Source organism: Leguminivora glycinivorella, chromosome 4, assembly GCF_023078275.1.
Source record: "Leguminivora glycinivorella isolate SPB_JAAS2020 chromosome 4, LegGlyc_1.1, whole genome shotgun sequence".
NCBI lineage: Eukaryota > Metazoa > Arthropoda > Insecta > Lepidoptera > Tortricidae > Leguminivora > Leguminivora glycinivorella.
The window spans coordinates 10,054,120-10,198,298 of NC_062974.1; the positions used below are offsets into that span (position 1 = coordinate 10,054,120).

General features: G+C 36.5%; 1 protein-coding gene across 4 annotated transcripts; it reads right to left on the reverse strand.

Moving 5' to 3' along the window:
- Positions 1-6,270: 6,270 nt before the first annotated feature.
- On the reverse strand, positions 6,271-117,774 carry LOC125225225 (neuronal acetylcholine receptor subunit alpha-10-like). 4 transcript variants are annotated; one of them, XM_048128832.1, is made up of 11 exons: positions 117,462-117,774; positions 92,743-92,882; positions 83,216-83,370; positions 78,944-79,127; positions 69,454-69,670; positions 59,024-59,158; positions 58,092-58,170; positions 39,930-40,026; positions 23,342-23,480; positions 17,044-17,195; positions 6,271-7,312 (listed from the first exon to the last, which is right to left on the reverse strand). In XM_048128832.1, exons 1-11 carry the CDS (start codon positions 117,550-117,552, stop codon positions 7,181-7,183), a joined length of 1,521 nt encoding a protein of 506 aa, XP_047984789.1. In that variant the 5' UTR covers positions 117,553-117,774; the 3' UTR covers positions 6,271-7,180. The 4 variants fall into 4 exon arrangements, with proteins under 4 accessions (XP_047984789.1, XP_047984788.1, XP_047984791.1 ...); XM_048128831.1 differs by having other exon boundaries at positions 17,044-17,198; XM_048128833.1 differs by lacking the exon at positions 6,271-7,312 and adding an exon at positions 19,970-19,991 and having other exon boundaries at positions 17,054-17,198.
- Between the last annotated feature and the right edge of the window lie 26,405 nt (positions 117,775-144,179).

Sequence of the window (144,179 nt, forward strand, 5' to 3'; positions counted from 1 at the left end):
CCCATAATAGTTTATTTTGGACACGTGGCATTTGTTTTATCACATACAGATTCTCCTTATAAAAAATAACTCGTCACCTGCGTGCCGAGCAAGTATTTTGTTGGCACTTTACCTCTTTGTTTTTCTTAGACACTTCGGAAATTTCATGTACTTTGTGCTTGTATTTTATTAAGAGGAATATACTCTTTAGTTTAAATAAGAATTTGATGGCCTGTGATCCCTATATCTTTAGAACTGAGGTAAAATGTGAGTATTCGGACTTATTGGACACGGTGTAGAGTCTGTTCGGAAAGATTCTCACAATGTATATTATAGCCGCATACATTTCACTATCCTTTTCTTTGCGGATAGACTTTCCCTTGCTCACAACCAATTTTATTATGCTATTTTAATACGAACCTGGATACCTACCTTAAAATAATAATTAATTCCGAATTAGGATTTTAATTTTGTTAATTTTGATACCTTATTATGCTGCTCAAAAGTTTCACAATTGCACATTGCACAACATATTTACCTATATGCAATTAGGAAAAAGAACGGGTCGCGTTTTCGTGAATGGCACACACTATACTATTCTATGTCGTTGATTATATGTCTTTCATGGCTGTATTCTAGTAGAGCAGTGATTATGTTACTCGTAGGTAGGCTTACACGTTGTCTTGTGCCCTTGTTGTCACAGCGAATGACGCGCGCTCTCTTGACACTAAGGTCGATCGCACAATGGATACGAATTTGAATCGCAGCACAGAACAACTAAGAGTACAGAGCATCTACCACGAGTTTCAAAATACGTTAATAACATAACCACAAAATTCAATTTTGAAAAAAACCCCGATATAGTGGACCTATTTTCATGAAGCATGGTTAAGAACAATAGGTACCTATATACCTCTAAAGTATTTTTAGACTTCTTTTTTGTATCTGTTTGTCCTTTTTTATATTATGTGTAGTTTTTAGTTATAATTTATAATTCGATATTTTAGAGACCTTATACATCTCTAATGCGTTCTACTATAGTTAGAATTAGTATTATCAATTGTAATTTTAATTCTTTGTATATGTCGCTTATTTGCTAAATAAACAATTTGATATATGACATTATACGGAGCAGAACTAAGTTAACGCGTAAAAAAACTAATAAAACACGAAAATAGTCAAAGACACGGTCAATTTTATTATAATGCGTCTAAACAACTAAAACAGTTTGGCTATAAAGTCGGTAGTGAAATAAATCTGCCACGCGGTATTTCCCGTGGGCCACGCAGGTTTCCGGAGGATCCACCGTGATAAATAACTACTTAAATTAATTGGTACGAGGCTATAATAAGGCCAAACATATACGGAACAAACAATTTAATATGCGGGTAGTTATTTTGGAGCGGCTGTTCGCGCACCAACGCGGCGCCGTAGCATACGGGTTTCGCTACGATACAGTGACATGGAATACAAAATAAATAAGGTAGGTACTACCGGTGCTTACAAGACCCAAGGTAATTTTTAGGGTTCCGTAGTCAACTAGGAACCCTTATAGTTTCGCCATGTCTGTCTGTCCGTCCGTCCGTCCGCGGATAATCTCAGTAACTGTTAGCACTAGAAAGCTGAAATTTGGTACCAATATGTATATCAATCACGCAAACAAAGTGCAAAAATAAAAAATTGAAACAAATGTTTTATTAGGGTACCCCCCCCCCCCCTACATGTAAAGTGGAGGCTGATATTTTTTTTCATTTCAACCCCAACATGTGATACATTGTTGGATAGGTATTTAAAAATGAATAAGGGTTTACTAAGATCGTTTTTTGATAATATTAATATTTTCGGAAATAATCGCTCCTAAAGGAAAAAAAAGTGCGTCCCCCCCCCCTCTAACTTTTGAACCATATGTTTAAAATATATGAAAAAAATTACAAAAGTAGAACTTTATAAAAACTTTATAGGAAAATTGTTTTGAACTTTATAGGTTCAGTAGTTTTTGAGAAAAAAGCGGACAACTACGGAACCCTACACTGAGCGTGGCCCGACACGCTCTTGGCCGGTTTTATTTTTATGTACTTTACTGTTTGTGTTCCGGGCATATAAGACAGCAGGTTCAATAAAGTAATCCTAGTAGGTAAGTAATGATGACCGAAAAATTTTCAGGTCTAATCCGCAATAGGTTTAATTTTGTAATACCTTAGACTAACAGCTACTCTACTCTTTTGTCTTAAAGAGTGATGAATAGTACAAAAGATGGATTTTATTATAAAGAGAGTTGGCAGAATTTTAAGCTCGCTCTGAGATTAAAGTATAATTTGCCTCCCGGACCACCAGGTTGAATTCCTAAAATGTTGAAATCCCGAAATGTTGACTTTCCCAGAATGTTGATTTTTTTCAGTTTCGCAAAATGTTGAATTCTTATAACGTTGAAATATTAAAAAGTTGAATTCTCAAAATGTATACAGTCAACATTTCGGGATTTCAACATTTTAGGAACTCAAGTTTATATTCCTGGAATCTTTTTTTAACATGGGTATATTTTAATATGATTTTTTTGGTCCTATATGAGAAAAAAATTGTCCCAAGATTTCCAGACATTTTTGGGATTGTCCATCCCATTACCGATATAGCTATGAAAAAATGGTAAACAGAATGGAAAACAAATCTTGGGACAGTTCCTTTCTCCTATCAGGCTATCAGGATTAAAAGAGTCCGTGATTCTTTGAAGAAATCACATAAAAAATACCATATAAACCAAATACCGTTTAACACTAAAGACCTACTTAATCTTTCTGGTATAGCCCATTGGTTGACTGGTAGAGAATGTCTCAAAGCATTAAGTTTGCCATTTATACTTCTGTATGCCCTGAAACTATATATAATGTAACAAAAGTCAATAGGGTGCATTGAGATAATTTCGACATGCAGATATGCTCGGGTAAATTCGAAAGGGGAATCTTGATATGATGGAAATAATGGTGATTTTTATGTGACTTTCGAAATTAGACGACGTTCGAAATTACCCCAATGCACCCTACTTCAACAGCCGACAAGGTCAATACCCTGATTTCTATTTAAGCGGAAAAAATCGAAACTCATTTTTTTCGAACTACGAAATTTTTTCACTTGTACTCGTATCGCACTTAGGGTCATTAGTAACCCTATCAGCTGTTAAGGTATCACTTTTGATGCACCCTGTAGGTACCTACCGCAAATTCAATCTTATGGAAATTCAACATTTTAGGATTCAATATACCGCAAAATCAACTTTCTGCAAATTCAACATTTTAGGATTCAACAAGCTGCAAATTCAACTTTATGCAATTTGGACATAAAAAGAACTCAACAGAATGCAAATTCAACATTTTAACATTCAACATCCTGCAAATTCAACTTTTTGCAAATCCAACATTTTAGGAATTCAACTTGGTGGTCCTGGAGGATAATTTGATGTAGCTTACTACAAGCAGACAATCCCAGAAAGTAAACCTATTGACACGGCTTCCTTCGATAGGGGTGCCCCTGAGCATGTTTTAAGACTTACGACTACTAATTAGCAAAGACCGGAATTCTTCATAGCGAAAATCAAACTGTCAGAGGGATTGACCAAGCTATTTTATCGACGTTCACGATTATTTGAAGTGCAGCACTTCAACAAAATTGTTGTAAAAACCGCTCAACAATCCTCAACAATAGGCCAACGAAAAAAATAACTTATATCCACCAACTTACTATTGAAATGTACATGTAAAGCGAATCTGCTAAAGTAAATCCTAGCGTTCAAGAGCAGCCCGGACAAGTTGTCACAGTCCTCGCGAATAATTGAATAAGTTTCGATACATGACTCACGGCAGTTGCTCCGGCACGACTAGCTGACGACAGTGACGTCACTTGGACAATTCATATCATATCATATTTTAAATAAAACTATGTATCCGAATTCATAATATTTTTAATAATATGTATCGTACCTATTATTAATAAAATAATAAACGAGGATATTAAATTATATATCTAGTCTAGGAGTTGCTATGTGAATTCTTAAATTGTCTATTACACCGTGTCCAATAAGTCCGAATACTCACATTTTACCTCAGTTCTAAAGATATAGGGATCACAGGCCATCAAATTCTTTTTTAAACTAAAGAGTATATTCCTCTTAATAAAATACAAGCACAAAGTACATGAAATTTCCGTTGTGTCTAAGAAAAACAAAGAGGTAAAGTGCCAACAAAATACTTGCTCGGCACGCAGGTGACGAGTTATTTTTTATAAGGAGAATCTGTACGTGTTAAAACAGACGCCACGTGTCCAAAATAAACTATTATGGGTACCGAGGATAGATAACGTTCCGGGCAACTAGAAAAATGTGCCTAGGTTCCAGAGCTCACCATCGGCCCAGGTGTGGGATGCAGTATGTAAGCGAGGTAAACTACCTTCAGTGCTTACAGATAAAAGCGTTAAAATCAACGTTTTTTTCTTTAAAACCAAGGTTTTGGAGAAAAAAATGCCTTAAAGTTAAAAAGGATGCTTGGGAATGAGTATCATGTGTCCCAACAAGACGCACCTCCAGCACATTCGGCAAATGGTATTCTAGCGTAGTTTCAGACTAATTTGGCAGTTTTTTATCCGAAACATGAGTGGCCACCCAGGCCTCCAGGTTTAGGCGTATTAGACTATTTTGTATGGTCATACATGCTTTAAAGACTAAATTTTTATAAAATCATAAACCTAGATCATTTCAAAAAGGTTATCGAGAGTATTTGGGATGAAATGTGAAGAAAACGGTGCGTGCCGCGTGTGATCCGTTTGAGAAGCGTTTGAGGCTGGTAAACAAGTTAATGCTGGAGTTATTCCAAAACATTTGTTGTGAATGTAGTAAATAAGAGTGCCATTCATAAAATATAATAATAATGTAGTAACTATTTGTTCATTTTGTTTTATTGGCTATTTGTGCTGTATTCAAACTTATTGGACACGGTGTATTGTTAACCCTTCGTCTGTGTTTGATAAGGATCCTAACATAAGGCGTTGGACTTTAAAAATGTATATCAAAGTTAATTATTTTATGAAAATTTTTTGACAGACACAGACGACGGGTTAAGTATGTTACGCAATTTACCCGAATAAATCAAATCGTTGCATCAAATACCTATGTCGATCTCGATACAAATATCGATGCCAACAGGCATCTTACTTTCAGTTCAAATATTATTATACCTATTTTGTTTCTAATTCTCGAAAACTACCTATTTGAAAAAAACCCCGCCCCCCGTGCCCATGTGATGACGGGTTAAGAATTTCATTTCCCGTGGGTATCGCAGAAGTCGACTGTGGGATATGGGTTAAATTGTGGCGTAGGCGAGAAGCTGGCAACCTATCACTGCAATGTCACAATTTGGATTTCTTTCAACCCCTTTTTGCCAAAAGTGGCACTGAAACTTAGTAATTTATGTGCTCTGCCTACCCCTTTATGGGATACAGGCGTGATTATATGTATGTATGTATGTAAACAACACTTATCATAACATTAACCGTGTAATTCAGTTGCCGCAATAATCTGCAGTTTTAAAGTAGCAATAATATACATCCATGATGTAATTTATCTCCAGCTCTTAATCTCAACCACGTCAAGTACGGCACGCATTTGGCAAGAATCTCCACTATACTACTCACCAGCCAAAGCACGTAACACCACACATCATCTGCACAAAGTTTCAAAAATAACTTTACCTCTTGCATTTTTATATTGCATTTATTCAAGATGCTTCACGTCAGTTTAATAAAAATTAATTCGGTCGATATAAATTTACGTTCTGGAAGATTGTTTGAATTCGCGAAGTTTTATTGCAACAAAGAGTTTTCTCCTCTACAAAGTCGTGATTAGATCAGTAATGGTTTGAAGTAGTAATAAGTAGCTAGAAAGATTTTACTCGGATTTTATATTTTTCAGGCCCCTTAGCCGAATGGCATTTCTGCGATGCGAAACGCCACCGAAATGCCGCAGAAATGTAGTCTGGCTCTGTTGCGCTAACAAGCAATAGCGATAGAGATAGTTAGCTACGATAGAGATATTATCGTGAGCGTTTCGTGAGCGTTTGTGCATTCGGCTACGCACAGAGGACTCTTCTTTTTTCGGTAATCAGGTTATATTTAAATAAAGAAGGCCATTCACCTGGATAAAAAAATACTAATCGAATCTTAGGTATATTTAAAACTGATTTGGAACGTGACAAGTAGTTTGAAATCAAAATTAATAACAGTTAATATCAATCAATTTTATTTTCGCTTTTTACACTTACAGTACAATAACATTTATTATTGTAACGTTTTAATAATATTTACACCTTCGTTATTAATTATATTATTTGGCAACAACCTTGAGCATACACTATTTTTTTTTATATATTTTGTTTCAACAACTAACATCAATTTCTAACCGTTTTCATGGATGATTAATATAATATTTGAATGAAAAATAATTGGAACAATTATGAATAATACCAGTGATTGTATTGTTTGTTTAAATACTATTTTTTGTTTAAGTATGTGATATGACATCTATTGAGTGTATTTACAAGTTGATAAACCGGCGAAGATTCAATATAAGATCAATCAAACGAACATAAACGTATAAAAAGTAGCTAGCCATAATGACATCGCCTATATAATTACTAAAAACTTTAGGTACACTATTCAACACAATGAATAGTATTTCGGAACATTAAGTTAAATAATTGACATTTTATAATAATTATTGACCCAACTTATTTCAAGAAAATCCTAAAAATAAATATTTAAGATTGTTACATATAATTTTATATCAATTCGTGTGTAATTTGTACATCAATTATTTTATAATTATTAAAATGTTAGTATACTCGTATGGTAGCTCAAATAAATAGTTTAATTTCATCTTATTCTGTAATAATAAATTAAAATATTATCAATAGCGTCAGAGAAAGCTAAAATTGATCTATGAGTTAATTAAAACGTCAAATTTTACCATTTACTTAGCAACATCGCTGCAAAATTAACTTGGTCTGACTGTATCATCATTTTCGAAACTAAAAGTTCTAAACTTTAAATTGAATGAGTATTCATATACTCCAATAACGTGATACTGAATTGGCACAATTTCGACCACAGTATACTATTCGTTGGCACACAAGTTCATATCCAAGACATTGGCACATGAGTTCTAAGTGGGTGGTTTGAGGGGCGTGTTCCCGACGTGCAGATTGGTGAGTTGCGGCAGGAGGATGGCCGCCGTGGAGATGGCGGTGACCAGCACGAACACCGCCAGCAGTGCCCGGTCCGCCACTACCGCCACCTGTCGACAATTTTACGAATTATATTTTCTATAAAAGTAACCTTGACAATGCTGTGATGCTGTGAAACCAAATCATAACAAGCTAGTTTGCAGCTATTTTTACGGCCGCGCCGATGCTACAAATGTTATTTTAATCGTTCATCTTGTATGAAATGATGACGTTTACTTAACCCTTTCGCCGGTAAGGCTATCGAAATCGTTGCCGGCTTAAGACGTCGGTCTGTTTCTATAACCTTAAAAACTGTTCTATAACCTTAATGACATTCAGAGACTGTATTAAAACAATTTAACAAAATGGTTCTGTGAGCTATCAATATAAATGTATTTTGGTTTAATTTCATTGGCATTGGGAGTATAAAGCAAAAGTACCTACATTCATATAACACTGTCAAAATATTGTCGATCGAACCGTTTAAAATTAGCTTCGACTTGTTGTCCGATTCTATCAAATGGTAAAGGGAATACCTAATCAAGGGCGCTGTAGATAATATACTTATAATGAGGTGTTTAATGCGTTAAACCCCGCGTCAAACGCAATGCATTTGCCGAGTACCCCTAAATTAATGATCTATGTATTGTTTTTACGAAATACGCAGCTTTTCAAAATAAGAGTGTGGCCAACGAATTGTGTTTGAAAATGCGTTTTTCGTACCTGCTGCCCTTCTACATAATATATGATGTAACATGTAACATATTTTTATTTTAAAATAAGTCTGTTCATGATGCGATCTTAAAAAACATGTAAAAATGAGATGGTGGTAACTAGACGCAAGGGATATTTTCTGAGCGGGGCCATAAAATGTCGTTCAAAGCTCTATTAAAGATTTTTTATGAACAGGGCCGTAAAAAATGCTGTAGCACGTAGTTTTTCCCTAGACTAAAGAATGATGCGCGTTCTGAACTAACAACCCTGGTATATTCAGCGATGTATATTGAAATTATACGTACCTACTAACGCCTATTAAACATTTAAAAGGTAAGTACCTAATTAGCGCTATAAAGTAGTTCTTAACAAACACAAATTTATTAAAGAGGCTTTTGAAATCACGATAATTTGTGCAGCTTTGGTCGTAACGCGAATAAATTGACAATTATAGAATCGGGATTTCCTTCCTAATGCCAAATAGCTCCTTAAAGACAACAAGGACAGTGGGTGTTATTTGCTAGGCCCATCAATTATTGAAGCGTCCCCGGATTCAAATACTGTCTTAATTTTCATTTAACTTCGTGTTCCAATCCAATTTAGCAGATTTACTTCACGGCCTGAAATAAAATACGTGTAAAATGCTTGTACCGTTACCATGGGCTGCCCAAGTGAGAGCCGTATTACTTTACTCAGAAAGTAAGTGAGTTTACGTTTGTTTACAATATGTTGTGCCTAACTTCACGCCAAAGAAGCTGCTTCTATCCCTTTCTAAGTTTATCAATAAACGGAGAAAGAACTATAGGCGAATGCTACGCCTCTGGTGTTTACGCGATGGAACTAAAATCATTAGTAAATGTACGAGTAATTTACCTATCGAAATCTGTCAATATAGGGTCTACTGCAAATTTCGAAACATATGCATAATACGCATTGAGGGATTCTTCCTCTTTCACTTTATACTGATAAGAGTAAAAGAGACGCATGTCCACATTTCGATAACTTCGGTATTCGGTAGTAGGCCTCAAACCATAGGCCAAGTCATTCTGACGTGACATTTCTGTCAAGTTATACAAAAATCACACGGAATTTTCACGATTATATTTGCAGTTTTAAATAAAATTATGACTAACATATTGCATTAATTTATAATATTACGTGAAATTCAAGATTAGCTAAAATTGAATAAAAAGATAAACCAGTGAACAAATCAAATAAGGTACCTAATGAGTTATTTTTGGCCATCATTTTGTACTATTTACAATTGAGATGATTATATTGCTCAAAGCAGTTTTTGGTTTCAGAAAGATGACGGAAGCTATGATTGAAATCAATATTTCCGAACAAACCCGTATGCAGTCAACATGGAAGATGGTTCAATTGATATTAATACTGTGGCACTCTGGCAGTTACGCTACTCAAAACCTTAGGGCAGCAGAGGGGAGCAGTACCAATTTATAGGTGTTTTTGTTCCGAAATGCACTTAATGGTATTATTGGCCATGATCATCACAGGTATATGTATAGAAGTGCTCCAATAAAGGAAAAAACCTCAACTCCAAAAAATCCTGTTACTCAAATAAAGTATTTCATTAATTGACTTTATTTGTGATGTTCTCGAGTAGTAAAGAAATAGAAATATTTTTTTACAGAAAAAGGGTACATAGCATCTTATATAGAATTAGCTTTTGCCCGCGGTTTCGCTCGCGTACGAAAAGAATTCTTATTCAAACATATACAAATAATAAAATTTTCATTTGGATCCGTAGGTTTCTATGCAGACGTTTGTCTGCGTTTTTTTCGATTACTTATATTACTATTGTTTTTAAAAAAGAAATGCTTGCAGTGGTTGTACAAATGTTACACAGCGACCACAGCGTAGGTAGTAGTACGAGTAGGTATGTATTCTATATACACTGAGGAAACTACATATTGTACAACAGAACTCACATAGCTCCGTATCTCGGCACTATTGTCGGTGGGTAAAAAGTACTTTCTCGCATTATCGCTTACAATTACCGATTGCCGACCGATTACCCCTATCCCTATCCCTAACCCTATCCCTATCCCTATTAGAGTTTGCTCCCGGGAAATACCAGTACCGAAAATACCGCGAATTCCTGGGATTTTCAGCCAAGCAAAGAACCGGGAAATCAACTTGAAGGCTCTTTTAAAATATCCAAAATTATACCCTGTAATTTATGAATTTATTATGCACACTATTGGCGCTTTGTAAATAATTTAGTAATTGTTCAAAAATACTTCCTTTCATTCATAAAACATTGTATTGTGTAGTTACTAAATAGACATAAGTTTAGCATTTGAATATGTGCAATGATTACTTTTATGTTTAACATGGTAATTTGTTATTCCTTGTATGTTGTATTAAATATTGTATGTTTGAGCTGATGGCCAAGTGGCAACTTGGCCAGCAGCCATTGGCAAATGCTCCCAATAAATTAAAAAAAAATTGTTTTGACAATTTTGACACAAGGACTTAGCTGAAATGTTAATCGTTGACGCTAGACGCCGATCGAAATTCAGTCTAGCTCTGTCACGTCAATACGGAAAAGTGATAGAGATAGCTAAGCTACGATAACGATGTTATCATAATCGTTTGTGCATTTGGCTACGTGCCCTGCCAAAAAATGGGATATAATTTTTACTTGTTTTAAAATGCTTTTCACTATGCTTTCACTTTTGTATCAAATTATAATCTTCATATACACCACGTAATGGCCTAATCGCCTTCAAAAGTTCCATACCTTACCTTAAACTTTGTCGTTATGTCGATGTCGTTGTAATTGATGTTTGATATGTACGTAAACGCTGAATTGTAGGTTTTAAGTTATTAAACAGTTAATTTATTAAATACTTAGCCTGTTACTCAAGAATATCACAAAATAAACAATGTCACAGAATGAGATACTTTATTTCAGTAATAGGATAATTTTTTTGAAGTTTTTTCCTTTGGTACACTTCTAATATATACCCACGAGATATGGTGTTATGGTGACTATGGGTACACGTATTGTGCATTGAGGAACAAAAATGCCTAAGATGAATTGGTACTGCCTGCTGCTGTAGGTAATCAGTTGATTCGTAACTCGTAACTGCCTCATTCCTTATCAATTTGAACAATCTTCTACGTTGGGTTTGCTGAATACCATACGGCTTGCATGGAAATATTGTTTTCAATAATAACTTCTTTTTCTGAAAGCAAGCAATATAATCATCTCAACTGTAGCCAAACAGTACAAAATGATGAATAAATATAACTCATTACCTTTGTAAAAGTATCAAACACTGGTTTCATCACTGGTTTATCTTTTTATCGAACTACTGACTAACTGCTACATTTAAGCTGTTCTTGAATTTCACGTAATATTATAAATTAATACATATTAGTCATAATTGTATTTAAAATTGCAAATATAATCGAGAAAATGTTGTGGGATTGTTATATAATTTGACAGTAATGACACATCAGGGTGAATTGGTGGTTTACTTTTACGCAAGTGACTGTCATGATTACTCACGTAAAGTATTGAGTTTTTACTAGAGACTGTCAAATAGTTCTGGTTCTATTGACTTCATACAGTTAGAAAGAGAGCGCCTTAGCTGTAAAGTTAGGAACGTATTGAAAACTCGGAGTAAACACGTTAATAACTTATGGTACCGATGAAAATTTTAGTACCTGAGCGTTTCCGCTTGGAGCGCTGTTCAGTTTTTCCATACATTTTCCGTAACTCTCACTGAAAACGTAACGTATTTTTTCCCTTAAAAAAGTCATGGTAAGGCTACTGGTTTCGATTTAGTAAACTTTTTTCGCGAAGTTGTTCGAGTTTCAAACATTTTGCAGTACGCGAACTGCGTGGGTGTTCCGATTAATCAAAATGTCAAGGATAGATTTTCAGGCGAGGGAGTCAAACGTCAATTACTACTGAGTCACGGAGGGGTACGCGCCTAGTACTTGTACTTATAAAATCCTGAATCACACGTATTGCTTACACTATCCTGTTGAACGCGTTGATTCGACGGTACGACATAGTTTTGATATGGAATTTCAACACATTTTAAATTTTCTTTAATTCATTACTGTACGGCCTACGCTAAGCAAGCAGCAGATTGTAAAAGTGCCTGGCCTCTTAATTTACTCGTGTATGATATAAACTTTGTACATTGTACGTTTAAAAGATTACTTTAATATTTCTTCTAATAAGTAACGTGATTTTCCCTAATCTTTAAGATCACTAAATATAATGGCAATGAGATTTAGAAATTCATGTTTACATTTTCGACTTACTGCTACATTTTTGTTTGCCAAGTCAACGCTTTTAGCTAAAGAACATGGCTTGCTTTGAACATATCGTAGTGTTAGATGCGATTCCGAGGGGATAATGAGTAAATGTGCAGCTGTCGTAGTGGCGTGGCGGCGCCGGCAATATCCGATGCTGTACATTAATTACGTGCGACATGCATAACCGTCAATTCCTACTGAAATGTCGTAATTGATGAAGATCCAGGGCTGCAAAATACTGACTGATTGACTTGAATCCTAAGTTTTTGAACCTCTAGGTACTATCAGCTGCAAAAGTGCATGGCGAATTTATCAATGAATTCATTCATAATTTCTTCATGCGCTTTTGCAGCTGATAGTACATGGGACCCTAGCACGCATACGTTATTTTACGGAAATCGCGATCGCGATAACTGTAAGACAGACAAAAAGTAGACCGACAATCGTTGACGATTGACGTTTGATTGACTCCGTTTTGTACTGTAGCCATCTCTCTCTATCGATCTTCCGCATTTGTGCAACAAAGCCAGTTGCGTATCGTCTACCACGGAGTATCAACGATTGTACTTTTGGCTACAGGCCCAGCAGAAATGATGAAGCAGATTCAGGGCTTCCAAATACTGACTGATTGACTTAATAATATTTATGTTATTGAATAAAATAAGGGTGGAATCGTAGATGTATTCAAATGTCATTTAGTCTGCTTTATTACTACATAGCGACATTTGAATAATTGTGTTATGTAACAGTAAATTACAGAGACATTACCCATTCAATTCATACCAGTTTCTATGCAGAATTGCGTAAAAAATACTTACGCGAATGTAGAAAATTATATTAAATAAAAGTACAAATGATTCAAAGCCAGAAACCAAGTTTTTTATTTATTCTCTCAATTAAAAATTCTAGTTATTTCTGGCCAGGACTTAAATTACTCCACGAATACAATTTATGCTGAAAAAATTGTTTGACATTCTTAGCACAAATCTTTATTTCTTTTGTAACCACTTTGTTATTATTTCCTTCGCCACGCTAGAAGTAGTGGATTATAAAAACACTCTTTGTTTCGTAAAAGCGTATGCACATAGGTTTAAAGTATTGTGTAAGGAAGCATAATAAAATTATTCTAAATATTGCAGCTTTTTTATTTACATTCATATAATAAACCAACAAAACTCACTTAATTACTTATGAAATAAAGGACCCCTTTGTACAAAGTCTTTTCTAAAAACTACCGTGACTCTGCATAGATTCTATCTCAATCAAGTTTGCTTTCACGCTCACAAAAGTTTGTTTATATTATACATAAAATTAATTGTTTGATCGAGATTGCGATTTTATTAAACTTTATTACATTGACAAAGCGTAGTAACTTTAGTGCGTTTTCACATTATCCGATCCGATATCGGATGTAGGACCGATATCCCCATACATTCAAGCCGCCATCTTTGATTTTTGCCTTTGAAATCCTTCCTACATCCGATATCGGATCGGATAATTCTAGCTTCTCACTACAACATTAGTTTACTGCATAATAGGCTATCGATATTACACTTTAAACAATATTAATGAATAAAAGAAAAATCTAGACACGCGGTAGCGTGTCAAGCCAAGTTCAAGTAACAGAACTGGCGAGCAGCACCGTGTGTTATATTACACGAACCATTTGGAGCCACTTTTGACCCCCTCATAACTCAAAAACTATTTTACATAAACGTGTCAAATTTGGCTCATATATTGAGACATGCGAGATAGACATGTGCGCCAAATTTCATACACACATCTCAAACGGTTATTTAGATAATAACGTCAAAAAACCGTCATTTTTATCATATATATACCTATAGACTTAAATTCTAACCCAGTTTCAGATGACCTAGAAAGTTCAAATTTGGCATGCAGACAGGTAATTAGGTAAAAACACAGGAAAAAATCAGAAAATGGTAAATTTCGGATATTTTTTTAATCCTAATATTCCCGCGTTAGTGCTTACAACTTTCGTATTTATTACGTTATTAACTGGGATATAGAATTAATTATTGTATCAATATTTAGCGCATATAATTTATCTACAAAAAGTAATGATATCCCATCAAAAACATAAATGTGAAATGACAGCCAAATTAAATAATATGCAACCTATATGCCTTGGTTGTTGACTTCAACGAAAAAACCGGCCAAGACCGTGTCGGGCCACGCTCAGTGTAGGGTTCCGTAGTTTTCCGTATTTTTCTCAAAAACTACTGAACCGATCAAGTTCAAATCAATTTTCCTAGAAAGTATTTATAAAGTTCTACTTTTGTGATTTTTTTCATATTTTTTAAACATATGGTTCAAAAGTTAGAGGGGGGGGGACAGACTTTTTTTTCCTTTAGGAGCGATTATTTCCGAAAATATTAATATTATCAAAAAACAGTTTTAGTAAACCCTTATTCATTTTTAAATACCTATCCAACGATATATCACACGTTGGGGTTGGAATGAAAAAAAAATCAGTCCCCACTTTACATGTAGGGGCGGGGGGGGCCCTAACAAAACATTTTTTTCCACTTTTTATTTTACCACTTTGTCGGCGTGATTGATATACATATTGGTACCAAATTTCAGCTTTCTATTGCTAACGGTTACTGAGATTATCCGCGGACGGACGGACAGACGGACGGACAGACAGACATGGCGAAACTATAAGGGTTCCTAGTTGACTACGGAACCCTAAAAAGAAGTGAAATCTAAATGGGTGCCAAGTTCAAACTATATCATAGCCCTCGCAAGTTCTAAACTTGTTACTTCTTATTTTATTATTCCGAAATTTGGCTTGCTGGTAGAAACTAGCCATCGAACATAATTCGTATATGAGAACTCGCCAAGTCAGACCTCAGGCTACAATATATTATCCTACTGAGTAAATAAGAAGAAATGATATTTTATATTGTTATAAATAAATTTATGGACGGACCATTGAACTTGGCACCCATTTAGATATCACTTCTTTTTTCGTTGAAGTCAACAACCAAGGCATATAGGTTGCATATTATTGAACTTGGCTGTCATTTAACCTTTATGTTTTTGATGGGATAAATTATTCACGACACGAAACCGCTAAGATGGCGTTCGAACCGGAAGTCAACGCACTTATAGTTTGTAAATACTAATCTACGTAGCAAAACTTTTCGTATTATTTTTCTATCTACCCACGTTGTCGGAAGGTATGCAAGAATATATGACGATAAGCTGTGTATAAGTAAAGAAAATGCTAAACATGGGTTTCGCAGACGTTTGGCGGGAACTTAAACAAGGTGCTTTTATTCTTTCTGACCTACCTTTCCAAAGTTTCTACACCCACGTTTATTCTTTACCGAATATGCGAATATGTAGTTTCATACGTATGTATATTATAGACAAGTGATACCTAGACAACGATCAAATGAAGCCTGCAGAAGTTTAACTTGAACGCCACCGACGAGTAAACTTTTCCATGTTAGTGGTATCATTTACGGTTTATCAGTATTAGCGTGTAATTACCTATAAAATAAGTTCCTAATCTGTTTCTCTCTAGTCGAGATTGGCGCGGTTATGGCGCTCATTGGAATCGACTTGATGCTGATGGCGCCACAGAAATCACAGAATATATAATTATAGTACCTACAAGTACAGTCTGACCAAAAGAGTAGAAATTAAAAAGTGGCAACATTGTAGTATCATCCCTTTCAAATCAATATGTGTGAGAAAACGGGACGACACTACGATGTTGCCACTTTTTAATTTCTACTCTTTTTGGTCAGACTGTACAAAAGGCTCACTGTCAACGACCTGTCAACGGCATGCTACATTAAGTTCTATTGTGCAGCGAGAAGGTCGTCAATCTCTATGGGCCGCGAACTTGCGGCTGCCGGAATGTATAAAAAAACGAGGAGTGTGCCGCACCGCATCTGATAGCGCGCAAGACTCAAGCAGCGTGCGGCCTCAGCATGAATAGAGAATACACCCTGTCAAACACTATGCAGCTAGTCTTAGCTAGTCCTGTGCAAGTTGCTGACCTAATTCCACTCAAGATTAGCACGCTCGAGGTGATGTTGGTGTAGCAACAACAAGCGTACCAGGCGGTCTAGCTCAACTGGCACTCTCGCCCGAGTCCATACTTGAAATCGCGCTTGATTTACTCGCGCGCGACAACGCAAGTTGTGCTAAACCGCCAGATACACGCTGTCGAACACAACTCAGCGCTCATAACTCTGTGCAGCCATGGCCCCTGCTGTTAAAGTAGCTAACCTGTTACCATTCAAGATTGCTGGCGCTCATTGGCGGCGCAGCACACTATGTGCAGGCATGGCCCATACTTCTAAAGTAAGTATACGAGTAAGACGCTGTCGAACAGGCATCGATGCTTGTCACTCTGTGCAGCCATTGCTCCCGCTGTTAATGTATCATATACCTGTTTCCACTCAAGATTGGCACGTTCTAGACGTTCGTTAGCGGCGACCCGCTGTTCGTGGCGCGCAGCGGCCTCGCACAGCGTGCAGCTACAGCACGCGTATCGCACGCACGCTGTTGGACAGACATCGATGCTTGTCACTCTGTGCAGACATTGCTCCCGCTGTTAATGTATCATACCTGTTTCCACTCAAGATTGGCACGTTCTAGACGTTCGTTAGCGGCGACCCGCTGTTCGTGGCGCGCAGCGGCCTCGCACAGCGTGCAGCTACAGCACGCGTATCGCACGCACGCTGTTGGACAGACATCGATGCTTGTCACTCTGTGCAGACATTGCTCCGCTGTTAATGTATCATACCTGTTTCCACTCAAGATTGGCACGTTCTAGGCGTTCGTTGGCGGCGACCCGCTGTTCGTGGCGCGCAGCGGCCTCGCGCAGCGTGCAGCCACAGCATGAGCATCGCACGCACGCTGTTGGGCATACTTCGGTGTTTGTGTCATTCTGTGCTCCTGCTGGTAAATACATTGTTAGTAAACGTGGGCAAATAATGTATTTAAAGGAACATATTAAAAAATATACATAGAATGACCGTAAACACTAACTTTGCCGGTAACGGGCTGAACGTTTGGTCTCCCAATTTTACTCCTATGAAGAAAACCTATTGTATCTGTTAGCAATCTCTTGTTAAAAACGATTACCAAGATTTCGTTAAACTTTAAAATCGTTTATGGACAACGGCAACGCCATAGGTATAACATTATTTTTACTATTAAAAACACAATTCATAATTTCAGTGACAATAATAATTAGCCAAATATTATTGCCTATTTTTTATTAAATAGGGTTTTATTTTATAGGTAGAATTAGTTTAGTAATAGTTTTATTTGTATTAGTTTTATATGTTTGGATTTTTACCCATATATAGACGAACATCATCCTCTGTGCGTTATCCCGGCATCGGCATTTGGCACGGCTCATGGAAGCCTGGGGTCCGCTTTGACAACTAATTATATGGACGTTATTATGCAAAAATGACTTAGAAGTTTATTTTCAAGGGACTTACTATAGACCTGGGATCTATACCTACAGTTCCCATGATCATGGGCCTTGACAGACAGATGGAAGGACGGGCGGACAGCCAAGTGAGCCTATAAAGGTTCCGTTTTCCCCTCTAATTATAAGATATAGAACCCTAAAAAGAAAAGTCTTTCCACGAGCAAGGTTGTAATCAATCAAGATACACGTATCAGATATCAAAGAGTGCTCACCCATTAGTCCTATCACTATCACCTACGAATATAAAAGAAAGGGAAATTAATACTGTACATACGAATAATAGTTTTTTGGCTTATGATTGAAAAATATTTGTAATATCACTATTGAGCTACGAGACTTAATTTAAAAACTAAAGAACAGATATAAAACCAAAAACAAAATACGAAACTTAACTTTAATGCCAACAATGATAATTCAAACTTAATTTAAAACTCAGTAAGAAAGGCTATTTTAAATTTTAAATATCACTATATTCTTCTTTATTCTTAATTTTTCTTTAGATCCACAACGACCGGCTAATATATATTGGCGGTAACGGCTGATAATCTGGTAAGTTAATGATGTAAAATTGTTAAACTCGTTAAGTTCCAAAATAGCGGAACTCTCCATACAAATTTCCACCCTCCATTTTAGGGAAGTGGGGGGTTAGAATGAGAGAAAAAGTAGCCTATGTCACTCTCCATCCCTTCAACTATCTCCACTTAAAAAATCACGTCAATTTGTCGCTCCATTTTGCCGTGAAAGACGGACAAACAAACAGACACACACACTTTCCCATTTATAATATTAGTATGGATTATAATTATAAAAATTTTGGGAGACCGAGCTTTGCTGGGACGAAATGTGGAAATTCTTTGTTTTTTTTTTTAAATCAGATATTAATCGTAGACTTATTCATGAAAACATAGACATATAAATTAGAGCCGGCGTAGCTTTATTTGACGTTTATATGCGCATTGTAATATGCCTACTTGAAAAATAAATATTTCATTTTCATAATAAAAACACTTAAATTAAAATCTTACAAAAAAAACTTATAACAAATTAAAATTTATTTAACATATTAAAATTCAAATTGCGGATTACCCTAGAGTACCTACTCCTCCTAAATCGATTTTTTTTGCTCCAAAAAGCCCTCATATTCCCTAGAGTTACACCACGTGTTTTTTCTCAAGTTAAATTGGGTCACATTTTGTTTATAGGATATGAGACGATCGGAGCGTGTCGTTTTTTTGGCCACTTTTTTTTAATGTAATATTTTTTATGATACTAGCCAACATCACTAGCTTTTTAAATAGGTAACAAAATGACCCATACAATTTTTTCATATTTTGTTACAATTTTCCATGTATTTTGTATGAGGTAAGTAACAAAAGAGGAAAGTAACAAAAATTTATGGAAATTCTGGGACACTTTTCTCTCCTTTTTATAGAAAGATCTCATAATTCTGAGTTCCGAGTAGAATTAATTCACAAAAAACTAAATTTAAAAAAAAATGGATAAAAAAATGCTCATCGATTGAAAACTCGCTATTTTAGGCATATACACGTGTCGTCTAAATCGCCTGATCCTTTAAATTTCTCCTCCGTGCGTCTGGCTTCCGGTCAGAATCGAAACTGAACAAATAGTTAAACCGAGACGAATTCTTTGGCAATAGTAAACAATAAAACTACTAACAAAGTTTAGGGTTAGTTGAGCCCGGATCAAACCCAATGAATGTTAACTAAGTTAATGCATACATTCTTCATTAATGTGACGTTTTCCATTAAAAGGTACTACATTGCCGCCTACCATGACTACCATGAGCCTAAACTTTTATTGTTCTATTCTATATGCACGCGACTGTAGTTAACGTAGAATAACTTACATGCAATGATGTTCACCAAATGTGACGAGAGATGGCGCTGTATCAAGAGTGAGAATTTCTACATCACGCTAAGGGGGGTTTATTGGGAAGTTATGTAAGACTTGCGGATTTCTTTATGGTATATAAGCCTTATTTGTAACTGGTTGTTTTATTTCGTAGATCCTTCACTCTATTTTAAGGAATTACGGGTACAATGCGAGCATACCCTTTTTCTATAGCGCAATAGAACATTGGCTAGTATCTTTATACAAATTAGTCAAATTACCTGTTCGAAAGTTTGAGTTGCAGACGTTCATAGGTTACGGTGGATACATAGGACCGTATGGTATAAAAATATATGCTTAAGCGATAATTTGATACCTTTTGCTTGCGAACGGCACAGCTGTGGATGGAGCAAACTTTCACTGGTAAATTAAAATTATCTAAGAGCCTCTGTGAGGTGGGTACGATATTAATTGGATAAAGGAATAATTCTGCTAACTATTACAAATAAGAGAAACTTTCTGGTTTCAAAGAATCCAATGTTATTAGAATTGTGATTCATGACCAGAATAATAAATTATATTAGTTAAATAACCTAACAACGAAATTAAAATTAAACGAGAAAAAATAAAAAAAAACCCTGACATATTTTTAGAATTATTATGAAATTATTTACCTATATTATTGTATTTGACGATCGTAATATGAATTCTTGTAGATTGACATGCAATTTATACTGTAATTTGTATTATGAAATAAATGAATCTAATCTAATCTAATCATAGTGGACCGATTTACATGAAACATGGCTAAGAACACCCCCGAATAATTCAGCTTTCAAACAAAAAGAACTAAATCAAAATCGGATAACCCGTTCGGGAGCTACGATGCCACAGACAGACACACACACATATAGAGACAGGCAGTTAAACAAACAGAAAAACAGAAACGTCAAACTTATAACACCCCGTCGTCTTTGCGTCGGGGTTAAAAAGTAGGTATTTTTACTATTTAGTTTATAGTTAGGATTTTCAGAAAATTATTAGCGAGTGCAAAAATCGTGTTTCTATTTCACAAGTTCGGAGATATCTTTTAAGAGCCGTAGACGAATGAAGGACAAGCGACAAGTAAAATTATTGGTATGATAACTATAACATCAGCAAACGAAAATGAGAGATGCTATGAAAAGTCATGTCATGTGACTTACTTTCATCGTTTAATTTTGAATTGGCGTTTTTTGTTATCGATACTCATCTTGGCTAGGCACGCTTGGCCTAGTAGCCATTAGCCAAGCATGCAATCGTTGGCGCACTGTATCATTCCGTAATTTTCCTTCTCTCGCTCTTCCGTATTGGCGCGACAGAGCGGCGGAGCATCAACACACGTCTGGCTAAATGCCTTGATCAGGCCCCGTAGCCGAATGGCACTTCTACGACGCGAAAGGAAAACGAAACGCCGCGATAGGTCTGGCTCTGTCACGCCAATACGCATGAGCGATAGAGATAGATATCTACGAGCGTTTCGTTTCGTGAGCGTTTGTGCCATTCGGCTACGCACGCAGGGATCATACTATTCACTTGAACTGACAAACAACTGATATTAACTTGAAAGATAGCGGGTTGTCTTCTAGTTCAAGCTTATCTACATGTGACTTTCCGCTAAATAAGAGTCTTTATGATTACAATGTAAAAAGAACAATTCATACACAGTGTTTTTTTTAGTTTTCCTTTAAATTCAACACGTCGCTAGGCTCATTAACAGGAACCACCCGGTATATCGCTTTTCGTTAAATTTGTTTTCATACATGATAAAAAAAAAGTACTTACTAAGTGTAAGAGAAGAATAACGTAATAGTTTGTGTCAAATGTCTGACGAGACATGTCTAAAAAAATATAGGTATATTATTAGGAATAAGTGATAAAGTTTGGGTACACTCGTTGAACTTTATTTTGTGAATAACTCTATAATAGTAAGAGTTAAGACACTAGTTTCTTAGGAACATTAATTGTAGTTGACATAGAAAACGTTCTCCTCAAATTGATTGTATAAATTCCAGCAAATAATTATTGCACTGATAGCAAAAAAAAGGGCCCTTCTGAGTGGAAAACCACGTATTCGTTGTAGTAACTTTCATTTATCTGGATGCATAAAACTTTGAAACTTTTAGCCTTTCAGAGTTATATGATAATCTTCGCCCGGTATCCGTTCAAACGATAGATTTATTTTGACTCTTTTATAAAAGTATTAAAAGTATAAATAGGATGGATATTCCTATGTTGCAATATTTTAACAGCTTATAGTACCAGTAGGGTTTAGGGCCCATTTAGATGGTCCACGAACTCCCATTAAATGTAGACTTAAAGACTGAAAGAAGATGCCATAATAATTAATGCCATTTAAAATAATATTTATTTAATCATGAGAACCATACATAGAACATCAAGTCAAGTATTCAAAAACGCCAAAAACTAAAACTCGTTTTGGCTCATGCCTACATAACGGACGTGTTCTCCTCAACCGTAAGTGATTAAACGTTTTATATTTGATGTATCGGCCGTCATGGGGCCTGTTTTGTGTTTACAGGGTAAATCACGTGGGAACTTCCATTATTTGTGTCAAGGCAAGGCATAAAACACGTGGAAGCTTAAAAAATCACAAGCAGGTGTTTAGATTTGGTGCTTACAAAAGTTGCGGAACAAACCTAGTGGTTTAACTTTAGGTTTTAGAAGGGACCAGGGACCTAATAATAGCATTCCGGAACATGCTACTCGTATATTAAGTCCTAATCGTAACAAATACACATAAGTATACATTATTACTTATTATCTTAAATGCTGTAAAAATCACCATTTTTAGAAAGCTCAAGAATTCCAAATATGGTTTTTAATGGTACATAGAGGTACAATTCAATCGTACAATCGGACTTTCTACCACAGAAAATCCACTAAGGGCCACTTGCACCAACGAAAATGGAGGGTTAACCCGAGGTTTAATTTAACCCACCATTTTATATGGAATTTGACAGATGACAGCCCCACCATTTTATATGGAATTTGACAGATGACAGCCCACTAACCCTGAGTTAAGTGATTGGCGCAAGGTGGGCCTAATAAGTTTAGTTGAAACCAGGTTGAAACCGTTTCCACCAATGCTATTTGGACTAATATAGAATATATAAGTAATTGCAAAACTTAAACACATCCACGTACCACGTATGGGGTTGCAAGGCGCTCTAAAATGCCGCACGATAATCAGCACAGCACAACACTTTTGTTACCATTTTAACAACTGTCACCCAATCTGCTTCATTCGGTGGGTCCACAGAGACAGAGGCACGTCGCGAGAGAATGTCCTAGTGCGGCAAACGTGTAATGCAGACGTGCCTAGTCCGAGAAAGCGCGCGTTTTCCTCAATTCCGGCGACATGCCTCGGCCGAAGCACGTCTACACGCCTTATGGACCCGTAAATTTGTTTTTGTATTGACCTGACAAGTCGGTGGTATGGCCATATACGCTGCAGACCGGTACACTGTCGAAAACAGATGCCTCAATCTCACTGTCCAAGACCCTAGGTCACGCGGCCACGCTAGGCCTAAGAAGCGCTGGCTGGATGTCGTGACAGCGGACATGAAAGAGAACAATCTCACACCTGAGGATGCCTAATACCGGGCGAAGTTGAGAAGACTGATCAGGAAAGTCGGTAGGCCAGAAACACGCTAGGTTGGAGAAGATGATTGTCCTCGTAACTTACCCAAGTGATTGTGGTTGTGGCGGGCGAAGCGTGGCGAGGGCGGTGGCAAGGGTGCGCCGTCGCAGCTCAGCTCCGACTTCAGCCGTGACCCGGTGCGAGGGTTCACTTGCACTCCCACCGCTACCGGCGTGCTGTCACCCTGGTACAATCAACCAATTGAATAAGGTTTATTACAAAAACCAGTTGCAAGCACCACATAGGTACTTACATAAGTATGAAAAGATAGAAAGAAGATTACATACTGGTATACAATTGAGTACAAAAAACCACTTTAATTCTGTCGAAATGCCCTAATCTACAATATTTATAATTTATTATAAAAAAAACCGAAATATCTGTCTATATGTTCGCGCTAAAGTCAAAAACTAAACCTGACCTGTCAATAAAAGTTCTTGAAGACAGATAATTTGATTAGGTTATGATGTTATGTGTGACCCGTCCGAAAGTATTTAAATACATATCATTGAGGGATCTATATCGTGAGATTTAATATTTAAATAGGTATACATCCATACATAATCACACCTGTATCCTATAAAGGGGTAGGCAGAGCACATGAATACTAAGTTTTAGTGCCACTCTTGGCAAAAAGGGGTTGAAATTTCAATTCATCACCCTTATCTGCCGTCACATTATTAGAGGAAAACGTTCCTGAGTGTTGTAGAGACCTTTATTTTGAACATGTTTGTACCTCAGATATAGTAAAGGCATTTAAATCAATTAATGTCAAAAAAACTAGTGACCTCTGGGGGGTCTCCGTCCATGCCGTAAAATCCTTAGTTGAGGTTGTAGCGCCTGACTTAGCAGTTATATTCAACAACAGTGTTGACTGCGGCGAGTTTCCTGATCTAATGAAACATAGCAAAATAACTCCTTTATTTAAATCCGGCAGCCACTCTGACCCCACTAACTTTAGACCAATATCTGTGCTGCCAACTTTCAGTAAAATATTTGAAAAATTAGTTCTTTCTCAATTAGTACGACATTTTAACGTTAATAATTTAATGCATAATAAGCAATTTGGCTTCACACGGGGTCGCTCGACAACCGATGCTGGTGTTGAGCTAATTAAGCATATTTTCGATGCCTGGGAGGAGTCACAAGATGCTTTAGGTATCTTTTGTGATTTATCTAAGGCCTTCGACTGTGTTTGTCATGAAACATTGATCAGGAAACTACATTATTATGGAGTCAGAGGATCAGCACTAGATTTACTCAAGTCCTACTTAAATAGTAGAATACAAAGGGTAGATGTCAATGGACAGAGATCAACTGGGTCATTGGTCTCTATGGGTGTACCACAGGGATCAATATTGGGGCCTTTCCTGTTCCTTATCTACATAAATGACTTGCCATTCCTTGTAAAGACCCACCATGATATAGTATTGTTTGCAGACGACACCTCACTTATTTTCAAACTCAAACGACAGCAACAAGCTCACAGTGATGTAAACAATGCTATCTCTAAAGTAGTGAACTGGTTCAATGCTAATAATTTATTATTAAATGAAAAAAAGACTAAATGTATTAAGTTTGTCACTAATAGTAACGTAAGGAATGAGCAAACAAGTGTCGTTGTGAAGGATGAGGAATTAGAACTGGTAGATAGTACAGTTTTTCTTGGTATAACTTTAGATTCTAAACTTCAGTGGGGTCCCCATATTGTTAACCTCTCGAATAGACTTAGTTCTGCAGCTTTTGCAGTGAGCAAGATCCGTCAGTTAACAGACGTGAAAACAGCTCGATTAGTTTATTTTAGTTACTTTCACAGCATTATGTCATATGGTATTTTACTTTGGGGCAGTGCTTCAGAGATAAATACCATATTTATTCTGCAGAAGAGGGCTATTCGAGCAATATATAAAATGAACCATAGAGACTCACTTAGAGATAAATTTAAGGACATTAATATAATGACAGTGCATTGTCAATATATTTATGAGAATATTATGTATGTACATAAAAACATTTGTAATTTTAAGAAAAACTGTGATGTACATAATATAAATACTAGAAATAAACATAAACTCGCGGTGCCCTTCACACGGCTCTGTAAAATTAAAAAATCATTCATGGGTAATTGTGTTCGATTTTATAATAAACTTCCGAATCATATTACTGACTTGTCAATTAATAAATTTAAAAATCATGTAAAGCGTGTACTCATTTCCAAAGCTTATTATACAACACAAGACTACATGAGTGATAAAACAACGTGGGATTAATTGTTATTCGAAATGGTTTCTTATTTTTACGTTTATTATTATTATTATTGTTGATGAAATTAATATTATATTTTTTTGGACATTGGATTTTTCCTAGAAATATTCTAGACATGTATTTTTATATATACATATACCTAATTATATATTTTTTGTTTAACGATTATTTTTATATGAAATTGTATATTATAGACTCAATATTATTATGAACAATAATTTACAACAATAAATTGCTCTGATAATTAGGTTAGATTAAGATCATAATATATATGTAATGAACTATTCATAAGAGCTTGTAACTAGGCCTACATGAATAAAGATATTTTGAATTGAATTGAATTGAAAGAAATCCAAATTGTGACATTGCAGGGACAGGTTGCCAGCCTCTCGCCTATGCCATAATTTAACCCAATAATAAATATATATTTATATATATATTTTTTAATTGTTAAGGGTAGATAATGCGATATAAAATCCATATATATGAATTTATTATTGAAAATCCATACTAATATTATAAATGGGAAAGTGTGTGTGTCTGTTTGTTTGTCCGTCTTTCACGGCAAAACGGAGCGACGTATTGACGTGATTTTTTAAGTGGAGATATTAGAAGGGATGGAGAATGACATAGGCTACTTTTTGTCTCTTTCTGACGCGAGCAAAGCCGCGGGCAAAGGCTAGTAATCTATTGGATAAGATATCAACACCAGTAAATTTCTTGTAAGTCTAGAGCAAATTCAAATGGAGGTCCAGTGTAATTACCCGTCCTACGGCCTCCATTTTTATTCAATTACGAATTTCTGGAAAGTTGGGCGGAATATTTCCATTTCCAATAAGACTTTGAATTTCTTTTTCCATTCAGAAACGAAAACATACCTACCTATTGTATATTAAAATTTCAACAAGAAATATTAGGTGACAATACAAAAAGTTTTTAAATCGAGTTAAAGACTTTTATACCCTATCTAAATTTATCCCGATCCCGAAGGATTGAACAAACTAAAAACTTAAGGGAAAGGGTATATCTACTGAGAAAAGGTTTGGTAAAAAAGGAAAGCACTTTACTTACTGCTTGGCCCAACCTCAACGCATTAGGCAAACCGTCTTCGAATTAAGTGTCCCCATTTTAATGTCCTAAATGTTTTTATATTTTTGCACAATTAAGGCACAAATTGCACACACATATATATATAGTTAAGTATATATATATATATATATACCTATATATATATTAACACTTTCGAAACCGGGCTCTACGCGGCGCTACGACATTTTCGCTACATACGGGGAAACCCATGTAATCGGCTACGCTTCTACGAGCGGTGTGCCCGACAGTCGGGTTCTTGGTAGCGAAAGTGTTAACTTGAAGAAAAATGGATTTAATTTCATCACTTTCATCGTTTTAATCTTTTTGTGTTATGAAACGATGAACAATATTTCCACCACGTGGCCTCAGGCATTATCCCAGTAAATGGGTTATAATAACTCACAAAAGAAATTTACTCTAGTGGTTGATATTGCGTACTTACGGACTACCACCTCGAGATAGAATATGTATGAAAGATAAGCAAACGTAATTGTATTCGCCCAGGACCACATCAAGTAAGTAGGTACAGTTGGACGTAATTTAGCGAAATGGACCTAAAAAAAAACGCTATTGAAATGAATCACTTTTCAGATGGTTCTTCACAAGTGTGTTAATGATTTTGTGCTAGAATAATCAATCTATCTTTTCATTTTTATGGATTGGCTCCATTTCCTTAAACTATTTCCGGTTTAAATGAGAGTAGAGCGGATGACGTAAGTATCTGTTAACTATATCAATTATTTTACTTTATATTAGAATATTACACATGTATGATACTTAGGTACCTATATATTATATTGTGTAAAAGGTGTGATCGATAAATTTCTAAACCACCAAATGTGAACGCAAGCTACACTTCTAGGCCGCACTTACCCGTAAACGTAAAAAAATGCAAGAAACACTTTTCGGACTGTACTAACATACCCAAAGTGACTATTTTCATAAGGCACCAATTTCATATAAAATGTAGGGCGAACTGTAAGGGTCTGGGCCGCAAGGGAGCTGTCTGAAAATTGTCATAAAGCATGTCTCCACTAAATAGGAGTGTTCTCTTTTGTACCTTTTGTGGGAAGTATGTCGCGTCATATCTCTCTGTAATAACAGAGTGTATCCGGATGGGATATTCATATAAAGTGTTTTCATAATTTTCAATTCACGAACTGAATTTATAGTTTATATTTTTCATACTAGCATCTTTTACTATAGAAGTGAGACCAATCCCAAGCAGCAGGTTAAGCAGCATAAAATAAATGTCTGAAGCGGCCGAATTTTTTTCTGCGATTTTAAGGCTGCGATTAAAGTCTCATAAATATTGCTTAGAACGACTTATTCTCACATATGTATAATGTCCCAGTAAAGGTGAGTAAATAAACAACCTACCTGTATATGTAGAAGCCTACCACTAACAATATTATAGTGTTGTATGTATTTAGGAAGGCACAATCCGAAATTTAATTAGTCACTCCTCACGCGTGTGATACTCAGACAAAATCAATCCCCCTAAAGGCTTAATTGAGCGTATTTAGTAAACCCTTTAAATAAATTTAGCAAAGTCGATTAAGAATACCCAATAGATGACACCGTTTTATCTTTATTGATCAAATCGTATATGTAGATATATAGATAGATAGAATACTCTTTATTGGCACACCTCGGCAAAACATACAGTGGAGACAAAACAAATGATTGATTGATGATTGATTGATTTGTTCCTGAGTCATGGATGTTTTCTATGTATATAAGTATTTGTATATTATATATATCGTTGTCTGAGTACCCACAACACAAGCCTTCTTGAGCTTACCGTGGGACGCAGTCAATCTGTGTAATAAAATGTCCTATAATATTTATTTATTTATTTATTTATTATTTATTTAAATGATTATAAATAGAGGCAGACAACAGGCGGTCTTATCGCTAAAGAGCTTATGTATTGTCTATCGTGGCATCTACTGAGTCCTAGGTCACTATCGACCACTGGTGATTTTATTTTACTGGTGGTTATTAATTATTACATTCTTGTTTATACATAGATCGTGACATTCATGAAGACGCGCGTCTTAGATTTGATAAATCTACATGTCATCGTCAGATCATATCCGATTTCTGTTGAAATATTATCGCTTAACAAATAATTATTAATTGTTATTAAATAGCTACTTGGATTACGGCGGGGTGAGATTTTAAGATATAAAACAGTTGAAAAATATATCAAAGATGAGTAAATAGGTAGGTATAATATTCGAATCGTTCCGCTACGTTAGTCACAGGCACTATAAGGGGGTGTCACGCCTGTCACGAGAATGTCCATCGCTCAACTCAACTTTTCAGCTATGTGATACAACGTGTTTCCGGTATCACTCAAAACCTCAGACACCCCAACTGATTTTTATTTTTTTAAACTCATCTAGAGTATTCATCTTTTAGTTTGATGGTTACTTTTTTTAATTGAATTTTTAATTTTCTGTAAAGATCTACTTGACTTTTAGCTCTACACTAAATAAAATAATTGCTAACTACCATCATAAACTATAAAACTATTTATTTGTGTACGTTACTGCAACGACATAAGGTTTACCAATAGACAGCTAAGATGTCACTGTAAAACACTTTAAAGCTTTGTCACAGTAAACTTCAAATTGGACAGGTAATCGCAGTATTTAAGCAAATTTAAACCCAATATTCAAAATGACAAGGTTGTAATTAGGTACGACTTCAATTTGTTATGATTTATGATAAACAGTAAGATTAAACTGACAAACAACGTCAAACTCGTAGAGGAAAAAATATTCGTCCGAGTAACCAGCCAGTATTTAACCCCCAAATTCTGAAAAAGGTAAACAACCTCTATCAATGCGATATACACAATGTTGTATTACGAATACAATAGAATAGGCACATAAAAAATAACTAATAATACTAATCTAAACAAAAATATTACCCCCATCAAGATATAGCTCAATCGATTATACTCTCGATTCTGAACAAACGGTTTTCAGGTTTTTAGTGTTAAGTGAAACACGGTGTATAGTATCGCATGCTCCGTTTGGTGGCAAATTGCAGAAACGTCAGACATAGCAGACACATGTTAGAAATGCCGCCTAGTTTAATACAAAACATGGATTAATCATATACCTTTTGTCTCGTTATATTGATAATTCCTCATATCATGTAAGCGGCACGATGATGATGATGATGTATTTAAGCTAGATTCTGAACGTAACCCTAACTGACAGCGCTGTTCTCTGTGGTCGAGCTGTCAATTAAAAGAAGTTATCCCGCGCGCGTTTTATGGGAGTCAGGACAGTCGAGCGTTGTGCATTTATTTAACTTAATAAATGTATTAATCAAGACCTAGTGCGTTTTATTCTTTCAATTCAGAAGTGCGAATTCAAACTTTCATGCTCACGCAGTATTTCGGTCAAATAAGTTGATTATCATACGAAGTTATCATTAGCGTCATGACGACGCGACGTTCCAAATAAACGCATTTACGCACTGTAAAATGCACTAAGTTTTGGTTAAATGCACTAAAGTCACGAAGTACTTAAATAGATTGATCAATATTCAATGAAGGTGTGATATCTATTGTCCAACCAGTAAGTACAATACTGTGTCTGAAGTAAGTTACATGCCTGAGTGCAGGTGTGTTGAAATGTGAAACTAATAATGAAATGTTTTACGCACTGACAAGTTCACAAATAAGATGATAATACAATCTGATCATTTATCTATGTATTGTACATTAAGTCCAGTAAAGAAATGCCTAATAAAAATGCTCATTTTGAAGCTGGTTTATATCAGTTTGTGGTGTGTTGATTGCCATGGGGTGTGATTTCTGTCAAACTTGCACTTTTATTACATCAAGTGCATGCACAACATGCATTATCAGTATTATAATACCACACTGGACTTATGGTTTGGCCGTGGTTTCTTGTGTTTATTTTCCAGATCAGAAATGATTGCTTTGACTCCTAGGAATGGAGATCATGTATCAGAGAAATGTTCATGTATTGTGGAACAAAATTTTGGATGAAACAAACAACATAAATATGGACATTATAGCCATCCCTTTCTAATGTGATATGGGTCTGCAAAGTAACATAGCGGTATGTATATAATATATTGATGCCAAAACAGGTAATACTGTGAGATAATTATTATGTTTTTAATTGAGAAATAATAATTATTTATATATTTTAAATTATAAATGTGTACTGAATAATTTGAAGAGGGTGCATTTAGTTGTGCCGTAGAGCTGGAATGATAGAAGTGTTCATAGTTGTGGTAAAGTCTCCGAGACTTATTCTTAATTTAAGTGTGAAATAAATGTGCTTGGCACCTTGAGGAGATGCTGAATTCCATAATAAATCATAATTAAGATGTATTTACAGAATTTTTAGAAAGTATTGAGGTAAGGAATATTAGTGTAGTTGTATGTTGCTGAAGTGAACCGGGTTATAATAAGTTTAAACTGCCACTTGCCTATCAACGGGGAAGTAATTGTATAACGGTTAAATATGAAAAATATTTATTTATATGAGCAAATTTACATAATAACTATGCTAGCTTGTATCAAAAAAATAGGTCCGTGAGGCATTGTACAAAGGATGCTGGCGACCTTTCCTCGTTGTATTGCTGATATGTTGATTGAGTTGATTTCAAAAGATATCTGGTCAATTCTATTAATAATAAGAAATTCGTGACTGCACTGTTGTGTTGTGCCGCAGTGATATGACTTATATACCTAATAGTGATGTTAGACTACATTGAAGTTATTTATTTTTTAAAATAGAACTAAATTGAAGTTATGATCATTTTGTCAGGTTCCCATTTGAGTTTAATTGATCCATCACTCAGTACTTGTATTTACTAGTGTGATGTGAAGGGAAGATTGTATCTCGCTGGAAGTACAGTAGGTGTGTGATTTTGAATATTTTGAGATGATAGTTTAGATTGATTTGAAATCTAATGACTATTGGTTAGTTCCACAAGAGGAAACATGGCAAAATTTACAACTATGTTCAGCTGTTGAAAAGCTCATCGCAAATAAATTTATTAATACATAATGGAAATTAAATACTTCCATAACGTAGGAGATTTATGTTATCCAAGTATTATTATTGTTTTGTATGTGTTTGCCTATCTTATGTGTAGGTATTATAGACATTCATTATGATGGAATATTAACCTGTGCAACAAGTACAGCGCTAAGGAACTGCTCACTTTGATTGCATAAGAAGAATAATGAAAGAATTTACTACTGCCAGTACTAGATGTGATTACTGATTACGATTAGAGATAGGTACTATTTCATTTATTCAGTAAAACTGTTCTTAACGTTGGTAAGACATCAGGAAACGGGAGGCATTACTGGTCGTTCTTATTGATATGATAAAACATTTTATGCCTCGTTTTGCTGCAAGTGTTTCTCGCAAAAAAAAAAAAGTACCTAGTTATGAAATATAGTGCCTATAAAGTGGGTCAAATGTAAGTTATATGGTGTCTTGTAGTTGCGGAACTGCGTCGATTTAAATTCTATAGAGTATTCACATTCTATAAAGGACTTCTCAATTGCAATCTCACTGTGCGGACCCAGTGGTATGTTCTAATTTCATTTTTATAATGTTTTTACTTTGTCAACTAAAATTTGGAAACGATCCCAAGGTTAGTGTCTCATGACATAAGTACTAATTGAATATTTAGTCTCTTGTACTTTATTTAATGAGGGGTAACAGGATCAAATCATCAATATATAATGTAACTACTATTATATGAGTTTATATACCTACTAGATAGTATCGTAATAAGAAAAACCATTACAAATGCATACAGTTATACCTACTTGAGCTGGTTGGTAATCTATCTGTCTTTGATAATTTTCAATGTTTGTTCGAAATTAAAATTTTAAGTAATTTACACCATTTCTTTTACGAAAATTTGCCAAAAATGGACGCTATATAGTGCTGGCGTCTAGACAAAATGCACAGGCATTTGTTTTAGATAGAATCAGGGGTCGGACACTGTTCTGGTAGGGCGAGTTCGGCTGGCATTGCTGCATAGCAATTGTTAGGGTTGACACAACTTGAAGTTCCCTCGTGTGCTTGCAATGCCACACATAAGACAATTAGGTGAATAAAATCTGAATGGTCTAATAGTCTTAGGTATATGGTACGGATAGTACCATGCACTACAAAAGGAAAATACAATGCGACGCGGAACTTCGGTTCTATGGGAATTTCTGTATGTAAATACTATTATTTATTCTGTGGTTGAAGAGTCAAGTTCTACATTAAAATTTACTTTTATTGTATAATATTACCAAATACCAAAAATTTGGAAAATACACTCAATTTAGTGATAATATTACAGCATGTTGACTTTTTAACATTGGAACTTGAAGTACCTATGTAAGAAGTTTTTGTCTAAAACGACAGCAATGAATATTACTATCACTGCACCTGACAAACCAAGGTCCCTTGCAGCATCTGTATTTGTGTCTGTCTATTTGTACGTTCCCGATAAACTCAGAAACTGTTACACGAATGTTTAAAATGCGGTGTTTACCTCTGATAGATTGATTTTTGAGATGTTTCGATGTATGACTTGTCAAGCTTTTATGTAAATTGGGAGTTTTAATTGGAAGCACTACTGAAGCCGTTTGAGACAACAAAACAATGTGCATGAGATTACCTCTCTTTCATTAGAAAATAAAGTTCACGATGTCAATGTCTGTTCTTAGGGTAAAATTAAACTGGTCATAACCTGCTAACCCTGGCCATGTAGTAACTGTCTGCCAGACGCTAATGTATTCAATTGTGAAATGCTCTTTAATTATTTTATATTTCTATAGCTTTTAACTGTTACTTATAGATATTTTTGGGTCAATATACAAAGTTTAGTGGAAAGTAAATATATTGGAGTACTAATGATCCTGACTTTGGAATTTAGTACTTGTGTCCGGAAGACTAATTATAAAATAATTTTCACTTTCTAAACTACAGTACATGTCACATACTGTTCGTGACGCAACGCAAATGCTTAATTTTAATTCCAGCAAATGGTGATGCATTTCCCACCAATTTTAAAAGATAGATAAATGTATATTTTTGTACTTATATGTGTTCACAATCATAATTATGTTTGATAAATAACGTGTAAAATATTTATTGGTTTACATGTTGGATGCTGAATGTATATTATGTCCGAGAGCTGCGGTGACATGGTTGGAGAGCTTTGGTGGCATGGTTGGAGAGTTGCGGTGACATGGTTGGAGGCCGCTGCGTCCTGTGTGTACGTACGCGGTAGATGGAAGACAACTTGCCACCACTCCACGGCGGTTGGAGTGAGGCCGCTGCGTCCAGTGTGCGCACGCGGTGTTGAAGATGATTCGCTGGAGGCCGCTGCGTCCAGTGTGCGCACGCGGTGTTGAATCTTATTTTCGCTTGAGGCCGATACCCCCTGCGCGGGTACGCGGGTACAAGTAAGGGTCTCTGAGGCCGATAGCTCCCTGTGTGAGAACGCGGTAACAGAGATCACCAAATAGTCTGCTTGAGGCCGATAGCTCCCTGTGTGAGAACGCGGTAACAAGAGGCACCCCTACGCTTGCGTGAGACGGATGCTCCCTGTGCGAGTACGCCGTAACAAGCTCACCACACAGCCTGTGTCTGTGTACTTCATCGACAGCGCCAGTGGACAGCGTGGCGGCGGAGCTGCGACAGTTTTAAAACGGTGACTGTCAGGAGGCTGCGCAGGATCGGGACAGGTGGTGATCTCTCATTTCGTAGGCTGACTCATTTGGGATCACTGAGCGAAAATAGGTACGTGGTGGCATTATAAATATAATAGTACATATATTTTTACACCCTGTGCGTGTATCAGGATATAATATAGGACAACTAATGCTTGCATGAGACGGATACTCTCTGTGCGGGTACGCCGTAACAAGCTCACCATACAGCCTGTGTCTGTACATCTCAATTTACTAAAGTGAATTTCACATCTAGTGTGTGTATTGATATTATAAAAATAACAGTAGATATTTATATTGTTACTCCCTATGCATGTCTCAGGATATAATATAAGTTTAGCGGTCCAAATGTTTTGACGCCTTGTATTGTGTGCGTCGTGATATAATGATAACTGTGCATATACACCGTGTTTCACTTAACACTAAAAACCTGAAAACCGTTTGTTCAGAATCGAGAGTAGAATCGATTGAGCTATATCTTGATGGGGGTAATATTTTTATTTAAATTAGTATTATTAGTTATTTTTTATGTGCCTATTCTATTGTATTCATAATACAACATTGTGTACCTATATCGCATTGCTAGAGGTTGTTTACCTTTTTCAGTATTTGGAGGTATGTTTATCATAAGTTATAACAAAATAAACTCGTACCTAATTACAACCTTGTCATTTTGAACATTGGGTTTAAATTTGCTTACTGAGATTACCTGTCCAATTTGAAGCTGTGACAAAGCTTTAAAGTCTTTTACAGTGACATCGTAGCTGTCTATTGGTAAACCTTATGTCGTTGCAGTAACGTACACAAATAAATAGTTTAATGGTTTATGATGGTAGTTAGCAATTATTTTATTGAGTGTAGAGCTAAAAGTCAAGTAGAGTAGAAAATTAAAAATTCAATTTAAGAAAAAAATAACCATCAGATTAAAAAAAATGAATACTCTAGATGAGTTTAAAAAAATAAAAAAATCTGTTGGGGTGTCTGAGGTTTTGAGTGGTACCGGAAACACGTTGTATATTATTTTGCACCGTTTGTGTGTATTTAATTATCCAACACTGTTGTAAACTTTCTGCCTTAAATTCACGCTAGTCGTTGAGTTGCAGGAAATCATCCACGCTACGGTACCATACTATACATACACCCCGTGCGTGTGTGGGTGTGGACGTGGGACACGTTATGTGATGACACAAGTTACCAGACACTTACTTTCTGTTTCCAAGTCCAACTCATTACATTTACTGACGGTAGTTTTGGGTGACCACGAGAGCATATATATTGTAGTGTGGCATACCCACGGTTCAGCGGCGGCATTGCGAGCAGCGACTAAGGCCCTCTTGCACCAACCACTTAACTCGGGGTTAGTGGGCTGTCATCTGTCAAATTCCATATAAAATGGTGCGTTAACCCTCGGGTTAACCCTTCATTTTGTTGGTGCAAGTGGCCCTAAGTGTAGTAGGTGTTATTGGTTATAATTATAACCTTAAGCTTCACATTAGCTTGTGATGCAACAGTCTTACTCTTGTTATAGGTAGTAGGTACCTATATTGAAGTGTATGTTTACCTGACTATGCACTCGCTGTCCAAAGATGTAGATTTAGCAATTACAAAACTTATTTTTAAAATCAATATATAAATATGTGTTACGTAGATATAAACAATATTCATTCAGTACTTTCAGTAGTGATACTAGAAAACAATGTGAATTATGATATTCATTTTCCTCAAATTGCAACAATTTTTGTGTGTACCTATTGTAAGGCCGTAATGTTTATATGTACTACAACAAAATTCGTTCAACAGTGATTGTAATTTACCTAGAATAAGTAAGTATAACCAAAGACATATGTAACTCCGTATAGACAGCTACAGTCTAAGAAAATACGGAACCCTAAAAACGTACCTCAGAACCATTTAGAAATAGGTACGGTAGCCTAGATGGCGCTAATACTAATATTTGACATTTTAACACATATCAAGCTAAGAATATGGGCTAAATTGTCTAAACTGAGGTTTAGAAGTTTCAAGCTTGTGTAGAGAGATGGCAGTCTATGCACTGTGCTTACATAATATATTATGTTGACAGAACTCTATAATATTCGATCTTCTTCATTCATATTCATTCATATTATTTATGGCATTCATATCATTCTTTGGTATAACATTAGATCTACAAGGAAGTTGGCACAGCCTTCGGAAAACTAATACGTTGTTAGAGGTGTAATTGATTTCCAAAATAAACCAGCGAATGCTTCCACATAACACAAAACATTTAAATAAAATATGAATAACTAACTCAACGTAGTTTTCTGCTTCTTTACTTATTTTCGATATTACAAATTTAATAAATTTCATCTAAACTGTTAAACGTTTACATATTATTGTGTAAGGGTGTTACTGCTTTAACTGAAACAGATATTATTAATAAAATGTGATTTGAAAATTTAATAACGTGCAATAGGCTAGGCTATAAAATATTTTATGCAGTGCACCAAATAATTAGAAGAAATATATGGACAGTAATTATGTTTAAACATTATTTCTATTTAATAAGTCAAAGAAAAGATATAAAAAGTAAATGAATTGACCGTGACGTCACTCCTCAGTATTTCATAGTAATTCCACATTAGCAAATCGTTTTGACAGTTTTTAAAAAAGAAGCTGATTTGACTAGTAGGAAACTAGCCTATTCGAACAATATGGGTTGACCTTGGGATGTAGACCGTGACAGACTGATGCTGTTATACACCTTTTTGGATACGTCTTTCTAGGGTTGCATGTTGCTTAACTTGTTACTGTACTTTTGTTAAAATAAAAATAAAAAAATATTTTATTTTCTAAATTTGTTAACAAGTGTTAGCTATATGATTATGTACTTATACATCGGTAGTTGGATGAGGACATCCAGTCTATTACGGATGGCCGGAGACATTATGTATAAGTAAAATTGTTCTGTCTTTGTTTTATTAGAATCTTTGTCAAAATGTAAAAATATTTTTTTTATGCAGTGGAACTTTACTTAGGTACTCGAACCTTGACTTTTGATTTCGTGACACCTAGTTTTTGATTTGATTATGATTTATTTTCGCTACCCGAAGGTTGTCTGGTAGAGGTCGCTCTTGAGCGATAATACCACCTGTTGTCTGCCTCTGTTTAAAATAATTTGTTTTGTCGCCACTATTTTTTTTCTGTAAGTATCTTTTGCGGAGGTGTGCCAATAAAGGCTAATACTATCTATATACCTTCATAAGACGAAGTCATCGTTAACACAAAATTACCCACTGGAAAATTATATTTTCTTGTGTCCAAAATTTCCACTGCATAATGCCAAAATTGTGTATGTTATACCTACAGATTGCTAAGTCAACCTTTTTTTTTTTTTTTTTTTTTGTCAGTGTTTTGCTAAAGGTGCACAAATATTAATAACTAATACTTGGCAATTCTTATAATAGCTGTAACCTATAAATGTATTAGGACTCTCTTATCATCATCATCCTCTTTGCGTTATCTTTTTTTTTTATATAAATTGTAAACGAATGACCTTAACTAGCAAAATGCAATTGATGATTATGATAATCTGTTAGTTTCTTAAGAAATATGTTTTTGTTTCTTATTTGCCTAGAGTCAGGCAAACAGCAGGATGGCCGATTGTTAGAAATGCCGCCTAGTTTAATACAAAACATGGATTAATCATATACCTTTTGTCTCGTTATATTGATAATTCCTCATATCATGTAAGCGGCACGATGATGATGATGATGTATTTAAGCTAGATTCTGAACGTAACCCTAACTGACAGCGCTGTTCTCTGTGGTCGAGCTGTCAATTAAAAGAAGTTATCCCGCGCGCGTTTTATGGGAGTCAGGACAGTCGAGCGTTGTGCATTTATTTAACTTAATAAATGTATTAATCAAGACCTAGTGCGTTTTATTCTTTCACACATCAGGCATCAGAGATGAGCCAAACCTACCATTTCCTAAGTTTGTCTTTAGGCGCAAAACGAAATATTTTTGATCGAGACAATATTTTGATCAGGCCCTACATTTGATGTTCTCCCCGCTTGTTTTATTTTATTTTTATTTATTTGGGGCATCAACAGCAATACAAGGAAAAACAAATACTTATGTTAAAATACAACACAGAAAGCCAATAAAAGATGTCCACAAAAATACAATTAAGGAGGTGGAAGGAAAAGTAAATAAAATAATATACTTAACCATAATCATCAAGGAAATAAAATGTATAATTATTTAATGATGTATATATGTCGCAGTAAGATAGATAAAGCCGTTACATAGTTATAACCCTAGGAATATAATTATACGTCGTAACATAGTTAAACGAAAGCGATTAATTGCTATCTTACTAGGAATATAACTATAATACGTTACTAGTTTAGTCATATAGTTATATGACTGGATTGAGTTTAGTGAAATGATTGTAGGCAGGAGTGCGGCGGTGCGGCGGAGGTATAGTTATAACCCTAGGGATATAATATGCCGTAACATAGCTAAACAAGAGAGATTCATAACCATCTTACTAGGAATATAATTATAATACAGTATTTAAAATTGCAAACGGGACTTAATCGCGTGGGACTTAATTTACTATGTCTTAAGTCCCGTTTGCAATTTTAAATATGTGTAAAAATCGTGAAAGTTTAAATCAGTGTTTTATAATACGTATAGCGGGACGATTTGGAATAACAACACCGTCACTGACGTTAGAATAAAGTTTATTTTGTATCGAACATAGTACACAAGGTTTGGTTACCTAACAAACGAATCCCGCACTACACTGCTACAATTATACTACTGAACTTAATCCAGTAATATAATTATATTACTTAACTAGAGACGTATTATAATTATATCCCTAGACTAAGTTTAATCCAGTGATATAATTATACAACTAAACTAGTAACGTATTATAATTATATTCCTAGTAAGATGGTTATGAATCGCTTTTGTTTAGCTATGTTACGGCATATAATTATATCCCTAGGGTTATAACTATACCTCCGCCGCACCGCCGCACTCCTGCCTACAATCATTTCACTAAACTGAATCCAGTCATATAACTATATGACTAAACTAGTAAAGTATTATAGTTATATTCCTAGTAAGATAGCAGTTAATCGCTTTCGTTTAACTATGTGACGACGTATAATTATATTCCTAGGGTTATAACTATATAACGGCTTTATCTATCTTACTGCGACATATACATAGTGGCGGGGCGTGAAAATTTACGTTGGTAAAGCCGGAGGGGTTTTTGGAATCTGTTTTGTATGGACTTCTACAGATACTAGAGAATTTTAGGGAACCCGTTGGGAATCGAGTTGTATCGACGCTCCGCCACTGATACATTATATTAGTTAATTAGCTGTCGGTCTGTATTGCATTAATAAAAGTCGCATACGGTTCTTTAGTGTATACTTTGTGCAGTCGAACAGATCTAATACTATTACAATAGATAGGTAATCAGTCCTCTCGTCTTAAAATGTCTCGTCTTGCAAGGTAGGTAACATACCTTGGCGTCCACCTCGAAGTTGATGCAGAGCAGCCGCGCGAGCCGCTGCAGCACGAGCTCGCGCAGCGCGGCCGGCACCGGCTGCCCTCTCACTCCTCTACGAGAAACACAACTATTTAAGTACACACCAAGGACACAGTATAATAAAGAGTACTATCGTACAGTATGGCCACTCCCGCTCCCCGCTGAAAGTGCCGCTCACCCCCTCTCGGTTACCTCACAGTTACCGCCTGTCAAAAACGCGAACAGTCGACCTGTCATATCTAAATATCGTTATCAGCGTGCTGTATTGGTGGCAGAGTATGGTTGGCAAAAAAACAGATACACAAGTATTTAAAACATTATATACTTAACTTGAATAAATAACTAAAATTTGTTTAACAGATTTGGCTGTCAGTCGTTCACGTCGATTAGAAAAAATCCATTTTAAATAACATTATTCGTGCACTACTTTTGACTTGAACTACTTGAATAACAATTCTAGATAGTCGTATCTAGAATTGTTATTCAAGTAGTTCAAGTCAAATTTGATTTTGATTAAAATATACACTTCGCGTAATGTATTTTTATGACATAACTAGCTTTTTCCCGCAGCTTAGCACGCGTTAAATTCGAAAATTGCGGAATGCTCCATGCAAACTTCTACCACTCCCCCCTCCCATTTTAGGGAAGTGGGGGGTTAGAAAGAAACAAAAAGTAGCCTATGTCACTCTCCATCCCAGTATTTGTTTTTTTTTGCCAACCGTACCATTTGCCACGAAAAGTGCACCTTGATAACGATCTTTAGTCATATCTCACTCATACAAGCATGGTACGCGTTCACCTACACGAGCTTAGACTGTGTGCTAGGAACGCGCTTCTTTCATATATTTGATTGCCACGCCAGTGTGCCAAGGATAACCCAACTATACGTACCTATAGCAGTATCGAGCTGAGTTGGTAGCGATTTTGTCAGCCTTGCCGGTGCTAATTATGAAATTTACATATTTAGCCCTTGCACATGCGTTGCTATATCATATCAATATCGCTGCCAACTTATCTTGGTCTTACTCTAACTGTAGCTAGTACTTATATGTAGTGTGACAGGTCTGGCAGGGTCGCCATGTGACCTGTCACACTACATATATTTTAATTTTATTTATCAGGTAAACTTACAGCTAAAGTTACAATAAGGCTTAAAACGTAGAAATAAAACGAGCCAATAACAAGTTTCCACAGATAGAAACTGGGAAAAGTACATGCGTGCAAAATTACAGAAACTGTTGTAATATATTAGAGGAATTTATACTACTATTTATAAATACCTACTTCATGTGATTATAACATATGGGCTAAAATAGCCACTAGCTGGCACTCCAGGTGTAGTTCTGGTCATGGTTGAGGCAGATTGAGAACGAGATGACGGGATGACTTGGATGTGTTTCAAAGGTATTGGCGTGATTTTTATTAGCAGAGGGAGAATTTAAATAGGAAAGAGGAGGAGGAGGATGTTCCAGTAGTTGGACACACAACTGGATTGAATAAGAGGTTAGATGGAACTATCTACGAAGCAGTATGTTTGGTTTCGAATCCTTGTTATTTGTGTATCACCAACTTGAAATGTTTTTATGTAATTATCATCGTCTATAAAATTTAACCCGCCTTAATTGAGCTTAAAATGAGATTCTAAACGAGATCCTAAACGTATAAACGATCCTATAACTTCCCTTTATTTTTTTAATATAAATTACCCTACTCTCCTTATGTAAGGATGAGTGGCATAAGCCTGTCACACATATGTTAGCAAGAAGGATGTATTATGCTAACTTAATATTAGGCAATGTATGTCATATAAGAGCTCAACATTTTTGTCAGCTGTCTGTGTACATAAGTGAGTTATCATAGCAGGAGAGGCCTTACAATAGGCACGTCGAAAATTTTAGTAATAATAATATGGCGGCTCTACGGATTTTAGAACCACGGTATGCGATAAAAGTCCTAAGCCTAGTTATGAGATATAATTGTACTTATTTTTTTCTTTCACTATGCCGTAGTTATTACCGCGGTAGAAAAGGATAACTACGAAACATCACAATGAACAATTGGCCTCTTGACTACGCACCCAGCAGAATTCATTCGACAAAGATCAAGGACCATATAATACCAGGGTGGCTAGCCGAATGGCACAATCGCTCACGAAACGCTCACGAAACGAAGCGCTACTAGATATCTATCTCTATCGCGCTTGCGTATTGGCGCGACAGAGCCAGCGGCGTATCGCTTTCGTTTGGCGTCGGAGAAATGCCATTCGGCTACGGGGCCAGGACAGACAAGGCCCTTACAAAAAAGCGTACCCCTGAAATGTAGGGGGCCTTTTAGGCTTAAAACTAGATGGCGCTGTTTCGCAGCTTGGAAGTGGCCAAAATTATATTTTCCCCATATATGTTTGCGTGTTTTTATTTTTTATAAGAACAAATGACATGCTTCTTTATTTTTATATCATGATATCACGTCAACACACATTTTGAAGAAAAAAAAATACTTTGTAGGCATCATCAGTGCAGTATTTAATCTTCTTCTTCTAACTTAAGAGTTGTGCTCTTGTCGGTCCAACTCGTCCGGTCCTCTGCCAACTCCTTCACCTTCTGGTACGACACGACCTGAACCTTTTCTTTTATTGTATTATAATATAAGTATTTAATAGATGGCGCTAAAAATGGAGGTACGAGGTACGATTCGTAGTGTGAAGATTGTAAATCCTATATAAATCATCCTTGACAAAGATTACGTAAGTACATGTTTAACAGGTGTGTAAACGCGTGACCCTTAGATTATCTACGGCACATCTTCATTCCACCTAGTGTTAAAATTAACAGCCCAAGTTACTCCAGGATTATCTCCGCTGTTGTTCACACTACATTTATGCTTCAAAGGGCAGTGAGCGCTTAAACGGCACTCTCACTAAAGGCAGAGGCCCGGAACTAATAATGATATACATACGCATCAACGCTCTGAAGGATAATATAATTTACTTAATGCCGACGTTTGGGGACCGACATTATGTGGGCTAAGATAAATATTTAGGCTTGTTTTTATTAGTTATTTTTGCCTTTGGACTGTGTAAATGACTACATTTATTTGAAATATTTATGCTTACAAGACACGTGTGTGTCAACAATACTAATAGCCTAAGACCGGTACGATATTTTTGAAAATAATTCTATAACAGTAGTTTTATTTCATATACAGCGCTTAATCGCAATTTAAAAAACCTATATTTTCGAATCCACCAATAGTTTGGAATGGAAGATATTAAAAAAAACTACGCCTAGAAAATAAGCGTTTTCTTTCAGCAAAATACCTCACAGTAATTTAATGGTGGAAACATGTAGAAAAAAATCAGTTTTAAGGTTTACAACCCGAAGCCACCTAAATATATGACGGGAAATAAGACTATTTTTATTGATATAGAATTTTTGAATTTTGTCTAACGTGCTCTAGAGCTGAAATAATAACAGATATTTTTAAGCAGAAATCAATAGCACATAATTTTTCAGATATTTAACATATAAAAACCACCAATATATTTATATGGAAATAAAAAAATCTAAATATTTGACCGGGCAAATTCGAAACAGATAATAGTACGAGGTTGACTTTTATTGTCCCTATTTAACAATATTAACAGCATGATAATCCACCCAATAAGTTTGACCTTTATTTAATACTTTAATTTATTTAATATATTTACATTTTTTGCGTGGTTTGGTTTGGACCTTAGTGTCTTACATTTAGGAATCCATATGGCAAACCACCACGCCGGTGGAGCTGGGCCGAGGGTAGGTGATGAGCCGTGTCGCATGCTTTTTATTTTGTTCTTCTATTACACATTAACGTAAATGAGGAGGCACACTGACATTTTACCCCGCCAGGCGGCGCCTATGCATGTCACTGTCATTCATATGTGAGAGAGAAAAAACATAATTATCAGCTTCTCGCTCTCACGTCTCACGGACTAATAGGGTGGGCCATCTGTCATATCCTTTGAGTGTTCCTCCTCATTACATGCCTGTTTCTACATAAGTAATATTTTAAGTAGATTAAAAACAGACGTTTCCCACCGATAATAAAGTCCAAAGTAATTAAAAAAATTACACATTTATTTTAGGCATGCGATTTGACAGTCGTCGAAAAGAGTATATACTTGTCAGTACATACATCTATCTCACGTTTTTCTCTTCTACCATTTGACAGATCTCCGTCATCTTGTGAAATGTATTCTTCCATTCTTCAGAATCGTTGAAGCAACGCTTGTTACAAACACGCGAAAGCTATGCAAAGTCTAATTTCGACCCATATGTCACGGCCAGGTATAGCCCCGGCGATTATCGTTAGACTTACAAGCCACAGGTCACAAGTTCAAATCTCAGTTGTCGCATACGTTTTTACAGCTTTTTTAATTCATTTTTTAAGGTTTTATTTATATTATAAGTTGATGAGTACAAGCTACTGCAATGACATTAAATACAAGGACGCACAATTCATAACAAAAATGTTTTAAAAATCTGGGTCTAAATTGCATTCTTGTTGATGCTAATAACGTTAACTTCTTATCTGCTTAGGAAAAAAATCGTTCATGCCATAACCAACATAGTGTATAAAGACCTAAGTATCAAAATTGCAAATGGAACTGCCACACACTAAAAACTCTTTATCAAAATACCTTTTGTCATAATATGCTCAAATGACTTATATGTCAAAATGAATTGCGAACGAATATTGAACGAATGGAGCCGCTACCAATATATAATAAGTATGTAGGTATTAGATATTTCCAATTTATTCCATAAATATAAATACCTAAAAAAGGCCGCAATTTTACTTCTTCATTACATAAACTTTAAAAATACCCTACTGTATCATCTTTATCTTGGTCACTTGTACTCCGTTTATTACAATAAATGTATGTAATGTATGTATGTGTAAATTTCCTGAAATAAATGTCATATCTTGTTGTCACAAAGAAAAATTTACAAGGCTTCCAAGAATCTCGAGCTGGAAGGATACAAATTAAAATATTTTCTATGAAAATAATTAAATTCGACAGCAGACAACCCAAAGGTTTATCGGATTTATTTATTATAGCCATTTGTTTTAAATTAAATACCAGTGGTTCTGATCTGATAGTGCGGGATATTCTTTAAAATTTATTTTCAAAAGGAGATTTAATGTTGGTAATGCCATTCAAATAATATTAGAAGTGTCTAATACGCGAGTGTTCGAATTTAATTATAGGATAGCACATATTGAAAGTACTGTAATATGGGTACAAAAGCCTGCCTATTGAAATATAAAATACATAGCAAAAAGTATAGAAAGGACCTACTTTTCGACTTTTTATTTACACTACGTACCGACCATACAACTGACTCTAATTAATCTTGGTATTAAAAAGAGTAAAATGTAGTACGTTTTCACATTATCCGATCCGATATCGGATGTCGGACCGATATTCCATACATTACAGGCGGAATCTTGGATTCTTCTATTGATATTCTTCCGACATCCGTTATCGGATCGGATAATGTGAAAACGGTCTAATAGCGACTCAATAGTTTTTGTACCTTGAAAGTCATTAATTTGAACAAATAAAATTATTCATTGAAATATATACAATTACAACGAGTATTATAATGTATAATACATTCATTTTGTAATGTAATCCAAAGAAATAACTTATAAGAAATATATTCTACCCTTTTTGCTTGTTTTCTGATTACTATTTAGCCAATTTTTCATTGACTCATACCATGGACTTTCAATAGGGACTGAGCTCACACTTTTTTTGCCATACTAAATTGAACTTTATCACCGGTGCAGAAAGGCGTTCTTATCAGACTAGTAAAAGTGTGTCCACATGAGAGGGTCAAAGTTGGGGCTGGTGTCCCTCTCGCACCTGTGACCAGTGTTAAAGAGATTACTACAGTAGTAGTATTTTTACCTGTATGATAACTAAGTTTATAAACTTCTTAAATTATTTTTGTATTATATCGAGGCAAGGATATTAATACCTTGTAATGAATTGGTAAGTCATTATTATGAAGCCATAAAACCAAAGATTTGCGCAATAAAAAAAACCTTTAATTCGGCATTAGTAGATTTGGTAGTAACTTTGAATATTGACTGATATCCCCAAATAATGACAGTGATGACGTCATTCAAATAATTTTGACAGTGGCAATAAGTGCGAGAGGGACACCAGCCCCAACTTTACCCTCTCATGTGGACACACTTTTTGGCCTAACAACTCAATCTAGCTTAATGATATATAAATCTATGAGTCATACCGGACAACTGTCACTGTACACTTGTAATCCTTATTACAAGGGCATAACGTCTAGCGATGGTTAGCTAAGACAGAGTATTGCGGTTAGTAGGAACGACGCACGATGTTGAACCTTAGGTTACCTTCAATCAATACTAATACTGAAAGACAATTTTTAGGGTTCCGTAGTCAACTAGGAACCCTTATAGTTTCGCCATGTCTGTCTGTCCGTCCGTCCGTCCGTCCGTCCGTCCGTCCGTCCGTCCGTCCGTCCGTCCGTCCGCGGATAATCTCTGTAACCGTTAGCACTAGAAAGCTGAAATTTGGTACCAATATGTATATCAATCACGCCAACAAAGTGCAAAACTAAAAAATGGAAAAAAATGTTTTATTAAGGTACCCCCCCTACATGTAAAGTGGGGGCTGATATTTTTTTTTATCCAACCCCAACGTGTGATATATTGTTGGATAGGTATTTAAAAATGAATAAGAGTTTACTAAGATCGTTTTTTGATAATATTAATATTTTCGGAAATAATCGTTCCTAAAGGAAAAAAAAGTGCGTCCCCCCCCCTCTAACTTTTGAACCATATGTTTAAAAAATATGAAAAAAATTAAAAAAGTAGAACTTTCTAAAGACTTTCTAGGAAAATTGTTTTGAACTTGATAGGTTCAGTAGTTTTTGAGAAAAATACGGAAAACTACGGAACCCTACACTGAGCGTGGCCCGACACGCTCTTGGCCGCTTTTAAACTTATTGCATTACATGTGTCTAACAAAATTTCAATGAAATGGGTTGTAAATCTAATACTAAAAAATCAATATTTAAAAAGAGAGGGTTGAAAAGGGTGTAAAAGATAAAAAAATAATAACAAGAAAAAAAGATTTCCACTGCCGAGGATCGAACCCACGACGTCAGGTCAGGAGCGCGCCCATCGTCTTACGCTACTATAACTGAGCTATTTAAGCGATAGTGAAGGTGGCGAAATATATTATTATACCGCGATGTAATGAAAATACGAATGAATAACTAACTTTTGAAATAATGCAGAAAATGACATCGTCAATAGTAGAGTTTGTAGGTAAATGAAAAATATGAAAATACTTCTTTCAGTACAGATTTTAGCGCTTCTTGGCGTGCATTTAAAGGTGGATTATTTTTTATACTTCTTTATTTTGATCTTAACGAAAAGTCTGTTCCAATTTTTTGCTGATATAATTTTTGCCCTGAATGTTATTCTGAGCTAGTAAAATACTGAACTTCCGTTTTGTTTTTGGGGTGGTTTCAGTAGAAATAGTGTTTCAACACATAATGTAGATACAAAACAACCATAACTTCACTTGTCATTTTATTGCTTGCGTCATAACTAATTTAATTACTCCGCTTTTTGCTACTACGAAGTATCATTCACAAAAATAGGTGGTTTCTTAATGTGTTATAAAGATCATAAATTAAAGTAGTCGAATTTAAAACAAAAGTCCTGATACCATTTTCGCCTGATTTTTAGTGAATTAAAATAATCTTTTTTTTATTATATTATACGTTTCTTGTCACAAATTTTGGTGGCTTAACTAAAAAAACTGTACCAAATTACCAAACTTAATTTTTGGTGAGATAAAAAGTACTGTTATAGAATTAAGTTATTTTCCCAGTAGTAGCAAGACCGGATAGCTCTTGGGGTATAAGAATAAAAGGTTTTGAGCAAAGTAGGTATACATACGAGTAAGCCCCACATTTTCGTGGTTTTCTCATATTGTGTATTTAATTAATGTTAAAAAACATACTGAAAGCATGGATAAAAATATATCAAATATTGCTGTAGGTTAGATTTAGGTATACTACTCATATCAAAGTAATTGTTGCTATGGAAAAACTATTCTGATCCAACTCATCCAACCACTAAGTGTTCCTGTATTAGTTTTTCATTAGCCTGACAAGTTTTTATTTGACCCCCGCCACGTTGCGGATTTTCAGCTGAACTAATTTATTTTACTGGCAAGGATTACTATTTGACACCCGTCGTCGAATGTTAGTGATGTAAACAAGAAGTAAATATTTTAAATTTTCTAACGGTTGCATCGCAATTTTGCCCAAAACAATATTAATAATAGTGAAAATAATTATACTAAACGTGATAAATTACTTACAACAAAAAAGGATGAAGGATTTCACAGCATTTCGATAACAATGTTCTGAAATCGGTTGTTGACATGTCCAGTACTGACACTTTATAGTGCGGTTCTCTTGTACTGATTAGTTAATCGAAAGGTTATGCCTAATATATTTTTTTATTCTTATTGAAGGTATCTGTAGCTCTGCCGTGAAAAATATTTATAGAAATAACGAGGCCGATCCATAATTGCCACCAGTACTAAACAAGGTCCCATTAAATATGACGTCGGCACATTATTGCCATATGAAAGCGGTTTGTAGCGACACTCTATCAGGGTCAAATAAAATCTTGTCAGGATTTACCTATATAAAACTCCGCAAACTCGATTTCGTTCTCCGATGTTCAACCATTATAGGTTTCAAATCTCGGTACATTGTTCAGCCAGCATATAATGCTTCCAAGTTTATCACTTATCCACGTGGATAAGACATCTGTCACTCTCACACTGACATACTTGCCAAGGAGTGACAGATAGATGTCTTATTCACGTGGATACGTAATAAAATTGGAAGCATAATACGCCGGCAGGTGCGTCAAATGGCTAGTCATTTTTTAACATTTCCATGTAAATAAATCATTTATGACAAAAAATCCCTCAAGTGACATGACGTGACAGCAAAAGAGATAAATGATCCTTAGGCCGCGTCCTATCTACTCGTATGCTGAGCTTAGTGCTATGCAAATCCTTTTTAGTGATAGACCTTTTAGGGACCTTGTATTTAAGGACAACGAAAGAGGTCATCTTTCAGTGGTATCTGCTTACATGGCTTTAACTTGATGTTCGTACCTACTACCTAAGGACTGTATCGTTAAGTATAAGGACAAAACAAACCTCGTCTAAATGTTGACATGTGCATAATTTTGTATTATTATGTTCCGAGAGTATGATCTTAAGGTATTGGTAAGTACTATTTGATATAAGAAGGTCTGATATTTTTTTTATTTTAGGGATTTTATGGTACTTTCATTAAGGTCTAGCAAATAAATTTCGGACAACCCCTATCTGGCTTAATTTGAGAATATTTCAATGACTCTTTGTACGATTTCAACAAACAAAGGTTAATATGCTGCCAAAATATATTCTTTAAGAGTCCTCTTCATGGTTTTTCCAATTGGGTACTTGTAGAATAAATGCGGCGAATTTATATAATTTAAAAAAACGCAATTTTGAGCAACGTTCCGGATTGCCGTAAATTTTTGATGCTAGCAGGATGAGAGAAACAGATAAAAAAATTAGCCATAGGCCAAAGTCTAATTGACATTCATGGTGTTTGAACAGTGCTTAAACCAGATCGATATAAACAATGTATGATAGTCAAATTCGACATCAAAGTCGGAGTTAGAGTAAGCACCATGCCACATTCTCTAAATGGCCGCCATACACAGATCCTGAACTATATTTTTTAAAATAACAGTGGCTAGACTATGTCCAGATATTCTGCTTTGTGGATCATGTGTCGTTGAGGTTCGCACCATACAATTTTTTTCGCAATCGTATCGTCTTTTACGCACTTTGTGAATTTTCTAGTAGCATTTGTCCGGAATCGTAATTGGTACTCGGGAGGATTAAGTCAATACTGTCTAAACCATATGCTTTACGTCGAGTTTCTAGGACAAAATGTGTACCTTATTATGTGCCTTATTAAGCCCATGGCTTGTTATAAGAAAAAAATATAATAGCAAATAAATACGGCTACTCAAAGTTGTCTTCATACTTAACGATACAGTCTTTAATCTAAATATTTCCTGAATTAGTGTACACTTGCTAATGACATTTATTTCCGCCATTAAGGTGGCTCGCTTTCCATACAAAAAACATCTACCATTTATTTAGTCACCGCACACTACAACTAAATCAAAATATGCGCATACATCTACTATACATTATCCATCGTCGCAGTATTGAACGAAATACATTGTTTCATACAGAAATCATGGACAAATCCATGTGAATTTTTTATTAATTTTACGAAAATGTGTGTGCCAAATTTTGTGTACAGACACAGAGCCGTCATATTTCGCGCATTTTTAGTTGACATTGTCATCAGTGACACTTGGCTCTTGACAAGTAATTATTTAAAGATATTGGTTTACTTAACTCAAGCAGACTCAGAAATAATGACGCATTTTGTCAATAAAGATACATATCGTGTATTTCGACACTGCTAGTGTAAATCGAAATGGCGTCTCGGTCAAATGCATTGACTATGAAACAGGAGATCTCGAGTTCGATTCCGGGCTCTTTTTTAATAATTTGAACTTTTTTTGGATTTATTAAGTTTTATTTTTATTTTTTAATAGAATAAATATTCTATTAAAAAAGACTCTTACTATATTTCTTTCCTATTTTTTATTTTCATACAAAAATACATTACAATCTTTATTATGCCTTTGTTGATAAAATAAAATATTACACGTCAGGTCAGGTACATAGGTCATAGTGTGGCATAGTATTAGTATTAGTAATGTGCTGACTTCCTTACATTTACTGAGCTAGTTGACCTATGTTATTGTTATGTGAATGTTTTTCTTCAACAACTAAATAGTTATATATATGAATATGTATGTAGGTATGTGGGTAGCTTTTGCACATTGTAATTTTTCCTCAGTCACCCGCTGAGCTCAGAGACCACGAACGCTGTAGTGTTCGAAACGTCGGGATAAATTGAAAATTCATTATACACGATTTAATCCGTTTTCATAGTTTTTATTTCATGAGTAACTATCGCGGTAACTGAAGACAATATTAACTAAATGGTTACAAATAATAATTATCATCAATATAATCTGGTCCAGGCAGGCAATTATGGTCGCGCGATAAATGATAAAACATCTGGCCGTCCCTATAATCGCACTTACTAATAGTGCGACAGGGACGGCCTGATATTTTATCGTCTATCGCGCGACCATGCTTCCCGTGCTGTACTAGCTTTAGCCCGCGGCTTCGCTTGCGTTAGAAAGAGACAAAAGTAGCATATGTCACTCTCCATCCCTTCAACTATCTCCACTTAAAAAACATGTCAATCCGTCGCTCCGTTTGGCCGTGAAAGACGGACAAACAAACAAACACAAATTATCTTTGGTGAAACAACGAATTCTTCCACTTCAGATTATAGAGTAACCAGCTTTTCCCATTTATAATAAACTAGCTTTTGACCGCGGCTTCGCTCGCGTAAGAAAGAGACAAAAAGTAGCCTATGTCACTCTCCATCCCTTCAACTAAATCCCCTTAAATAATCACGTCAATTCGTCGCTCCGGTTTTGCCGTGAAAGACGGACAAACAAACAGACACACACCCTTTCCCATTTGTAATATTAGTATGGATTTGACATTATTATTTATATTTAAATAATTATATATGTATAGCCCAATTTCGTCGGTAACAGCGTGTTATGTAATGGCGTCGTTGGGGAACAATCGTCTGTCACGCCGTGAAGGTGCGTTCGATTCCCAGGATTATATAAACTTTTTGTATTTTTTTGGATATAAATTTCGTTTTTTTTATTGACTGAGCAAGAATGGAGAGCCGAAGGTATGAATTTTGTCTTAGAGAACATATTGATTTTTTTATTGTCATTTTGATTTTCTATTTATTAAGTTGAGATATAAAACACAACTTTTAATACCCTCGCATTATTGCATTTTCATTTACTAATTTAAGATTTCAAAAGCGATTTGAATACCCTTGCTCCATCAAAAATAAACAATTAGAAAAAAAAATCACTCGGATCGTAGTTTAGAAACTAAAATTTATCTATACTTTTTGGATTTTTTTTTAAATATCAGATTAGGATAATTATGTTAGAAATTCTGAGTTCGACGAACAAAAAATAGTGTCACATAGTGTTGTGTTCCTGCCGGTGAGTAAGGCTGCCAGAGCTCAACGAGGGTGCGGGGTGCTGACGACGGGAGGACTTACGGAACTAATTTGTTCCGTCTATTGTCCTTTGAGTCGTCGGCAACCCAAACCCTCCTTTGAACTTGTACACTCCTTTTTGCTGTGCATACGCAGCAAAGGGGAGTGTACGTACAAGTTTCTAATGGGGCGGCAACGCGCAAGCGACACTTCGAGTTGCAGGCGTCCATAGGTTACGGTGACCGCTTTCCATCAGGCGGACCGTATGCTTGTTTGCCACCGACGTAGTATTAAAAAAAAAAAAGAAGAGAAAAAGTCCTGGATTCGAGCCCACTACTTCCATGCAAATCATGCGATGGCACGTATTTACCGCAAGGCTATTTAAACAAGCTGTCGCCGCGTGAAATTATCGACTAGAAGGAATACAAAAACACTGTTTGTATGTGTGAGTGGTACTTAAAAATAGTGTAAAATAGTAAATTTATTTACATTAAGGGGATTAACGTTACAATGAGAAGTTGAATGTTTGTTGTAATACGTCAATTTTAATATTAAATGTTCGCGAAGCATAATTGAAAGTATATAAATGCCTGTACGACTCCACAAAAAAAATAAGACTGGTAATTTGGAGATTAACGCCATCTAACGCAGCCTGAGCTTCGGGTAACCTAGGCGAGCCACCTTAACACAGATTCCTGACTCATGAGATTTTTTTATTTATTATTGTATATAATATTGTCCGAGTACCCACAACACAAGCCTTCATGAGCTTTCAGTCAATTTGTGAAACTCATTTGATTAATTTGTGAAAAAATGTCCCAACAGATCCTATTTTATAATATTTTACAAAAATGCTTACTACACCTACGGAGGTACCAATGCCATTATACGGAAAGTCTAAATGATATCATTTAGTGAGATTAAGTAATTAATTCCAATGAAACAAACTCCAAAACTATAGATACGCTTCGTAACAACCAAGGACGATTATAAAGGACCAGCAGAGTCCATACTAAATACCGTACCCCGTTGGCAGCCGTAAATCTATGTCACTAGATGTCACTAAGAGTGTCATTTGAATAAAAATGTCGTTTTTTTTTTAAATACGCACGCGGTAGTTCAACGGCATTACAAGTGATACAGTGAAAAGTATATAGATGACGCTAGGGGCCCGTGTCATGTTTCAGTCCCTGTTTACAACGCAAACCATCGTTCTTATTTTGAATTATGACAATCATGCAAAAGAGTACCATACTGTCAAATTTTTTATCTCTTTCATTTTGAGCGTGACGTCAATGATTAGTAATATTACTTTCAATATATTTAAAATTTAGATTTTAATGAGGCCATTTCGAACGGTGTTTATGATAGATATCATGTTGACAATCAATCTCCTGACCGTCTCGCTCATACCAATCCTATCCTATATTTGAACGAGTGCGACCGAAACAGTTGAGTATTATTGAAGATTTTTGAATGTCTAAAATCTTATTGGTACTTAGTTGTCGAAAACCCGCTTTTTCCATAAAGTGTTGGCGCGACGTCAAGTGGGTGATAGGCGTACGAGCAAGTACGCGTTGGATGGTCGACTACTATGCGCAGCGGTTTTTACGCGTACTTACGGTGACACACAATCGAAAAAGGTGGTCGAGCCATAAGTACGCATACCTGCTCGTATCGTACGTTTATCACCCACTTCAGACTGCGTTTCGATCGGCGTTTAGCGTCAATGATTATCAGCTCGGCTTCATGGCTTTACGAACCTTAGCTCGGACCATCGAATATGAAACTTATAAACTTCTTTATACACAAGGGTATAAAGAAGTTTATAACCAGGTGCTCCATGACACCATTGCACCAATCTGTCGCCAGCACCGCTACACTTCAACGGCCAAGTCACACAACATCCATACTAATATTATAAATGGGAAAGTGTGTGTGTCTGTTTGTTTGTCCATCTTTCAAGGCAAAACGGAGCGACGTATTGACGTGATTTTTTAAGTGGAGATAGTTGAAGGGATGGAAAGTGACATAGGCTACTTTTTGTCTCTTTTTATATCCCCCACTTCCTTAGAATGGAGGATGGAAGTTTGTGGAGAGATTTTCGAATTTAACGCGAGCGAAGCCGCGGGCAAAGGCTAGTTAACTATAATAATAAAGAAATCGCAGTAAGGAACTTTATGTAGATTTCATTACTTTTTAGAGATAAACAAGCAGCTCCATCGAGACGGCTATTTTTTACAGAATGTTTTTGGTGGGATATACATAGGCATAGGTATATAACACTAACAAGGTATCTATTGTCTTAGTCCGTTTTCACATTATCCGATCCGATATCGGATGTCGGAAGGATTTAAATGGAAAAAATCCAAGATAGCGCCTGTAATGTATGGGGTATCAGTCCTACATCCGATATCGGATCGGATAATGTGAAAACGCATTTAGTCTCATTAATTATTACTTATATCAGAGTTTCACTAATTATTTCCTTTTATTCATTTATTATCTCAGTTTAGGTTTATACGAGTACCAAACGAGTATAGTATACGAGTAGAAAATATATTACCAAAACAATACAAACTATCATTAATTTATTATAAAAACGTAATCCAAAGTGCCACACCTGGCGGCCTAACTATCGGCGTTGTGTCCAAGACGAAGCCTGACCGACGAAGCTAGCAAGTCTCTCTACATCTTTGCTCTACATGTTAGCTGAAATACTGTCAAACCATTCACTGTGATTACTCAGATTATTATAAGCAAAATGATCTTCGAATGAACTTTCTGGACAATTGAGATGCATGGGCGCAGTCGAAACCAGTTCGCCCCTTCAGCCGTGTCCCGTTGAAAATCGGAAAGATTCTTTTCATTAGCACATTAAATTTAATGTTTACAAATTGGATTCGCCTTCTGTCACCTAAACTGGTAATTTTATGTATGAGGTCATTGGTCATACAATTATTAATTTATACAGTTATTAATTCTGTATCTCTACTCGCATTGCTGCTGCGATTCTAAAATATTTAATACCCATATATTATGAATATTCAATAAATCATACAATGACATTTGTGATGTGACATGGATGTCAGATGTCACTGGATGTCACATCTGTTGGCACAATGATTGCGTTTTGTTGAACGTATTTGAGCTCAACATATAGGTTTATTATCACTAAGTATATTATATTAATGAACAACGAAACGGATGTGACATTTTCCTAGTCCACCAACGTCATCTAGTCATTTTATTTGGCAATAGTTAGACAACATGCGAACAAACTTAGCCAGCGAAGCGATCACAACTACGTCGAGGCCGACCAAAAAATATAATTTGTAAAAATTATGTTTTGAGCCAATATTTTGATATTAAAATAAAGTTTTTTGATAGTTATTCATAGTATAATATAAAAACAAGTAAACATATGTGTGAAAATATGTTTTTTTCCACTCCCGGGTTACGAAACAACGCCATCTAGTTTTAAAGCAAAAACTAAGCTTTTTTCAGGGGTACGCTTTTTTGTATGGGCTATATCAGTCTAGTATTAAATGGTCCTTGGTAACAACTAATTACTGAACGCGTTTAACCCTCTCGAGTTTAATCGAGTTGAATTAGTTCATGGCGCCTAAACGTTTGCGATTACGCCAAGTCAAACACCGTATATAATTCATAGTATTCATATTGAAAGTTTAAAGAATTAATTTTAATTAGTTGGCTATTATTAGCGCAGTACGGGGCAGAACAAAATTAGGAGGTATGTACTAAAATGTATGTGTTTTCAGGACAAATATAGTATATTATATGTACTGAAGGCTAAAAGTTGAGTACCGCGGTTTTCGAGGCTTGGACAAATTTATAGCCTTCATAATGTTACGATTGTATACTATACTTTTTCTACGACAGCCAAATACATACCTATTCGAGAATAATTAAATGGGTTACTATTGTTACTAACCAACTTCATATAATGAAATTTGTGTGGATCTTAGCATTGAGTATTCTGTCCACAATGTTGGTGGCGAGAACTTGTTGCAAAATTCTTCAAAATGTGCCAACAACGCGGTTTCAGAGAAAGTTGAAACATTGTTTTGCAATTTTCGTGTCAAAATAATCATAACATTTTTGGAACGCTTTATCTGACTTTTCAGGTAACAAATTGTCAGTCACTTTGAGCGCCATAGCCTTGATTTGTTCGGAAGTACATTGTTCACCATAATCACTCACAATTACTTAAGTTTTTGCACAATAACGTCGAATTAAAACAAACTACACAACACTGAAAATAGTTCAAATAGTTTCGTCAAAAGTTTACAAATGTCAAACATATCATAGACAAGAGAAATAGAAAATAAGCCGATTTTCAATTACGAAAAATGTGGTTGCGTTCAAGAATATTTAAATGTCGAATGTAAAATTATTGGATAAACTTATGATTTTTACCTTTGTTTTGCAATATCTAATATGTAAAACGCATTTCAGTTTATTTTTTCATCTTGATTTAAATTATGAACCTAAATATTATATTATTTATTAAAAGTTACTTATTACTGCAAATGAAAACATACCTGATAAATGGAAGTTGTGCTTTTAAAAAAAATTAACAGAACTCCTATATTCATATGATTACTGCTAGCAGTAATCATATGAAGCAGTAATCATATGAACCTATAGACATATAGACTTTCTTATCGTTACTCAAATGAACTTAATTTGGATACCGCTGACAATAATCTAATTGACAAATTTAAGTGCTGGAGTAGAAAAAATAATCAATGGAGTTCCTTTATTGAGACAATAGTTAAGTAACACTGATTTAAACTTTCACAATTTTTACACATATTTAAAATTGCAAAAAGTCCCGTTTGCAATTTTAAATAATAGTTAAGTAGGTAGATATACTTTTTTCGCAACTGCAGGGTTCGCACATGATTCGAGATTATGTCGCCGCGAGATAAACTACGGGTCCTTATGTCATTAATACAATTAGAAGAAGACGTGTTATCTATCTCGCGGCGACATATTCTCGCGGCTCTCGCTAATAATGTGCTAAATATGCTGAACACTTATTTGAAACTTGATGAGTAAAAATATTCTAAATTCGTAACCGACTTCTATAAGTAGAGTCGGTTCGTATTAAAGAAGAGTCCTATTCATTTTATGACGACTCTCTTTCCGCACAGACTCTATACAAAGAAATCACAAAATCATGAAACACTGTAGCTAATTCTAATTATGTACAAAATCAGAGAAAGTGCATTTTGATCCCGCCCATTAAACCGATGATTCTGGATTCTTAACTTTCTACTAACTACTACATACGGGCGAAATTACATAAAATTTTAATTATCTCCAGATTAGAGACGATTGAAAAGTTGGTTCGGCTATATTAATATTACGGTGTGTTACGCAGCCAAAGCTCGCCAATTTTTTTATTAGGTACTGTCAGCTGCAAAAGTGCATGGAGAAATTATGAATGAATTCATTGATAAATTCGCCATGCAGTTTTGCAGCTGATAGTACATCTCACAAGATATACCATAAAATATAAAGCTAACTCTTACTGTTTAAAATTGAAACACTAACTATAGTATAAGGTACAGCGGGTCAAATCTCGACTGGGGGACAATTGTAACTAATCCATTTTTTCCATTATTACACTAATGATGTTAAGTTCTACATGTATTCACTGAACACGCCTACCCATATATAACCGGTAGGCAATCTATATAATAATGCAAACATTGTAAAACATGGAAAAAATGGACCAGTTACATTTGCCCCCCAGTCGAGATTTGCCCCGCTGTACCTTAGACAAAATAGTACTCGCCTGTAGGATATATTTAGAGTGACCACGGAGAGTGACGCCGAGAACGATACTAGACACGTACTAACTCCATAATACAGACCTGGGAACAAATAAAGTACATTAGAACTTGCGACTCTTAATTTTATTGACATCAAGTGTTTGTGGATTCCGTTAACCAGGGGTTTTCAAACTGTGGGGCGCGCCCCCGTGGGGGGCGAAACAACATTATAATGGAGGGCACAGGACCGTAAAACAAGTGACTCATCACACATTACCTAACTAATAGTAAAAGTAACCTCCGAACACTTCTGGTGTCTCTGGTGCCCATGGGTGGCAGTCATCGCTTATCATCAGGCGACCTGTCTACTCATTTGTCTCCTATCTCATAAATAAAGAAAAGGAGGGGGACCGAGACCATTTCATTTTTGAGAACAGGGCGTGCTTAAAAATGTTTGGGAACCCGTGCGTTAGACCAATAAGTTACAAGTTCATTTCAGTACAAAAGTGTACTTAGTTACATATTACTTTAGTAACCAAGCTACTTCGAGCTTATTAAAAGTTTTAACTAACTACTTCAGACTTATAAGTAAGTTTGCATTGATTTTATGACGCAAATATATTTGTATAAAAAGTTTATGCCGACTACATTTTCTTTCAAGCAATCTTCGGGTGTCCTAAAATTTCAATCGTAATTCGCCACGGAAAGTAAAAATGTATTGGGACGAGAGATCCGAAAAGTAATTTCCATTCCTAATTTAAGTTTCGATTGGCATTTTCTATTAACGATTGGTGCCTTGGAAAGGCGTTTAACCGATATAAGATAAAGTTACAAACACGGTCCATAGCAACCGTAACGCAACTGTCACTAATATATGTAGAAGATTGAATAGAAAACATGCAACTCTGTATAAGCTATAGAGATCGTGAACTTGGCTGTGGCCAGCAGTACTTACTAATGAGTGGAGTCTTCTCTGTTGGTGGTAGCGTGTCCCTGATGGTCATCAGAAACACGGTCATGGAGAGCAGTGCACTGATCCCCAAGGTCACCTTCTCGCCTGACTCCGACGGCACGTAGAACACGAGGAGAGCTGCCAGTAAAAAACTTTTAGTTTAATTAGGGCTTACTTTTATGATCGCCAGGGTTTGGCTATTAGCACTTGATGTGCAAGTCCATTAAGAGTAAAAATGTATCCCCTCCTCGACTCTATAAAGCACTTTGAAGGACATAAAGGGTCTCGTAAGTTGTCCCTAGACAACAAACAGGCCCATCAAAGCCAACTAAACAAATTAAAATTGTGATATAAGGGTTCTGCAAAGAAAACTTGCACTTAAACTTTATGTCACTCTTAGGGACCATCCACACTCATAAGACGCATGTCTTGCGTCGCGCAACGGACGCCTCCGCCACGCCGCCTGAATGTAATTCAAAAAACGTCTCCTCAGTACATTTTGTATAGGAAGGACGTAAGACGCGCCCCCAGGCGGCGCGGCGCGCGCCACGCGACACGCAACGCCTAAGTGGGGACACTGCCTTATCCGTTATCTCATGGGGGAATCCACTTAAAATTAACGTGAGTCACGACTTATTTGAACTACAGCTACTAATGAAAGGACCTAGGCATATATCGGAGAGTAACACTTATTTAGAGTTAGATTATCACTTGAACTTGCATCGTGAATAAATGGAGCATGCCATAAAATCGTGACTCATGTTACTCTTGCCGCGGATTGACTCGAATCCGTTAAAAAATGTAGTGATAATAGTGTAAATTGGCCCAATCTATCCCCGTAGGCCTATAATGGTTAGAGTTTAATCACTTATCTATTTGGGTAAAGCATACGGCACATTCTGTCAGTGTGAGAATGAAGGATGTCTTATCCACGTTAAGAAGTGATAAAATTGTAATAAGCATCGCTACCCTGCTTGTGTGGTTTTGACTTCATGAAAATTGTCTGTTGAGACTGTCAATCTACAGTATCTACACAATTAAAACATGTAAAGAAATGACTACGTGAGTTATAGTTATAGTCGATCCGTCGACGTCCATAACATTTTTGCGGTTGACGGTTGTCGATATTTCTTTCTTTCTTCTTGACTGACAGGTGTCATGGACGTATCTCGATTTACCGAAAATGCTGTATTTGTTAAACCTATATTCATAATATTTCGGAAAAGTAATAGCAAATCAGATATTTAAGTTTTGTATCACACACAAACAAAATAAAATATATGCCTATGTACACGTGTTTATTATTTATTCATAGGAGATTTTATTCAAGATATATTATATTATATCATATATCTTGGAGAAGTTTCACAGATTGGCAGATAGGTAGGTACTTTTGCTCGCTTTACCTCATCCCAACCAATATACGAAAACTTTGTTTACCGAACGATTTGTTTCAATGCCACTCGTAAACCTTTCCAATAAATTCCACGCAAAAGTAAATTGTATCAATCCAAGTATGAATACGTTTGAATTATGGATCGAGTTTGAAACTGACTCAATTTGAAGCCAAAAAGCGAAGAATGATTTTACTATAATAAACCTGGACTGAATTTCCATATATGTATGAATGATCAAATTTCATATTTAAAGACCTTACGACTAACGATTCAACTGGTCTAGCCAAGATCACAAGCGAAACGCTTTGTCTCTTCTCTATCACTCTTCCATATGAGTGCGATTGTGGTAGTTGCGTTGCGTTTCGATAGCGTAAGCGCTAGTCACCTTGTCTAGACCCGTATTTACGATCCTGTATTGTAATACGGCTAGCCGTAATGTCATACGGTGGATTATACAATTTTTCTGCGACACATTTACCAATATGTCACCAATGTTTCACAGAAAACTGCATGAAGATCATTAAAGCAACTTGGAAATATTCATTTGTGGGCCCAAACGTGGCCCTAACACTCCACATTTTACGCCAAACACGTATAGGTATGGAGTTTATTCAAGAGTACAATAAAGTCTAAGAAGAATAACGTAGATTTTATGTAGGTATAAAACTGCTGGCCCTAAAATTTCGACTGTCTGTTGTTAACGGAACCCCCAACAATTGCGTATTTCTTTTACTACTGTTGTGATTTTTGCCATCCAAAATTGTAATTAGATGTTTGTGGGTAGTTAATATAAGATATATTAAACTTTAATAGTATTCGGTACTTGGCCGCCATCATAACTTTATTAAAAGAAACAAAGAGGGTAGTTATAAAAAGGCATTGATGGCGGGGAAGTTCCGTTGACGGGGCGCCGGCCGTTGGCGGCAGTTCTTTGTTACTCGTGCTAGTGTAAGGTAGTTATCGAAAACTGTGCAATTGAGTCCCCAGTTTTGTAAACTAGGTTAACAATTAATAGTGTTGATCAAATATAATAATTATCCTGAGGAGTCTTGAAGTTTCTTTACATATCAGAAGTGAGCGTGAGCCTGCGCTGCGAGCCATGGCTGACAAAAACCGTAAGTAATTCAGGATCTTATCTTATTTTAAAGCAATATGACGACTAAACAATTAATCGCAAGGGTAGGTATACGCACGAGGTTGGATTTGAGTTACATTCGGTTGAAGCAATTGTTTGTTGAGGCAGTAAAGTTCATAGAATCCTCGTAGAAGTGTGCTTATACCTATATGCGATAAATTGTAGTGTGTTGAGTGAGCTAACAGCCATGTAGGTGCGCTGTTTAGTTTGATTGTGGCCATGTAGGTGTGCTGCATATAACCTGACAGCCATGTAGGTGTGCTGTTTAGTTTGATTTTGGCCATGTAGGTGTGCTGCATATAACCTGACAGCCATGTAGGTGTGCTGTTTAGTTTGATTGTGGCCATGTAGGTGTGCTGCATATAACCTGACAGCCATGTAGGTGTGCTGTTTAGTTTGATTGTGGCCATGTAGGTGTGCTGCATATAACCTGACAGCCATGTAGGTGTGCTGTTTAGTTTGATTGTGGCCATGTAGGTGTGCTACATAATATAACCTGACAGCCATGTAGGTGTGCTGTTTAGTTTGATAGCGGCCATGTAGGTGTGCTGCATATTACGTAACAGCCATGTAGGTGTGCTGTCTAGTTTGATAGCGGCCATGTAGGTGTGCTGCATTATTATGTAACAGCCATGTAGGTGCGCTGTATAATATGACTGCGGCCATGTAGGTGTGCTGCATATAACCTGACAGACATGTAGGTGTGCTGTTTAGTTAGGTAGCGGCCATGTAGGTGTGCTGCATATAACCTAACAGCCATGTAGGTGCGCTGTTTAGTATGACTGCGGCCATGTAGGTGTGCTTGCACATAACTTAACAGCCTTGTAGGTGCGCTGTTTATTTTGACTGTGATTATGTAAGTGCTACATATAACTTAACCGCCATGTAGATGTGCTGTTTAGTTTGACGCCAAGTAGATAGAGTTGTCAAAGTTATGTCGAACGTAGTCAAATACTGTCAAATATTGTCAAATAGAGTCAAACTGATGTAAAACAATGTCAAACATTGTCAAACTTACGTCAAACATAGTCAAACATAGTCAAACACTGTACAACTAACGTCAAATTGTGTCAAACTGATGTTGATCAATGTAAAACATTGTTAAACTTACGTCAAACATAGTCAAACACTGTCAAACTAATGTCAAATAGTGTCAAACTGATGTTGAACAATGTCAAACATTGTCAAACTTACGTCAAACAATGTCAAACGTAGTCAAACACTGTCAGGCATTGTCAAATAGAGTCAAACTGATGTAAAACAATGTCAAACATTGTCAAACTTACGTCAAACAACGTCAAACATAGTCAAACACTGTAAAACTAACGTCAAATAGTGTCAAATTGATGTTGAACAATGTCAAACATTGTCAAACTTACGTCAAACAACGTCAAACATAGTCAAACACTGTCAAACTAATGTCTAATAGTGTCAAACTGATGTTGAACAATGTCAAACATTGTCAAACTTACGTCAAACAATGTTAAACGTAGTCAAACACTGTCAAACATTGTCAGATAGAGTCCAACTGATGTTAAACAATGTCAAACATTGTCAAACTTACGTCAAACAATGTCAAATGTAATTAAACACTGTCAAACATAGTCAGACATCGTTAAACGGATGTCAAATATTGTATAACTTATGTCAAACATAGTCAAACACTGTCAATCTATGTCAAGTAGTGCCAAACTAATGGCAAACAGTGTCAAACTTACGTCAAACCATGTCGAATGCAGTCAAACGAATGTCAAACACCATGAAATGAAGCCAGACTTTGACAATCATATGTCAAATTAATTTAAACTTTATAAACTGATGTCAAAGTTCACCAAAGTAGTGTCAGATCTTATCAAGGTAATATCAAAGCTTGTCAAAGTCTGCTAAATTACCCAAGACAAGTCAGAGAAAAGTTAAGGATTGCGCAATCCTGTCTAGTCAGTTCAAAATTACGCTAAAGTCTGTCGAAGTTTATAAAAAAGAGAAAAGGCAAGTTTTAAGGTCAGAAATATGAATTAAGGCGTAAAACGTCCCATTGGTGGGAGGCATGGTTTGAGATAAGAACATAAAATGCGCTTGAAATTTTTCAGATGATGAGAAAAGTTACACGCCGAAGCGGCCAAAGAAGAAGCGAAGGAGAAGAAATAGGTCCTCGTCATCAGAGGACGCTAATGTGACTTTCAAGAAGAGGAGCCGAAAGGGATTAACTGCAGATGAGTTGTTGAAGATAGTATCTACGCTTCAAGGTCTGCCAAGTAAGAACGCTTCTAATAATAACGTTGTCCCGGAGTTCGACCCTAACAACAAAGCTCAAGATGTTGAACGATGGCTAAAGAAGGTGAACGAGTGCGCCGAAATTTATTCATGGGATGAGAAGCAAAAAATTCACTACGCGCTGCAAAAGTTACGTGGGTTAGCCAAAAGTTGGTATGAATCTTTGCCATCGCTCAATTACTCGTGGGATATCTGGCAAAGTAAATTAATTAAAGCTTTCCCGAATGACGTGAATTATGGTAAACTATTAGATGAAATGTTAAACCGAAAATCTCGCACAGATGAAACTCTAAGAGACTATTTTTATGAGAAATTGGCATTACTGAGTCGGTGCGAGATTGTCGGTCGAAAGGCAGTTGATTGTATAATTTATGGGATTACGGATAGCTCAGTTAGGAACGGAGCCCAAGCTCTCAAATGTGAGGAACCAGAGGATCTCTTAAATTATTTAGCGTCACAACAGCCTTCACAGTCCAGAGACGCATCACGAGGTCCATTAGCATCAAACTCACTAAAGAGACGTGACTTTCGTAGTAACCTTTCTGGTAAGAGCACTACATTCAGTAGGGAGTAGACTCTACTTGCTTTAATTGCAACGAACGCGGTCATATCTACCAAAATTGTACGGAGCCCATTGTTAAGTGTAGCAAATGCTATAGGGTAGGGCACAATAGTGACAATTGCACCAAAAGACCACTACAAACCCAAATGCGCGAAGTCAACAACCCAAACAACCAGCCTACTGAGAAAAAGGTGCTAAAGGTAGTTTTAGATGTAGACAATTCTCTATTGGAAGGGATTGAAACAAGACCGAATTACGAAACGAAAACGCCTTTAGATCATACAGACCAAACAAGTCCTCTTTGCGATATTATAGATTATGATGATTCTGTAAATGAAAAGTATTTCAAAAATATTTGCGTTAATGGTCAAATGATAGACGCGTATATTGACTTCGGGTGCGCGCGTAGTCTAATTCGGAGTACAGATGCGACTACTCTGGGATTGACTAGCAATAATAGTACGCCGTTGCTGACTTTGAGAGGTTTCGGACATGGTGCAGTCTCCCCGAAATACAATGCTACCATAAATGTCCGAATCGATGAGGTTGAAACAGAGCTGGATGTTTTGGTTGTTGATGACACGTATTTAGATAGCCCTCTTATGATAGGACGGAATTTTACGGAGAAACCATTTGTAACGGCACTGAAGAGAGGTGAACAGTTGTTCCTTTATCATACTCCCACCGACATTTCCGTGCAAACAAATGAGACCATTAGCCTGTACGTCTCTAAAGATGTTACAGTAGTGAAAGGAGGTTTAGTGGAGGTATATACGAAGGAAACTTATACTGGCAATGTTTACTCGAACGGAGGCACTAGGTTATGCCCTAATCAAGAATATCATCTACATCAGGGTTGTTACGAGGTCAATGAGGGTAGGGCGGTAGTGTTTATAACTTCATTAACGAAGGCCCCGCTTAGCTTCAAGGCAGGGACGTTAATAGCGAGAGTCAATCCAATAGCAGAAGTCAAGACTCTGGCCGTACAAGCCGAACAATACGAAAGAGAGGATAACCCGATAGACAGGTCCGAAATTAAAATAGGCGAAAGGATCGATGAGGAAACCCGCGATAGATTGCATCAGCTTCTCCAAAAATACAGAAGTTGTTTTGCTAAAAACCTTAACGAATTAGGGTGTACTAAGGACGCTGTTATGAACATAGAGTTACATGATAAGACGCCTGTGGTGTATAGACCATACCGACTGTCGCATGTTGAACGTAAAAAGGTGAGGGATATTGTCGATGAATTGGTGACAAATGATATAGCACAGGAATCCAACTCTAATTACGCGAGTCCTATATTGTTGGTTCAGAAAAAGAACGGGGAGTCTCGGCTCTGTGTTGATTACAGAGCCCTTAACAATAAAACCATCAAAGACAAATATCCCTTACCTCTAATTGACGACCAGCTGTCAAATTTAAGTGGGAACAAATATTTTATCACGCTGGATTTAGCATCCGGCTACTACCAAATCCCAGTAGGAGAAGAAAGCCGGCATTTGACAGCGTTTGTCACCCCGGACGGGCATTATGAATTTAAAAGGATGCCCTTCGGATTGGCAAACGCGCCTGCTGTATTTCAAAAAATGATGAACGGATTGTTAGGTGCGCGTAGATTTAAAAGTGCCCTGGCATATATGGATGACCTTCTCATTCCTTCGTCATCAATTGATGAAGGATTTGAAAGATTGGAGGAAGTACTAAAATTGATAAGGGATGCTGGTCTAACCCTCAAACTGTCAAAATGCAGTTTTTTTGATACGAGCATAGAATATTTAGGATACGAAATCTCTGCCGAGGGTATAAGACCAAGTGAAAGGAAGATTATGGCGGTGCAGAATTTTCCGGTACCTCGTAATGTTCATGAGGTCCGGCAATTCCTAGGCTTAGCGAGCTATTTTCGCCGCTTTGTGAAAGGGTTCGGTGAAATTGCTAGGCCTCTGACCATACTGCTTAAAAAGGATATACAGTGGCAGTGGGGTGGCGATGAAGTTAAGTCATTTGAGACGTTAAAGGAGTGCTTGGTTAAACGCCCCCTGCTGGCACTGTATAATCCGGAACTTGACACTGAGGTACACACTGATGCTAGCTCACTAGGATTAGGCGGCATACTAATGCAATGGCAGTTGAGTCCCAGAGTGTTGAAGCCTGTCGCGTACTTCAGCCGACGGACCACGCCAGAGGAACGTCATTTTCACTCTTATGAGTTGGAGACTTTGGCTGTGGTCTGTACGTTGAAAAAGTTTCGACCGTATCTTCTGGGGCTTAACTTCACTGTATACACGGACTGTAATGCACTCCGGACCACCCTCACAAAGCGTGACTTAATTCCGAGGATTGCACGCTGGTGGTTGACTATAAGTGAATATAATTTTAATATTGAATACCGACCGGGATGTCGGATGGCTCATGTGGACGCACTGAGCCGCAATCCTCCGAAGGATTGTGGTCCAATGCCAGCAATGAATGTCTTACATATAAATACTGACAATTGGATTTTGACACTACAAATGGCCGACACTAAGTTAGAGAGGATTTTTAAGATTTTAAAACCGGGCTTAGATAGGGAGGTCTCTGACGTTAAAAACCACTTCGTTGTTAAGAACCACGCGTTGCATAGGAAAACTGAAGATGGCTTGAGATTAGTAGTCCCGAAAGACGCTAGGTGGCAGATCTGTAGGGCAAACCACGATGATGTAGGTCACTTCGGTTATGCTAAAACGTTGGAACGCGTACAGAGCCACTACTGGTTCCCTAAACTAAGACGCTTTGTCAAAAAAATATGTAGCGGCTTGTATCGACTGTGCGTACAATAAAGATAACGCAGCTCGTACTAGTACTGGCTATTTGCACCCGATAGAAAAAGTAGCACAACCATTTCACACCTTGCATCTGGACCATTTGGGACCATTTGTTAAGAGCAAAGCAGGCAACAGCTACATTCTAACGATAGTAGACGGTTTTACAAAATATGTCTTTGCCAGACCAGTCAAAGACACGAAAACAAAAAACGTAATCAAAGTACTAGATAGTCTGTTTAACGATTTTATGATTCCGAGAAGAATTATATCGGATCGTGGGACCGCGTTTACTTCGGGCCAATTCAAAGACTTCTGTGTTAACAAAGGTATCAAACATGTACTTAACGCAGTTGCTTGTCCTAGGGCAAATGGGCAGGCCGAGAGGTACAACCAAACTATTATTACGGCCCTGGCGACACAGAACTTCGAAAATAATGAACGTGATTGGGACAAGCAACTGGGTCAAGTACAGTGGGGTATTAATAATACCGTTAATGCTACGACAAAAGGAGTGCATCGGAATTACTCTTCGGGGTTAAATCGAACTGCCCTATTGATAACAAGTTATCAACGGACAATGACGTGGTAGTGAGTCCTGACGGCATGACGTCGACTGTAACTGACGGAGATACTGGCAACGATGAGGCGCCTTCCTTTTGCTCCCCTTTAAGAAATGAAGTCTTGAATGAGAGTCAGGGAATCAGTGCGCCTCCTTGTGTTAGTGTTTCTGATAATATAGACGAGTCTGGCCTCCCATCAACAGAGACTGATGGGAGGATGGATGAAATCAGAGAAAGGGCTTCTCTGAATATTCGACATAGTCAACAAAAACAAAAAGAGTTGTATGACTTAAAGAAAGCACCAGCGGTTACGTATTCTGTCGGTGACTTAGTAAAAATTACGAAGACCAGTTTTTATAACAATGGGAAAAGTAAAAAACTTTTGCCCAAGTTTATTGGCCCATATAAAGTTACATGTTGCCTAGGTAATGATCGTTACAGAATCACCAACGTTCCTGGGTTTGATGCTAAAAAATATGACAGCGTTGTAGCTGCTGATAGAATGCGTCCTTGGATCAGTGTTCAGGCGCTGCAAATAAACGAGTCATCTGGTTCTGAGTCACCGGACTCGGACGAGTCTAACTCAGATTAGAAACCTATACTATGTCCCAAACCTATGTTATGTCATAATCACAATTAGATTATAAATACCTACTACTGTATAATTATATTAATAAATGATGTATTCAGTAGCCATATATGTTGAAATCTATATCTTGTTTAGAGATTAATTGTATTTTTGTGTCCTCGCATCCTGTATTAATAATTATACTAGAGTCAAGAGATAATATAGATACTATAGATAATAGATAATATAGATTAATAGATAATATAGATTAATAGATAATATAGATAATAGATAATATAGATTAATAGATAATATAGATACTCTTACCTAAAGAGTGTTGTGATTTCGCGTGCTCCGGAGATAGCACGCAGTCGGATGACCGAGTGTTGTGATTTTTGCCATCCAAAATTGTAATTAGATGTTTGTGGGTAGTTAATATAAGATATATTAAACTTTAATAGTATTCGGTACTTGGCCGCCATCATAACTTTATTAAAAGAAACAAAGAGGGTAGTTATAAAAAGGCATTGATGGCGGGGAAGTTCCGTTGACGGGGCGCCGGCCGTTGGCGGCAGTTCTTTGTTACTCGTGCTAGTGTAAGGTAGTTATCGAAAACTGTGCAATTGAGTCCCCAGTTTTGTAAACTAGGTTAACAATTAATAGTGTTGATCAAATATAATAATTATCCTGAGGAGTCTTGAAGTTTCTTTACACTACCCACCCAGATCTTAAACTACGTCCGCCACTCGACCGAATGTTATGTATGGTCAGTGAAATTGAACTCTGACCCACAGGTGGACTACAATAAGTAGTATGGATTCCGATTCAATTTCACTTAAGTGTACCTACGCCAAAACTTAAAAAAGAGAAGTATGTTTTTAGCTAGGGCCTATCAGTTACTACGGCCCTGACATTTTATTGACAGGCGAACTGATCGTCAGTGGGTCGCTTAAGCCTACATATCAAAGTATATGTATCTTAAGCAGAAATCGGATTTTTGTGCGACATCTCATATTAAAAGTGATCCAAATGACGTAAGTCACTAAGAATGTCGCAAATCCGTCCAATCTCTGATCTTAAGACATCTACCATAATTATAAGTAGGAAAGATGAATGATAAGCTGATAACTTACCAATCCCATTGATAAGCAAGCACGGAAGAATGAGGTTAAACACGTAGAACATGGGTCGTCTCCTCAGTTTGATGATGTACGTGATGTCAGGGTACGGTTCCACGCAACAGGAGTAGTATTTCATGTGCTTGTTGGCATCGAAGCTCACCAGATCGAACTCCCCGTTTGTCTGATAGTTCGTTGTGTCGCCTTCGTCGAATTGTTTTATTAAGTCCAACTGTGAAGAAAGGTTGTTGTTAATTTCAGGAACATGACAAAGATTCTTTTTACGAGAGAATCTCAAAAGAAGACTTTATTTAGAATCGACCGCAGTCATTATTTATGTCCTAATTGCGTTAAAGGTATTGAACCAGTGATACACTCGAAACGTAAGAAAGCAATCTAGAACATCCGGATAGAATATATCATTTCATAACATCAAAGACACTAAGTTAGATAAATTAGGTACATACGTATACTTTATTACTCTTCTTCTTTATAATAAGTAAGTTGCACTTGCAACTAAGTTTCTGATTCAGTTCAAGTCTTTCTGTGACTTGATTTTATTTTAACCATATGTAGCATTAATTATTAAAGTTTTTAAAGATTATTCTATGTAGGTATTTAATTTAATTTTGAAATACCAAATTTACGCAAAAGACCTATATGTTTTGTAAAGTATAATTATATCAGACTATTTATATCACATAGATTTGTACGGATTTGAATATGCCTAAACGACAACTTAATCTACCTGCTTATATGAGATTTAGTACAAATCGAAACGGATTTGTGTACTAAATGCATACTAAATGTCAGCTGTTACCTACTTACTTAGTTACTTAGTCCCGAAATAAATTATTGAGTTTAATGATCTTCTATAGATTTGAGTTAGTGTGTTTATAAACGATATATTATCGATACCATCATCCTCCTTGCGTTATCCCGGCATTTTCCACGGCTCATGGGAGCCTGGGGTCCGCTTTGACAACTAATCCCAAGATTTGGCGTAGGCACTAGTTTTTACGAAAGCTACTGCCATCTAACCTCCCAACCCGAAGGGTAAACTAGACCTTATTGGAATTAGTCCGGTTTCCTCACGATTTTTCCTTCACCTAAAGCGACTGGCAAATATCAAAGGACATTTCGCACATAAATTCCGAAAAACTCATTGGTGCGAGCCGGGGTTCGAACCCGCGACCTCCGGAACGAAAGTCGCACGTACTTCACGCTAAGCTACCAGCGCTTATATCGATACCATTAAAACGTAATTATTCATGATCATCAACTTGTTCATCATCAACAAGATTTCTTATGTTTAAGAAGTTAAAGGTCAGATAAGAACCTTGAAAAATCTGATTTTAAAAGACGCGCGTATCAACACAAATTAAAATTTGTAGTCAGTAAGTCATTTCTCTCTGTTATAGTAATTTAGCTAAAAGGTTTTTGCCAAATTATCTCTTAACGACGGAATCCTTTCAGTCATTTATTTTTATTAAAAAGGTACTGTAAGTAATTATCTTATTTTTGTATGCCGTAATGATGCGCAACATTAAAGACACAAAATATTAATTCAGTTTGAAAAGACATAATTCAGGTAGCTGTTCTTTTATGATGAATAAATGGCGTACTCCTGAGTAGGGAGGCCGTACTTTGGGTTGTACGCACACCAAGTAAGTGTTATTTTGTGAAACACTTAGGTTTTACCTTTGGTGTAAAAAAGAGAACTCAAAAGGTAACAAAATCTTTTTATATTTTTATAAGTGACATTTATCCAAGAATAGTAGATTTATTACGAAGGTTTAAGACATTGACCCTACCTATCTATTGTCTGATAAATGCAGGTTTTACACCCACGTTTTTTGGAGACAGTTTTATGAGATATCTAATAGAATACGAAATAGGCAGTAAGAAAACACTATCATATTATCTAATATTTTGTTCTTCGCTTAGACTCTAGTACCTACAGGAACAAGGTAAAGTAGCCACCCAAAATAAAAGTCTAAAATTTATGAATTAATTACTTATGTCCGGCAAGTTAAAATACCTCCTCGATGTTATTTAACATCCCTGCTCCCTAACAAGATCCCTGAGAGGAAGTGTCGTTTCCTGGGTTATCTGGACTCCATATTATGAAAACAAATGCGTGAACCTTATTTTAATAAATCCCAATTTTCGTTGTCTTATATTTTTTCAGTTCATTATTCAGCAAAAGCATGCGTTTAAAAATTTCATCAAATTTTATATTTTGTCGTTCAGTAGATAAAAGGCGCGACGGACCAGTGCCTAGGTATCCAACTATATTCTTACATACCTTAAAAGTCAGGTCAAGTCAATTCCAAAGTGAGAATTCTGATTTAAAAGTCAGATGGCAGCGCTGAGAAGTAATTTAAACCCTGAAGAATATTTACACGTGAATATTTTATGTGCCATAACATAAATCCTTTTAGAAATGTAGTAGGCAGTAACTATTTTTAAGAACATGCGAAAGCATGTTAAGGTTTGACTAGGGAGACACGAAAAGTATTTTATCGCGATATTGTATTGTAGTAGCAGTAATGTAAGAGCTTTAGTTAGCATAAATCCTTTTTCGATAGGATGAAAAGGAAAATGTGACACGCTAGTGAGCCGTGCCAGCAAATCGGCTTATCGCGGCGTCGATGTTGTGAAAGCTAACATTTAGTGCCAATAGAAGTAACATTCAAAGTGATATCGGAATCCTAATCCTATGAAGAAACTTTAGAAAAGTTGCTGAGATATTTTATTTTTAGAAATGTAAGATACACCTACGCGCCCCCACACGGTAACAGTCGAAGTTACGCTCTTATTTTACGCTATATAAAACAACTTGGGATTTGTATATAAATCTACATTGTAACTACATGACATGAGGGCGATTAAAAGTTTTTCTACCAAATATATACTTTAGCAGCGTAATGGTGCGATATTCTAAATAATAACACTACTTACTTTACAAAAACTAACATTGAATAAAAATACCAGGTTATAATACAATTAAAGAACTTACTACGCTTAAACTACATAGTTAGGTAAATGTTACATCAAATATTAAGTTTCAGTGCCACCGTGACACGTCCCTTTTGAGCTTCACATCACCACATCACTCGAATTCCACGCGGATTACTGGTTACCCTTTGATGTAAATAAATATGAATGTCAGAGTTTCCATCTGTTAAACACACATCACACCGTCCGAGTAAGCAAAAATTTTAAAAAAATATTTGAATAAAGTGCCGCACAAAATTGCTATGCATATGAAATTAATTTGATAACTCGCTATATACATAGAATTACCAGAGGCATGTATTTAACTTTATACACAAGATCTTGATTTGATGCCTGTTGATTTGATATGTTATGCACAGCATAGGTACTGATACTATGCATAGTTTAGTAATATATGAGTAATTTAGTTTATTTAGTTGATATAGTAATTTGTAGACGTGGCCTAGACACCTTTATGGGTGACTGGCTGGAAAAAGCATAACAGAGGGAGTTGTGGAGCTCAGCGGTGGGACACTATAGCATGAAAAAAGAAATATTTTAATCAACACGATGTTTTTGGATTAAAATCAGTCTTGACCGAAAAACTCCTATGGCTAAAACTCGAGCTCACATGGCAAATATATATAATATAATCATTGGAGTGTAACGCTGGCCATCTACATATAGTTTGTAATTTGAATTTTAAGTGTCAAGGCTAGTGTTCCCTTTGCCTGTCACTCTCGACAGCATTTTTTTTTCGTGTAAACATGTCACATGAAAATTACTGACCGTAAAATTCCTCCATGCATAGGCATATGCGGCAGTAAATAATATAGAAATATACAGCGATATATCAAAACAATACACGATTTTCTAAGTGCGAATAAATTCCAGCTTGCATATGAGTTACTAAGTAAGTTATGGTTCCATTTTAGAATTATTTTATTGGCCTATTGTACATTGTTCGACTAGGTTAACCTTTGAAAAAATTCAATTTTATAAAAACATAAAGAGTTTACTTTTTGCCAATTAGGTAAGTAAAAAATCTAAGTATAACATAAACGTATGATGAATTTATATCTAATCTATTGATATTGTTAATATTTTACACTGATATATGTTATTTTAAATTATCACGGCAGCACCTATTAGGGTTTCTATTAAACCCTTTATAAATAAATAAATAAATAAATAAATAAATATTGGGGACACCTTACACAGATCAACTTAGCCCCAAACTAAGCAAAGCTTGTACTATGGGTGCTAAGCGACGATATACATACTTAAATAGATAAATACATACTTATATACATAGAAAACATCCATGACTCAGGAACAAATATCAGTGCTCATCACACAAATAAATGCCCTTACCGGGATTCGAACCCAGGACCGCGGCTTAGCAGGCAGGGTCACTACCGACTGAGCCAGACCGGTCGTCAAAGGGCACCGGTCTCAAAAAAGACCACCCTGTATGACTATCTTTTTGTATTTTTTTCTTGTAGAGAATTTTTAGTACTACAGGATGGCGATGAGGTTTGAACTCACGATTTTTTTGAGTCTTGCCCGTTAAAGGGTTAAGACTAAAAAACCCTAAAACCCCGTAATAATTATTTCAATTACCATACATGATTACATTTATTTAATACATGCTGGACAGTACATAACCCTCAGACTAGGGTCACTGTTTATTTTCTGCGGAAAAATGAAAAAAATGTAGGCAAACACGCGGCCTATTATATTCACAAGGAGCTCTTTCGCTGCAGGGCTGACGGATAACAAAAACTTTCTATCTTACATTTTTGATGATAAACTCTCCTTTCATAGGCTTTTAATTTTTTTTATTAATTTTGCTAACCCACTTTTCGAAGATATTGTAGAAGATAAACCTTTACTAAAAATAGAATTAAATTGTTCAATCATACTTTGGTTGTAGATAGCAAACAAATATTATGGATCTCCGAATGTTAATAATTGGTCTCTCTAGCCGATATTTGCTACATAATTAGATCATTAATGTTAACTTAGTTTTTGAATAATCCCAAACTGTAATCAAAGGTAGATGTAAACTTAATCAAGCAAAAGGTTAAATGGCAGCCTGCGTAGTTCAGAAACTTATTTGCTTGATTTCATCCACACATCTACGTAAGCCACCCTTATTCCTGCACTTTAGATGTAAATGGCGGCCTTGACTTTCGTTACGATCCGCCAGGTGGCTTTGTCTGATACACGTGGTGTTCTTTAGGGCACAAGTTTAGATTCGGATCACGATCACACGCGTCACACGTGTGACACCTACGCAATGCACCTTTGATTATATTGTTTACAGATGTTCACAGTTCTTAAGGAGATCAAAAAAATCCGCTTTTATAAAATATCATAAACTAAAAAAATTGTGACCAAGTTCACCTATGGCCGAGTCGGAAATCGAACCCGGGCCTTCAGCTTACGCGGCTAACGTCTTTATCACTAGTCCACACGACCACCGTGGCCGACAATCGTCGATAATTAAGGTATCTGGGGTAGGTACCTACTTTAGCCCTGTAAGGCTATAGGCGTCATCGATTGCATGCTTGCATTAACTGGCGAAAGTTACTTTTTTGCTGATCATTCGTCCAAATTAGTCTGACTTACGTTTTATATTTAACCCGACGTTTCGGACATCCCGTCCCGTTCCCCGTCCCGTCCCGTCCCGTTAGTCCCGTTTTAATTTAATAATATGAGTGAAGATCGTGTTAGTTTAAATCAATATACAAATTAGTCTGCTTTGGAATTTTCGAATCAGAAGTAGGTAAGTAAGTACCTAATGTACCGCAAACTCTTCCGGACGAAGGTTTTTCGTGGTAAACTTTTACCGAATCTCAGCGGCTCAAGTTTTCTTCATTCATCATTCGACTGACGTATGTACGCGTCATGGGCATGCTTGTCAGGCTCACATGGCAAAAATAATTTATGATTACAGTTTTAATTCGTTATTATTTTGCGTGATTCGCGATCAATTCAATATATATGAAATTTAATATTGAACAAAATAACAGTTAAATAATTGGATGATTTTGTGTCACTGCATACCTATGCATAATGATTATAATGAATAATAACAAATTTGTATTGAAATAAACAGTAAAAACCCAAATTGTACAATTCTTTTATAAAAGTAGGTAAGTACATGTCAATGTTGCCGAATTTTATATTTCTAGACTAAAAAATAACAGCATCATGTATATCAACGTAACCACAAAAAATGTGTACATAAATAAACGTAAGTACTCTGCTTTTTTTTCTACTCTCAAAACAAATATGACTATTGGCAACGCCATATCATATTTGTGCAGTGCTCCGTGAAATTAGGAATTTATCCATAAAAATCTGTAGACATTTGCATTTGGCTGTCGCCAAAATTGTTCAATTTCAAAAATGACTACGACGAACGACGTCAATTTTTTTTTGACAAGATTGATTTTTTACATACTCCAATACCTAGTCGACTATTCCTCGGTAATAGGTAGTCCATATTCAATATAATCTGACCAAACATTATAAAATACAATTGTCAATTGGGTTGGAATGCACATAAAAAACGTGTTACAACACAAGTAAAATAAAACAAATAGGTTTAAAACCCTGAAAGATGAATTAACGATAAAGTGATAAATGAAAGCTGCGCTTAAAAATATTATCCACGAATATTTTCAGACGGCGCTTTAATATGAAAATTAATAATAGGCATTGTTTTCGACGCCCTTTTCATTTTGAGGTTAAAATTTCATACGAAGTATCAATATCAGGGAGCAATTAGCACTGTGCACGATTTTAAACATAAATATCAATAGCATACAGATTACTTACTAGACAAATTAAATATGAAAAGTCATGTTTTTATTTTTTGTCAATATCTTATGATAGGTCTGTTCAAGTGTTCACCCGACGTTGACTTAATAACAAATTAAGCTAAAACAAATATTGTGCATAAATACTTTTAATGTTCGTAGTAAAGTACCGTAATGCCCAATGGCACCCCTTCTGACAAATTTATTGACAATGACTAAAAATTTGAAAGTGTAATCTAATGTATAGAACTGGTACTCGTACTTGTGCCCAAATACGGAGAAATTGAATCTATTGGTATGTCTAACCTAACAGTTTTGACTTTACCGCTACTTTTTATAACTCAGTTTTATTTCAATTTCATACTCATTTCACTGAACAATTCTAGTATAATATGTAGTAGTTAAAGCGTTATCATTTAGTTTTGCGCAACTGTAGTATTATGCAGGATTAAAATAATATTTTCCAAGAAAATCATAGCGCTCGGCCACGCGATTCACCGCAGAGGAAGGCAGAGATTTACTGCCAGCATTAATGTCCTCGTATCGCGGTATTTCTAATTTACTTACAGCTTCTTAGAAATTAGAGTTTCAACAATATTTCTTCTCAGGCGTAATAACGAAAAGTCACGAGGTAAATTGCGTCACTTAGTGTAAGTTCGTTTTTTAAATCTATCTTCTAAACATAACATTTTAGAATTTTTACAACCCACTTTTTCCAAAGTATGATTACCGAACTTAGAACAGTTATAAGTAAATATATAATGTAGACTGATTCAATATATAGTAATATTGTTTCAAAAGCCTGTCTACGTGTACAGGTTATTATGATTACGCATATTTTAGACAATGTACATTAATAAAGTAATACCAAAATCGGACAAGCTATTTATGTTTAAAATTTTTTTTTAATTTAATAACATATGGTATCATATTTTTTTGCGAATTCCTAAGTACCTATTTAAATGCACATTTACATAAGGTACCTACCTGCAGTAACTTATGATCAAGTAACCGGTCGCTAGGACATCTAATGAGTAGTTCTTTAGCCACTGTTTGATTATTGCATGTAAAATTAACGGAGATATGACGTGCAATATGAATGCCTGCTATCATTCATCATAACACCAGAAATCAGTTAGAGTAGTTTGTACAAATTTACTGCACCACTTCACCCGGCAAAAATAAATGTCATTGCAAAACCTTTTACCCCGTCTAAATGAGGACAGCTTTTGTTCATGCATATTTGAAACAAATGAGGAAAATATTTTGAATGTAAAATTTACCTCTTCAGGTATCCCGCTAAGCCTCCGTTTTGTTGTTTTACTTCACAAAACTCTGTTAAAAATATCCTTTCTTTCGTAATTAAAAATGTAAGGTAACACCATCCTCGGTATTAAGTGCCATCTCGTGATTAAAAGTACCGGACACAGCCTATTAGATGATGAAATCAGAGCTGTTAAACGATATCTTTAACGATTATTTATTTCTCCTGGTGAAAATGTATTACAAGTATTATGTCAATTTTATGAAGAGCCTCGACTAAAGTAACGGTAAATGATCCGCATTGATGCGAAATCGTAATATTGGAGTATAATGTTCGTTTTTCCATATACGACAGCAAAGATTTTTGCTTCGAATTAATTGTATGTAAGTATTTTTTACTGGTAGTAAATACCTACCTAAGAATAGTTAAAAATCGATTACTTTCTAACTAACAATCCGATATAATGTAAAGTTTCTCGGATACTGTACGCTCACTGACACGTGTATAGATGGCTTGCTATGACCCAGGCCTGTCACATCAGCAGAGTGACGAACGATCACTTTCTTGCTGATTATAAATGTATGGGTAGGTTCTCTCTTACTCAAAATAAAAATACCTGAAAACCATCGTAGGTCCACGACGCCCACTTCATGGTACACAGCTGTACGTCAAACAGGAAGTGTTCGACGTTGATGTCACACACGGACACATATGTAGATTACGTGACTCAGCCACGTCACTTCACCCGTGTGACGGACTATCACGTTCGTGTTGACCACATTATGTTCATCTATGACTTATATTTAAAAGTGAAAAAAATACCTGAAAACTATCGTAGGTCCACGACGCCCACTTCATGGTACACAACTGTACGTCAAACAGGAAGTGTTCGACGTTGATGTCACATACGGACACATAGATTACGTGACTCAGCCACGTTACTTCACCCGTGTGACGGACTATCACGTTCGTGTTGACCACATTATGTTCATCTATTTTGACGACCGGTCTGGCGCAGTCGGTAGTGACCCTGCCTGCTGCGCCGCGGTCCCGGGTTCGAATCCCGGTAAGGGCATTTATTTGTGTGATGAGCACAGATATTTGTTTCTGAGTCATGGATGTTTTCTATGTATATAAGTATTTATATATTATATATATCGTTGTCTGAGAACCCATACACAGTAACACAAGCCTTCTTGAGCTTACCGTGGGCCTCAGTCAATCTGTGTAAGAATGTCCTATAATATTTATTTATTTATTTTATTATTTATCTATGACTTATATTTAAAAGTGAAATAAGTAGTCACTTCACCCGTGTGACGAACGTTCTTATTCGTACCGGCCATATTCTTGTCCCTTATACTCTTCACCTAGGCCTTACTTCACCTATGCTTAAATGTGAAATATGTACCTGGAAACCGTCGTAAGTCCACGACGCCCACTTCATGGTACACAGCTGCACGTCAAACGGGAACTGTTCGACGTTGATGTCACACACGGAGACATAGATGCCGTGACTCAGCCACGTCACTTCGCCCGTGTGACGAACTATCACGTTCGTGTTGATTACCGCGGAACGGTAGTTTGGGTCGGCGCTGAAAAATTAACACAGGAATTAATATTTATAGTATGTAATTACTAAATACGAAGCGCTGGTAGCCTAGCGGCAGGTAAGTGCGACTTTCGTTCCGGAGGTCGCGGGTTCGAACCCCGGCTCGCATCAAAGAGTTTTCCGGAATTTATGTGCGAAATGTCATTTGATATTTGCCAGTCGCTTTTCGGTGAAGGAAAACATCGTTAGGAAACCGGACTAATATGGTCTAGTTTACCTTTCGGATTGGCAGGTCAGGGTGGCTAGCCGAATGGCATTTCTGCGACGCAAAACGAAAACGAAACGCCACGAAAGGTAGTCTGGCTCTGTCGCGCCAATACGCAAGAGCTAAAGAGATAGATACATATCTACGAGCGTTTCGTTTCGTGAGCGTTTGTGCCATTCGGCTACGTACCCAGATGGCAGTCGCTTTCATAAATACTTGTGCCTACGCCAATTCTTGGGATTAGTTGTCAAAGCGGACCCCAGGCTCCCATGAGCAGTGACAAATGCTGGGATAACGCAAGGAGGATGATGATGAGTATGATTTAAGTTAGTTCATTCTATTCTAACTTCAGTATGGTAAGTGAATACGAGTATTTTTTCCATGCCCATATATCCCTGATATAACCCAGCAACCATCAAATCAAGAGTGAACACTGAACAGGCATCTTCTGGGCGAGCTCACTCCATCGTAGGCCACGTCTTTGCCTTGGCTTGTCTGTGGCTAAGAGTAAGCCCATTTATAATAAAAAAAATATTTATATTAAATATAACAATTTACAGACATATTAACATTATTAACGTATGTAAATAAAATGTTTAAATGTTGATATTCCAATTAGACATCTGTCTTAAAAAATACGTAGGTAGTAGGTACCTATACAATGAAACCAAATTATTTTTCTTCAAGCCGACTCAAAGAGCAGAAGTAGGCGTTACACAAAAATCATTATTAAGTAATTAAATAAACTCACAACATTATTTATATTACCATCATTGTTATTAATGTTGTCCTTTGATGGTGGCAGAGCAAACAAACCAAATTAAAGCTTGTTTAATTTTCAATTTTAGTAGATTTCTGCACAATGTTGTTTGTCGTAATTAAAAAAAAAACGGCCATGTGCGAGTCGGACTCGCCCATGGAGGGTTCCGTATCCATCCAAACTTTCAAAAGGTAAAATAATTGAATGTTTCCATTATATAACTCTAAAGACGTGTGGAAATTATAAATTGTAGGTACTAATGAGCATTAGCGCCAGCGACTGGTTTTTCAGGGATAAAATAAGAGAAGTTTTTGTCAATAACAAAAAAGTTTTCAAGATTCCAGACACGATTTTATTTTTTCCTGTAAAATTTACCATAAAACTAATATTCCGTAAAATTTTCATTATTTTTTCGTTGGTAAACTTCGGAGATAAGGGGGAAGGGACGGTATTTTTTTTGTACATTTTCTTTCAAAATTATTTTTTTTCCACAAAAAAAATGAAAAACAGTTTTGATACGTACAATTTGAGCTCCTCCTAACGATACTACATTTGACCTAGTAACTTGACATTTATAGTTTGCCACCCTTTTTTGCTATTTTATACAAAATAATATTTTTAATTTGTAGAAGTTAACAATGTTCATAAAACTACTAGTAATTTATCTAAAATCGCTGTCAATAGAAATTGTCAACAATGTAAACAAACCATTATATAAAATATGAATATTTTAGCACAATTTTATTATTTTAAAGGTTGAGGATCATAATGTGAGATAAATTGATTAAATAACACATGGATTTAGCCAGTATCTGATGAGTTATGATAATGGAAATAAAAGACATTTTGACTACAAGGTTTGTTTACATTGTTCACAAATTCTATTTACGGCGACGATGTATGTACATTAAAAATAGATGAAAATCTTTCTTTTCGGTTCCTATTTTATCATTCCTTGAATCTATATGTAGTTTTTAGAAAAACACAGTGGTTTTAATGTACAGCATTCCTGATATATTTCATTTGCGAATATTAGGAAAGGGGTTGTAGGTGTCCTTGGTGTACATTTCACATTTAAATGACTGGATCCTGCCTTGTAAGTTTTTTTTTTCACATATTTGAATCCGGTGTAAGTATATCAAAACGATCACAATAGTAAAAAAAAACACCATCTGTACTGAAAAATAATTTTCAGTACAGATGGTGTTTTTTTTACGAACTAGTGCGAGAAGTGGTTCATTAAATGCTAGGTCGAAACTTCGGAGTGCCATCTGTATTGAAAAACGTCGTACGATACACGTGCGAAAAGGAAATTCGTAACTCGTGTCGATTTAAAACACTCCCTTCGGTCGTGTTTTAATTTATCGCCACTCGTTTCGAACTTCCTTTTTTACGCACTTGTATCGTAATGTACTATTTAACCGCCGACTCAAATCTCTCAAGGAAGGACGGTTCTCAATTCGTGTTTTTTTTTATGTTTGTTCCACGATATCTCCGTCGTTACTGGATCGTTTTTTTTTTGATTGAATGTATATGCATACAGATTTGTCCCATTTTTCTCAGGACTCAGTTCTGATGATGGGATTCTGGAGAAATCGAGGGAACTCCTCAAATCTGAAAGGCACACATATGGTGATTTTTGTGTTTTTTAAGGAACAGCATGTATTTACGTACGAAACAGGGACATTTGGTGCAGTGGAACTGCTGATGATGGTCAGAACGGAACTCCTCAAATCTGAACGGCACGCTTATAGTGACTTTGGTATTTTTATAAGAACAGCATGCACTTACGTATAGAACAGTAATATTTGGTGCAGTGGAACTGCTGATGATGGTCAAAACCGAAATCCCTAAATCTGAACGGCACACTTATAGTGACTTTGGTATTTTTATAAGAACAGCATGCACTTACGTCCAGAACAGTGACATTTGGTACAGAGGAAATGCTGATGATGGTCAGAACCGAACTCCTCAAACCTTAACGGCACACTTAATATAGTGAATTTGGTATTTTTATAAGAACAGCATGCACTTACGTCCAGAACAGTGACATTTGGTGCAGAGGAAATGCTGATGATGGTCAGAACCGAACTCCTCAAACCTTAACGGCACACTTATAGTGACTTTGGTATTTTTATAAGAACAGCATGCACTTACGTCCAGAACAGTGATATTTGGTGCAGTGGAACTGCTGATGATGGTCAGAACCGAACTCCTCAAATCTGAACGGCACATAGTGACTTTGGTATTTTTATAAGAACAGCATGCACTTACGTCCAGAACAGTGACATTTGGTGCAATGGAACTGCTGATGAAGATTAGAACGGAACTCCTTAAATCTGAACGGGACACTTTAATAGTGACTTTGGTATTTTTATAAGAATAGCATGCATTTAAGTTCATAACAAAATACAAAATACAAAATCATTTATTTCAGCAAATAGGCCACGGGGGCACTTTTACATGTCAACATTACAGAGTATTCATTAAAGTTAAACAAATGAAATTAATAGAAATATTAACTAAAAATATTAATCATAAGCAAAGTAGCTATACACTGATATAGAATTAGAGATGTATAAAGTCTCTAAATGTCATATTATTACTAACTATAATCAATACATAAAGAAAGTGCAAACAGATACAAAGATAAAAGAAATCTACAGTGACATTTATTTATGTTTGTTAAGAATATTGAGTTTTCAAGTCAAATTTTGTCAAGCACTGGTGCTTTTACCTGACTTATATTAAAACTAGAATCAACATTTACATACATGTATCGTGTCTAGCTGAGACAATTTGCCAATTGCAATTAGCTGCAAGTTCCGACTTTTTATTTTAACTAGCTTTTTCCCGCGTTAAATTCGAAACTTGCGGAATCCTCCATACAAACTTCTACCCCCATTTTATGGATGTGGGGAGTTAGAAAGAGACAAAAGTAGCCTATGTCACTCTCCATCCCTTCAACTATCTCCGCATAAAAAATCACGTCAATTCGTCGCTACGTTTTGCCGTGAAAGACGGACAAGCAAACAGACACACACACTTTCCCATTTATAATATTAGCAATAAAGTATGGATAGTTATTAAAGAAAACGAAACTTACTTATTGTAAAGTATGATGTCAGGTTTCCACACCCTCTCGAACGGGATCCTTATGACGTCGATGCCGTCGAAGTCGCTCGTGTTCCACCGCAGGTGGTAGTCCATCCACACTTGCGTGATCCAGCAGTTTGTGGTCAGCAGCTGGTCTTTTTCTTCCTGATGTAAACAACACCATATGAATATTTTAGTTACTTAAGAGGATACGGTAGCGAAAATGCTAAAATGGAAAGGAGCCCCCCTTTCAACTTGGGAATTTTAGTTAAATATACAAGTGTTATTAACTAGATTTATCGAAAAAAAATTGTCCATTAAGAACAACTCAGTCAAAAGATATTTCAAAAAAATCTTTAAAATCGAGGTTCCGCTCTCGACTTTTATATTTAAGAATCTGAATAACAATGAAATAATCTATGTCGGACCGTTTAGCTTTTTTGGTTAATTGTTACCAATCTTGAGTAATGAACCTTTTTTTGCGCCACAATGAAAAAGGCCGTTTTTGGAAATTTTTGATTGGCTCTAGAGTCTTTAAAAAGCAGAATGTCAAAAAAATCAAAACGGTCCGACAAAGATAAAAATAATACCAATCTGTGTTGAAAAAATCATTGCTCTATCTTCAAAAACCAGGGAGGAAATAGTCGAGAGCGTTTGTATTGTTTGTAGCGTTGTTGTTTCCCTGTAGGCTGTGTTGAATAGCGTCCCCTTCAAGTTCCGCCCAAGGCGATGAATTTTTGAACTTTTTTTCTAAGATTATAGTTAGCATTGTTTTAGACGTTTCCGCTTGATACAAAATTAATATACCTATACGAAACCGAACGTAGAGGTAATATTTAGTTATTCACGTAATCACTACTAATCACTACCAATACAAGAAATATACTTTAAATATATGATCTATCTTTGTATAATAGATTCGTAATACTTATAGTGAATATGTACCTACATATGAAACGGATTTGTTATGGAAGTAATCTTGTGAGGGATCATCCATAAATTACGTCACACGTTAAGGGGGAGGGAGGGGGTCGACGAAGTGTGACAATGTGTGACAAGGGGGTGGGAGGGGTCCTACATTTCGTGACGTCACATTTCAAAATCTATCCTAATCTAAGGGTTAAAACACGAACTTTAAACTGTTATTTTATGAAAACTTCATAAACATACACAGATACAGGATGTTCAGTAACCGGACGAAAAGCCAAAAGTAGGCGATAGTCTAGGCCATTTAGAACATTCTTTAGCTATAAATGTCTTGGACAAAATTTTATTTGTCGTTTTTTTTAAACTTCTTGGTGAAAACTCCAAAATTTTGAGACTAAATCGATAAGCATACTCTTGTTATTGTAGATAGTTGTTTTGGTTTTATTTCGTATTGTAAAATGTCTATCGTATACCATAAAATAAATTTGAAACATCTGTGTCTAAAGAAAATCAAACTACAGCGATTTAAAAATTGAATAACATAAAAAAAGTGATTTGAGTAATTTGATTACTTACTTAGGTCACAAAAAAAACTTAAATTTGTTTAAGCCATGTATGGCTAAAAATGTTCTAAATGGCCTAGATCAGGATCACCTATTTTCGACTTTGTATCTGGTTATAAATATAAGATACTAATTGTATTGTCAACCGATTCAGAATGTGGAATCTTGAGCGTTGCGGGGGTTTCAAGGCGTAGGTTAAATAAATTTGTCACACACACACACCAACACGTGGAAAATATTAACTGCAAAACATTAAACAATTTTTTTTTTTTATAGGATGATCTTTATTTACATGAACATATTTACATAATTATATAAGAAACTAAGACTAAACTTAAAAGCTAGCTAATGTCTAAAATAGGCCCTTGAGGCATTGTACCAAGGATACTGGCGACATTTCCTCGCTGTATCGCAATGCTGATACGTTGTGCGAGGAAGTCGCCAGCTCTTCGGTCACCAGTTACCTCAACCAGACGCTTCGCGATTTCTGTGAACAACTTGTTCGCGCTGGGGCCCCATGGACCTAGAGTTTCTACACCAAAGGGTACAAAAAGGTATTCTTTGCCAAGACTTTTGTATTTATTACGTTTCAAAATTTCGGCACTTTCTGCCGCTGCGCCGCTTTTATCTTGGTCCGTTGGAGGTGAGACGGTGCCAATGTGTCTACGCAGGTAGCATCCCACACTAACATTCGTCCCATACTCCAAGGGACCAAGGACACTCCATCAGGCCTCTTGCCATCATCTCTGATTATGCCAGTCGGCTCAAGGAGAGCAGGCACATTGATGGTTGCAAGGGACCGACGGATAATGTCATTAAGCGACGCATGTCTCGAAAAACGGCCTGCACTTTTTTGACAACTAATTTAGTTTGATATATATTTTTTTTAACATTTAAGAGTCAAAATCATCATTTTGTCATTCGTTTTTGAAGTATCAAGTGTGGTGAAGAATAATTTAAGTACATAAATGGAAATAAGATTGATTTTTAACCGCTGTTTTCATTCAATAATTTCAATATGTAAATTTGCAAAATATGTGACGTCACACTAGGGAGGGGGGAGTCTAACAAATGTGACCAGCTGTGACAAGGAGGGGGGGAGGGGTCAAAAATCACGTTTTTTAGTGTGACGTAATTTATGGATGATCCCTGAAGCGCAAATCACAATTTACCGTTCAATATCATTTTCTTGCGGGAGACGAGCCCTTCCCTTCTAGAAATAAACTTACAGAGAGACTTCATATTACGCTTAGTCGCTATGACATGATCATATTAAAACGAAGGTAGGGAAAGAACGCAGTTGTTTTGCGAGAATAGTCTTTATGATAATAATCGTATTCCGGCGATCGAAACACAGTCTGACTCTGTCACGCCACTACAGAAGAGCGAGGAAGAACTAGCTACGAAACGAAGCGTGGGTAAGCAATTGTGACGGTTACTTACGTACCCTGAGATCCTAAGTGAACCTTTACATTTCATTAAACATTCCCATTACAGTGTTATGAAGATCGTGTCGTGGGACATGGACTGTTTGTAGGTATATTAGTTACTAGCTTTTTCCCGCGGCTTTGCTCGCGTTAGAAAGAGACAAAAAGTAGCCTATGTCACTCTCCATCCCTTCAACTAAATATCTCTACTTAAAAAATCACGACAATTCGTCGCTTAGTTTTGCCGTGAAAGACGGACAAACAAACAGACACACACACTTTCCCATTTATAATATTAGTATGGATATAGATATGTTGTTCATTTAGAAGCACAGAACACCCCACTAGAAGCCAAATGCAAGCGATATTGTTCGAGACGCAAATCACCAATCCTTGCGGGGTGAGGCGGGCGCGCACGGTGCTGCCATTGGTCGTTTCAAATAATGGCGCGCCTTTATGATTAGCAGTAGGGATGGGAATGGGACATGTCTATTATAGACAATGGTACCGGTACCAGTACTGTGGTGAATTTGTTTTGCAACAAATTATAATATTATAATTAAATTATAATAAGGCCTAGTTACCCTTCGGGTTGGAAGGTCAGATGGCAGTCGCTTTCATAAAACTAGTGCCTACGCCAAATCTTGGTAGTAGTTTCCAAAGCGGACCCCAGGCTCCCATGAGCCGTGGCGAATGCCGATGCCGGGATAACGCAAGGAGGATGATAATTGTGATAGCATCTCAATAAAAATCATTCTAGTAACTAATAACTAAACTGTGCATTTTTACTTACGTTTACTAAGTTAAATAACCAACTAAATATTCTAAACTAATCAATGAACTAAATACCACTACAGACTCTACAGATTCTAGATAATTATTCACTATTACAAATCTGCTTTCTTTTATATTTCATAAAATGGTAGCACATGGTACGAACGGCAGTACGAAGTTCCCGCAACAGACATAAACTAACATGGCCCCATGCCTAGTCGTTTACGTGAAAGGGATAGCATATCACATCGTTAACTCGGTAAAGAGGGATGGACGCGCCTCGGCGCCGCTCAGCACAACCATATTGACCAGTATAAATGAACTCCGCGGACAATAAACAATATTCAACAAAATAATTAATTTGACTTAACTGTGGAATGTTGTTCCATCTTTTTTACATGTAGAAGTGTTAGAAGACTTGCCACACCACTTTATGCTGTAAGAGACCATTGTTTGCAACCAAAATTGATTATTTAAGATTTTTCCCGAGCGGACACGGACACTGTTAGCGGGTCGTAAACTTGGGCGCTACTGATCGGTGTCGCACGCGTTCAAACTTTTATAAACCTGATTTGTCGTATGCTTGGTGACCGCGAGTCGCCCTGTAAGGGCCATCTTGTTGTATTGATCTGTGTTGAGAAGGCACGGGTGATATTCGACTAAGTAGTGAATGCCGTAGCGTAACTGAAAATCCCACGAAAGACACTAGATTTATCCAATTTTAATTTACTTCTAAACTTAATAGAGTCGTTCGCAAATGTTTCAGGTTGAAAACAAAATGGGTAACTATTAGGTAACTAACTCAGGTACAGTCACCCACAATAATTGGTTATACTTCGAAAGCTACAGAACAGAAATAATGTAACATGTTGTTATGACTCTAGAGGCGATTGGTGTAGCGTTAAAGCTGTGTAATATCATTATTAATTTCCTTGATTGATGCCATTGCCGCTTATCTGCTGTCACGTGTCATGTTAATTACCAATAGTAAAGCCGTTATACTTGCAATTTAACGTTAGACTTAAGTGATTCTTAACGATAAACGTACGCTTCTTTGCATTTTTTTTTCGATTACTAAAATGTATCTCACTTGGATATCGAGATCTATATGCCCATAGGAAACATCTCATTCACCTCATCTGTCCCTTGAGATAAGCATAATACATTGCTCGGAGCAAACTCATAGGAATAAGGTGGCAATTCTATTTATACTTTAGCCAATTTCTTGGAAGCCTTAGGATATATTGGTACATCAAGGTGGCTTTCAATCAACATTCAATTACAATTTCCTTCGATTCTAAGTAATGCAGAATAATAAGTATGAAATTTGTAAGTGTACCTATACCTAACACGTAACAAGATTAAGATCTCAATAAGCAGGGAGCGTACTTTTCGTGCCGATGACATCAATTTGACGTCACGCCCCATATAGGTGATCACAAATTGTTTTATTGTTAATTATTAATCATTAGTCATCAATCATTTTAAGTTATGAATTTCTTTGCATGGTAATGAATGCAAGAAGAATGGTGTGCTTTACGTTAGAGAGAAATTCTCTTTTCTACGTATTTATTGTAATGTGTTGTTAACAATGCTATTTAATTAAATTTATTTATAAAAACAAATCAAATAATTTTATTCACGTTTCACATTTCAAGTAGGTATTATTTATGCCACATGTAAATGGACTACTGTGTTTGAAGTAATTTGTATACGATTAAAATGATTGACGACTAATGATTAATAATCTACAATAAAACTATTTGGGATCACCCTATACGGAGCGTGACGTCAGATTAATGTCATCGGCATGAAAAGTACGCTCCCTGTCAATAAGTAATCCTACCACACATACATTATTGATAGCTTTCCAGGATCACGGTCGATATAAATTCTTTATCTTATTCTTAACCACGGACGTGTTCATTTTAAAACTACTCAAGTTGTAATAAAGAAGTCAATACTAATTAACCTAATACAGACATTTCATGGCATTTTAAAATGTATAAGGCGATTATAAAAGTAGTTTTTTTTAATAAGGTTGTTAAATGTTAAAGTTCTAACTGAAACTATTCGATATACCTACATTTCTCATAAAAAAATATCGCTCCTTCAAGTATGTACTTATATCGATATAAGGCGCTGCTCTAAATTACACTTAGATGCATGATAATGAATGCCCTGAATGGGCACAATGCTCATATGCCAAACGGAGCAACACAGACAATGCATGCATTCAACGCCACTGATTAAACTGTCTCCATTATCATTTTCGCCGCATATTTAGCTCGCAATTAGTTCCGAAGTTTTTAAAATAAACTCCCTTAATGAGTCTGAGCGATTATTAGATAATAGAGACTACTTTTCTTTACTCTACTTTTTTTTCTGGAAAATAAACTACGGAAATACTATATATCGGCCATTTCTAAATACATGTATATATTTCAAGGGATTCTGAGAAGGCTATATTTCGATAGATTTTGGAATAGGGGGATTTTACGGAAGCAAAAATTTGAACGAACTAGATCGAATTTCTGATAAAACGCAAGTTTTAAATAGTACCTAAGATGTTTTTCAGGCGAAGGATGGTCTCCCAGTTTTATTATTGACGCATTAAAATACTGAAGTATGAACACTACACTACCTACTCCTTTGTCTTAAATGTCACATAATTGGTTTCACAATCGAAGCTAAGATAAGTAGGTATCATCCACTGAATTCCTTTTATTCTAAATAAGTACCAGCCAAACCAATTCTGACCAAACAATGGTGGATATAATAAGCAATTCAGAAAATGGGGCAAATTTAATTGGCCATGGCGTATTCAGTTAAGTAGACCAAAATACACCCTCTTCTTTCAGGGAATGCGTACGATAATATTTCTAGATATTCGTATCAGCGATGTCATTAAAGTCAGAAAAAAAAATTTAATACCAAAGTTCACCATCATGAATTAGCCGTGAAAATTTTGAGACTTGATATTAAATTTAGCATGTTACCTATAAGTAAATGAGATTTGTGCTTGACGTGCGAAGGTACCTATTACATGTAATGAGATACTGGCGACGGAAATTCATCATTTCCCTCCCAACTTCCGAAAATAGCCAGCAAAACGTGTTCCACTTAATAATGACATTGTTACGGGAGACGAAATCTGTCCAGAGACAAATTATTGAAAATTTTCACCAAAATTTCAAAGCTTCTTCTTTCAAAGGTCTTTAGTAACGAGTCTCGTGTGTTAATAAAAGCTCGTGTTTACATTTTTTTTGGTTAAAGTAAAATTCACAACACCTCTGTGTAAGATTGTACTTGTATTTTATTTTAATTCTAATCTTAAATCAGGTAGCTACAAAAATATGCAATGAATGCACACGGACGAATGATTGCTCCTGCGGCACTTCCTCCAAAGCGAAGTACCATTCGTAGATGGTTTTCGACGGTAGTCCTACATTTGTTAGCAGTTATCGCCATTGGGTCCCACGGGCCAAGTGGCATGAGTAGTACCCCAAAGAATAGAAAAATCTGTACTGAATTAACAACATTCCACTAGTATGTCTTGGTAAGTAGACCCATATATTATTAATAATAAGTTATCATTTTTTGACTATTTTCTTAAATACCTTGAAAATTACCTTACTAAAAATTATAAAAAAAAATATTTTTGAAATAATTATAAAAACCTCTTTCATTTGATATGTAACATAATATAGTTCTAGAAACTTTAACTTTTAATTTTGACTTTTACCCCCAAAAATGGACCCTATAATTAAATTTTCTTAATTTAAATTACATGTCCGTCTTTGAGTCACAGGTTTACATATGCGTGACAAATTTCAAGTTAATCAGTTCAGTAGTTTCGGAGAAAATTGGCTGTGACGACGGACAGACAGACGCACGAGTGATCCTATAAGGGTTCCGTTTTTCCTTTTTGAGGTACGGAACCCTAAAAAGAATGAACCAATGAAATACGTAAATGACTGAATATTTTTTCTGTCTTTTCGTTCAAATAATCTCAACTAATAGAACCACATAAAATGTTTTTGACACATTTTCTTTACGTTCATTAGGCACGATTGAAAAACTTAAATTACCTACGAATATTTAAATAACTTAATTTGACTTCAATTGTAGGTAACTCTTTTATATAAACCAAGTTTTTGCTTTTGAATTAATTCAATTACGAGTACATCGCTCAATAGAATCGATTGAAATGACGGTAATTGTATGGAGAAACTAAACAGGCGCCTACAAGTGATTACATTCTAGAAGCAAAAAATACATAGGTACATTTTTATGTCGCGGCGATATAATCTTGTACAGTCGAGTTCATAAATATGTGTACATTTTTTCACCTTATTTCAACGAATTAAGGTGAAGAAATGTATTCATATTTATGAACTCACTGTACCTACCAATCGCCTGCTAGCACACTAGTATAATATTAGCCCATCGTGACGGTGCGTCCTCTTCGCACTTAAAGAACGTGAGAACAGGACGCCGCGACGAGATAGGCCATACCGCGCGACCATGCTTGCCCGCGTGATTTGAAGAGATTGGCATATCCAATTTTAATTCGCAGGGTCGTGTTTCGTTAGGCTCAGTTTGTCATCGTATCCATCACGCTTCCATAATGTAACATAAATACCTAAGCTTAAAACAATGGGCATGGTAACGAGTATTATTTGTTTCTTTTCAGGCAATGAATATTGTTGATAAATGGCTCACATTGTACTGTGCGGCTACGACCGCACAAAATGATGACCAATAATATAACCTCTACCGAACACTTTGATCCACTCAACAAATAATGGTCTATCTATACGTCACCGATAATCGCTAGCGTTTTGCATTGCGGGATTTGACCGACTTACTGAATATCATCGCTCTTACTAAGCCAACAGTTATATAAATCGCATGTCATTTGTTGCCTGTATATGTAGAAGGATTTACGAAATATTCAGCATAGGTACTTACTTCATTTTATGTTAGATAAATTAGATAAATATTTATAAAGACAGGCTACCTAGAGGCGAGTTGTTCCCATATTTTCTAAAATGTTATTCACTACCTAACATAACATTTTTATCAAACATAATCTGAGATTCAACAACATGCCTCAGGGCAACTCGTACGTACCTACATAAGGTATACTTTAATTAATATAGAGATTGTTATTTACTGTCTGAGGTTTACTGAGGCGTGTAGATAGGTACACGGATATCTTATTCCCTGGATAATCAGTTTCGTTTATAATCCGCTTTGATTATAGCTCATATTCTAAACGTTTTATCTTCTAGATCTACCAAAATCACTAGATACCTACACTTATATGTCGGTCGCGCATGGTCGTCTTTGATTCCTTGGCCATACAAATCAATTGCATGGTAACGTAATTTAGGTCTACCCGTAATTATGCTGTCTCAACAACAATTGCATGCATGTGAGCTTTAGTGTTATGTATTCTGTTCAGCCAGACACCAGATACGCTAATCACTCTAATCAACTTCGACAAATACGTGCTTACCTCGAGCAACACCGTCTCCCGATACCTCAAAGACGGGAGGAGTCCAAGCAATATCTTACCATCCATTTTTTGCGGAGGGAAACGTGCCTACAACCGCACTTCGCACGCACTCTAATACAAAATATAATTTATGACTGTAATGACGACACACATACGCAGAAATATGACACACGTCATAGACACATCTTACACACCTCGAACTTTTCTTGTGTACGGATGAGTCACTTACGAGGTTTGTGTGTGCATGCTACTTGGGGATATACTTCGGCAAAGAGAAAATAGTACGAATGACGGATTCCTTCCGAGTTGCTTGATGACTTACCACGTCAATGATGTGATGGAGCGAGACTCCAAAGGTGACGAGGAGTGGGTGCGAGGAGTTTTCCACAGGACGCACTGAAGCGTCATAGTTCTGCATCAGGTGACGTACGAGGCGGTACTCCTCATCACAGCACACAGCACCTGAAATACAAATATAATTTTACGTTTTGCTCTCCCCCTGTATGTATTGGAAATTGGAAATACTGATAGTATTTGAAACGGTATGTGAAAAAAAGGAATGGCTTTTGTATTGATTGTGACGAAACAGGCAACATTATGTACCTAGTTTACCTATTATAAATAGTTTGTACCTACCTACTAATATTTATTAGGACCGTGAGTTGCAATATAATTCTATTAAACTAAGTTGTGCTCTTTTATTGCAATATCGTAGTTTTCGAATATTAATTATTAAATTATCGTTTATCGGTTCAGCTGTTAGTTTCGAGGCTATTTGAATACTTTATAAAATTAATATTTAAAGCTTTATAACTTCTTTTAAAGAGCGTCATAATCAGTCAATTTGAAACATTGATGAAAATAAGTCGATTTAACCAATTGGAACAATATTTATTGAAGTAGAAGCAATACAATTGTTATTGCTCGTTTTATTATAAAGGTACCTAGGCTTGTTTTGTTTGTGCTTTGTCAGCGGGTGTTGATAATAAGATTATTAAGTGTTAAGTACCTATATAGGCTACTAGACTCATATCTAATTTGGCACAATAAATAAATGATTGTCTTCTGTAATATTTAACGTAAGAAACCATTACCTAATTAATTTTGGCTATTAAATGTGTATGATGTCTACGTATTTTTAATTCAAAAATGTCAGTATTTTTTTTTAATTTGGCCACCGAAAACGCTGTCGGCCGTGTAGTGACGTCATAGAATTCATGTCAAATCAATCACTGACATAATGACCTTTATGCCTCGTACTTAAAGTGTCAGAAAGTGTTGTTTTCACACTGAATGACTTCATTGCATTGCCTGATTACCTAAAAGTATTCTTTTTCGGTTATTTGGACAGCAAGTAATAATATAAGACAAACTTTAAAAAAGGGTCAAGTAACCTATTGTAACATTTTTGCCGTAGTCAAACTTAAATTAAAAAAATAGTTTATTTATCGTATGGCATATACCGTTTCTCTACTTTTAAATGTTTAAAAAGTCAGACTGCAGATACTCGATTGCAGTCGTCGACAAGGTCTTAAGATCTGCCAATGGGGGATGTCTGAAAATTTTAAAATCGCCTGATATTTTTTCTGGTGATAGGAATAAGCATTTCTATTTACAGAAAAAAGTTACAGATTTTTTGGTAGCACCATACATTTTATAAAAATAAAAACGTGTTGCTCGACTGCGCGTACGACCCACTTCGGCAGTTATGAGTTTTGTCTTAGTCTTTAAAAAAATTCCATTTTGAATCTGTGCTGGCCACAGACACTGACAGTTGATTGTCAGCTTGACATTTTTTAGGAGAATTCATAACCATATCTGGTGAACTATTTATTACTGTTTTCGACTCATTTTCTCTCCCTGGCCTCTGATTTTGCCTCCTTCTACGACTACCTTCGCTCTCGAACCCCGGACCGTGATTTTACTGGCTTAAAACGACGACCTTTGATTTTAAACCCTGGACCTGATTCTACTTGCATTAACGAAGACGTGTGCTTGCCCTGCTTGCTGCCGACGGCCTTTGCGTTGAACCCCGGACCTGATTACAATTTTTAAGCCCATTGAATTGGGAAAACGTGGATAGGTACTAGCGATTTTGTAAGAGCTAGTTCATCTAATTTGCCAAAATGTGGAACAGCGACAAACACAATGCCTGTGAAGAAGAAATTGATGAAAGATGCAGAGATATTTTGGACAGAGAATGTGTATCCCATTAATTTTGAAAAGTGCAACTACATGTTATTAGAGTGTAATAAACATAAATTTGTCTTGATCTATATTAACATTATTACTCATTTTAGCACCCATAAGTACGTTTTCACATTATTCAATCTAATACCAGATGTTGGACCGATATCCCATACATTACAGGCGTCGTCTTGGATTTTTTCCATTGAAATCCTTCCGACATCCGATATTGGATCAGGTAATGTGAAAACAGGCTAACTCCTAGTAGTGATTCATAAGCGCACCTGCCTACAGATGAGAACTAGAGAAGGACCTGTGCCCTAAACAAATAACTTTAGATTGTTGGTTTATTGTCTGCTTTAAGTAGTTAGTGCTCAAAAAGGAAATGAGTTTGCGATGTGACGCCTACTGCTTTTCATATCACCCATTCAGAAAGGGTACTTTTCGGCCCTGTTAGGAGGGAATTAAGTGACACTTTTCTGTTCAATAACTTTGTCTGGCCTGTATAAAATATTAACGCCACGGAAAGTGTTTGCACATAAGTAATAATCAGTAATCAGTAATTCTTTATTGCTATCATAGGTACATAAGTTGGTACATTTCAGTAGGTATAGCACAGCTATGAACCCTGTAAGGGCACTGCAAATATAGTTCTTAATAACTAAAAATCTTAATACTTATAATCTTATAAATCTTAATACCTATATTGCTATGAGAACATTTTTATGTTGTAACATATTTTAATATTATGTATAAAAAAATTGTGTCGATTAAGTGCATAATATTTTTACAACAGACCTGATTCATATTTTAGTATTTTGCTTATATGATATGAAAAAAAAAGTGTCAAATGGTAGCAATAGTAGATTGTGCAACAAGGGAGAAAAATGAGATATATCTCTTGAGTGTAGCAAGGTATTCTTAAATTTAATCCTGAGCGTAGTGAGGGATTCAAGTGTTAAGACACAAGGTGGAATTAAATTTGCTACACATATTAACATCAACTTATAGGAAATTTATATATAATGATATGTTATATGAACATAAAAAATGGTATGTTATGTAACCATGTAAAAAAAATGTGTCCTTGAAGGGAAAAGTATCACTTTGGTCCCTAATAGCAAAGAGGAAAAGTGCCTCTTTGCACCCTCCTCGCAGTGCAGGGAAGAAAATAACCCTTTCTTTTCGAATCCCAGTCACTACACTCAGTATTCAATTACATATAGAATACTTCACTTTGTTCACAATTCAATTTGTATCCTCGCTATAAATATGCAATGTTGCTCCCTCGTAACACAATCTACTATAGTGCTGTTAATCATGCTTTAACAGTATGGAGGGCCATAGAAGAATATGGAAAGCCATAGCCGACTGAATTGGATAGTAACTTGACAGTAACTCGACACACATGACACACCTACAACTCAGAAGTAAAATAAAACAACACAATAAAATAAATCAATTATATTTTATTATAGGACATTGCAAATTATAAAAAAAAATGTATTTTACCATATTTTTCCTATTGGTCTATCCAAAAAATACACATTTTATAAAATGCCACCGTGTCAGATATTTATGACTTTCTTTTTTATGATATTATTGCCAGCGTGTAACTGCATTTTAAGGTTGGTAAACAAGACACGGTATCTTACACTCAGGTGGTCTTCACAGCAAAATCGCACTCTGGTTGGGCAGTTCCTGCCAACCTATTGACACCAACTTTCCTTCAGCTCCTTTCTTAATATGAACAATTTTAAATCTGGGTTTTTCTGGTTGGTTTTAGAACAAGTTGGTATAAAGCATGTTTTGGGATCCTTATATCGTGTTTATGTACTTGTATTCATTATAACAAATAGTGTCCGGAACTTAAAAGCGATGATCGTCCTTATATCAAGCAAAATCAGAAGTCAGGGAGGCAAAACGGATCGTAAACAGTTCAGCAGGATCAGGTCCAGTGTTTAAAAGCAAACGTCTTCGTTAATGCAAGCAGAATCAGGTCCAGAGGTTAATATCAAAGGTCGTCGTTTTAAGCCAGTAAAATCAACGTCCGGGGTTCGAGAGCGAAGGTAGTCGTAGAAGGAGGCAAAATCAGAGGCCAGGGAGAGAAAATGAGTCGAAAACAGTAATAAATAGTTCACCAGATATGGTTATGAATTCTCCGAGAAAAATGTCAAGCTGACAATCAACTGTCAGTGTCTATGGCTAGCACAGATTCAAAATGGAATTTTTTTAAAGACTAAGACAAATCTCATAACTGCCGAAGTGGGTCGTACGCGCAGTCGAGCAACACGTTTTTATTTTTATAAAATGTATGGTGCTACCAAAAAATCTGTAACTTTTTTCTGTAAATAGAAATGCTTATTCCTATCACCAGAAAAAATATCAGGCGATTTTAAAATTTTCAGACATCCCCCATTCTCCGCTAAATTTGGTGATGGGGCACTCAAAGAAAATGTGGTGTACTGTCTGATCCGGGTTGCCACATTGGCATTCCGATGACTCGCGCCACCCCCATTTACACCACAGCGATGCGCAGTTACCGACGCCTGTCCTAATCCGATTCAACCGACACCAAAGACGTCAAGGTTCCTCAAATCCCACTGGCCGGATCCGAGCTTGTAGCTCAAAAAGGTCTGTAGGCATAGGCCTCGAGTCCCACTCTGCAAAAAAATAGTGGTCCTAAAGAAGACGCATTTGTCCTATGGTCGCAATTATCCCTCTGTCAGACCATCATCATGTTGAATCCACTTGTGTCAACTATGTTGTTGACATAGCGAGTGCATTATTGAGAGTCCTTGAAAACGTTGCGAATATTTTTGTAACAGAGTACAGTCTGGCAGAAAAGAGTACAAAATAATACTGGCGCCGGTTTACATGGAAACCGTTTTGAATGTGGCTACTTTTGAGTCACTTTTGTATGAGAACAGTAAGTGCTGCTATGATAAAAATAATTGTTTGTAAGTATGAAAGTAGATAACCTGTTACCTAATATAATACATAAAACAAAACATGCCAAGGCATTTTATTGTTAGAACCTACGTAAGTTTATTAACTATGAAGTTCGTATGTGCACCATTATAAACTCTACTGGTTGAATAGAATCGTCTTCTAGACAATGTCACATTATGTAAACATGTCAGTTTGGTTCAGTTCGTTTGCCTGTGCGGTCGGCACAAATATACATTGGAAAACTATCTAGTATTTTATTTACTGTGTCCACGGATATTTCCAACTTGGTAGCAGATCATGCAGTAAATTTGCTACGATAGTAATAATTTTCCGAAGTGTTCGCGTGAAACTTCATCAAATTATTTTCAAAATTTTCGCAACAAAAACAAAAGATGGCATCTGCCAGTCAGAATGGTTTCATCGAAAAACTGTCTGGAATACAGAATTATTCATCTTGGAAGTTTATGATGCGGATGGTGCTTATCCACGATGATCTTTGGGAGTGTATAAGCACGCCTGAAAATAAAAATGAAGACGCGAAGAAGCAGGAGAAGGCGCTCGCGAAAATCGCCTTAAACGTACAGCCTTGTGTGTTTCCACAAATTAGAAATGCCAAGACGGCTCGCGAAGCGTGGAGCAACCTGCAAAAGGCATACGAGGACCGAGGCTTGTCACGACGGCTCGGACTGCTACGCACATTGTTCGCCATCAAACTGAGCGAATGTGGTAGCATGGAGGTTTACGTCAACAAGGTCATGGATATATCGCAACAGCTGAGCGACATCGGGAAGGCATTGGAAGATGACTTCGTGGCCGTGATTTTACTCAGTGGCTTGACAAGCGATTACGACCCGTTGATAATGGCTCTAGAAAATTCGAACACGTCACTGTCAAGCGAAAATGTCAAAGCCAAATTGCTTCTAGAAAATTCAAGACGCAATGAGAAAAGTGAAGATGCTACGGCTTTTGCAACTCGGAAAGCACGCAACCCAATTAAATGCTTCAGATGCAAAAAGAGTGGACATACCAAGAAGGATTGTCCAGAAAACTCTGACGGCAAGAAGAGTGGCATGAAAAGCCAGACGATGCTTACTGCATTGGCCGCAGGAGCCAACCGTGACGTTTGGTACGTCGACAGTGGTGCGGCACAGCATTTCTGCAACGATCGCAGTTTTTTATCAGATTTTACTACTGATAAACCAAAGAAGGTATACATCGCGAATGGTGAAGCCTTATTGACAGCTGGGAAAGGAACTGCTCAAGCTTTGTTAAAGGACAATAGTGTGAGATCTATAAGTAATGTGTACTTAGTACCTAAATTGTCTACAAATTTATTATCTGTTAGTGCTATGGATAGGAAAGGTTACGAAATTGTGTTTCGTTCTGGCGTGTGTAAAGTTTTAGACAAAGGGCAGGTTTTAGCTACAGCTACTTTAAGGGATGGTATTTATCAACTCGATGCCATCGAAACTCTTTCTGCTGTGTGTAGCGAGCCATCTTCGCAGGCTATGTCTTTGTCTTTGGGTACAGGTGACAGCGTAGCGGTGCCGACTGCTGCCGTGAGCGTGAAGCAAGCGCCACAGATCCCTGCTACTGGAAGCCAGTCAACACAACAAGTTTGGCATCGACGTCTATCTCATCTGAACGCCCGCAGTATGGAGTTACTGAGAAAAGGTATGGTTACTGGTATTTCTTATGACAACAATAATTTTGAGTCATGTGTTTCCTGTATTTTAGGTAAACAGACGAAGTTGCCATTTCCAAAGAAATCTGAGACCAGGGCTAAGGAAATCCTTGGGTTAGTTCACAGTGACGTCATGGGACCACTACCGTGTCCGTCCATAGGTGGGAAAAGATATTTCCTGTTGTTCATTGATGACTTGTCAAGAAAAACATTTGTTTATTTTCTTAGGCGGAAGGATGAGGTTTTTGAGATGTTTAAAGAATTCAAAGCTCTCGTGGAAAACCAAACCAATAAGAAAATAAAAGTTCTTCGTAGTGACAATGGTGGTGAATATGTCAATTCTAAATTTCAGAAGTTCCTGAAGGCGCATGGAATTCGACATCAGACCACGGTTCCAAGGTCATCAGCTCAGAACGGAGTCGCGGAGCGCGCGATAAGAAGCGTTACGGAGAAAGCCAGGTGCATGCTTCAGGAAGCAGGCTTGAAGAAGGAATTCTGGGCAGAAGCGGTCAACACCGCCGTCTACCTTAAGAATCGCTCTCCGACTAAGGCTGTGATGGGCAGTACACCAGAAGAAAAGTGGACAGGTAAAAAGGAGAATCTTAGCTACCTGCGCATTTTTGGCTGTCAAGCGTATGCCCTTCAGCACAAACGGGACAAACTGGATCCCAAAAGTAAGAAGTATATTTTTGCCGGATACTGTGACGACACAAAAGGTTACAGACTGATAGATCCGGAGAACCCGAAGACTGTCATAAAAGCTAGAAACGTGATTTTTCTAGAACATGCTTTTTGGAATGACACTTCATCTGATGAGTATGACAGTTCACGTTACACTCAGATTAGTTTGACGAACAATGTAACTGTCGCTGATAATACTCAGGTGCAACCCGCTTTACCCGTTTTACCCCAAGAGCCCGCAGAAATATCTAATGAAAGCGCTCAAGATAACAGCGTCATTACAACAGATGATTCTGAGAGCAGCAGTGAGACCCCAGATGACCCTGCGGATGAGACATATGTCCCAGGAGATTCAACACTGGAAGACTTTGAAAACTCTACGGATGGAACGAGTGAGTTTGAGTCTGCTAATATAGCAAACACTGTATGCAGTGACAACGGGGACCCTCTAACAGTTCGCGAGGCGCTGAGTGGCCCGGATGCGAGTAAGTGGAAAGCCGCGATGGCAGAAGAGTATAAATCCTTCATCGATAACAAGTGTTGGACTCTGACTGACCGCGATGCGAAGCAACGGCCTGTCAAATGCAAGTGGATCTTTAAAAGAAAGCTTGGCCTCGATGGGGAAATACTGAGATACAAAGCGCGCCTTGTTGCAAAAGGTTATACCCAGAAATACGGTATTGATTACGAGGAAACATTTTCTCCTGTAGTAAGATATTCCACTATACGTACGTTACTAGCTTTAGCAACGGAACATAACATGAATATCGAGCATCTTGATGTAAAAACGGCGTTTTTGAATGGAGATTTAAAAGAAACCGTTTTTATGGAGCAGCCAGAAGGCTATAAGATTAAGGGCCAAGAAGATAAAGTTTACAAGTTGAATAAGGCCATATACGGACTGAAGCAAGCTTCGAAGTCTTGGTATGAGAAAATAAATGGCGTTTTGACAAACAAAATGAAGTTCAAACGTTTATCTTCCGAACCTTGTGTTTATGTCAAGTCGAGCGGGAAATCCATTATTATAATTGCGCTCTATGTTGATGACATAATGTTGTTTTCTTCAGCTGATTGCCGAGATACGGCTGGAATTAAAGAAGAATTAAAGAAGGCCTTTGAAATCAAAGATTTAGGGCCAGCTCATCACATTCTTGGAATGAGGCTTTGCAGACAGAATGACGAGATTACTCTAGACCAGTCAAGCTATATTAAGAAGGTGCTAGAACGATTTCATATGTCAGACTGCAAACCTGCACGAACACCTATGGAAACAGGTCTGAAGCTCGTGACATCTACAAAAAAAGATTGTACGCACGACTACAGAGGCCTGATAGGATGTCTAATGTACATAGCGGTATGTACGCGACCAGATATTGCGCATGCTGTCAGCTCACTCAGCCAGTTCAACGACACGTACGACGAGACTCACTGAAAGGCGGCGAAACGCGTTCTTCGCTATCTGAAAGGTACGCTTAATCATTGTTTAACTTTTCAGAAGTCAGGTTTAGACATCGTCGCATATGCTGATGCTGATTTTGCGTCAAATGAGATCGATCGCCGGTCTTATACCGGTTTTGTGTTCAAAATCGGAAATTCTACTATCTCATGGGAGAGTAGGAGACAAAAGACAGTCGCTCTTTCAAGCACGGAGAGTGAGTACATGTGTCTGTCAGATGCTTGTAAAGAGGCTCTCTTTCTACGCAAGTTTCTGTTCGAAATTTACGGGGTACAGTATGGGATTACTTTGTTTAATGACAATCAGTCTGCACTGAAATTGTGTGCTAATTCTATGTACCACGCCAGAACGAAGCACATCGATGTACGGCATCACTTCATCAGGGAAATCGTTGAGGAAGGTACTGTCGTTTTGAAATACCTATCAACTGATGAAATGGTGGCCGATGTTTTAACGAAACCATTGGCAAAAGAAAAACATGATAAGTTTGTTAGTCATTTATTTGTATCATTAAATAAGTGACTTGGCTCTAAGCAATATACTATATATTTGTGAAGGTATAGTTTGTTTTAGATCCGTTTCATGTATGTTTTGACTATTTGTAGTTTTATATGTTACGGATACTTTACGAAATTTACTGATACCTTTGCTATGCCTATTTTTGTGTTGTAGGTAATGTTTTGTTTTTAGACAGCGGATGTGTCTAATGTATTTGCTTAGATTACTATGTGTTTAATGTATGTGATGTACATGAGTTTATATTGGTTCAAGGGCCAATGTTAGAACCTACGTAAGTTTATTAACTATGAAGTTCGTATGTGCACCATTATAAACTCTACTGGTTGAATAGAATCGTCTTCTAGACAATGTCACATTATGTAAACATGTCAGTTTGGTTCAGTTCGTTTGCCTGTGCGGTCGGCACAAATATACATTGGAAAACTATCTAGTATTTTATTTACTGTGTCCACGGATATTTCCAACTTTTATAAATTGCTTATACCTATTTGTGAAACAGATTTTAACAAATTACATTATTAACAAGTATTTACCTACCTACTATTAAAACACCCTCAGTATTCATTAGGTAAATTCTGAAACCACTATACAATTGACACGTATGTTTATTTCCCATGATCCAGTTAGGTATTTTAATTTCCATTTAAACGTCTTCTTTATCCCAATTTTCAATCAAAGATAGGTAATTCGATTTCTTCTTTGGTGACATCGGGGAACTTTTGACACGTTAATCAAAGACGGTGGAAATCTTGAAGAGACGACGTTTCGATCACGAAACGATTAAAATATTAAAAATATTATAACTCATTTTCCGCAAACAGCGTTCTGTTAAGTTTTATTCCCAAATCTAATTTAAGTAACTTTCTAAAATGCTTTTGAGTTAAATGCCTGAGAAAGGAAATTACTAAATTGTTTTGACCTATTAAATGTAAATGAGAATGACCTACAATTCCGAAGCGGGACGGGAGTGTGCTCGTCAACCTTTATAATGTTCAGCATCTGTTACCTAGATTACTTCCATTTGTAACAGATAAATTAGAGGCAGGCAGTGTTATGAACATTTTTTAGCGAAATGAATTTGTTTTATCCAACTTTTTTATCAGTCTCCTTTTGTTGTTTGGGGGTTTTTGTACTCGTATTGTCACAAACTCGTATTGAAAAAGAAATCATTGTTTATTTTTGTTTGGAATTAGTCTGCATTCAATATCTGTGAGCACTTTGTTTATAAGCACTTTGTTTTATTTTAACCGATATCGACTGCAAAACAATAAATCGTTCTAGAACCCGTAATTCACAACAGGCAAGCAATTGTGGAGTTCATTTTGTCCAATAGTGGTTACTGGTGGCTGTAAACCCAACAGTGTTGTTTATTTTCACTTGAGATGTCAAGCTCAGATATAAACCTTAATTGGTGCTTCGTTGTCGTTTCACAGGAATTGTTTACGGAGATTTTCTCTTGCACTGCATACTTGACCTTGATTTAAATTCGTAGTAAAGCCATAGCGTAAATAGAGTTTTTCTACTCGTCGACTTTAATCTGTCAATTAGAACACCACAGACTAAACTATGTGCTGACTTTTCAGTATTGGATAGTCTTTGATACTTAGTCAACTATAATATTTCATTACACTTCACTTAAGTTAACTGAAAAAAAATCAAAAATAGAACTTTATACAAGCTCTATACTATCCACACTGACATTTTATCCCGCCAGGCGGCGCCTGTGCAAGTGTCTAGTCCAAGGCCCCATTTAATAAACATTACAATTCAACAATTATGTAAAAAAGTGACATATTTGTAAAGTTTCGCTACAAATTCTGTTTAATAAAACCTACAAATAAGTAAGAAACCTACAATTAGAAAACGTACAATTGTAACCATTGTAAAAGCCGTCTACATTTAAATATGTAAAAAAACGCCTAGGTAGTTCACAACGACAATATTGTACTCACAAATTTGTAATGGTAACTTACAACTTACATAAAATGTAAATTTTCTACAAGTTCTCAATAAAAGGTAGACATCTTATTTAAAAAAAATATTAGATTGGTTTACCTTTTACTGTTTAACATTAAGTACGGAAATCAACAACAAAAATGTAACTCTTATTTACGTCAATAAGGGTATTTTATTTGGTCTGTTTAGTGAAAAATTAATGCACGAGATTAAAATAAAGAAGTAGAAAGAGATTGCCGAGCAACTAAAATCTTTAAGTATGTATATCAAAGTAAGTAAGTAAATATTCTTTATTGCACCATTTTACATGTTATAAATATACAGAATGTTGAGTGAGAGTATAACTAGGTAACAACAGGCGGTCTAGTCAAAGTCTAGAATACTCCATGTGCATCTGCTACTACATGATGTTGAGAGCCACAGCCCATGCAGTGCAACGCACATCAAATCTGTTCAGTGGGTGAAAGCGCTGCATTTATATTAACTAGTCTCATGTTGAAGATCACTCCCTATTTTAAAAGTAAATATTCGACGGTATTAGACGGCGACTATGGGATATGGGTTAAATTGTGGCGTAGGCGAGAGGCTGGCAACCTGTCACTGCAATGTCACAGTTTCGTTTTCTTTCAACCTCTTATTTGCCAAGAGTGGCACTGAAACTTTAGTAGTTTCATGTGTTCTGCCTACCCCTATATGGGATACAGGCGTGATTGTATGTATGTATGTAGTCTAGCTTACGCGGAATTTTTCGGTGAACGTAAAATCCATTACCTATATCCAAAGTAAAATGTATCCTTTTACAAAAATTCGCCGATTGCGTTGAATGACATATTCATAATCACTATCATCGCCATTACTGTCACTACTTACTAGTTGTTAGAACCATATTTTTTTATTATGATCGTAAAGCACACTTCAAATCAAGTTTTGACACTTCATTAATCTCCTGTCAGAATTGCACTACAATTTACATAACATGTAAACTTGTAATTACAATAATGTGTTCAATAAAACACATTTCCTTACAAAATTGTTAAAAATCACCTGTCAAGTGAAAATGTTTATTGAACAGAAATAGGTGAAATTGTAGCTTAACTCGTACAATTATGTAAATTTTCCACTATGACAAATTTGTAACTTGTAATTTTTATTGAACAGAAACTTGTAGAATTGTAACTTGTCGGTACAATTTACAATTTGTATTGTTTATTATATGGGGCCAAGTCTAGGTATGTCACTGTCATGTGTGAGAGAGAGAAAAAACATATCTTCTCGCTCTCACGTACGGACTAATAGGGTGGCGCCATCTGTCATAACCTTTGAGTGTGCCTTCTCATTGCGCCCACTGCGATACACATGCCAGTGCATTTGCCAGTAGTTTTTTACGCGGCTGGCATGCCAGTTGTGAAGATTACAGGCATGTGTAAGGTACCTATCGCAGGCCTTATTGTCAATACATAATGTGACAGAAGGGAAGTTTTCATATTTATATCATTATCAGCGTATCCATAACACAAGCTTCTTGAGCTTACCCGAGTCAAACTGGCTGTATTTACTTGTTAATTAGTTTGTTGAACGGCTACTATTTTATACAATTATAGATATTTGAACCTTGAATTACATTAATTATGATAATACTTAAAAATAAAGAAATGGTATAAAAATCACAACAAACTTTAAGTATACGTTGAGAATGTATAAACCTCGGCAAGGTTAACTCTGTTGGCTAGTAAGTATCCTATTTCGGAGTCGCGAGCGCGAGCGTGATTTTCTCCTGAGCCGCCAGGAAAACACATTGGCTGGGTGGTTCAAATTAATACAATTTAGCTACATTCACTTGCCGTGAGGTTTAAATGTCATAGGTATTTATTTTTTGTATTTAAACTTTATTGCACAAATTTACAAAAAAAAAAGCGTACAATTGGCAGGCTTATTAACGCCTTGAGCCCCTTGAGGCATTTCTCTACCAGTCAACCATTGGGTTAAATAGAAACATCTAATGTATTACTAGTGTAAGTGCCTGAACACTAACCATGGTCAATAGATTTTTTTAATGATGCAACAGATCAACTCCGTATTATCGCTATTTGAAGTTTAAAAAACGCATAAGGACTGTATCGATAAGTATAAGGACAAAACAAACCTCGTCTAAATGTTGACATGTGCATAATTTTATATTATTATGTTCCGAGAGTATGATCTGAAGGTATTGGCAAGGACCATTTAATACTAGACTGATATAGCCCATACAAAAAAGCGTACCCCTGAAAAAAGCTTAGTTTTTGCTGTAAAACTAGATGGCGTTGTTTCGTAACCCGGGAGTGGAAAAAAACATATTTTCACACATATTTTTACTTGTTTTTATATTATACTATGAATAACTATCAAAAAACTTTATTTTAATATCAAAATATTGGCTCAAAACACAATTTTTACAAATTATATTTTTTGGTCGGCCTCGACGTAGTTGTGATCGCTTCGCTGGCTAAGTTTGTTCGCACGTTGTCTAATTATTGCCAAATAAAATGACTAGATGACGTTGGTGGACTAGGAAAATGTCACATCCGTTTCGTTGTTCATTAATATAATATACTTAGTGATAATAAACCTATATGTTGAGCTCAAATAAGTTCAACAAAACGCAATCATTGTGCCAACAGATGTGACATCTGACATCCATGTCACATCACAAATGTCATTGTATGATTTATTGAATATTCATAATATATGGATATTAAATATTTTAGAATCGCAGCAGCAATGCGAGTAGAGATACAGAATTAATAACTGTATAAATTAATAATTGTATGACCAATGACCTCATACATAAAATTACCAGTTTAGGTGACAGAAGGCGAATCCAATTTGTAAACATTAAAGCTAGGAACACACTACGCGGACGTCCGTCGTGAATCGACCGCGGACGGGAATCTGGACAATGGAAATACATATGACCGTGCAAACTATCGGTCGACGGACGTGGACGTGGCCTTGAGCGCGTGGACGTCCGATCGAAATCTGGCTCGCTGGATGTTTTGTTCCGTGCACACTGATCGGTCGCGGTCGCGGTCGTTTTACGACGGACGTCCGCGTAGTATGTTCCTAGCTTAAATGTGCTAAGGAAAAAAATCTTTCCGATTTTCAACGGGACACGGCTGAAGGGGCGAGCTGGTTTCGACTGCGCCCATGCATCTCAATTGTCCAGAAAGTTCATTCGAAGATCATTTTGCTTATAATAATCTGAGTAATCACAGTGAATGGTTTGACAGTATTTCAGCTAACATGTAGAGAGACTTGCTAGCTTCGTCGGTCAGGCTTCGTCTTGGACACAACGCGGATAGTTAGGCCGCCAGGTGTGGCACTTTGGATTACGTTTTTATAATAAATTAATGATAGTTTGTATTGTTTTGGTAATATATTTTCTACTCGTATACTACTCGTTTGGTACTCGTATAAACCTAAACTGAGATAATAAATGAATAAAAGGAAATAATTAGTGAAACTCTGACATAAGTAATAATTAATGAGACTAAATGCGTTTTCACATTATCCGATTCCATTTAAATCCTTCCGACATCCGATATCGGATCGGATAATGTGAAAACGGACTAAGACAATAGATACCTTGTTAGTGTTATATATCTATGCCTATGTATATCCCACCAAAAACATTCTGTAAAAAATAGCCGTCTCGATGGAGCTGCTTGTTTATCTCTAAAAAGTAATGAAATCTACATAAAGTTCCTTACTGCGATTTCTTTATTATTATAGTTAACTAGCCTTTGCCCGCGGCTTCGCTTGCGTTAAATTCGAAAATCTCTCCACAAACTTCCATCCTCCATTCTAAGGAAGTGGGGGGATATAAAAAGAGACAAAAAGTAGCCTATGTCACTTTCCATCCCTTCAACTATCTCCACTTAAAAAATCACGTCAATACGTCGCTCCGTTTTGCCGTGAAAGATGGTCAAACAAACAGACACACACACTTTCCCATTTATAATATTAGTATGGATAGATGTTGTGTGACTTGGCCGTTGAAGTGTAGCGGTGCTGGCGACAGATTGGTGCAATGGTGTCATGGAGCACCTGGTTATAAACTTCTTTATACCCTTGTGTATAAAGAAGTTTATAAGTTTCATATTCGATGGTCCGAGCTAAGGTTCGTAAAGCCATGAAGCCGAGCTGATAATCATTGTCGCTAAACGCCGATCGAAACGCAGTAGCGCATAGTAGTCGACCATCCAACGCGTACTTGCTCGTACGCCTATCACCCACTTGACGTCGCGCCAACACTTTATGAAAAAAGCGGGTTTTCGACAACTACCAATAAGATTTTAGACATTCAAAAATCTTCAATAATACTCAACTGTTTCGGTCGCACTCGTTCACATATAGGATAGGATTGGTGTGAGCGAGACGGCCAGGAGATTGATTGTCAACATGATATCTATCATAAACACCGTTCGAAATGGCCTCATTAAAATCTAAATTTTAAATATATTGAAAGTAATATTACTAATCATTCGTCACGCTCAAAATGAAAGAGATAGAAAATTTGACAGTATGGTACTCTTTTGCATGATTGTCATAATTCAAAATAAGAACGATGGCTTGCGTTGTAAACAGGGACTGAAACATGACACGGGCCCCTAGCGTCATCTATATACTTTTCACTGTATCACTTGTAATGCCGTTGAACTACCGCGTGCGTATTTAAAAAAAACCGGCCAAGAGCGTGTCGGGCCACGCTCAGTGTAGGGTTCCGTAGTTTTTCGTATTTTTCTCAAAAACTACTGAACCTATCAAGTTCAAAACAATTTTCCTAGAAAGTCTTTACAAAGTTCTACTTTGGTGATTTTTTCATATTTTTTAAACATATGGTTCAAAAGTTAGAGGGGGGGGGGACGCACTTTTTTTTCCTTTAAGAGCGATTATTTCCGAAAGTATTAACATTATCAAAAAATGATTTTAGTAAACCCTTATTCATTTTTAAATACCTATCCAACAATATATCACACGTTGGGGTTGGAATGAAAAAAAATATCAGCCCCCACTTTGCATGTAGGGGGGGTACCCTAATAAAAAAAAATTCCCATTTTTTATTTTTGCACTTTGTTGGCGTGATTGATATACATGTTGGTACCAAATTTCAGCTTTCTAGTGCTAACGGTTACTGAGATTATCCGCGGACGGACGGACGGACGGACGGACAGACAGACATGGCGAAACTATAAGGGTTCCTAGTTGACTACGGAACCCTAAAAAACGACATTTTTATTTAAATGACACTCTTAGTGACATCTAGTGACATAGATTTACGGCTGCCAACGGGGTACGGTATTTAGTATGGACTCTGCTGGTCCTTTATAATCGTCCTTGGTATTGGTAAGCACTATTTGATATAAGAAAGTCTAATTTTTATTTTATTTTATGGTACTTTCATTAAGGTCTAGCAAATAAATTTCGGAAAACCCCTATCTGGCTTAATTTGAGAATATTTCAATGACTGTTTGCACGATTTCAACAAACAAAGGTTAATATGCTGCCAAAATATATTCTTTAAGAGTCCTCTTCATGGTTTTTCAATTGGGTACTTGCAGAATAAATGCGGTGAATTTATATAATTAAAAAAAACGCTATTTTGAGCAACGTTCCGGATTGTCGTAAATTTTTGATGCAAGCAGGATGAGAGAAACAGATAAAAAAATTAGCCATAGGCCAAAGTCTAATTGACATTCACGGTGTTTGAACAGTGCCTAAACCAAATCGATATAAACAGTGTATGATAGTTAAATTCGACATCAAAGTCGGAGTTAGAGGAAGCACCATGCCACATTCTCTAAATGGCCGCCATACACAGATCCTGAACTTTATTTCTTAAAAATAACTATGGCTAGACTATGTCCAGATATTCTGCTTTGTGGATCATATGTCGTTGAGGTTCACAGTACAATTTTTTTTCGCAATCGTATCGTTTTTTACGCACTTTGTGAATTTTCTAGTAGCATTTGTCCGGAATCGTAATTGTTACTCGGGAGGATTAAGTCAATACTGTCTAAACCACTTGCTTTACGTCGAGTTTCTAGGACAAAATGTGAACCTTATTATGTGCCTTATTAAGCCTATGTCTTGTTTTAAGAAAAAAATATAATAGCAAATAAATACGGCTACTCAAAGTTGTCCTCATACTTAACGATACAGTCTTTATACCTACAGGGTAGTACAAGGTATATGGTATATAAGCTGGCCTGATCCTAGCTTTAAATAAAACCAAAATTTCTCTTTGAAGCACGCGTGAAAAAGTTACCTACACCCGATGCAAGCGCATCGTTAGCTGGCGGCGCTAGGCTAACACTGCTAACAGGCGGGGTGGTAAAGAGCGGGTTTTGAGTGGTGACGTTGAAATCCATACTAATATTATAAATAGGAAAGTGTGTGTGTCTGTTTGTTTGTCCGTCTTTCACGGCAAAACGGAGCGACGAATTGACGTGACTTTTAAAGTGTAGATAGTTGAAGGGATGGAGAGTGATATAGGCTACTTTTTGTATCTTTCTAACGCGAGCGAAGCCATGGGCAAAAGCTAGTATGCTACAGTTTTATAAGCAAATTTTACTTTTCTACAAACTTTAAATAATGCACAGAAGACGCATCGATGTTTTTCGACACCTTCACACTCGATTGAAATTTGTATTCATAGCAAGTAAAGTGAAACCAAGTTGTGGGAAAGCTACTTCTAGCTAGCCATCATAAACAAAATGTATCAGGTATTTCAACAATCGGATGTATCACGTTCTTATATCGCGACTGGTGCGATACGTTCCGAGACATTTTTAAGTCCCATCATCCATCAGACACGAGTGCTCGCGGCGGCTAGACTCCGTATTATTCCTTTAAATGCACTAGACTGACCAGAAACTTTGTGTTCAATAGTAGGTACATTATTCCGCGGGTATTCAGCTACCATAAAGCTAACAAATACGTTCGTGGAGTTCCTCGCAAACCCCCGACTAAGTTTCTCACCAATATCTGGCCAGCATCTCATTCATCCGACCATAAACCACCATAACAGCCGCAAACTTTTGAAATGCTTTCTCGCTTTGATTAATGTTCTGCCAGATGGGGGCAGTTTCAATTAATTGGCCATATTGAAAACATTGCGGAAAGTTGCAGCGAATTAAAACTTGACAAAAAAAGTCGGCCTTCCTGCCTCGCACAGATTTACGAAGGAATTGTCGCCAGCGGTATTTCCGGAAGGATACGACCTTTAAAACTTTCGAGAAAAGAGCGTAGTATTTTCTCTTAAAGGCCTCGCTAGGCAATCGTCCACTTGTTTTTCCATGTATCATAAAAAAGTTATGAAAGGGTTTTTATGTAAAATATTGCCACACGTGGCTCGCACTGTCAAAAAATATAGAATCTCTTAAAGGATTAGGTGGCCTTATTAGTGCGTTTTCACAATATCCGATCCGATATCGGATGTCGGACCGATATCCGACATATTTACGCCGCCATCTTTGTTTTTTTCCTTCGAAATCTTTCCGACTTCCGATATCGGATCGGATGATGTGAAAACGCACTTAGGCTAACCAAAACCTCTACCACTAACAGATAACTGAAACAAACGCTTCCATACCAAGAATAAACTGGGATATAAATTGTCACACAGTTAACAAGGAATGCACAAGGAACACAAAACAATTACACATGCAATGCACAAGGAACAGAAAACAATTACAATAACACAAGACAACCTTTGGGTATCGGAATCAATTAAATTAGAATATACCTGCCACAGTTTCGTTTTCTTTTAACCCCTTATTTGCCAAGAGTGGCCCTGAAGCTTTAGTAGTTTCATGTGCTCTGCCTACCCCTTTATGGGATACAGGCGTGATTGTATGTATGATTGTATGTAGAATATACCTACATGTATATAATGATATTAGTGAGTATTACTAGTATTCCATGAGCCTCATCCAAAACTTTTGTCCCCTGGAGAAATTACATAATTATCTGAATCATTCATGAGGCAATTTCGCGCGAATTCATTGAAATTTTAATCTAATGCATATGATCCCATAGCAATCCCCCCAAATCACCCCCTTCGGCAACTTTTAATGAAACAGGTAAAACCCACCTAGTCTTGATATCCTATCCTTTATAAATAAGTCTCGAATTGAAAATAGGGCAAGATGTAATATTAAACTAATGATTGTTATTCAAATTTCATTGTTTTAGTTTTTTTTTTATTATTTATTATTTCTTTATTTACATGGACATATTACATGAAATGAAATGAAATATGATAAAATTTGGTAGGCTGATATAGTCCATGATACTGATTATACAAACTTTTTGGAAATTGCTGAATTAAAGCTTAGTAAACCTTTCTCGAATTTATTTCATACCGATCAATCAAAACGGTTCTTCAAACAAAATAGTACATTTCGTTATAAGTGCGAGAAGTATGTCATTACTTCACGAGTACCGAGACATTTTGCCACGAGCGGCACGCGAGTGGCAAATCTCGGGACGAGTGAAGAATGACATTCTCGCACGTGTGACGAACGACGTTTTTTAATACAGTTGCGAAAAAACACTACTACTTACTTACAACGAAATAAAACAATCCGAACTATCAATTTTCCCATGGACATTGACGGATTATTTGACAATTCAAAGGCGTATTTTTGAAGCTTTTAAACTTGCGTGCATATTTTCGAGTTTGCTATTCATCTAACATAATTTATTTCATTGGGTGCCATAAAAACATAAACATTTACAATTTGGGACGATTGTTTAATGTACAACTACATTTTAATTTAATCGATCCTTTTATGCCCCGACGTATTGCAAATAACGTAAAATAATTATGACAAATCGCGTAACATATTGAGGTTTTTTGAACGTGCATTAAGTTAAAACATGGTAGACGCCTCTACTTTGACAGTAGAAGACGCGTTTCGTTCCAATCATGTTCTGTTTACACGACTCATTATGACCGATTTTTCAATGTATAAACCATTTTATAAATTATGTTTAGTATGACTAAAAGTAAACAATTACATATGAAATATTAACGTTTTAAATATTAATCACTGAATAGTATGTTTATAGTTTTATTCTGTCTTAGTAAACTAGACTAATATGAAAACAGCTCGGTAAGTAGTCGTAAAATGGAACGTATATACTTTTTACGCACTAGTTCGTAAAATACAACTTCTCGCACGCTAAACAGCCAAAAAACGGGCACTTTTTGAGCAACTGTATTAAAAAGTTACTTTCAACACTGGATCTTATCGTACCTAGATTTTTGACTAATAGCGTACCTACATTAAATTTCTTAGAACTTTTTAAATGTTACTTTTAGTAGGTTAGTTAGTGAAAAAAGTCATAAACTAGGTAACTAGATAGTAAGAAGATACTATTCGCTAGCATTACTATTTAACGGAACATTTACCGGTGTTCGTTTACAACCCCACGTTCCTAACTTCCTATACGTGTTACAACTTCTAATGAATGGATACCTAAAATACTTTGATCCCTCGGAAGGTGTTTGTTATTTCTACCAATTTACAGCTCAACTCAATCAACCAATGACGTTTCAATACCATATTTGTCACAGATTATATAATCCTACTGTGAGACCGGGCTTTGTTAGTTGTCTAAGTTAACGCCAATACATCATAATTTCATCTAAGTTTGACGTTTAATAATATTTGCACCGGCGAAGCTGTCAAAATCTTTGCCAACTTAGATTAGTAACACTCTATTCCGATATCTGGAAACAGTCAACACATTTGAATCCTAGGCCACTGTAGAACCTTTGCACAGTAAACGTCAATGTGACTTCTGTGGCAAAAAGAATACGGTGTCAATAAGACAGGGTTCTAGAGTGGCCTAGGATTCAAATTGCTTCACCGTACTATCAGATGCAAAAGTGCATGGAGATATTATGAATGAATTAATTGATAAATTCACCATGCACTTTTCAGCTAGATATTCGAATGCACAAACGCTTGCGATAATATCGTTATCGAACTAGTTATAATCTCTATCGCTCTTCCGTATTGGTGCGACAGAGCTAGACTGCGTTTCAATCGGCGTCTAGCGTCAATGGTTGTCATCTCGGCTAGGCTGGCTGATGAGAGATAGATATCAATAAAATGAACATTAACCCTTTACCTTTATCCGCCGTAGTATATTAAACACATACAATATCCCGCTCATTTTCGCCGACGTCTGATAAATAATATCGAAAATATAATAAAACATTCGAAAATTGGATACCGTTTTATTAGGCAGGCGTCCGGTTTTTTATCCATAGCCCAGTATTTAGTCCATCACTTTCATCAAAATAGACCAGTTCATTTTAGATTCCATTAACTCTCAAATAGTCCTTACACCCTGGCGGGTGTTGCCTCTGCGTGTGTCCCATGATACGGGCAAGGGCAACATCCGCTCGGTGTACCCCTTACATTTCATTAAAGTGTCGAAAGGGCCTCTACGTGTTGGCTTCGGCTCCGCGCACGCCTCCCAAAGGTCCGGAATACCATTGTTCCGTGATGGGAAAAACATTCGAATAATTTTGTGCCTGTCGACACGAGCACGCTGGATGAAAAATTCTAAGCGGTTAAAAACACTACCACAAACAATTGAACTATAGGAATCTCTTACTCTTAAAAGCTATTTAAGGTGAAAGGCGTCAAATACGAAGCTAATATACTATCGGAAGTCTATACTGGCTTTCAGTCTATTGAAACGTCTAGAATTTTAAAGAGATTGAAGATGGCAAGGTCGCAACGTATGCCTAGTTTATTCAAACGAAGATATCTTCAGCGTACAGCTTAGTTTTTACGCAGAATTATTACTTCAAATTCATATATTTTAATAGCCTAACCTAACCTAACAACTGTTTTAAATTCAGAACCATCAGATAATCTTATACTTATTATTAAAAATAGGTGAAACACTGTTGATCCCTTTGAAAAGTGACCGTTTCATTTATTTCGTGTTTACACAAACTCCTGGAAACTATCCTGTATGTTTTAAAAGAGGCAAGTACAGAAGGTAGACAGATATTAGCTTCGAGGATAAGAGTAAATCTTTGTCTGGATTAAGTTAATATAAAATTGTAGGCGAGTAGAAGAGAAAACTGACTGAAAAAGCTATACCTGAAAAAATCTTAACGCTCCTTTAATAATCTAAAAGATATATTCGAAAAGGGGGTCATTACGAAATTCATGGAACCATTAAAGAAACTCCAATTTCTCGGATACAGTCACACAAATACACATATACGTTAATTATATAATTTTGAACTCGTGAGTAAATTCACAGGAAGCAATAAAAGGTGGTTATTTACATTAAATCTGGGTTCTGACGACATATTAGGAAAACCCGAGATGAGATTCCTTTTATACCTTGACATGTATGACACAAAATGATACTTTTTTTCCCTGTTCTGTGATTTATCATAATCCTTCTTTTAAACCAGTGGAATAGAAGACACTCTTGCTTATAAATATGTTTATTGGAACGTAAATTAAATATCATCACTGTCGCTATATGGAAGAGAGATCATGATGGTTTTAATGTAACTCAAAGGAAAATAAAATACCTACTGAAATTTTATCAATTAGAAAAATGTGAATACGTCGTAAATGAAGGAATGAGCCTGTTTATAAATTGAAGCAAGTACATTCCTTTGATATGGTTTCTTCTAAAAGTTGCTGCTTTGAGTGACACTTGAAGTCACGCCCGCTACGTTCGCGGTTCAACATTGGAGTTAATTGGCACGTGTTGATAAACAATTATTTTGCCCCGTTGTAAAACAAATAATTAGTATGTTTGGCTGTCAAATTTCACCTCCTCCAATACCTCAAATGTTGCGAATTAAAAATCTTTTTACTTTGATGTAGGGGAGATCGGGGTAAGATGAAGCTTAGGGCTTGACGGGAAATAGGTTCTTGTGCATTATTAGTATGATATTAATGATACTAACGAATGATTCCAACATTTTTAGCCTTGTGAGGGTTTCAACACGCGTATAACCAATTTTTTTTATGCGATAGAGACAAACGAGCCCATAGGTCGCCTGATAGTAAGCGATCACAGCCGCCCATGGACACCCAAAACACCAGAAGTGTTGGAGGTGCGTTGCCGGCATTTAAGATGGGTGTACGCTCTTTTCTTAAAGATTTGAAGCAGTATAGCTGTGCGGGGCAGGAAGCGGGGCTGGACATGGAATGAAACATACATATTTATAATGTTTCACCACTTTCACCACATCAATGCAAAGAAAATACTAATTGTAAAATATAACTATTTTAACATACAGTACGCTGACATTGACTGACAGCGGTGGCCTCCGTTCCGTTTGTCAAATTGTCACCCTTCGAATAGAGAACCCCAAAAAAGACGAACGACGTGACGAGATAATGATAAGGCAATAAATCTGTCGACCTGAGACTCTGCACAAATGAGAATCTGTAATTGAAATCGGTAGAAGTGGTTCAAATCGTTTAATCCACTTTTTTAGGAACGCTGATAGCAAATAGATTTATTTTTTTGTATTTTTAGGGTTTTTAGAAAAACTACAAGTGTGTCGCTTAGCTTCAAACTTGGGTAATTCCATTTTGCTTTAAGGTTGAATATATAAAAAATATAATATTGATCTGAAAAATAATCAAACCTATAGCAGAATGGATTTACCCATGTTTGAAGTTAAGCGACACAAGTTTGAATAAAAGCAATAGGTAAATATGTGAACCTAAAACTTTGTAGAAATGAGAATCTGTTACTGACGTCGGTAGAAGTGGTTCGATCCATTTTTAAACGAACGCTGTTAAAGGAACGCTGTTAGATATAAGCAGATACAGATAGGTTTTTGGATTTTCAGGGCTTTTTTTTAAACTATAAGTTTGGATAAAAGCAATGGGTCAATCAGCAGAAATGGTTCAATATTTTTTAGGAACGCTGTAAGAAATAAGAAGATGTTTTTTTAAATGAGAATCTGTAATTGAAATCGGTAGAAGTGGGTCGCTCCATTTTAGGAACGCTGTTGGAAACAAGCATAAGTTTGAATAAAAACAATAAATTTGTCGACTTGAAGCTCTGTAGAAATGAGAATCAGTAGAATTGAAATCGGTATAAGTGGTCCAATCCATTTTTTAGAAAAGCTGTTAGTTTTTTTTTATAAGTTTTAGTATATATCCCGGTTTTAGTATATGGTGTTATTACCTAACTGCTAATTAACTAAAAATAAATTTAAAAAAACTTATCGTACCTATAGCTCGAACCTATAGACTTACTAGTATACATACTTTGACATGTTATTTTACTTAAACTTCGCTAAACATTAATTTTCTTTGTTGCGATCTCATGACGTTCCAATTCCCATTTCGAAGTAACATGAGAATACCTCTTACGCTGTTATTTGATTACTCAATTAGTCTACTGTTTTGGAAAGATAATCTGTTCTTCCAATCTGTTCAGTCTAATTATACGCATGAATGGCCATTATGAAATTAAATTTCTTCAAGTTTACCAATCGTTATTAGATTGCTAAATATGTATATGTAGGTACCTAACTTCTAAAAAGTCTTACCTTTGATTAAAAAAGAAACCGCTACCCAAATTAACACTCTGTTGATGGAAGAACTAATCATATCAGAAACACGGCACCCGCGAATTTCCATTTTAAACTTTGGCACTTCTCACTTTTACAAAAATACAAATAAACTTATTTCTAAACACTGTTTAAGTCCATCATCGCGTTTTACATTCGCTAAATAATTGATCGACAACGGAAAAAGCCTTGTTTATAATCCGTACAGATTTTTACAGTCGATTTGGGTAGTAAAAATGTTTATAACGTTCGTAAAACGCGGTTAACGGCGCATAGAAGCTGGCCGCGCGAGGCAGCGGGCGCGGTTGTCGTAGCACTGAAGGCGCGACGCTACGAGGCGCTCCGAGTGCTACGGGCCCGCCACTGAACCGCTACGATTGTAGATGTAGATCCATAACTGCGATTGATTCCAAATAAGGCATACCGATTGAATATATTTATTACTATCTTTTGCCCGAGGCTTCGCTCGCGTTAGAAAGAGACAAAAAGTAGCCTATGTCACTCTCCATCCCTTCAACTATCTCCACTTAAAAAATCACGTCAATGCGTCGCTCCGTTTTGCCGTGAAAGACGGACAAACAAACAGACATACACACTTCTCAGTAATAATATTAGTACGGATTAATTTGTATTTATTGTTAAGTTTTGGATAATGAGGATCTTTATATTTTAATTTTTCTGTGAAATAAATCATCTAATCTAATCTAATCTATATTTCTGCAAACAAAGCTAATTTAGTTACACCTCATCTGTGGCAACGTTTGAAATTAAAAGTAAATAAAAAGTATGTCAAGTATCTTCAAACTTCCAAAACAATTAAAAAGCTTTTGTTCGACTTACAATGTTTGTTATTCGAAACTGGTTTATTTCGGGTCAATTTCGCAAGATAAACTGGATTTAGCCTATTTAAGTATTTATATTTAGCTGGAAAACCAACGTTAAGGTTATCTTAATCGTCGGCACGTCTGATTGGTATCGAGATGTTTAATCCTTCCAACTGACAGCGTTAAACGTTTAACGCTCACTGACAGCGTTGAACGTTTAACGCTCAGCAACTAACGAGTTGCCAAGTCGAATTTTGAAATACCCCTTTCTATTTACATTTCCACATTACAAAGTTTCGCTTCTTCCGTGCGGAGGGACTCCACGCAGTATTTTTTTATCTATTTTTAACCGACATCATTTTAACAATAGCTAATTTAGCTCAATAAGAACGATATTAGCCCATTCGAGAGACAGGCATTAAATCTTCAAATGCCTCTTCAAATTTTAAACAAGAAACTGCGGCCAAGTTTGGCAAAGTGAATTTATATCCGTGCAATCGTAAACACTCGTATAAGTGTTTTCTGAATTACATTGTTCCTACTTTGACGGTTTAACTACGTGGCCTTATCTCGTCTCAAGTTCTCTTAAGAGGCACGTTAAGAGGAAAGGGAACGGCCGCTTATCCATACAATCTGTACCTACAAGTACAAATGTTTCTCTCCGGATATCGGGATTATGGAATATTCATTATTAAAATAGAAGAAGAAGTAAAGTAAGTAAGTAAGTAAAGTAAATATTCTTTATTGCACCACAAGGATAACAGATTACAAATAGCAGACATTAAACATAGGTAGCAACAGGCGGTCTTATCGCTGTAAGCGATCTCTACCAGACAACCTTAGGGTGGCAGGAAATAAAGAATAGACATTTAACAACTAGTTTCTACATAAAAAAACACGACAATTCGTCGCTTCCTTTTGCCGTGAAAGACGGACAAACAAACAGACACACACACTTTCCCATTTATAATATTCGTATGGATAGCTACGAGTTTGACGTGCCGTTTGACGACGTTGACGTTATTAGATTTTTTATTTTTAGTAAAAATTAGGGCCAAAATCCCTGAAAATCGAATCATGCCGCAATAATGATAATAGTGGCGACCTTGAACTGGTCGACGCAGCGTGAGACCCCCAACAAGATGGGCCTATGACACTAAGTCCGTTTTCACACTATCCGATCCGATATCAGATGACGGAAGGAGTTCAATAGAAAAAATCCAAAATGGCGCCTGTAATGTATGGGATATCGGTCCGACATCCGATATCGGATCGGATAATGTGAAAACGAACTAATGTGATATAAATGATCGTATCGGTGCGTCCTTGTCACACTTATACAACGTGCGAGAATCGTTCGATTTTCGATGTGGCATTATCTGGACTCCCCGGCTATGTCCAGCAGTGGATCTCTTTTGGATGAAATGATGATAATCTCAGAAGAGGAAAATCAGGACTCTGTTTGTATGTAAAGGCGCGCTTCGTACACTTTCGTTTGAATCTGAGTGTCAAGGGCATTCTTGTGCGAAACTTGGGAGGCGTATGTATGCGCGCATGTAAAGCAAGTTTATTAGTTTCGTGATTTCAGTAAAAATTGCTTGCATTTTATCAACTGATACTTCAGGCGTTTTCAAATTTCTTGTTTTAATCAGGGAACTTACCTGTACTTTAAATAAATTAAGGTACAGCGGGGCAAATCTCGACTGGGGGGCAAATGTAACTAGTCCATTTTTTCCATTATTACACTATGATGTTGAGTTCTACATGTATCCACTGAACACGCCTATCATATATAACCGGTGGACACTCTATTTAATAATGTGTTGTGCATAAATAATGCAAACATTGTAAAACATGGAAAAAATGGACCAGTTACATTTGCCCCCCAGTCGAGATTTGCCCCGCTGTACTTCATTTTATATCATGCATGGAAAAAAACATCAGATAATTTTATTATAAGAATAATAACTTATTTAGGTCTTAGACAATAAATATTTTTAAACCAACTTCTAATTAGTAAGTCGAATAGAAAAATATATCCATACTAATATTATAAATGGGAAAGTGTGTGTGTCTGTTTGTTTGTCCGTCTTTCTCGGCAAAACGGAGCGACGAATTGACCTGATTTTTTTAAGTGGAGATAGTTGAAGGGATGGAGAGTGACATAGGCTACTTATTGTCTCTTTCTAACGCGAGCGAAGCCGCGGGCAAAAGCTATAGTAATGTAATATATGAGTTGACCGTGAGGCCACTCAACTTGATTTCATATTAACTCCATTTTAGCAAATCGTTCGAATTTGTTTTGATAGCTCTTATAAAGAAGCTAATAGAAGGAAAGTAGCGTTTTTCAATGGTCGGATGAAACTAAAATGTACAACATAACTAGGTAACTAATGTACAGTTTATTCATTTAATCACATCGTTACGCAACTCAAACAAGAGTATACTCGTAATGCAAATTTCAGAGTACAAATATGTAAATAACGAACTTGATGCCATGGCACTTTCCTGCAGCTGTTTTTCTCATAGGATCGACACCCGATGTTAAAAGGCGCTTCTGAGGCTATCGCAGATAAGGCGCTTACCATATTTCAGCCAAGTTGGCACGTCGTCGTGGTCGTCAGCTGCCGGACCAATAATATTGGTTTGTGTGTATACGTGTAATCATAGTGTGCATGAAGACGGTGTACCTACCCGCAGGATTACGCAGATGTAGGGTCAAACAAGACTTGCTAGAACGGAATCTGACGACTGATGTGTCAATTTCTACAGTAAGAATCACGTTGTCTCCGGGCTACCTTGTAAATATAATGTAGAAATATACTCATCGGTCCATCTCGTACTACGAGGCATTCCTACATCCGACATCGGATCGGACTAGCTATGTTAAAACGATCTTGTTTAAAGAATGATAAATAATTGATTTTGTCTTTAATAGTTAAGTAATTACTTATGAAATATTTATGTACTTAGACTACTTTTATTAGGTACCTAATTTCATAAATGGCTTTTAGGGCATTTAGGGCTTCAATAAAAACTTAAGTGATGTTTATTATTATAGTCTTATCTTAAAAACCTCGTTATCAGACTGAATTCAGAGTTTTCATACAATAAACATATTTATGAGCATACCTTAACATCTTGCATACTTTAATTAGGTACTTGTGTCAAAATCAAAATACTGGCATGTGTTCTTGTAAATTATTAGTATAGCATGGTCAATGACCATTGGGCATAGGTATTGAGCTCATTTTTCTCGTAGTAACGGCAATTTAGCAACAACAACATTTCCATCGTCATCATCTAGATGGCTGGCAGTCCTCAACTGTGCGTTTCTCCAGAAACTTCCTGCCCCGCACAGCTAAACTGTGGAATGAATTGTCGCCTGCGGTATTTCCGGACCGATACGACCTTCAAATCTTCAAGAAAAGAGCGTACACCCATCTTAAAGGCCGGCAACGCACCTCCAACACCTCTGGTGTTTCGGGTGTCCATGGGCGGCGGTGATCGCTTACCATCAGGCGACCTGTCTGCTCGTTTGCCTCCTATCCCATAAAAAAAAAAAAAAAATGGCACTCAATGATTTGGAGTAGGAAAACCTAACTTGAAAAAACTATTTGGTGCACTAGTAGAGACATCGTATGTAATTTGTGTAATACATAAATACAGCCTCTAAGTTGTCAGGACGTTTGCTAAATTGCCTAGACTAGATACGTCAATTAGGATTGTGGTGGGAGTAAACCCACTTACCGATTTCGTGCGGTCCGTGGACCAAGACGCGAGAGATCGTGGGCAGCCGACCGTTTGATGCACTGGAGATCTAGATATAGAACGTATGACGTACATGACGTATTTCTCTAGAAATAGTTTCTACTGTGTATTAGGAAGATATTTGCGGGTAACAAAATGTTTTTATGAGGTAAATTTAATAGTTATTTGTTATACAAGGGGGCAAAGTTGTATTTTAACGCCGAGTGTGGAATTGAAAAACGAGCAAGTGAAAGGATTCTATAGTTGAACCACGAGCGAAGCGAGTGGTTCGAAAATAGAATCCTGATCTTGCGAGTTTTTTAACACACGAGAAGTAAAATATATTTGCACTCGAGTGTAACACAAAACTTTTCCCCTCACTATAGCGAGGAAACTACAACGCAAAAAATGCGTTTATCACTGCTTCCAGTTGTTCCACAGGTGGTAAATCATCTTTATTACTAGATTCACATACTTTTATCAATTTTAAAGCAATTAAATGGTCAAACTACTTTACTCACTAGGGATCATCCACATATTACGTCACACCAAATTTCAGGTTTTTGGACCCCCCCCCCCCCTATGTCACGCAAAGTTTTTGTATCCCTTTAACAGGGCTTGTCACATTTAGTATGACCCCCCCCTCCCCCTTACACTGTGACGTAATATATGGATGACGCCCTAGTGGATAATATGCGTTTTTACCCGCTGGTATTAAAGGACAAAACACGTGGTTCCGAGCTAGTGAGGGGAAAAAAATATTAAATAACACAAAGTTACGTTTGCAGCGATTGCGTAAACGTCATAATATAAATTTGATTAAAATGTGTCGCACCAGTGAGGCTGTCAATAGTTATTTGTTTTACAAGGGGGCAAAGTTGTTGTTTAACTGCACGTGCCAATATTGATACCCGAGCAAGCGAAAGATTCCAATATTAGACGCTTAAATTAATGGTTTTGGCATATTTTGTGTCCTGCACGGGAATCATGGTCGCGCGATAGACGATAAAATAGCAGACTTACAAATACTACACTTACAAATAGTGCGATAGGGACGGCCTGATATTTTATCGTCTATCGCGCGACCATGCTTCCCGTGCTGGTGAGGTCTTTAATTTTTAACCGATTTCCAAATATCAATGGAGGAGTAAAATAAAATAAATATCATATACAAAGAAAAAATTACCAAGGCCTCCAAGTGTCCAAAGCTGAGTCTAAGAGACCAATGGAGGAATTGGAGGAGGTTATCAATTCATCTGTATTTTTTTAAATATTTGTTATTCGATATCTCCCTCAACTCTGAACCGATTTTAATTTTTTTGTCGAACGTATATACAGTTTGGTCCTATTTTGATCAAGTGGTGTCCAGTTCTTACTTTATACTACTACAATGATGATGGGATCCTGGAGAATTGAAGGAAACTGAAGAGTCTTCAAGGTAAACTGATTTTTGTTTGCTAAGAACGTTGGGGTTTTAAGCCACATTTTGGCCGAGCTCGTGTATTGGTGGCGGCCTCCATTAAGAATCAAGGGAACTCCTCAAATCTGAACGGCACACCAATAGTTACTTTTCTATTTTTATCATAAAATCAAGGAATTAAATTAAAAAGAATGGCATTTGATGAAGTGGAACCGCTGCACGCTGATGATGATCAGAAAGAAACTCTTAAAGACGCATGGCATATGATAGTTGATTTGTTTTCTTGGTTATGTTTGTAAAGCATGTTGGGTTTTCAAGACGTAATTTTGTTAAGCTCGAGTTCGAATAATGGGATTCATGAGGGATCCAGGGAACTGAAATGAAATGAAATGAAATGAATTGAAATGAAATGACATTACTTTTAGTTAATTATACCTACAGTGTCTTCGCAAAAAAAAGCCCCAACATGTCTCGTCCTACAATTTCGTGAAAATAGCATATTATGTTACAATTAAAATCTCTTAAACACCGTTCAGTTGCCTTTCATAAAATATCAGATATTTGGCGTAGGTATAAGGTGAATCTTGAACAACGTAAGTACTAAAAAAACAAAAAGGTCGTTAGAAGTTCAAAAAGCGCTGTTGGCCTAGTGGTAAGAGAGTATGAACGTGAACCCCGGTTCGTACATTGGTACGAACTGGGGTTCACGTTCGCACTCTTGTGCTCAGTTCAGAACTTATGTGCGAAATGTCATTTGATATTTACCAGTCGCTTTTTGATGAATTAAAACATCACGAGGAAACCGGAATAGTTCCAATATGATTCTTTCGGTTGAAAGGTTAGACGGCAAAGGCTTTCGTAAAGCTAGTGCATGTGCCAAATCATGGGATTAGTTGTCAAAGCGGACCCCAGGCTTCAATGAGCCGCGAGAAATACCGAGATAACGCAAGGAGAACGATGATGGTCGTTAGAAGTTTAGAGGTAAATAACAATTACAAGTAATTTGAAAAAAGTAAAGTGATCATTGATCCGCGAGCGTAGCGAGTGGTTCAAAAAGTGGAATCTTGAGCGTTGCGAGGGTTTCAAGGCACGAAAGTTAAACAAACTTTGCCATCGAGTGAAACACAAAACTTTTCACCACACCAACACGAACAAAATACTGACTATAAAACATGAAATTAAATCAAATCCATCAATTTATTCAATATTTATGATTCAAAATCATCATTTATAGGTAAATTCTACCAGCCAGATTAAGACATCAAGTTAAAATTTGTATGAAATTACTTTGCACTCTTGTGAATAAAATGCAATTTTGCTATCTGATTTCGAATAGCAAAGAAAGCCTTTACCAGTTGGTGTGGTGAAAAATATTTGTCATATTAGCTTTGCATGACTACCTTGGACTCTACGATATGGACTGTATGTGCCAGTGTTTTGGTTTTGGTTGAATAAATACTAATTTTGACACTATCGTCCTATAGATCGTATAGCTAGAGCTAATATTTGGCTTATATGAGAAAACGAATTGGGCCAGTTTGCTTTGCAAGCCTTGCAACCACCATAAATAGCGAGTGCCAAGTAGGATAAACATACATTATAATATGGTTACCATTAACATGAGCGAAAAAGTCGACATAACATCACAGAGAAAACACACGTAAACGGATTCATAAATCGTATTTACGAAGGTTTATTGTTCTTTTATCGTCTTATTCAGGGGAATTGCGTAATTTTACACACGTAAAGCATACATTACACATACTTATATGTATATACCTAGATTAAATTGCATATACCTAATTTCCTAGATTGGTGTAGGTAGGTATACCAAATGCCCATGCCTGTAACCAGTGATCGGAACTATGGGAGCAAAACTTAAACAAAACTTGCTAAGTGGATATTTTAAAGTACTTACAGCCATGAAAATATTAATATTCTTGTAGTAATGTATTAGAAATCTTGGATTCAGGGATAAAATCAAATTTAACACTGATCTGAAAATAATAATCTTGGATTTATTTTAAATTTATGTCAGCTCTAAGGTTTTGTTAAAGTTTTGCTTCCATACATCCGATCACTGTCTGTAACATACATAGTTGCATATTTATAACCTATTTAAAACTAAAGATACTACCTGTAAACAGTTCGGGCCGCGGGTGAAGAAAAATAAATGTATCTACACGAAAGGTTCTACATACAGTTTATTTACAGAAGAACACACGTCAGGCACATTTCACAATATATATTTACAGATTTACAATATGGAATAACTATATTACAACGCGAAAACTATACAAAACCAACACAAAGTGCTGCGTAGCAGTATCGCAACAGAAGAAGATTTCACAATATTTTACAAAACAAAAGAAAAGCGATAATCGACCGCCGCGCACACGGCCAGTGCGCGCGCCTCCGACGAACCTCCCTGGTGCTCGGCAGACCAAGTGGCCGACGCTGAGCCTGTCACTTACACTACCGTGTTTAATATTTTCAGAAGCCTATGGAGGAACGAGGTATTCAATGGAAGGTCATGATGTTACCACGGTTTACATTGAGAAAAGCAGCTAAGGCACTGGTCCCACCGCGAGCTATTAAGCTATGAGCTATCGGCTATAAAAACGAGCAAAAGATAAGCAGTCCCGTGCAAATAAAAGAGACACGGCGATTTTAATAGCTCACCGCTGGGCGAGTAACTATAAACATCGCCGTGTCTCTTTTATTTACACGGGAGTTATTATCCTTTGTTCGTTTTTATAGCCGATAGCTCATAGCTTACTAGCCCGCGGTGGGACCAGTGCCTAAAGAAGGATCTAGAAGATTACCTTTTTGTTTTGTTCATGCCATGAAGCTGTATCGAAATATGGTGATGAAATTGTAATATTGTCTAATTTTATAGGGCTAAGAATTTCACCACCCCTGTTATCCCTGGATATTCGTAGAAGTCGACTGTGGATTTTGGTTCAATTATGGTGAGGGCGTCGCAACTTGTCACTGAAATATCATAACATAACTTCTTACAAGCGTTTAATTTGCTGTGCTTTTGGGAATCCAGGTGTGAATTTAAGTATGCGTATAATTTTCACGTTAAATGTATACTTATCTAGTGTACTATTTGTTTATTTTTAGAAGTGTATATCCGAAGCCGCTACAAATGAAGCATGCCAGAGGAGGCAAGTCGCGTGAGATTGCAACAGCCACAGAGCGTCGAGTGCGATGCAACCGATTAGTGCAATTTACACGAGTTGCGCTCATTAGGAAAGTAATAGTTAGTTTAGATTCACCCCTTTCCGGGAGTGTTGTGGTTTGTGGTATTAGTTTTATTAGTACGTAATCGCTTTGACTGATGGTGTAGTATTTAGATATGATTTTCATTGCTTGGTGATCTAGATATTTGTGCATTTACTTAGGACTTAAGCAGACTAGAGATTCACCAGTAAACACCGTCTTCAGTTCCACCGCATACGCATTTCAAAATAATAATATCAATAGTACATACAAAAGAACTTTGCGTCAAAATAGTTCAAAAACCCGAGAGTAAACTTATAAAATATTTAACATGTATTTTTATTTGCTATCAGTATTTCATTAGATGTTATATTCAAACGATCCCAGTGTTGTTTAACGTAGCATCAGTTTTATTAGTAGTAGGTAGCCTAGGTAGGTACGTAATGTATCACTAGGTACCTACTCAATTACTTTGACCGATATGAGTATAGTGTACCTACATAGTATGTACCTCTTCACTTCACCTATATATTTGATGTACAAATAAATGGGTACATTTCGTGTTTTATCGAAATTTAAAAAAAAAAAAAATACGTTAAAACATTATCTCTACCCGTTTGAACGCGGACGTTAACTTTAACTACGCCTCGTCCGAACAACAGGTATCTAATGCAAAACTTTTTAGTTGATAAACTTTCACGTGCAGCGGTAAATTTTATTTTTAAATTATATTTTGTTCGTATTTCATAAAGGATTTAATTTCATAATTTTGACACTCCTTATTCCGAGAAAAATGTTATGTGATGTGAATGTGTTTGATATGTTTTAAACTTCGTTGACTTCTTCTTTCATTATATGAATCTAAATTCTAAATAATTATGTGAACTATTAGAATTGATTTTTATAAGTGACATTTATAAATATAAACTATTATCCCCATGACCTACAAATACTAACGTGAAATGTCTTAATTATTATTTTGTGTTTCGTAGGCTAAAATTGTTTCTTCTATGTATTGTTATTACCTTGCATGACGATGCTTATTCATATTGTTATGATGCCGCTTCGTCGTAAAAAAATAAGGGAAACAACAATCAATTTCAATAAGGATGTGCCAAAATGACACTGTGGGGAATGAAAGGTAAATCCCTGCTCGTATCAATTAGCTACAATAAATACACACAGTGAATATTGCATATATGATGATGTACAATATATTATGTACGTACATTCATAATACAGCAGTTCTCGAAAGGTTTGTACAAAAATTAAGGAAAAAGTTAAATTTGTTTTTATTAATTCCTATTTTGTTACCAAGATTTTGTTGATGAATTGAGATTTTATTAAGTTTTATTTCGTCGTTAAGGTTCTCTAGTATCTATATTTTCTTAATTATAACAATTAACCCGTATATATCTTACGAAAGTCGACTTATATTACTAAATGTTGGTAACAAAATAGGATCAATTAAAATTTGTTGACGTGACTATGTACAAAGTTGCCGGAAATTGCTCAATTTACATATATGCGCGGAAATCGCCAGCTGACTTAGGTATCTCGTATGTCAACCAGACGCTTTACAATTTCTGCACAAAATATGTGCACGCTGGTCCATTTCTTAGCAGCGAACAATTTTTCCATGACACGGCACGGTAGCAGTGTCATCCGCACAGAAACGATTAAGTACCTACATATATAAATCAAAATGTTTACCACAAAAAGGTTACAACCTAGCGAAAGTCCATATTGAATTTAGTCCTTTGACCCAGAAAAAAAAACTAAATCTTGTGCAGCACTCTTGATTCGGCCCGCACTTGGCCTTTTTTGACACCTAGCGCATATTTTAAAAGATTTCCTTAATTTTATCATTGTTCAAAATGTCCCTACATATATCAAGATTCAACTGCAAAAGTATAATAACCCCACAACGATTAAATTTATACGGCCCATTATTCTTCACAGAAACCTTGGCAATGGGGTATTGTGACCCGGCCGTGTGCTATGTAGCGTGTTGAGCGGTCGAGTGTGAAACCAATCAATTACGGCATGGCCGGCCCGCTTGCTGAACTACCCGCGTATTGCCGCCATAGAATTTCAGGAAAATTGTATTGAAAAATATGAAGCCGAGGGACGAGCGAATGAAAAAACATGGCCGAAAAATTTGGTATGTACCAAATTACCAATATCGCATATGTGAATTTCCTGTGTATGAAAATTATAGTGTTGTCTGTTCGACAGAAGCCGGTGCGTAAAGGTGGCACTAATACGGAATCGAGCCGCGTCGAATCAAGTTCTGTCCATTGCCGCGTCGAATCAAGTTCTGTTCTGGCCATTGAAGACTGCGTCCATTGCTGACTCGTCGAATCGCATTCAAACGTATGCGATTCGACGAGTCGGCAATGGACGCAGTCTCATAAGAAATGCAGAAAGCGAATTAACGAGGCCCTACTCGGCGAGCCTAGTGGACGCCAGGCTATGCGGCCACCGACGTAGAATAAAAAAAATGGTAAATAATTGTTCAAAATCAATATGGATTTGTAAAGAAGAATGTGATAGTGCTGCCCGCATAAGTTTGCACGCCAGTCACTGTCAGATCCCACTCACCTCCAGCATTCCAGACAAATAGCCATTAAGGTAATTCCTGAAATAGCCGAATACATTACTGAACGCCTAATTTCAAGAATGAAGCCGAGTGTGAGGTGTATTGTCTGAATAATTCAAAACTGTACGTAAAAAAAATAGGTACATAATATGATAATTGAAAATTCACCATGTATTTCACACATAAAATTTTAACTACTAGTATATTTAAGGATGTTAGGTAGGTACATGATGATTAACGTTATAAATGTGATAAATAAAAATATTACATTTAAAAAAACAAGGGTTATCTAAGTTCTAAGGTTTCTTGGCGGCAAGGCAACATTAGGTTCAATAGGAATAAGGTTTTTTTCTAATTTACCGAAACATTTATTATTTAGTGTAATTGCTTACATATTTACGGCTTTAGTTTTAATGAATTTCTTCAATATTCCATTATTAGCTATCGTGTAATTTGATTAAAATTTTAAATAAAGTCTGTATTACACGAGAAAAACCGGCACATTTTGAACCAATTTTTTTATTTTAATTATCTGTCTATAACACTGTCTACCTATCTAATTAAATTTATAATGGATCAGTAAAAACAAGCTGTAAATAACTCGCAAAAGGCCAAAAAGCATTCAAGAACTGAGAAATTAGTAGTGTTTTGAAAATTGCATCTCAAACACCTGTGACGTAGCGTGTAAAGTATTTTAATTAATCACGATTAGCGAACAAGAGCAAAATTAATATCGCAAAAGCAATTAACTTTTGAAAACATGTTTACACGGGCAGCCGCAGGCGAGCGGCTTATCCAGAAAAAACTCAAGCATCCCTGAGTAATAAGTTTTATCATCTAGATAATATATTTTTAATTTTAATGATTCAACACTAAGAATCTCGACATCAAAAGATATTTTTAGATGAATTTCTGTGCGTACCGATTATCTTTAGGTGAATAATTATATGTTAGAAACTCAATAATTATAATTATTCTTCGTAAATAGTGTATTTAACTTTTTAGTTAACACCATGAAAACGAAAAACAGGAATTAAACATTCATTTAATTACATTACTTTCTCTCACTAGTGCGCAACGTACCTATTTAGTACATTATGTGCATATATAAAAACTTCAAAGGGTCAATGCAGTTACTGTAGGCGTGTGAAGAGGCCTGTGCTTTTTCCGCACATGTATCGAATGTACTATTGTAATTTTGTTAAGTAAAAAAATTAAATTGGTAGAACGTTCTATACCTATTCGAAGTTTGCAAATATTATTTTTGCTAGCGACAAAAATAGGCAACGAATTTTGAGCTGACAGATTTCATGTGGCGAGAGCTCGCCGTCGTCAATTTGTGTGATAACCATCGGGGCCATTGTTCAACTCTGCGTTCAATTTGTCTATTGAACGATCAATTTAGTATAGATTGCTTCTTTGAACCATCGAAATTGTATTTTATAACTTTATTTCAGAATATGAATTACGTGAATCACTTTTTTTTAGGGTTACGTAACTCAAGAGAAAAAATAACCTAAACCATTGATTGTCACACCGTTTTTCTTTCAAGGCAAGTAATGTCGTCTTACGCTACAAGTACAGTGAACATTACGGCCCAGCCACGACAATGGTCTAAGCGCGGCAGCGGTGAGCGGCAGCCATACGTGCGAATGAAAAGTCCCATCGCTGTGTCTCGCTCCGATGTATGGCCGCCGCTCCCCGCTGTCGCGCTTAGACCTATGTCGTGGTTGAGCCGTTAGATTGTCTATAAAAAAATTAAACACGTATCGAATGCTCCGTGAACGAGCACGACTCGTTCTGAGTATGAAGCCAAATGCACACACGCTCACGATAATATCGCTTTCGTAGCTAGCTAGCGACAGAAATGCAGTCTTTGTCGCGCCAATACAGAAGAGTAATAGAGATAGATAGCTGCGAAACAGATATTATCATGAGCGATTGTGCATTTGGCTATGTAACCTAGCTGGTTTTGAATTATAAAACTTGATTTCAATACTTTAAGGTAGATTAGTAATTACGCCCCCAAAGTTACTCTCATCTAATTTCACAGTCTGCTATCATGAATGGTAGTTATAATTCTTTTATGCAACTGGTGGTTAAAAGAGGTCAAAAAAGGTGAGTGGCGTGGGTAACAATTTGAGGCGAAGCCGAAGATTGTTAATAAAGACGCCACGAGCATTTTTTGACTCAGTTAAACACCGTTGCATACAATACTTTTTCTACGACCAAGCACTTATTTTGAAAGAAAATTATAAATCAACAAATACCTACTTTCAGTCATCTTAGTTATCTAGTGGACCGCCTACCATTTTGAATATGCAGTTTGAGTGCAAACATGAAAATAAAACTGTCTATGGTATGGTTCTTTGAAGCCTGGCCACTAAGACGAATCGAGCCGAGTTGAATCGAGTTCTCATACATTTGAATGCGATTCGGCGCGTCGCCAATGAACGCAGCAGAAAACGAAGGAGTCTCGACTCTGCGAATTGGTTTGTTAAGTTGGTAGCAATGTATTTACTGAACTGTAACAGCTATATCGTGCTACTTCTACTAAATGTTTTCAGGGTATAGACTAAATAGACTTGTCCTGACAGCTTTTATGTAGGGTTTTTAAGTTCTATGCACGACCTTGTAACTCACGAATAACAATACGGGAGTAGAAAAAATACTATTATCTGACACAGTTTCATAAACCGTCACCAAAACCGTACCTAAGCATTCCTGAGCCGTTCCTGAAACTTTTCAAGCACGGAAATAAAGAAAGCTGAGAAGAACCAATGAAGGGATTCCTCCGATTACTCGCAATCTGTACAAGTTCTGAGGTAAAAATATGCTGGTTTATCTGAGTACTAAATACGCCATGCCCTCGTGATACCAATAGTAATAGGTACACGACCAAACATTCAGGCCCGGTTGCCAAGAGTACAATCGCTGCCACTGCATACCATATAAATAGAAGTTATTTTTCTCTATCGCTCTTCTGTATTAGTGCGACAGAGCCAGTTGCGTATAGTTGGCCACGGAGCATGGAAGATTGTGGTTTTGGCTAGATGAGGCCCAGTAATCTTTGAAATCACTTCAATTAGAACAATGGCGTCGTCGGCTTAGGCCAAATCTGGTCGAATTAAAGATGAACTCAGCCTCTTCGAAGCCTCCGAGCCACTAATCACTACCGCTAGTCAGTTCCGCCATTGTAAGTCAAAAACCTTTTTATCCATCTTGTGAAATTAATGGTTTCCGGGTTTATTGCATAGTATGTCGGTGAAAGGGCCTGATAGATTAGGATATAATGGACTACGTAAAACTTTGCTAGGGATATTGATGACGGATGAAACGGTATCAAATGTCGCTACATTTTTAGATTCCTACAATTTCTTCTGAGTTCTATTTTACGTACTAACGTGTAGGGTAAATTAAAAAAAAGAACCAGGCTCCGTAGCCGAATGGCATTTCTGCGACGCGAAACGCCACCGCAACGCCGCAGAAATGTAGTCTGGCTCTGTCGCGCCAATACGCAAGAGCGATAGAGATAGATATTATCGTGAGCGTTTCGTGAGCGTTTGTGCATTCGGCTACGCACACAGTGCTCGATACGCTGGCGTCGAGACAATGTCGCGTACTGACGCTTTTACCTTACATTTTATGTGCACTGCACACGTGTCGAGATTATACGTGGGTTGTAAATGTACACGTGTACTGCGTTGAGGAAGTAATCCCAAAGGCTTATGTAATCTAATTTTCTTAGTGTTTGAACAGCACAGCAGCCTCAAGAAAATCCTTAGGGAAAATAAGCCCGCTTAAGCGTGCAGTATTGCAATATTATCCTATTTTCTTTTGATATTTGATTCATATATTAATACGTGTTACACAAGAGTTAACATTAGAATGAGAACCTAAAGGTTACATATAAGTTTAACGTATAATTTTCAAAAAGATAAATAGTTACATGCAAGATACTGGGAATTCCCGAGACTAGTATTTTCCCAGAATTCCCGGGAATGGAGTTTTACATACAGTTTTGGTTGAGGAAAATGTCTGTTTTGAAGTTGACAAATCGGTATCGTATCGCTGTGAAATCTTAGAAACATTGTTGGAATTTTGGCCGGTCAGGTTTTATGTACAATTTTAATATTTTTAGCACATAACTTTCCTCGCGGTATTTGAACGCCCCCAACATTGACTTTTGGTTTAATGTCCATAAAGCCTTAACTGACTTTTCTGAAGATAAGACTATAACAGTTCAACGTAATAATGTGAAACCCTAAAAATCATATAGCCCATTGCAAGACTTTTGAAACCTACCCACTCTAAAAATGTTTACCTCATTTCAGCTCGGAATATTATTTTTAACTTTTTTGCCTGCAAGTTTTTTTAAGAGTCATTATTTCCTACTAATTAATTAAAATTTCAATATGAATAAGCGCAATGCTTACTGCACACGCTTTAAAGTAGGCACCTATTACGCCAAATTTTCCGGTACTTATACATAGTCGTACTGCCTCCACAAACTTTTACTAAGTAGGTACAGTAAACCAATTGGAACCCTAGGCCACTGTAGAACTATGTCATAGTGACGTTATAAATCAAATTGTAAGAAATCTCTTACTGCTTGTCATTTTGACATGGTTGTAGAGTGGTTGACTGCACATACATTATTAGCTATCTGACTGTACCTTACACATATTAATATTGTTTTAAAAGAAATTCTTGCAATGATTGTAGAATTGTTACACAGCGACCACAGCGTAGGTGCGAATATGTATGTATTTTACCTATATAAATATTTATACTGGGGAAACTTCATACAACCCACATAGCCAGTATCTCGACGCTATGGTCGGTAGGGTAAAAAGTACTTCCTTGCATTATCGCTTACAATTTTTTCCATTTTGCTTATACTTATTGCAAACGTAAACATATAAAAGGCAAGCAAACAACGATCTTCTTACAGCACATTGAATGTAATAGTTTACGGATGCAGGATACTCGCCGATGCCTACTTACTAATACCTTCCCACTGGGCCACCTGCATTTTACACTGCCTAAATATCGATTGCCGACCGATTATTCCGACCCCAATCCCTATTCTTATCCCCGTCCCTATCTCTATCTTTGTCCCCGTTCCGTCCCTGTCCCCGTCCCTCCCCTATCCCTATCCCCGTCCCCTATTTTTATCCCTATTTCTATCCCTATCCCGATCCCGATCCCTATCCCCACCCCTACCCCTACCCCTACCCCTACCCCTATCCTTATCCCAATCCCTATCCCTATCCATATCCATATCCCTATCCCTATCCCTATCCATATCCCAATCCCTATCCCAATCCCAATCCCAATGCCTATCCCTAACCCTATCCCTATCCCAATCCCTATCCCTATCCCTAACCCTATCCCAATCCCAATCCCAATCCCAATGCCTATGCCTATCCCTATCCATATCCATATCCCTATCCCTATCCCTATCCCTATCCCTATCCCTAACCCTATCCCGTTCCTGTCCCTGTCCCTGACCCTGTCCCTGTCCCTGTCCCTGTCCCTGTCCCTGTCCCTGGCCCTGTCCCTGTCCCTGTCCTTGCCCCTGTCAAATTATCATGCTAGGAGGTGAACTTTGAAAAATCCTTTCTTAGTGCTCCTCTAAGGAACTTCCGTGTCAATTTGAAATCTCTTGAACCAGAAGTAAAGATAAAAACTAAAGCTATACTTATGGCTATTTTGGATATTTTAACCCCATTGCACAATAACAGGGGAGAAAATTTCTTTTCCACCTCATTAGATTTAAAAATCGTTGTATTTATCGTGATCAGCGACCCGATAAACCATAAAAACGATACCCATATTGTGTTTTTGACTTTACCCCCTTTGCACCCCTTTAGGGGTCAAATTTTCAAAAAACCTGAAACATGTATTTAGTCATATGTCTTTAGGAATCCTCCTGTGAAGTTTCGAATAAAATAGTCAAACTAATCTTGTTTCCCCATACAAACTTTGAACCCCCATTTCACCCTTTTAAGAGGAGAATTTTGAAAAATCTTTTCTTAGTGCTCCTCTACGCCATATAAGGAACCTATGTGCCAAATTTGAAATCTCTAGGACCAGCGGTTTCGGCTGTGTGTTGATATGTCAATCAGTCAGTCAATATCTTCTTTTATATATTTAAACCCCATTGCACCACAACAGGGGAGAAGGTATTTCACTTCCGCCTCGTTAGATTTTAAAAAACGTTGTATTTATCGTGATCAGCGACCCGATAAACCATAAAAACGATACCCATATTGATTTTTTGACTTTATCACCCCCTTTTCACCCTTTTAGGGGTTAAATTTTCAAAAAACCTGAAACACGTATTCAGTCATATGTCTTAAGGAATCTTCCTGTGAAGTTTCGAATAAAATAGTCAAACTAATCTTGTTTCCCCATACAAACTTTGAACCCCCATTTGACCTCCTTAGGAGGTGAATTTTGGAAAATCATTTCTTAGTGCTCCTCTACACTATATAAGGAACCTACGTGCCAAATTTGAAATCTCTAGGACCAGCGGTTTCGGCTGTGTGTTGATATGTCAGTCAGTCAGTCAATATCTTCTTTTATATATTTTTTTGATATTTAAACCCCATTGCACCACAACAGGGGAGAAGGTATTTCACTTCCGCCTCGTTAGATTTTAAAAACGTTGTATTTATCGTGATCAGCGACCCGATAAACCATAAAAACGATACCCATATTGATTTTTTGACTTTATCACCCCCTTTTCACCCTTTTAGGGGTTAAATTTTCAAAAAACCTGAAACACGTATTCAGTCATATGTCTTAAGGAATCTTCCTGTGAAGTTTCGAATAAAATAGTCAAACTAATCTTGTTTCCCCATACAAACTTTGAACCCCCATTTGACCCCCTTAGGAGATGAATTTTGGAAAATCCTTTCTTAGTGCTCCTCTACACTATATAAGGAACCTACGTGCCAAATTTGAAATCTCTAGGACCAGCGGTTTCGGCTGTGCGTTGATATGTCAGTCAGTCAGCTTCTTCTTTTATATATTTAGATTAAAATGGTTAATACACCATCATACAGTAACTGACTTTACTTCGTTTCAATGAGATAATAGTATTTTATACAATCGTGATATAAGTCAATTCACTATTGTATACAACACTTTTTCTATGAGACATCATCTTCATCATCAATGGACGAAAAAAATATCATCATTCAAGTTAAACTTAACCTAGTTATAAAAGTAAAGTGTAAAAATACATGCATTGTAGCCAAATGGCAACAATATGCATTTAAGCATATTGTTGCCATTTGGCTACAATGCATGTATTTTTTAATAAACTAGCCAAAATATAAGCTGGACTTTTTTATTTATTTTTCTTAGATCTGTAGGATCATCATCCAGTTTTTTCACACTTTTCTGCCATTTTTTCTTAAATGGTTGGAAATAATGTTTTTATTTAAGAAAAAATGACGGAAAAGTGTGAAAAAACTGGATGATGGTGATTTTTAGTACATGGTTCAGGCAGATTTTTTCAGAGTTAGTAACTATTTTATGTTTAATCATTTTATCATAGGGATTTCTCAAATAGTGTACCTTTTTAATAGTAGTAAAAGTTTTCGTATAAATTTTACTAGTAATTATATATTTATATAAGTAAGATTTAGCCTATTTTACTTCTAACACTGATTTAGTATTAAAAATCGATGTTAAATATTTTTTTATTATTTTTCCTAGAGTCAGAAAACCATTGTCTATCACATTATTAATTTCTAGTTAAAAGAAAAAAATCATGCATTTAAGGGTTAATGTTAATAGCGTCGTTCACCGTTGTATCAACATCGAAGGCAACCAATGGGGGATGTCTGAAAATTTTAAAATCGCCTGATATTTTTTCTGGTGATAGGAATAAGCATTTCTATTTACAGAAAAAAGTTACAGATTTTTTGGTAGCACCATACATTTTATAAAAATAAAAACGTGTTGCTCGACTGCGCGTACGACCCACTTCGGCAGTTATGAGATTTGTCTTAGGCTCCCCACAGACAGTCTTAAAAATTCATAATCTTAAAAAAAACTTGTATGCAATCTGACAGTTCAAACTGACACTGACAAGACACTGACAGATCTGAACTGTCAGATTGCATACAAGTTTTTTTTAAGATTATGAATTTTTAAGACTGTCTGTGGGGAGAAATATAGTCTTTAAAAAATTCCATTTTGAATCTGTGCTGGCCACAGACACTGACAGTTGATTGTCAGCTTGACATTTTTCTCGGAGAATTCATAAGTTTCATAACCATATCTGGTGAACTATTTATTACTGTTTTCGACTCATTTTCTCTCCCTGGCCTCTGATTTTGCCTCCTTCTACGACTACCTTCGCTCTCGAACCCCGGACCGTGATTTTACTGGCTTAAAACGACGACCTTTGATTTTAAACCCTGGACCTGATTCTACTTGCATTAACGAAGACGTGTGCTTGCCCTGCTTGCTGCCGACGGCCTTTGCGTTGAACCCCGGACCTGATTACAATTTTTAAGCCCATTGAGTTGGGAAAACGTGGATAGGTACTAGCGATTTTGTAAGAGCTAGTTCATCTAATTTGCCAAAATGTGTAACAGCGACAAACACAATGCCTGTGAAGAAGAAATTGATGAAAGATGCAGAGATATTTTGGACAGAGAATGTGTATCCCATTAATTTTGAAAAGTGCTACTACATGTTATTAGAGTGTAATAAACATAAATTTGTCTTGATCTATATTAACATTATTACTCATTTTAGCACCCATAAGTACGTTTTCACATTATTCGATCCAATACCGGATGTTGGACCGATATCCCATACATTACAGGCGTCGTCTTGGATTTTTTCCATTGAAATCCTTCCGACATCCGATATTGGATCAGGTAATGTGAAAACAGGCTAACTCCTAGTAGTGATTCATAAGCGCACCTGCCTACAGATGAGAACTAGAGAAGGACCTGTGCCCTAAACAAATAACTTTAGATTGTTGGTTTATTGTCTGCTTTAAGTAGTTAGTGCTCAAAAAGGAAATGAGTTTGCGATGTGACGCCTACTGCTTTTCACATCACCCATTCAGAAAGGGTACTTTTCGGCCCTGTTAGGGGAATTAAGTGACACTTTTCTGTTCAATAACTTTGTCTGGCCTGTATAAAATATTAACGCCACGGAAAGTGTTTGCACATAAGTAATAATCAGTAATCAGTAATTCTTTATTGCTATCATAGGTACATAAGTTGTTACATTTCAGTAGGTATAGCACAGCTATGAACCCTGTAAGGGCACTGCAAATATAGTTCTTAATAACTAAAAATCTTAATACTTATAATCTTATAAATCTTAATACCTATATTGCTATGAGAACATTTTTATGTTGCAACATATTTTAATATTATGTATAAAAAAATTGTGTCGATTAAGTGCATAATATTTTTACAACAGACCTGATTCATATTTTAGTATTTTGCTTATATGATATGAAAAAAAAAGTGTCAAATGGTAGCAATAGTAGATTGTGCAACAAGGGAGAAAAATGAGATAATTATATATCTTGAGTGTAGCAAGGTATTCTTAAATTTAATCCTGAGCGTAGTGAGGGATTCAAGTGTTAAGACACAAGGTGGAATTAAATTTGCTACACATATTAACATCAACTTTTAGGAAATTTATATATAATGATATGTTATATGAACTTTTAGGAAATTTATATATAATGATATGTTATATGAACATAAAAAATGGTATGTTATGTAACCATGTAAAAAAAATGTGTCCTTGAAGGGAAAAGTATCACTTTGGTCCCTAATAGCAAAGAGGAAAAGTGCCTCTTTGCACCCTCCTCGCAGTGCAGGGAAGAAAATAACCCTTTCTTTTCGAATCCCAGTCACTACACTCAGTATTCAATTACATATAGAATACTTCACTTTGTTAACAATTCCATTTATATCCTCGCTATAAATATGCAATTTTGCTCCCTCGTAACACAATCTACTATAGTGCTGTTAATCATGCTTTAACAGTATGGAGGGCCATAGAAGAATATGGAAAGCCATAGCCGACTGAATTTGATAGTAACTTGACAGTAACTCGACACACATGACACACCTACAACTCAGAAGTAAAATAAAACAACACAATAAAATAAATCAATTGTATTTTATTATAGGACATTGCAAATTATAAAAAAAAATGTATTTTACCATATTTTTCCTATTGGTCTATCCAACAAAATACACATTTTATAAAATGCCACCGTGTCAGATATTTATGGCTTTCTTTTTTATGATATTATTGCCAGCGTGTAACTGCATTTTAAGGTTGGTAAACAAGACACGGTATCTTACACTCAGGTGGTCTTCACAGCAAAATCACACTCTGGTTGGGCAGTTCCTGCCAACCTATTGAGACCAACTTTCCTTCAGCTCCTTTCTTAATATGAACAATTTTAAATCTGGGTTTTTCTGGTTGGTTTTAGAACAAGTTGGTATAAAGCATGTTTTGGGACTCTTATATCGTGTTTATGTACTTGTATTCATTATAACAAATAGTGTCCGGAACTTAAAAGCGATGATCGTCCTTATATCAAGCAAAATCAGAAGTCAGGGAGGCAAAACGGATCGTAAACAGTTCAGCAGGATCAGGTCCAGTGTTTAAAAGCAAACGTCTTCGTTAATGCAAGCAGAATCAGGTCCAGAGGTTAATATCAAAGGTCGTCGTTTTAAGCCAGTAAAATCAACGTCCGGGGTTCGAGAGCGAAGGTAGTCGTAGAAGGAGGCAAAATCAGAGGCCAGGGAGAGAAAATGAGTCGAAAACAGTAATAAATAGTTCACCAGATATGGTTATGAATTCTCCGAGAAAAATGTCAAGCTGACAATCAACTGTCAGTGTCTGTGGCCAGCACAGATTCAAAATGGAATTTTTTTAAAGACTAAGACAAATCTCATAACTGCCGAAGTGTGTCGTACGCGCAGTCGAGCAACACGTTTTTATTTTTATAAAATGTATGGTGCTACCAAAAAATCTGTAACTTTTTTCTGTAAATAGAAATGCTTATTCCTATCACCAGAAAAAATATCAGGCGATTTTAAAATTTTCAGACATCCCCCATTGTTTGTAATAACCGTCTCTGATTGGTCGATAACGCGATAGATAAAAAAAAATGTGTTTCAGATGCAGAAAATTTTTCCAGGTATCGCAAATTAGTATAGAACTTGTATGAAGTTCTAGTTTTGAAAATTTTTCAGTTAACTACTTAAAGTGAAGTGTAATAAAATATTATAGTTGACTAAGGGCCGGTTGCACCAACCGTCTGTCTCCGTTAAAGCGTTCGTTAAATTTTATTGTTTGGGAAGTTCCATAGACGTCTGCTGCGTGACGATGATATGTCTGTCAAATGTAGTTGATGCAACTGGCCCTAAGTGTCAAAGACTATATCCAACACTGAAAAGTCAGCACGTATAGTTTAGTCTGTGGTGTCCTAATTGACAGATTAAAGTCGACGAGTAGAAAAAAAAATCATTTTGGCCCTAAAATATCGAAAAGGTCTTGTCTTTATCTTTGAAGGTTTGTTTAGGCTTACCTCGTACGTATAAGTATTTTTTATATTATTATTTTCCATGTACATATATGTTAGACTTCACGCGAGTCGCGTAATATCATTTCATGACATTAAATATCCCGTTTAAAATTTGATCACATTGATTAAGTGCCTTGGACAAATCCATTAAGAAATGAAAGGGCTTAAAATGATGGCGAGCGACCCTCGCTAAGCCGTTTCATACATACGTAGACCTCGTTACCCTTATTAAGCTTCTGTACCGTTATTTGAAGCCTATTTAATATATCCTAATTAAAGTCGTAATTGACGCGATTAGTGTTTGTTTTGCCTTGCGGCCGAAGATGAGCCTGTGCTGTGACCTGATAATTTCCGTGCGTGCCCATTGTGGTAGGTACTGTGCTGCGGGATAAAATTCCTTTACAATCTCTTTAAATAGATCGATATTCTGTAACGGAATTCAGAAATAGATCAAAAGTCGAAAGTTAAAGCCTATAGCTGCCGGACTTGGCAAGCGTCAATAAATATTTATTGATTCTAAATATCATGTTGGCTTTTATATCCGATCCCTGTGTGCCTTAAAATCGACTTTCCGCTCTAAAGAAAGGTAACTAACAAACCTATATCATTAGCGTCTTTGAGGAACATGTTTGTGTAATCCGAAAAATGTTCCGTAAATAAATATGGGCAATTTTAAATGCACAGTACGGTACGGGGATACCCCTGAAAAATGTAGTTTGGTAATGTTCTTATGCCTTAATCAAATCTAAGCCGCTTGCCAATGGAAGTAAAGGATTACAAAGTGAAACTCAGGTATGTGGAGAGTTGTATTAATTACCAAATATAAGTTCCGGTTAAAGATAATTGAGAAAATCCGCATACGAGAGAGTCACTCTTTAATCCTTAACTATAATAATAGCGTTTAATAACGCAAGGTGAGCGTATTTGATTAATTTGATTACTTGGCTGCTGCGTAAGCAGAGTAAAAGGGTGCATCATTGCACTAGCTTACTAAAAACTTCTTACCTGCGCAAGGTGTGAAGAAATATACGACCAGTATGTTTTTATTTTGTGTATAGTCCGCTTTAAGGATATTAAAGGCTAGTATAATAATTATTATTCTGTGGAAGCAGGCATTAGTGGAAAAAATATCAAGTGTTAAGACGGTGTAAAAGCACTAGTCTAACACAGTAGGCAGTGACCCTGTCTGCAGAGCCTATTGCTCTGGGTTCGAATCCCAGTATGGGAATATGTTTGTGTGATGCACACAAATAGCGGGACGTAGTTGAACGAAAGAGAGCCATCCCCTGAAAATAGCCTTTTATTTGAATGGCTTTTCCCTTTTTACGTTGAGATTATATTCAAATAATTATGTTTATATGAAATGGATCTTTTTCCTTTTACTACGTCCATTTTTTCCCGAGTTACGGTTGTGTTATTATGTATTTAAGTATACATATGTCCATAATAAGAGTAATATGTCGCCTTGCTACCATAGTACAAGCCTTCCTCAGTTTTTGGCAAAATAGATTCTCCAATGTCTATTTATTTTGGTACCGATAATAAATTTCCCGCTTATTAAGGCTTATGAGTATTACTATTTATGTAGATAAAAACCAGCCGTCTGCGCAAGACGTGCATCTTCCCATTTTCATATTTCCCGCCTGCGCAAGGCGTGTGAATAATATGATTGTTAAGACAGCTGAAAATTTTGCAGTCTGCGCAAGGCTTGCAATTTTCGTGACTCAATTTTCTGCCTGCGCAAGGCGATTAAACATTTTATTTAGCCTGCTGAAAACCTGCCGCCTTCGCAAGGCGCGTGTTTACATATCCTGCGTCACAAGCAGATCAAGCAGAGGTGGTATAATAGGTATAATACAATTAGCATGGTTCTAAAGCGGTTTTTGTCGGCCTACGCAAGGCGTTTTGAAACTTACGTGTGATGGAGGAAACAACACAATATGATAACGCCTCCTAAGCTTAGTACCAAGTGCTTACTTTGTTAATTACAAAGTCATTTTGACAGGGGTTATATATTTCTACTGCGGAATCACTTCCCAGTAATCATTAAGTAGTCTCGAGAAGACTTGTCAAAGCGGACCCCAGGCCTTCACAGGCCGGGGCCAATGCCGGGATAACGCAAGGAGGATGATGATGAGTCTGGTAAAGACTAAAAAGATTATCACAGTTATTGCTGGCGACTTGATAAACGTGGTTTCTTTTTTTGTGGAAACTTTTTCCACTATATAGTTATCTACTACATAGTTATCTTTGTCGTTAACGACGTTTGAAACACCTAGCTCACGCTGACGCGGAGTGAGTTGACACGATAATATTCAAAATTAACCACGGTTTTATCAGCCTACTTATTTAGGTTTTAAAGTGGGATTTGAGGTCATTTAATCATTTAAGTAAACCTGTTGATAGTGTTGATGCATATCAAGGCCGCAGTATTCTTTGGTTCAGGATATTAACCGTTTCCCAAACATCTTAAATGGGTTATTTATCTATTATTTTAATCAAATAGTTATCTAGCCCGCTGGCCGCTCCGGCGCCACATGAGGCCAATAATCTAAAGATCAGATTGCTTTGGACTGTTTTAGGTCATTAATTTGTTCAGTTAAGCCCACGTGGGCTGAACACATTTTAAGGAATTGGCTATGTGGATGAAATAGCAAACATTTTTGCATAGTTTTTCGCTATGTAAGAATGCAGTTGTGATATGTTATTACATATTTTGAGGCTCCAGGAACGACCTGAACCAATGTTACAAAGAACCATTACATTAAAATGTGTTCACATCCTCATGAAGTAGCACGGGGTGACTCGTCTACTCATTATTTAGTCCGAATGAAACAATACGTATTTAAATTATGAGTTTTAGATTAAGATTACCGCCATAACACGTTTTTAAAAATAAAAGAGGGGAAAAGGACACCTACGTAAGAAGTGATGAAATGTACGGGTTAATAAACCCAACTACAAACTTAAAACGCTGTCATATTACAGCTTTTAATCTGTTTTGTTTTTAAATAAAGTAACCTCTATGATTAATAAATATATCACATTCATGGGGTATTCGGAAAACTATTTCTCATACCTAATCATTGTTTTTGGTAACAATATTTTGCAAGATAAGTACTTGATGTGGTTTCAAAATGATTTTAATACTCATATAAAGATGGACCGTCAAAACAATTTTAAAGCTATGCCGAATAAGCCCATGACCCATGGGGTTTGATGAGTGTCTCAAAATTTTGTTTGGACCTCAGATCTCGGAACTACAGATCTAGGTACC

Coding starts and splice junctions, on each gene's coding strand:
- LOC125225225 (XM_048128831.1), bottom strand. CDS start 117,552: ATGGAAATTCGCGGGTGCCGTGTTTCTGATATGATTAGTTCTTCCATC. Junction 83,371..92,742: donor TCCATCACATCATTGACGTG/GTAAGTCATCAA, acceptor TGTTTACATCAG/GAAGAAAAAGACCAGCTGCT. Junction 40,027..58,091: donor ACTCTAAATATATCCTACAG/GCGAGTACTATT, acceptor TGTTTCTCGTAG/AGGAGTGAGAGGGCAGCCGG.